Raw genomic sequence first — 144,179 nt, forward strand, 5'->3', positions numbered from 1 at the left:
ACAGTCTTGGGTGGAAGAATATACTTTGTCTCCTAGTGTCATTTTGCCAGGAAAGAAAAGCAGGTTTGGCCAGCAGAAAACCTGGTCGTCTTTATTCCTTCCTTCGTGTAACTCTGGAGAGGAAGGGAAAGGTCAGATCAGCTGTGTGGCTCGGCTGCGTCACCCTGTTGTCGAGCTGCGCGTTATCTACATGCTTCCAGGGGAGAACCTCGCTGGAGATGAAAGTAGGTCACCAGGCGGTGAAAGGGGCAGGAGACTTGACCGAAGATAATGAGATGCGAGAGCTGGGTTAAACCCGGGCCCTAGAGTCCTGGGTGCTTCCTCTACACAAAGTTGGCCAGAAAGGAAAAGGCGAGGGTTTCTCCGTGACCTCTCTCTCCTTCTCCTGTTGTCTCTGCCCCTGCTGTGCTCTCGTTGCAATCAGTAAATGAAGTGTCTGTGGGAGCCAAGGAATCTGCGAAGGGACCCGCACGGGCAGTGGCAAAGAGCTTTCCTCTTTTTCCACACAAAGACAGGCCAAAGGGGAATGGTTTAAATTGCTTCCAGCAGGATTTAGGTTCTGCAGGAGGAAAATCTCTCTGAGTATGGTGAGCTTCTGGAATGCATTACTAAGGGAAGCAATGGAATCCACTTCAGAGATCTCCGAGGACGCCCTGGAATGCTAATCTTTCCTTAATGGCTAATATTTTGGTGTAATCAGAGGCGGAGGCATGGATGAGCTTTTAAGTCCCTTTCACTCCTGAGATTTGAGTGTACGCTGGCAGTAGGATGAAATATCAGTTGTCCTGTGACATCTTTAGTATCCACACCCAGCTTCATTTAGATCACCTGAGGCCCTTTGGGCATCTCCCCTACCGCCCCTTCCCCCTCCACCACCACCACTGGTGATTAGGTTTGGGACCTTAGTGTATAGATCTGGTGGTGTCGGGGCGGGGGAGGGGTGATGGGGAAGAAAAGAATCACGTTGAAAACAACAGGAGTAAAAGGACCAGAGAGGGAGTTGGAGCCAAATTTCTAGGAAGTGCTGAAATTTGAGTGAGGGAAATGATGATAATCTATCAGATATGACAAGGGGTAGGAACCATGACAGAACTGGAAAGCGGAGCCAAGGCTCCCAGGCTGGGTAGAAGGAAGATGAAAAGGGAGGATGTTAAGGGCAGGATTCTTACTTATGGGACTTTTGTGACTCCCAGGCTCACCACAGGTGTGTCAAAGGAGTTGAGGAGGAAGTAAATGAATGAATGAAAAAATGCACTAAAAATTGGATATTAACAATAGTTAACATTCAGAAATTTACAAATGAATCTACGAATGGCTTCAAAGAGATCTTTATAATAATAAGATAATTATATCACTGGTAGTCCCTTTTAATTTCTTGGGCGAAAGCTAGTGGGTGGAGAATCGGGATGAACTTGTATTTGCTCTTGGAGGTGCTTCACGTGGGTAAGTGAGGACCACGGGTTTGAGAGTTAAGGCCTGGCTCTCAGCGAAGATCCCATAGATGGGTCTGACTGGCAAGGTCATCGCTGGGGAGTAGACAACCGGGTGAGTCGGTCAGGCCCCTTGGAGGTCCAGAGCTTAGTATTAAGATATGCTCATTGGTGCGTCTTCATTGTGAGAATATTTGCCTGTGCAGAGAGTCAGTACCTTTTTTGCTTTACTTTTTTCCTCCAGAGCAATTTTGTCATGTAAGGGTGCTCATTTCTACCGATTACTTCGGTGGAAACAACCTGTATGTTTACATGATGGAGTATGGGCTAGCCAACAGCCTGCTTTCCAGTTTGTGAGGTTTTTTAAAAATTTATTTTATTTATTTATTTTTGGCTGCACTGGGTCTTCGTCGCTGTGCGTGGGCTTTCTCTAGTTGCGGCGAGCGGGGGCTACTCTTCGCTGCGGTGTGCGGGCTTCTCATTGCGGTGGCTTCTCTTGTTGCAGAGCACGGGCTTCAGTAGTTGTGGCTTGTGGGCTCTAGAGCACAGGCTCAGTAGTTGTGGCGCACGGGCTTAGTTGCTCCGTGGTATGTGGGATCTTCCCGGACCAGGGCTCGAACCCATGTCCCCTGAATTGGCAGGAGGATTCTTAACCACTGCACCACCAGGGAAGCCTCAGTTGTGAGTTTTGAAAAATACTTTGCCCTTCCCTTATTATTATTTTAAAATTAAATTAACTTGTTTTAATTGAAGTATAGTTGATTTACAGTATATTAGTTTCACGTGTACAACATAGTGATTCAATATTTTTATAGCTTATACTCCATTTAAAATTATTATGAGATATTGACTATGTTCCCTTATACTGTATATTACATCTTTGTATCTTATTTATTTTGTACCTAGTAGTTTATACCTCTTAATCCCCTCCCCCTATTGTGCCCTTCCCCCATTCCTCTCTCCACTTCCAGTTTGCGAGGTTTTTTTTTTTTAACATCTTTATTGGAGTATGATTGCTTTACATTGTTGTGTTAGTTGCTGCTGTATAACAAAGTGAATCAGCTATATGTACACATATATCCCCATATCTCCTCCCTCTTGCGCCTCCCTCCCTCCCACCCTCCCTATCCCACCCCTCTAGGTGGTCACAAAGCACCGAGCTGATCTCCCTGTGCTATGTGGCTGCTTCCTACTAGCTATCCATTTTACATTTGGTGGTGTATATATGTCCATGCCACTCTCTCACTTCGTCCCAGCTTACCCTTCCCCTTCCCCACGTCCTCAAGTCCATTCTCTACATCTGCGTCTTTATTCCTGTCCCACCCCTAGGTTCTTCAGAACCATTTTTTTTTAGATTCCATATATATGTGTTAGCATACGGTATTTGTTTTTCTCTTTCTGACTTACTTCACTCTGTAGGACAGACTCTAGGTCCATCCACCTCACTACAAGTAACTCAATTTCGTTTCTTTTTATGGCTGAGTAATATTCCATTGTATATATGTGCCACATCTTCTTTATCCATTCATCTGTTGATGGACACTTAGGTTGCTCCCATGTCCTGGCTATTATAAATAGAGCTGCAATGAACATTGTGGTACATGACTCTTTTTGAATTATGGTTTTCTCAGGGTATATGCCCAGTAGTGGGATTGCTGGGTCGTATGGTAGTTCTACTGTTAGTTTTTTGAGGCACCTCCATACTGTTCTCCATCGCGGCTGTATCAATTGACATTCCCACCAACAGTCAGTTTGCGAGTTTTTGAGCTAACAAGCAAAGAGAAGTGGTTAGCCTTCCTTTCCCTTGTATTTCACAGTGACATTCATGCAAAATTGTCTTTGTACCATGAACTAGGCTGTGGAAAAGGGAGTTGAGGATGAATGAGACGGGGTTCCTGCCATCACAGCAATCCATTCAGGAATAGCTATTCGCTTGCATCAAGGCTTGTGTGTGGTGGAAGCCAGGCAGAGAGGACAGAGGGACTGAAGCCACCGGTGATGAACAGCATGACTCCTGGCGTCACATTTTGTTTGACTAAGACACTGATTTAATGAGAGAATGTAATCAATGGAGGTGAGTAGAAGGCACAACCCTTGGAGAGAGTTGGTTAATACTATCCCATTTGCCTTCCTTCCCCACAGGCAGACTTTTAACTGGAATACTTGAAGCCCCATCGTTCTCTAAGATGAAGAACGAGGAGCGTAAAACCAGTCTTCAACCACAGCAGCTCTAAGGCACCAGGTAGGTATTTAAGCTTGGGTTTCTTTCCTTGATGCCTGTCATCAGAATGGCTTTAAGGCAAGAGGCTCTGCGATTTTCCTGCTCCTCGGGAATGGGTGGAGTGACATTATGGTTGAACAGCAGGGATGATGTTAATGACCCAGGGCTGGGAGTTGTTGAACTGGTGGTAATTGTCTGAATCCTGCCACTGACATTTCTAGGAAGGAATTTTGGCCCTGATGAGTTTGGCTGCAAAATGGTGGTAAGATAACCTTCCCTTCCCCCTTCCCATTTTCAGCTCCTCTGGGGAAGAGGAAAACCCCAGACACCAGCTTTCTGGTAACATGAGAAGCTTCCCATAACCATGTACTATAAATTATAATAAGCACGACCCTTCTCTTTCTCTTCCTCTTTGTTTCGCTCCCTGAGCAATATTGTAAGAGTCTACACAATCTCATAAGGGACTTGGCTGGCGATCAGTTGAGAGACTGTTCCTTTGGCAGCAGCTCCAGGCGACTAGACTAGACTAATGTATTCCTTTTTGCTTAGTTTTTACAAAATCGCCTTATGGTTCTATGCAGCTGAGCGGCTGGAAGAAGAAAGCCAAGCGCAGAGAAAGTTAAGGCACACACTGGCAAAGCCACTCCGCTAGTATTATTTCACCCGCGTTAAGTCACGGGGCCGGACACATGCAGCAGAGCTGCCGTCCCCTCGGGATGTGGCCTCTGGGCAGTCAGTGAGGTCCGAGGTCTCTGGTTGACCCAGAGGCAGCTGGGGCTGTGATGAGTCTCTCCGGAGATAAAGTGTTCTGGGCTGACTTTGTTTTCTGTGTGGCACATCCCCCCTCTGACTCCACCTTTGGTCTTTCGGGATCTGGCTGTGTTGGGACTGGAGGATACACTTTGCACAAACACCCCTGGAAACAAAGACCACCCACCAGTTTGCCCAAGTGAAGCTATTTGTAAGGCCATTTTTGCCTCTCTTGGAGTCATAAGAAATGAATTTTCTTAATTCCAACACTAGCCACCCATGTGATCTAGGGCACGTTGTAAGATTTTTGCTCCCCAATCTCTTATTTGTAACAGGATGGGGGAGGCAAATGATCTCTAATTTCCCTTGTTGCTCACTTAGAAAGAGCCTATGAAACCAAGTCTTATTTTCTGGAAGATGCATTACAAGCAGAAGAAAACATTTTCCCCACCTCCTGAAAAACAAATAAATACATAGAGTCTTATCAAAACTTAATTGAGGTTTCTAATCATAATTTTAAATTTTGTTTTGTAGAAAGTGAAATAAATTCAGACCAAATGTATCTCACATGAAAGAGGTCAAGCTTAGTAAACTGCGGTGAGATGGGGCAGCCTGCATGAGTCTTGCTCTGAGGCTGGGCCACGTCCACAGATGCTGCAAGAAAGTTCAGTCCAGCATAAAAGCAAGGCCCACAGCATATGCATGTCTGGCTCTAATGGCCTCTCAAAGGCTTCTTTGCTTGCCCCATGTACTAGATAGTTCATTAAGAGGACAGCTTCCGTGCATGTCCACAGTTTTAGCTCTCAAGCATTTACTCTGAATTGTTCAGTGATGCCATTTTGTTGTGGACCCATCCTGCTATTAACCTTGGTACTTATTCTCTTGTTTCTGTACTTGCTTCACCCTTTGAACTTGATGGTGAGTATTATGGTCCCAGCTGAACTTCCTTCTGTAAGACTTTATTTCACCCAGATACTCTGCTTTAGGCCTCCTTGGCTGAACCTGGCCTTGGTCTCTCCCCATGTGAGCTCTGCCACCATGGGCATGACACTCACCAGTTTTAGCTGACTTCCTTGTGCAGCTCCTGAACATGGTCATAGATAATAGGTGAAAGAAGTGCAAACGGTTAGAATCAAGGGTCTCAGAAGATTTTAACAGGGTTTCTGATGAATCAGCTGAGAACACAGAGCAGGTGATACTCCAAATTCAAGGTGTATAATGGGAATCAAGGATGGATAGTAGGGACCCAGCTACTGGACTAGAGTTCAGAGTTTGGGCTCTAGTTCCCAGTGGTTATGATGGTGAGGGTTTAAACAGGATCAAGGTTCTCATGGCTCCAGGGATCCTGCAGGTCTATAATAGTGATACCTATTAGAAAACCTTAACACATCAGCATTTTCACTTACCGGACCATAATAGCTATGTTCCAGGTAAGGAATTCTAGCCACGGTGAGGTATTCTGCAGACAGTCTGCAATCTCCGAAGAAATGCAATGGTGACCGTTAGTCTGTTGCTTGGTACCTACTGGGGCTCTGCTCCTTTTACCTTGCCTTTCACTGCAGGTGGCAAGTCTATCTCACCTGGTCCAAATAAAAGCCTAACTCACCCGGTCCATTTTAAACCAGGTCTTAGAAGTTGTGATATTTTCAGGCTTTCTGGGCCAGGTCACCTCCATGCAGTCAAGGTTTCCTCTTGTGAAACAGCCAGTAGAAGGGTTGTCACTGAGGGGAGTGAGTTGAGCTATAGGTGAGAGAGTAGGACAGCATAGTGGCATGGGGGCGAGGGGGGAGGAGTCTAGTGCATGAGCCAGGAATGAGTTGGGGAGATGGCACTTGCTGGGGACTCAGTAAGTACTTGGGAATGAATACAAGAGGAAACCATTCTTTCCAGTTTTTCCCAGACTCAGGATGAAGGATTAAGGCTAACGATTCAAAGTGACATACCCAGTTGTGGCTGAACTATCCACAGAGGTGACTTAGTGCTGAGTCCTATGAGAGGCTACTTTGCATTTCTAACCCCAGTTCTGGTTGGTCTTTTGGGGCAGGTTGAGTTGTGGGGAGGAAGAGGTGTGAGGAGGCAGAGCTGCATGCTGGGTAGGGCTTTGCAGGGCAATGTTTTTCACAGCCAGCCTGTTTCTGGCAAGAGGTATTACTTTCTAGGCAAGTGTCTATTTGCTATGTTGATCTAATACAACATTAACTTCTGAAACAGTTGTGCTCATTTTGCCAATTTTCCAAACTTAAGATGGGAATAGAGTTAATAAAGTAATGGAGGCATTTTGGATGGTGAAGCGCTGCTTAATAAATGGCCACATGTGTATAATTTTCCACTTGCTTCCTAAATTCCTATGCCTGGAAGGAGCCTTAGAAATCACAACCTCTTGTTTACAAACAAGAAAACTTAGGTCAGGAGAAGGAGAGGATTTGTTCAAGGTTACATGGTTATTAAGGGAAAAGGCAGGATCAGAGTCCAAGACCTCAGACTTTCAGAAAGTGCTGTTTTAACCCTATTCCAATCTTTTAATTCATGAATGGGTGCCATTGAGGGATTTTTAGAGACGGCTTTAGCATCAGGGAGCAATCAGCTTTGCTCCAGCACAGACCATGGCTTTGTCTCGGTAGGCAACTACAGCCATGTAGAATCGTGGTCTTTTTTTTTTTTTAGGGGGGTTTCAAAAGGTTTGACGAAGCAGTGTGAAGCCTTATTTCACCTTATATTATATATATATAATATGTATCTTATCTTATAAGTGGATAGTTCATCTTATATCATCTATTTTATGCTATGATATTATTTATCATAATAAGCTGATTCATTCACAAAGTGCATTCCACAAGTACTTGTGAATGACGATCAGCACCATTTTAGGTACCAGAGGGTTTAATGGTGATGAATAAGGCATCCTCAATCCTTGTTCTTATGGAGCCTTCAGCCTAGTAAAGGATCTGGAAAGCTATTTTTAAAGTCCCACTTCATTGTTCCTATCCAAAGTCCCCTGTAGACTATATCCTTGTCCAGCTCCCTGCCGTGACATTCTATTAGATAAAACACACTTCAGAAGAGTGAAACACTTTCCCCAAATTTAACCCTTGGTCAAATATTTCTTGGAGAAGCAGCTCTACTAATTCAGAAAGCAAAGCGAGAGGAGTTTGAAAAGCCTTAAATGTCAGGAAAGTATGGAAACTGCTCACAGCAGGAAAGTGACTTGTTCAAGACCTCAAATATTGGTAAAGCCAGGAAGAGAACCAGATTCCTAGGCTCTTATTTTGTTACTCTTTTACAAGAATGAAATCTTCTAAAAATTCAAAAACATTCCTAAAAACTTGAGTCATTCCTTTATACAAAAGGAAAATCTACTGAAAGGACCACATCATTTGCCCCCAATGAGTCTATTTGTTTCCTGCTCTCACCCTAGGACTTGGCAAACTGCCTTGTACAAAGTAGGCACTCAATACGCTTGTTACAAATGAACGAATGAATGACTGTTATGGACATTAATGTAAAGTATTAACTTACATTGATTATTCATAGACACGTATGAAGCACAGTTTGGAAATTCACCCATGATGCCCCTAGAAGAGCTTTGTGTAGGACTTTTGAAAATTCTGTTACATTCCACAGGAAAGGGAAATGAAGGCTATTTCTAGGTAGTTTCTCTCTCCATAGGTGAAATTGAAAATGGGTTTTGATGTAGAGTGTCAGGCTGGTCTCCAAGATATTATAAGATCACCTTCAAACTGACTTTTACTTTCTGAAGAGAGGGTAGGAGTAGTAACGTCCTCTTCTAAACACTGGTCAGTCTGGGAGAAACAGAAGGACATTTGAAGGGAATGGAGAAATATAGAAAAAAGGAGAACTATGTTAGTATATTACTATCTACAAAACATTTAAACAACCACTGCCTCATATGATACTTAAAAGCAATTCTGTTGATGCTATTATTATTCCCATTTTACAGATGAAGACACTGAGGCATAAGAGTCTAAGCTAGGAAATGTCAGGGCCTGCACTCAAAGCGAACTCTCCTGACTTTAGGGCTGGTGCTTTTTCAAGCATCTCACCCTTCTTTGTACACGTGGCAATATCACGGCCACCTGCACGCGTACAGGCTTTCATCCATGAATCACGACATGGGAGATTTTGTGGTGAATCTGTCTTAAAAATGATGGATGCTGTACATTGCTGCACATTCCCTATTTTAGTTGACAGCATCACCTTGTGGATGAAAATACATCTGGTGTGTGTTTTTATTTGTAAATATATGTATACTCTGTCGATTAGGGATAATGAGCCAAGCTATTATGCTGTCAATCAGAAGTGTTTCGGTGTTGAAACTTCTTTTCCATCGTTTATTTTTTAGTAATCAACTATTAAAGAGGGAACACATAATAATATTTAACTGATGAGTGAAGAGAATGAAGGCTGGTTTGTTTCTGGCCATCTTGGTTGAAACTTACTGCTGTTTTGCCTGCTTCATTAATTTTTTTTTTTTGAAAATTGAGAATTAGAATTTATAGTATTTGTGGCAAGAACTAAAAGAGCAAAGTAAAATAATAGCATCTTAGCAGACTCTCACTGTTTAAAACAAAAGAATGATAGGGCCTCAAGTCCAAAAATCTTGAAGTTCTGCCATTTCAACTTTGGGTGATTTTAAAACTTTCTTAGCCCCAGTTTCTTTATCTCTAACATAGGGAAAATAATGTCAAGCTTGTGGAATTGTCATGAAATGCCTGGTAACCTGGGTCCATATTTTGAAGATTATAAGCGAGTCCCTGCATTCAAGGGCAAGGAATGAAAACTCTAAGACATCTACCCAGTGCAGACAGAATCCCCAGCACCCAAGCAAAAATGTAGACACATTTTAGCAGGACTCTTGGATAGTTTGGGTTCTTTTGCTGCTGCAGTTTTTGGTTGACAAATGGGCTCATAAAAATATTTTTATTATCAACAGTGAGAAATGACAAATACCCTGATTATTTTCCCCAAAGGTTTCTCAAATGAGAACAGAAAACTAACAACCCAACTTCTCGGTAGCAAAGTAAGGGCAGCTTATTCCAATGAATAGATTATTAATAATTATAATAGATCATAATTACTAAATTTAATAATTTGAGAATTATTAATTTGAATGGTTATTTGATAGAGAATTTAGCAATCTCCATTCCATTACATGTGATGTCTTGATGAAATGTTTCCTTCAGAAGTTTCATTGGAACAAAGTTTTGTTTTTTAAAAAAATTTTTCCCCTTTTCTTGTAAGAGAACGCCTTATTCGGCAATCCATGCACAGCGGGAATGGATTATAAATAATGGCTCCTGGTCGTAGAGTCTGAAAGAAGCCGGCCTCCTTAGCTGTACACCACACCAGCCTCTCCGCAGACTGCCAACCTCCCTCCCTGCATCCCCGCATCCCCCATCCCCTCCGTCCCCCCCCCCCCCCACCACATCCGCCCCCAGCCCAGCCCTCATGCTGATGGTCTTCAGGGCAAACTTTCCGTTTGAATTTCCCGGCTTTTTGTCAGTTTCTGTCAGAGCCCTCGCCACCTTCTTCCACTGCCTGCAGGGCTTTGTTTTCCCTTCCCCTGCATTTGCTCCCTGTTAGCCCGTGTCCCGTGCCGGCGCATTTACAGTAGGCAGAGCGCTGCTGACAGATGGTGGGGGGCTGGGAGTGGGGCTGCCTTGGCGCCGGGCCAAGGGATGTGCCTCCCGCCGGAATGCGCAGCCCAGAAGCTCCTCCTTGAAGCCTCGTCCGTTTGGTTTGGTTCTGTGGGCGTGTTTGTGTGTGTGCCCGTGCCCACGTGGCATGTTTTGTTGTGGTGGTGGCGGCGGTTGTGGCTGTTTTTGTTGTTGTTTGGGCCAATGACAACAGAAGCCTCGCTGGCTGGCTGCTGCTTTCCACTCTTGGCAGTTTCCAGACTCCCAGACAGGAAATTCTCCTAACGTTTGCAGCTGTGAATTGGCCCATTTTTCTGGAAAGAGGATAAAGAAAAGAGTTCTGTGGGATCTTTTGCTTCTCTAGCACAAGCAGGGACGCGTTGCATACAAACAGGGACCTGGGGGAGGGAGGTGGGGGGGGGAGGGAGAGACTGTGCCCTTGGAGCATGCGCAGTGCTGTTCCCTGCGGCTTGATGTCGGGCTGCCCGGCAGGTGACACTGCCTTGGGTCCTGCTGGGGTTTCGGCAATTTGAACTCATTTGACAGCCAAGAGAGACTCCTTTCCATTAATTCCTTCAACAAATATTTAGAGCTTGCTCTGTGACTGGTGGTTTGCTGGGGGTTGAGGATACACCAGGAAACAAAACAGATAAGGTCTGTAGCTCATGCAACTAACAGCTGGGTAGACAAAGTGCAAGTAAGCAAACACATATCACAATCACACCCTTTTGGCAGTGTTTTCCAGGCACCTTAATAGGCTGCCATGGTAGAGAATGATGATTGTAATGATAATGATGATGGTGATGATGATGATGGTGATTCAGTTTTTAATGAGCACTTCTTATATGTTAAGCACTGTTCTGAAGGCATTTCTCACTTAAACTTCATAATAACTCTATGGGGTAAATATTATGCAAATGGGCATTTGGGGGTGGTCAGGAAGGCCTCTCTAAGGAGATGAAATCTGAGCTGAGATATGGAGGGGACAAAGGAGTCAGCTGTTTAAGGAGTCAGGAGGAGGGAATAGCAAGGACAAAGGTCCTGAGGTAGAGAAGAGCTTAAGTGTATTCAAGTCATTGAGAAAGACCTATGGGATAGGGTGCAGAAGTAAGACGGTGACTGGAGTAGAAATTGAGGAGACTGGGGTGCTGTGGGATAAACTTGGGGAAGTAGTCAGGGCCCTTGTGAGGACTGTGTCATGGAAAGCCATATAAGAATGGGAAGCCGTTGTTGGATTTAGAGCTGGGAAGAGACGTGATTGGAATTACATTTTTAAAAGATTTCTCCATCTGCCCTGGGGAGCATGAAATGGATTGGATCATTCAAGTGTGGAAGTGGGAGTACAGAAAGCTATCACTGGCAAGGAATGATGGTGACATGACTTAGGATGGTAGCTATGGACACGGAGAAGCGGAAGATTAGGTCTCCATGTTGGAGGTGGACACAAGAGGAAGTGCTGACACACTAAGTTGATGAGGTGGTGAGACAGAGTAGTCACGGCTGGCACCCTGCTTTCTGGCTCTGGCCACTTGATGGTGACGGATGGAAAGGACTGATGATGGACCACGGGTTCCTCCCTTGGCACACAGAGCAAGTTTGTACCCCTTTGTATACTGGAAAGGTCAGTGCCCAGAGAGGAGATCTGAGGTCCTGAAACGAAGAGGAAATACCTTCCACTGAGGGGAAAAAAGAACCACCATATCATAGCAGGAGAATAATCACCTTACCTTTGTGACATGATGTTTTTACACTTTAAGTTCTGTCCCTTGCCTTATTTGTTCTTCATTATAATATTGTGATAGCATTATGATTAGTTCAATTTTATAGATGGAGAAAACGAGACTTGTAGGAGTGAAGTGACTTTTCATGGTCATGCAGCTGGTAATACTAGTTATTGTCAACATGCACTGAAAACTAACTTTGTACCAAGTGTTGTTCTAGGTACTTTACATATGCTGAGTCTTCATAATCATCTAAGGTAGATATTACTTTTTCCCCATTTTTGCAGAGGGAAACTGAGTCATAGAATGTTTAAATAACTTGTTCAAGGTTGTCTAGCTATCACTCTGTTACTATGTCTGTAAGTAACAAAACTGGGCTGCAAATCTGGCTATTTGTGTCCTCAACCACCATGCTACACTGAGAATGACTGAATTAGGACTCTGACTCTCACAGCCTCTTTACTGTTCTGAAATGCTTCCTCAATGCTACTTCTGCTGATTACTCTTCCCCTCCAATGGATTTGTGTATCTAGGCCATTTGCAGTTTTGCTTTAGGTAGCCAGATGCCCATTCCTCAAATGTTTCCCTCCAAAGACTATACAGCATCATGATGTGACATCTGACGAGAGACTAGAACTCTTTTGTTGAAGTGACATACCTTTCAATCCAATCAAAATTCAAAAAGAAAAGAAAGAACCTGTGATATAATTTGGTCTGTATTTATTTATTTATCGGAAACCATTTTTTTTTTTTTTTCTGTTCTAAGTTTAAAGTTAATACATACGTCATGGGATGTGACTTCTTATTTTCTTGAAATTCTTAGGGCCAAGTAGGAAGGCAGGCATGTAAACATTATATCAGTTTCATTTTCCTGTCTCTTAAAAGATCATCCATGCACATAACAAAGGTGAAAGAATTAGGCCACGAACAGTCTCCACGTATCCCCTGATGCAGGTCCTGTGGGTGATCATCTTGGCAGCACTGAATATACTTCATGTCACATTTCTTCACTGAGGGCAGGTAGGAGAGCGATAACTCCAGCTTTCTTTGTGCATATGTATCCGATCAAGCTTTCTGACTGTGGATGTGAGAGTGACGATGAACGTGCATTCTGGCACTGCACAGCCTTCCAGAAAGTGGCTCTGTTCCTGAGTAGGGTTGAAACAACCACAGGCAATGTGCTTTTTTTTGCTATTGATTGGTTGAGTAACAGTGGAGCTGGGTCCTCATTCTGAAAATGCTCTCTTGGTATCTCTCATCCCCAGATGGTGGGGAACAGCTGCCTCACCGGGCTGGTTGTTCTGAAGATGAAGTGAGATGATTTCTCCATTCTGGCCACCATTCAATCAGGTAGCGAGGACAAGAGAGGCAAGATGCCTACATCATATTTCTCAAAAAAATTACTGCAAAATGTTGCTTTATGTTGTTCCCAAAGTGTGCTCCTCAGTTAGGTTTGGGAAATATTACATTCTATTTCTGCCATGTATTGGTATATGAAAAGCTCTAAGTCCTACAGTAAAGAAACATGTTTGATTTTGCTGAACATAGTACTTCCCAAACTATCTATTGTCATGTGTGCTGATAATCAGTTGCATGAATCATGCCCCAGCCAGATCATTCTTTAGCCCATTCAACATATGTTGAGACCAAATATGCCTTAAATAAATCCCTAAGAGAAAAAAATAGTGTCTAGGGTAAGGTGTTTCCAGTCAGATGACCTAGAGCTCATGAACTGGCTTAGTCTATTAGAAATTCTGTAATTTTGGGAAAGCATACTTAAATTCCTTGAGTTCCTTCATTTGTAAAATAGGAAAAGGAATTTTTTTTAAAAGGTGATTGTGATTTATTTATTCTTAGTGAATGTATTCACTGAACAAATATTTATTGAATATCTTCTCCATGCCAAGTATTGTGCCGTGGACTGGGGATGCAGGAGTTAGCCAGCTCTATTAGTCAATCAGCGTTCTGTATAGAAACAGAATCAATAGGAGATAGATAGATAGGTAGATAGGGAACCAATCATAGATATATATTATAAGGAATTGGCTCGTGCAGTTACGGAGGCTGATATATGCCAACTGCAAGCTGGAAACCCAGGAAAGCCAGTGGTGTAATTCAGCCCAAGTCCAAAGGCCTGAGAATCTGAAGCTGTGAGGCAAGAGAAGATCAATTTCCCAGCTCAGGCAGGAAGGGCCAAATTCTTCCTTCTCCTGCCTTTTTGTTCTGTTTGAACCCTCAGTGGATTGGATGATGCCCACCACATTGAAAAGGGCAAGTTGCTTTACTGAGTCCATTGATTCAAATGCTAATTTCATCTGGAAACACCCACACAGACACATCTAGAAATAATATTTAGCCAAATATATGGGCACCCCGTGATCCAGCCAGGCTGACACGTAAAATTAACCATCACACCAGCCCACTTGGAGTTGTATTGTTTACTCATGAGAAGTCCCTGATCTACCTTTTGCCTTTATACTGTCCTGGGGCATCAGTTTCTGGTCCTATTTTTTGGTATTACATAGCAAGAGAGATTCACCAGCAAGGCTGGTCTGTGCCAGACCAAGCCAGATGTTTTTCAGAACCTCCAAGCAGAAAGGAGTGTTACTCACAGCCTGGATGGGTAATGTAAAATATGCCCAGGTGAAAGGCAGCTGTTTGTCAAGGCTTCTCCTACAAAAGTTTTAAAAATGCTATTCTAACTTCTACCCTTTGTACTTTTTTTTTTTTATCCTGTAGTAGTCAATCTCTGTTCTTTCATTTGAGAAATTTATTTTTAAAAATTGACGTATGAAAGATTTTCCTTTGAAGATGAGTATATTACTAAGGGGCGGGGGGAAACATGGAAGATGGCTGGTTCACTTGTATCCTATGTTGTTATTATTAGTGCCTGGCTAGAGAAGATACTTGGTCTCCTCACCTCCTCCTTCCCTCCTGCTGCCCTCCTAACCTTGAAGGGAGCCCTTTTAAAAGAGGTCAACCTTGAGGAAAGCACTAAATTAACCATACAGTCAATACAAGGCCTTGATATCTAGACCAAGGGCTTATGGACCATCGTGCTTTTGCTTGTGGTTCACTGACTCCTTGCTTACATTTTTTAAGAAGTTGGTCCAATAAATTCATCAATACTCATAACTCATCCTGTTCAGAGCTTCTGGCTCACAGATCTAGGGCAACTTGTAATACTTGGAGATGGGGTGGGTACAAGAATTAAAAACAAAAACAATCCTACTTCCTCTATGTGATTACTCAAATGGAGAGCAAGAATATCAAAACAGATGACTATAAGTGGGAATTCAGTGAGAATGGAAAGACTAGCAACTTTTTGGTCTTTTGTCGTATATTGCTCCCAAACAGGGTTTCTCAAACTCAGCACGATTGACATTTGGGCCTAATTCTTTGTGCATGTTTGCTGTGTGCATTGTAGAATGTTTAGCAGTATCCCTGTACTCTACCCACTCAATGCCAGTAGCAACTGTTTCCAGACATTGTCAAATATACCCAGGGGACAGGGGCAAAATCATCTCCGACTGAGAACCATTGCTCTAAAAGCAAGAATTCTTAAACATTCTGTGGCAATGGATCCTTTTGGTAATCTGGAGGAGATGATAGACTCTTTTTTTTAGATTAGTGTTTTTTGTTTTTTTTTTTAAATAAATTTATTTATTTTTATTTATTTACTTTTGGCTGCGTTGGGTCTTTGTTGCTGTGCGCAGGCTTTCTCTAGTTGCGGCGAGTGGGGGCTACTCCTTTAGATTAGTGTTTTTAAATGTATAAAATAAAATGCACAGAATAACAAAGGAAAACATTTATTTTAAAGTTATCAAAGTATTAAAAAATCAAATTTGTGCTATAGTAATTTATGTGCTTCTATTAACATATTAAATAAAAATACCTAAAGCTGGACCCAAATAAGTACCTTACTTTCGAAGCAGTGGTGAGCTCATAAGCTATTTCAAGAAACCTGCAACAACCATTATGAAGATATAAAAGTACCTGTGACTTGAATTGTAACAAAATTCTAAGACTACTGCAGTCTGTTCCCTACATTTATATCTAAAGGTAATGTTAAATTTCAGTTAGCGATTGATGGAAACGAAGATGTCACTTTTTCTTGTCCATGTCTACAGAGCACCTGAATTCAGCGGTACTGAATACAGAACTCCCTTTTCTAAAGCGTGAAGGAAAGAAACCATGTAAGCTGAAGTTCTTTTTGTGATATTTAATTAATAACCCCAAATTCAAATCAGAGTGCCTGAAGTGAAGGTGAAGCTTTGGCAGTCGAACAATTATGAGCAAACCACGAGTGCAGAGAGGATCTTTAAATCCAGGAAAGCACACATTTTACAGGCATAACCTAAGCACTCCATCTTACCAATGCAGAACTCAAAGACAGCAGAAGAAAGACTATAAAATAATTGGGCTAAAACCAAAGAAGGTATCCTGGTGTGGCTGAGGGGCCTGGAAGGCCTACTGGGCTCTGCTGATGGTGGTGACAGCAGTACTGTTGGGAATTGGCCCAGCCAACAACTAGCTGCCCACCTGAGCAAGTTACCTAACCATCTGGGCCTCAGGGCCTTCTCTGTAAAGTGATGGACTCAGCTTGGACCAATGTTGACTGAAAATCTGTTGCTCACTGACATAGTTTAATACGTTTCCACCCATACAAAACTCACTTAGGCTAACCAAAATCGCAGAAATGTGTACTTTAAGGTGAAGGCATTGAGATGGAAAGAGAGATTAAGTCAAGGTGTTTGGTTGTACAGGTAGTTAATGGAAGAGTTAAGTAAGCTTGTTGGGACAGGAACTGAGTTTATTGTTTTTTCCAGGAGTCTTGGCAAGTGCCAGCAATATATTAGGCACTCAGTAAATAGTTGTTGAATGAATGAATAAATGAGTATATGAATGCATCCATAAATCACAAACTTCCATTTTTAGAGCTGAGTCAACCCATTTATCTCTTAATATTATACTCTTTGAGTAGAGGAATTGTGGGGATACATTTTTATCTCATTTGCTTACTTATTGTATAATTCTAATACACTTATCTACTCGTAAATCACACACACACACACACACGAGTCTCTTATTTTGTGGGTCTGTTGGCTCCTGTGGGATAGAGAAGTCCCGTTCAGGGTTATCTTCCAGAAAGTCCCGTCAGAACCTTAACCAGGTTCTATTGACAGCAGGAGGGCTCCTGCGAGATTTATTGCCATGTGATGTTACCACCCTACTGAAGTCAAGTTTCTGATAAACTGATTGGGCCAGTGAACATGTAGTAATAAAAGCTACTATACAGCAATTATTTAAAGTATACCTGAGGATATACACAGGTTATATGCAAATGCTATACCATTTTATACAAGGGACTTGAGCATCTGTGAATTTTAATATTCGTGGGCATCCTGGAATCAATCCCCCGTGGATACCTAGGGACGACTCTACATGTCCTGTTTTTTTAAAATTTTTATAAATTTATTTATTTATTTATTTACTTGGCTGTGTTGAGTCTTCGTTGCTGTGTGCAGGCTTTTCTCTAGTTGCAGCGAGCGGGGGCTACTCTTTGTTGCAGCGCGTGGGCTTCTCACTGCAGTGGCTTCTCTTGTTGTGGAACACGGGATCTAGAGCGCAGGCTCAGTAGTTGTGGTGCATGGGCTTAGTTGCTCTGCAGCATGTGGGATCTTCCGGGAGCAGGGATCGAACCCGTTTCTCCTGCATTGGCAGGCGGATTCTTAACCACTGCGCCACCAAGGGAAGCCCTATATATGTCATGTTGAATGAAGCACCTCTATTCACTTTTAGTTCATTATTATCATGCTAGAATGTAGGTCTAAAGTTCTTCCAGACTTTTAAAAATATCTGAAATTTGAGTTTTAAATGTTGACAACTGTTTTAAAATGTTGAAGACCCAGTGAAGGCCAGATTTGATCCTAGGCTGGCCTTGGATGGTCTCCAAAGTCTTGCAGTATCAACAATTCAGTGAATACAAGTAGATGTGCTTATTGTCTGTGAAATAATTCTTTAAATTCACTTTTCATAATGCTTTACAATTTGCAAGTCGTTTGCATGATTTTATCTGAGTCCCATGAAAACTCTGCACACTGCTGTTACCCTGTTTTACAGAAGGGGAATCTTAAGTTCTGGAATGTTGAGTGACTTGTTCACAGGTCCAGAGCAAGAAAGTGGCAGAACCTAGATCCATTCTGTAGTCTTGAACTCCCTGGCACTTCTGCCAACTATACTGCCTTGTCCCATCACACAAGACCTTTGTAACTGTATTTCTGGGGGTCAAAAAAAGGAAACATCACCACTCCAACCATTGACCTGTGCAAGTCTGTCCTTGGAATTAGGAAAGGTTATGAGCCTATCACTCTTTCAGAAGGAAAATCTGAATCTCTGTTCTTGTACCACGTTGATGTTAGGCCAATATTTCTTCTAAAGCTTCAGGTATTCCCCAGTCACTTCAAAGTAGAAGTAGGACTGGGGGAAGGAGCCTTATATCCTGATCATGATTCAACTGCTAACTGGCTGTGTGACTTGAGGCAACAATTCCTTTGTCCTCTCCCTGAACTTTAGGTTCCTCATCTGTAAAACAGGAACCGTGATATGTTAAGTGGCAGAGTGGAGGCCAGACCAGCACCCCACCCCATCCCACGAAACATCACCAGCTTATCCTTCAGAGATCACGGGCAATTGGGGGAGGCAGCCCTCCGACATGCAATAGCTCTACAGGGTGATATGTGCTACTAATGAGAGATGCATGGAGAATGATACGTAAAGAAGACACACAGCAAGGCATTGAGGTATTTAGTAATTATTAACACTTTCTATTAGTGGTTATAAGTAGACATAGCACAGAAGCTGGCTCAATTTGTGCTATTATCTTAATACCTTTCAGAAAGAATTAAAAACTGTGAGTATAAAAGGATATAAAATAGAAAGGAGTCTCCCTCTCACTCTGACCCCAAATTCTACTTTCCAAAAGGTAGCTTATCACAGATTTTTGTGTGCCTTCTCAGAATTTCCTAGATTTACAGAAGTACATTTGAGTGTGGTGTATAAGTCTATCTCTATTTGTGTCTATATCTAGTTTTATATTCCCTGTTTTTCACAAATAGGAGCATGCTACACACATCCTTCTCTACTTGCTCTTCTTAGTTAAAAATTTGGTACATATAGATCTATCTCATTCTTTATAGTAGCTGTATAGTATTCCATCATTACATCTCTCTATTCTCTCTCTCTCTCTCTCTCTCTCTCTTTTTTTGGCCACACCATGTGGGATCTTAGTTTCCCAACCAGGGATCAAACCCACACCCCCTACAGTGGAAGCGTGGAGTCTTAACCACTGGACCCACCAGGGAAGTCCCACCGTCACTGCATCTCTTTATGTGCTTGTCTTAGTCAGTTATGGCTTCTGTAACAAATCCTCATAGACTTGGTGGCTTAAACAACTTTTATTTTTCACAGTCCTAGAGACTATAAAGTTCAAGATCAGTTTGCCAGCAGTGTCGGTTTCTTGAGGAAGGTCATCTTCCTGGTTTACAGAGGGAGCTGTCTCTTCCTTGTAACCTCACATGGCAGAAAGCAGAGAGGAAGAGGAAGCAAGCTCTCTCATGTCTCTTTTTATAAGGGCACTATCCCATTTATCAGGGCCTCACCTTCATGACTGAATTACCTCCCATAGGCCCCACCTCCTGAAATCATCATAGGTTAGGATTTCAACATATGAATTTGAGCACACAAAAATATTCAGTCCATAATATTTATTTAATAATTTCTAATTGATGAACATTTAGTATATGCCTACTCCTTCGCTGTTTCAAAATGTTTCAATGTACATTCTTGTGTATATCATTGTATACAAGTTCATCTTAAAATAAATTTCTACTATTGCTTTATTATAGGTTTTGAACATTTACATTGCTCTTTAAAAAGACTGCACCCTTAATAATTTAAGGAACATTTTGAGAAAGTACTGACACATTTTTACTAATGTGCTGTCTTATAAAGCTTTGATTTTTGTCCACTGAGGTGAAAATATTCTGTTTTTATTTGCATACTTGCTTTTAATGAAGTTGAACAGATTTTCAAATGCTTTCTAGACATTTGTGTATCCTGTGAAGAAGCTCGCTTGTGATCTTTATCCATTTTTCTATTAGGTTGTTAATTTTCTTTCTTATTGAATTATAAGAGCTCTTCATATATTAAGGAAACCATACTACTTGTATGTCACAGATGTTGCAGTTTTTTCTGCTGTTTGTCATTTGTCATAACATCTTCTAGATACATCTTTTTAAAGGTCTGTTTTTCAGTGGTTTAAAAATCAAGATTATTCCTCAATATTACTCTGATTATGTGGCTGATGCTGCTGAAAGTTGGGTTTGCACAACTTCACCAAGAAGCTTCTGTTTGTTTATCACAAGGGGATGATGTAACACTTCTTGAGGACCTGGTTTCTGCCACTGTGAGTCATTCAAGTTACTGGAAAAACTAGATGACCACTGGACACTATTGGAACATTTCCCATAATTCTCTAAGGAATTGAGGGCATTCTAGAGGGAATGTTTCTCATTCCCTCTGTAACCAGTCATTATCCTGACTGACTTCAAGGCTTTGTCTCTGTGTGAAAAATTAAGGAAAATCCCAATGCAAGAAAAGTTGCCTAAGTTATGTTGAGTTTATAAAAAAGTGTTCATCAGTGGAAGCAGGAATTTTGGAAGGAAGATCCAGAAGACTTATTGGAGAAACTCAATGCCTTCAGCCATCATGATTTGGTTTGCAGACCACACAGTGAAGTGCTTAGAGTATCCCAGCCAAAGAAGAGAGGACTTCCATTAACCAGGCAGAAATACCAACAGAAGAACTTGACTTCAGCCTGAACCAGTGGAGACAAAGATCATACACAGTCACCGAGGTAAGAGAGGTGCATGATTTTATTCTGATCCATATTTGATAAGACAAGACACAAAAACAAACCCCTCACTATGGACTTTGAAGATGGGCTGTTCATTTGAAAACCATCTGGCATGGAGCTGTCAGATTCACCATCTGAAATAGCATCAGAGATATAAGGAAGGGAAGACTACCTTTCTTCCAAGGTCACAAGCACCACCAAAACAGAGGGTAGGGTCCTGGCAGTGCACATCTATGCCATCAGGGTCCTAGCTGATTGACCGAAAAACCATGTTTATTTAAGGGGGAAAGGTGGTAGTGTGCATACTAGTCTATAAGGGATATTTGCCTACAGTTGCTTATGATTCTTGGTTGTCTGTATTTGTTTATAGTAAGAAATAGAATGCAGTGTGTTGTACAGCTGTTGGCTTTTCTGGCTTAACCGGAGATAAAAATTCTACATTAGGTGAAGTAGAGAGACCAGTTGACCCTGTTTGTCCAGGACTGTCCTCGTTTTAGTGCTGAACCTCCAGTGTCCTGGGACACCCCTCAGTGTCAGGCAAACTAGGAAATTTGGTCACACTAGACCTTAGTCTTGTCCAACTTATTCTTTCTCTAGTCTTGTTAGTCTACAGAGAAATTAAAAAGATAAAATGGGTTTAAATTTAAGAGGAAACTTGGTAATATATAAGTAGGATCACAGCTTTGGAGTGAGAGATACTGGAACAAGATGTGCAAGACCATACTCTCAGGAAGAGAAAAACACTTTTTGAGGTCACTTCTAGTTCTGTGATTCCCTGATTCTACAATCAACTCCTATCATCTTAGGAAAGTTAGGTGAGCTGTAATGAAAATAACCTTTATTGCCATTTATTGAATAGTTACTGTGTACCAGGCACTGTCATAAATGCTTTCATTTTAGTCTCATGACAGCCTTAGGAAAAAGATATTATAGATATAATTTATAGGTGAGAAAAGCCTAAAGAGGTTATGTCATATCCAAAGTTACACAGGTAGCAAACTGTGAAGATGAAATTTGAATTTAGGTCTGTGTTGTTACAAGGCCCACACTCACACTAGTTCTACCCCATCTTCCATTATCCACAAATATTTCTGAGCAATCATTTCTGCTGTCTCTCTGATGTGAGGTTATCAGTACAGCCTATAACATGATTCCTGGAGACCAGAGAAATAGTAACACTAACGTGCATTTGCATAACTTATTTTGCATTTCAACACACTTTTACTTCTCTTTTCTACTGTCATCATCCCGAAGGTGCTGGGAAGTAGCTAACATTGATCTTATCTCTATTTATGTGGATGAGTATGGTCAACAGTTGATGGACACACAGGGGATTTGTAGCAAAACCGGACTCACAGCTACAACTCATTATCCTAACTCCTGAGTACCAAGTCCATTCTGCAGAAATTAAGGGATTCTGTGACTTTCCTTGTTGATATCAGAGGCCTTCCAGAATGCGGCAGGAATCAGTCCAACTACATTTTCCCCACTTCTTTGTCTCCCTCACTAGATGGTAAGCTCTGAGAAGGCAGGTTCAAGTGTCTGTCTTACTCATTTCTGTATCTCCAGAACTTGACACATAGATTCTCAATAAATATTTGATAGATAAATGGATATCCTGCACAAACCTTTCCCTTAATTCAGATGGTGGTGCCCATTTCCCAATTCCCCTGCCATGGTTGCTTGCCACTATACTTTCTTTCACACCATTTCCTCTGCCTGGAATTCATGTTTTCTTCCCTCATTTCTACATGATCTTCAAAGTATGGCTCGAATACCACTTCTTCCAGGCAGCTCTCCTAGCCCTCTCAGCTGCAAATTTTCTCTCCTTAATACCCAGCATCTGCCCCTAGCACCCCCTCTTTTGTTGTGTTTACCTCTGTCTCTCTTTTCTTATAGTGATTTGTAACTTGTGTAAGCAAAAGGGAGTAGTGGGGACTGTGGCTAACTACCTGATAGCTCTTTCATCTGATAGTGGCACAGCTGCTCAATTTTAGTCCATTAGATTTTCCAAATTTTTTTTAAGGGAAACTGAATTTGAGTTTTAAATCTTGGTGACGCTTTCAAAGTTCTAAAGACACGGTGTAGGCCAAATTTGAGCCCAGGGTGGCCAGTGTTCCAATATTAACCATTCAGTGAATGCAGTAGATATACCATTGTCTGCAAAATCATATTTTAGTGAACATTTTATGTGCTTTAATGGTTGCAAGTCACTTTCATGATTTTCTATGAGTCTTGTGAAAACGCTGTAGGGTCCTGTTATTCCTATTTTACACAAAAGGAAACTGAAGCTCAGGATTGTTGTTAAGTGATTTACCTAAGGTCACACAGCACGAAAGTGGCAGAACCTGGACGTGTTCTAAAGTCTTGACACTCCCAGCCCTTTCTGCCAGCCATGTTACTTTATCCCTCTCCTCCTGGATGTGTTAAGTGTAGACACCTGTATAAATCTTTTCTGTTAGCCACTGTTACATAGTAGTGTCTTATATATATAAGTGCTCAATGCATGTTTGTTTATATGAAAGGAAGAAAGACAATATATAGATACACTTAGAGGTAGAAAAACAGCCAACATGGATTATATTTCCCTTTTTATTCCAATGGACCAGTTGCATTACAATTTTCATGACTACTTTCCATGATGTAGGAATCCACAGTCAGAAACTCAAACCATTCCATTTCTTGGTGGGAATTCTTTGAGCTCTCATTACTTTCATGGATGTAGTCTGTATTCAAAAGTGTTTCTGTAAATATGTATTGATTAGCTGTGCTAAGCCTTCCTTATAAAAGATTTGAATATATGTGTATGTGTGCACCAGAGAAAGAGAGAAAGAGAGAGAACAGAGAGGTCTGGATTATTTGAGGGTGTGCTTAGTGTTATGGAATTAGGGAACCAAAAGAGATGAATAAGTAAGTGGTCTCTGTACTCCAGTAGTTCGTATTTCATCAGAGTTTCTAATACGTAGGCGGGGAAAATAGTACCATTTTAAAGAAAAGAAAGACTGGGAGAGGAGTAGATCTTAATGAATCAATAAAAATTTATTTGATTCCAACTCAGCCCAGATACAAGAGCCTCTGTCTTCCAAAGATTTACTATCTAGTTGGGAGACAAAGTTTATACATGTTCACACGGATACACACACTTATATTCACATGCAAACTCACTAGCCGGAAGTATCTTTACTTACTTTTATCTCTAAGGTGATTTAGGGCTAAATCATTACTTTTGGTCCTCTATTATTTTTTAGACACATTGAATATTTTTCAAAACATGTAATTTTGGAAACCCAAATAGTTTTTCTTCTTTTTAGCCAATCATTCTCTAACCTAATTTGTATATTTTCCTACTTAGCTACTCTGAAAAGAAGCCAACTTGCCACATTTTCATGTAAGAAAGACTCCTTGGTACTTTCATTTGCATGATGCCAGGAACTGTTATTTCCAGTCTGAATCAAATAAAAATCACTCTGCCCCCAGGAGATGCTCTTGTACCCTATCGAGAGCCCCTGCTCTCCAAACACAGTTTCTATCCCCCTCCCTGGGGGCCAGGAGGACTTCATTTTTATATTTTGTAGGCTCTTTAAGGCAGCTTTGGATGAACTGGACCTCTCTTTATTTTGCACAGCTCCTGTGAATAAGCCCTTGAATCATGAATCCACAGTTTTGTCCACCAAGTCCAGGGGCTTCTGGAAAGAACCCATAGTCTCTGCATCCTTGGGCATCAGCCCGTACCTCCGAAGGAGCCCAGCAATGGTCTCCGCAGGCTCTTCTAGTTATAAGAAGGAGTGAGACGGGGGTTGGATGGTCGAAATGTGATGCCTCCACTTGGAATCAGAAGAGGAGGGCTTGAGATTCATCACGAGGGCTGGTAGTTGTCACTCTCTATTAAGAGAGAGCACCGCTGCATGACTTGTGTGTACGCTTCCCATAGCCACCTATGTGGCCAACTCAGTGGGATTGTCTCTTAGATTTTAAAAAGATGTTTGTTATTGTTTTATCCAGCTGAAGAGTTGAAGGAAAATATGAAAAACTATGGATCCAAGACAACATCAGACCTTTGAGATTTACCTCTCTGCTATTGCTATTTCAGAATTCAAATAAAAATCCACAAAACTGTTTTAAAAAATGTAGACATCAAGAGAATCACTGAACAACCCTGAGATTGTGGGCATTCAGGCCAGGTGCTGGTTTTCAGCACAATATTGTTTGACCCCAGATTTTTGTTTTAGATTTTCCACTATGAATGCTAGATAATATCTAATATAAGTCTCAGGGAACTGGGGCAAGATAATAGCATTCACATGACACTTGCTAGAGAAACTAGAAACATTTAGTAATTTATATACTTAGGCAAAATAAAAATAATTTGCTTCTTTACTGTGTTTTGATAGAGCAATGTTTTGTGTGGTAGGTTTTCTTATCACAAGGAATAGCTGTATGATTTTGATAAAATATGTGGTGCTTTTGGTTTTCAGTCCAAAAAGACAAAAAACAAACAAACAAACAAAGAAAGCAGAACAAAAGCAAAACCACCTTTACTTCCTGACAAAACCTAAAGATGATGTCCATCTGAGTAAATGATTCTTCTCCAACCGTCTGCTTTCTCATTAGTTGGTGAGGGGCACAGATGCCTCTTCCCTTCCCTCTTCCAGATCTCCACACCGTCCCCATGCCGAGCTTCACCCATCATTATAGAAGCAGATGGGTAAGATGCAAAAGGTTCACACAAACCTCCCCTGCCTCATCTCAACCGTGAGGCTCAGAGCAATTTTTTTTGTCTTCTCTGAGACTTCCTCACAAATCAAATGAGACTAACAATACCTACTGCACAGGTTGTGAAGACTGAGAGAATCTAAAATTCCTTTTCTCCTGCCCGGCACGGGGTAGCCCCATGACTTAGTTTTAGGTTCCCGCTACCTTCCCTTGTCATCACCTGCATTTCTTCTATTGATACTTCTCTTCCCAGAGCCCCTTCCTGTCATCTCACATCTCACAGAGCATCTCTGGATGGCCTCTCTTTGCCAGCAGTGACCACAGGTATCACAGAGATGGTATGGAGGGAAACCTCCTCATCTAGAAATTCTTATGTGGGTTTGTCTGGAGGAAACTTGACTTGCAAAGTGTCTCAGCCTCTCTTGTTATTCTGGACATGAAGCAGAGGTGGAAGGTTAAGAGTCCAGAAATCAGTGGACAACCCCTGAAAGGAGGTGTAGGATATTGAGTGAGTGAAAACATAGGCTCTGAAGCTGATGCTGGGGTTTGGACTCCCCTCCCTCAGAGGCTCTAACCAAATAATTCTAGTTGTGATTCTTGCCTTTTCCTGCTCCTGGCCTTTGCCTGTACATTTATATCTCTTGGAGAGTCCTCCCCACTCCCATTTGTACATATCCTTAAAGGTCTGGCTCAGTCTCACATCCTTCATGAAGTCTTCCTAGATTTATTTTTGCCTATATGCTTATTATTGTTTATTTCATGAAGATGGTACTGAACACCCACCATCTTGAATTATGTTGTGTGTGTGCAGCTTGTTTCCCACCACCCCTGAGGCTGTGACTACCAGTGGGTGGAGAGCATCGTAAAGGAGAGTTGTCAGAGGCTGGCTGGAAAGGGTAGCCGCGAAGGGAAACTGGAAATGACTCTCCCAAGGGAAAGGAAAAGTGAGAGGGTAAGGATATTTGGGAAGGGAGAGGAAAGCAAAAAGAAGAGGCTCAGTAAGCCTATTAAATTTTCTTGCAACCTTTAAAAGGTTCACCCCAGGGACTTCCCTGGTGGTGCAGTGGTTAAGAATCCTCCTGCCAATTCAGGGGACATGGGTTCGAGCCCTGGTCTGGGAAGATCCCACATGCCGTGGAACAACTAAGCCCGTGCACCACAACTACTGAGCCTACGCTCTAGAGCCCACGAGCCACAACTACTGAGCCCACGTGCCACAACTACTGAAGCCTGTGCACCTAGAGCCCGTGCTCCACAATGAGAAGCCCGCGCACCGCAACAAAGAGTAGCCCCCCGCTCGCCGCAACTAGAGAAAGCCCGCGTGCAACAACGAAGACCCAATGCAGCCAAAAATAAAATAAATAAATAAATAATTAAAAAAAATAATACAAAAATGAAAGGTTCACCCTAAGGAGTTGTGGTCCATAAGCAGTTTAACCAAGCAGCACCCCTTGCATAGCAGGTGGATTCTAAGCATAGGGTAAAGGAGGGTGTCTTGGTTTGGATTGCTCTAACAAAGTTATCATAGACTGGATGGCTTATAAACAACAGAAATTTGTTTCTCACAATTGTGGAGGCTGGAAGCCCAAGATCAGGATACTGGCATGGTTGGGTTCTGGTGAGGACTTGTTTGGGTTCTGGTGAGGTTGCAGACTTCTTGTTGTGTCTTCAAATGGCAGAAAGAGGGCTACAAAGCTCTCTGGGGTCCCTTTTATAAGGACACTAATCCCAATCATGAGGGCTTCACTATCACGATCTAAATATCTCCCAAAGGCCCTGCCTCCCCATACCATCACATTAGGGTTAGGATTTTAAGATATGAATTTGGGGGGGGGACACAAACCTTCAGTTAATTGCAGAGGGGATGTCCGAGTGAGAACTGGTAAGATGTGCTGGCCGTGGCAGAGGATAAAAGTGGTTCAGCATGGTCAAGCAGTGGAGCGTTCCTGCCCAGGCCTGTGATCCAACATGTGCGTAGCTGCAGGAAGGCTGGCCCTGGGTGAAGGATGAGAAGGGGGACCATCTTAATTATTAACGGCATCCCCCCTTCACTCTCAAAAGTATCTTGGGAAGGGTGGTAAGTTATATGTTCACCCAAGACTGGAGGCAGCCCCTTTCACAGAGGTTTTTTGTTTGCTTGTTTTATTTTGTTCTGTTTTGTTTCCCATTGTAAAGCATTATTTCCCAATGTAAAAGCATTATTTCATGGTTTGAGTTTCACTTAAGGTAAAACCATATTCCTCATGAAAATAGGCATAAAACATTGGACGTTTATATGCTGCATTGATTTTTAAGAAATCATTGTTTTAAACTAATAGTGAAGGATATATATACATATATCACATTAATAACACATGTTAAAGATGAGTGGGCAGCTGGTGGTCTGAATCGTGTGCTTGAGTGTGCATGCTTGTGCACGAGAACACACACACACACACACACAAATAGATTCAGTGGGAGTGGGCAGGAGGGTGGAAGGAACAGAGTCAGTGATTGAGGCCAAGGTGAATGGCATCCAAAGTCCAAGGTAAACCACAAGTTCTCAGTGATACTACACAGCTCATGCTCAATGTTTGATTTACATTCCATTGTATCTTCAGCTAATTAAGCTAATTAAGTTCTTACGATAATTTGGATAGGAGAGAGCTTATCTTGCATTTCAGATACTTCTAGGCTTTCTAGAAAAGGACAACCCATCATCCATAATATCCCATGAATCTATCCCTAGGCGAGTGATATAAAAATCACATAGACAGGTGTGAGGATGAGAATTTGTATAGTACTTTCCGCACACCCTATGCCTCAGTTCTCAGCAACTTCACCAGGATATACTTTATACATGAGGGAACTACATTCTCAGAGAGGGTTAGCAGCTTGGAAAAATCACAGAGCTAGTAAGTAGGGGCAGGATTGACACTGGGAGTCCACTCTGCGGGCTCTCAGCCTCATCCTGGCTGCAGAATACAGAAGGCAGTGAATGCAGTGACATGGTGAATCCAGAGACATAAACGCCCTTGCGTTGGATCTTGAGCTCCTGTGTTCATTGAGTCCATCCCTGATCTACCGACTCCTTCCTGGCCTCCCTGCATCCACATAGCCTTTCCCACATCGCCACACCTCAGCCAGTATTATGTTACCTGACGATGTCATCTCCTCCCACCTCTCCCCACTCCCAGCCAAAGATAATTCCATATATTCACATGGTTCTTGGTACAAAGACCGAAAGCTTCAGTGCAGCTTTGTAAGACCTGGTGGGGTGTGACCTGGACCACCCCACCACTACTGCCTGCACCCACCCACCAGGCTCTGAGCACTCCAGACCACTGCCCCCTCTCAGTTCCCCTGACCGCTCATGCTGCCACCTGTCTCAGAACTTCTGCCACAAAATTCCCTCTACCTGGAAGGGTCTCACCTGCTTAACATGTACCCATCCCTCAGATGTCAACCTGAACATTCCTCCTTCAGGAAACTTCCATAAGCCACTCAGACCAGGTCTCAATAGACTCTATAGCTTTGCTCTATAACACTTGGCTTTATAACCACCAATGTCTTTTTATCTTTATTGGTATAATTATTTGTTTGATATCTATCTTTTTAAAAAGTTTTTATAGAAGTATAGTTGATTTACAATGTTGTGTTAATTTCTGCTATATAGCAAAGTGCTTCAGTTATACATATATATATACATTCTTTTTTTATATTCTTTTCCATTATGGTTTATAATAGGATATTAAATATAGTTCCCTGTGCTATACAGTAGGACCTTGTTTTTTATCCATTCTATATGTAATAGCTTACATCTGCTGACCCCAACCTCCAACTCCATCCCTCCCCCAACCCCCTCCCCCTTGGCAACCACCAGTCTGTTCTCCATGTCCATGTTTCTGTTTTGTAGATAGGTTCATTTGTGCCATATTTTAGATTCCACATATAAGTGATACCATATGTTATTTGTCTTTCTCTTTCTGACTTAACTTCACTTAGTATGATAATCTCTAGTTGCATCCATGTTGCTACAAATGGCATTATCTTTTTTATGGCTGAGTAGTATTTCATTGTGTATATGTACCACATCTTCTTTATGATTGATATCTATCTTTATTAGACTATAAGCTCCATGAAAACAAGGGATTGCTTTGTTTTTCATCTTGCTTTATCACTAACATCTAACTCAGTGCCTGACATGTAGTGGATGCTCAATAAATAACTGTTGAATGAAACTTCTTTGCTATCTAATGGTCCCATATGGCTGTTTAAATGTAAATTAATTAAAATTAAAGAAAATTTAGAATTAAGTTCCTCAATCACACTAGTGATATTTCATGTCCTGGACAACGACATGTGGCTATTCCGTATTGGACAGTGCAGTTATATAGCTTTTCCATAATCACAGAAAGTTCTATTGAACAGCACTGCCTCAGAGGTTTGCAGAACCAAGAAATACAATGTATTTGCATCATGTTCGTGTCCAATATGGGCAAAGGTTAGATTTTTCTTAAAAAAATTTCAAGAGATGCTGTTCAGTTTGGCCCGAGGACCCCTGGGGAATCTGTTCTGTGAACAAAAGAAATCTGAACATGAATCAGCAGAGAATTCTAGATGGATTTTTCACTCACTCATTTTCATTCATTAGATAGTTGTTATGTATTGCACTGGCTACATGTAAAGGAAAAATCATTCTGAATTAAAAAAAAGTTTTTATTGACGTATATAGTTGATTTACAATGTTGTATTAGTTTCAGGTGTATAGCAAAGTGATTCAGTTATATATATACATATTCATATGTGTATATATACATATGAATATGTATATATATAATATTATATATATACATATTCATATATATACATATTCAAAGAATATACATATTCTTTTTAATATTCTTTTCCATTATGGTTTATCACAGAATAATGAATATATAAAATATATTTTTGGAGAGGCAACAGAGGTCAATGATGGAGAATACAGACTGTGAAATCAGGAAGACCTTTGTTCAAATGTTGACCCTGCTGCTCGCTCGTGTGTGTGGCCCTGGGCAAAGTGTTGAGCATCTCTGAGCTTCAGTTTCTTCCTATGACAAATGGAGATCGAAGTAGTACTTACCTGATAGGGTTAGTGTGAGTATTAAATGAGATAAATGTGAGATGTTTTTATTAATAGTAACTTTATTATGATTCTTTTAATTTCTGTTCTCGTTTGGGATTGACGTTAGCTTTCTGCATTTTGTTTGTCTGTCCTTCCCAAATTCTGATAAAAATATACTGACATTTTCTCTTTCAAAATAAATCAAGTGCTGGTTCCTGTATTCCCAATTAGGTTTCAGTTGATAACATATGAAGACAGACTTGCTCAAGACTCAGTGGTATTTTTGTCTTGCTACCAACCTTCTTGCCTCGATTATCCCACCTGCAAAGTGAAACAGAGCTATTGAGAGTTTTCAGAAGGGTGAAGGAGGTTTGCTTGGCTCATAGCCTATCATTGATGGGGATCTAATTGCATACCCGCTTCTGGATGCCGGGAGAACCCAGGAGGACACAAGCAGTTATTTTTTCATGGAGACTTTGAACAAGTTGGTGAGCAGCCCTTAGGGCTGCCCTTCCAACTGTAGTACATTGAGATCAAGCTTCTCATTCAATCTTTGAACTTTGATTGAGGACCATGTGAGAGGCCCTCTGCTAGGAACTGCAGATACCAAAATGAAGAAGACATGGGCCCTGTCTTTAAGGAGACCACAGTCTAATCAGGGAGGAGAGTAATCCTAGAAGTCTCCCTGGAGGATATTCCACCAGCTCAGTGCTGGATAAAGAGAAAGAAATAAGTGGAGAAGAGGAGGGTAGTTTCAGAAGTGAGAGTGCCATGCATGTATACATGGAGCGAGAGAGTGAGTTAGAGGGTGAAAGTAGGCAGACGGTGATGAAAGATGGAGCTACATACGTATGAAAGGGTCAGATTATGGAAAGCTTTTTAAGCCAAACAAAGGAGCTTGGACTGAGGGCCATGGAGAGCCACTGAAGGGTTTTCGCAGTGAGTGACACAATCAGACACAATCACATTTCAGAAAGATCACTCTTACTTGCATGAAATCATTGGAAGTGGACAAGACTCAAGGCAGGGAGAACTGATGGGAGGCTGATACAGTGATCCAGGTTAAGACACGATACTGGCTTGAGCTAAGGTGACACTAGGAAAAAAAAAATAGGATTAAGGGACATTAACAGGCAGAATGAGTAAGGTTTATTAAGCAATTGTATAAGTTGAGTGATGGAGCTGGAGAATCAATCATTACCTCTGGTTTTCTGGCTTGGGCAAAATGTGCTGATAGCATTCCATCAGTTAGAAATTCAGGAAGAGGAGGAGGGAAGAGGATGAGTTAAATATTAACCTTGGGGTGCTTGTAAGACAACCAAGTAGAGATATGCGTTCAGCAGATAGTGATACACTTTTGGAGATCAGAAGAGGGAGCCGGGCTGCCATTAGCATAAGTGGTGGCTGAAACCATGGGAGTATTGGAATGAATTTATTTGTTGAAATGAAATTTGAAACAACTGAATAAATAAATAAAGGAAGGAAGTCATCCATGGAGCAAGCAGAGGGAAGAGAGAACTAGCCATGGGATGGGCCTTGTTTTCTTTCTCAGTAACCATATATATATTTCACCTACTGAGGACTCTAATGGTCTGGTTGTGTCAGGCTGAAGATGGGAAAAGACTTTGGGAAGCCACAGATATTATGCAATTCAAGATCAGCAGATTTTTAAAGATGCTGTATTTTGCTATCTTTGCAACCAAGTTAAGTTGTAGCATGTAGAGTCTCAGTGAGTGTATAATCTGATGGGCAAACAACCAAAGCTAGTTTAAAAGAGAGAGAGAGAGAGAGACAGAGAGAGAGAGAGAGAGAGAGAAGGTTGGTTTCCTGCCTCAGCGATGACATAAACACAAACATGGCCACAAAAAGTGAAAATAATTTTCTCAGAATTGCTGACCTAATCCATGGCTGGGCCCATTCTTCTCAGTCTTGGAGACCCTTAATCCTAATACAGTCACTGTCTTTTGAATAGCTCCTGGCAAGATGCTCAAAAGCAGTAAAAAATTTTAGTGTAAGGTGTGATCCATTTCTCAGTCTTATATCTGGGAAATGAGACTCGCATAGACTGTTACACATCTCTGCTCACCCTATGTAGTCCTAATCACCGTCGTCCTCCCACTCCCAAGTGCCAGGCTGGTGTCAGAATGGATAGAGGATTTGCAGAAAAATTCTCTCTCATCAACCCTGTTCTAACAACACCACAGAGCCTATTGCATATTCTAACTTTGCTGTAAGCTGAGCTACTCTTCACATGAATAGGACTTAAGTGCATGCCAGGAGTCTAAATTATGCAATGGAGACCATCACTGTGTTTCAGAGAGGAGAATTCAGCCTTAAATGACGGGGCCAGAAGTCACACTTGGAGTTTCCAATTGTTCTGCCTTTCAACCCCCCAAAAGCTTGCAGCTTTCATAAGAAGCTCTTTCCAAAAGCAAACTATGCTAGCATTACTTTTTTTTTTTTACTTAACAAAAATGTCCTTTGGCAACTCAAAGCACATGAAAAGCAAGAGTATAAAAAAGTAAGGAGGCTTCAGTGGGTGTTTCATGCTTGTTTTCTGACACCATGAATTTAATGCTTATCCAGGTGTGTGCACAAATCAGAGTGGCTAGCATAGTTTAAGCTCTAACTTTTCTGCAGTAGTAAGGGGCTCAGAGAAAGGAACGAGGCTGTGTATCTCAGGCATTGCTGGGCAGGTGCCCAGAGTTCTACCTGAGAACTTGAGAGGGTCTGGGGATCTTCACTGGAGGAACCAGTAACCCAAAAATTGAGCTGATGGCCAGTTCCCAGGCTGAATCTCATCCAAACCATGAGGAATAAAAATTCCATCTTAATCACAGGAGGTGAGGAGGGAACTATCTTTAAAAGAAGAAAGTCAAGGTGTACATCTTGGTCCAGAAGTAAAAACAATGATGAAAAATTGTGTCTCTTTATATTATATGCCCTGGGCTGGTGCTTTATAAACTATGATGTGGGTATTATTATTCTTCCAATTTTACAGATGAGGAAGATGAGGCACAGAGAGATTATGTCACTTGCTCAAGTTCACACATCTACTCAGTGGACAAGAAGGGACTTAAACCCAGGTCCACCTGACTCCATAGCCTGTTGTCCTACCCTCATTTTATATTAGAAAAGAGAAAGGTGATGCAGAACAGAGCATGATTTTACCCTGATATAAGTATTGCTACTCTGGCTTTCTTTTGATTTCCATGTGCATGGAATACCTTTTTCCATCCCCTCCCTTTCAGTTTGTGTGTGTCTCTAGATCTGATGTGAGTCTCTTGGAAACAGTATATATACAGGACTTGTTTTTGTACCCATTCAGCCACTCTATGTCTTTTGATTTGAGCATTTAGTCCATTTACATTTAAAGTAATTGTTGATATGTATGTTCTTATTGCCATTATGTTAATTGTTTTTGATTTGTTTTTGTAGATCTTTTTTCTCCCTTTCTTCTTCTTTTGTCCTCTTCTCTTGTGATTTGATGACTGTCTTCAGTGTTATGTTTGGAGTCCTTTTTTTGTGTGTGTGTATATCTATTATAGATTTTTGGTTTGTGCGTATATCTATTATAGGTTTTGTTTTTTTATAGCAGTCTATAGAAATACATGATTGTTTTAAGTTGCTGATATCTTAATTTGAAATTCATTAAAAAAAACCCTGCATTTGTACTCTCCTCCCTTCATAATTACTGTTATTTTCCTCTTTTTTATTGAATTATAGTTAATTTACAATGTTGTGTTAGTTTCAAGTGTACAGCAAAGTGATTTAGTTACACACACACACATATTCTTTTTCAGATTCTTTTCCATTATAGATTATTACAAGATATTGAGTAAAAAGATACATGCACCCCAGTGTTCACTGCAGCACTGTTTACAATAGCCAGGGCATGGAAGCAACCTAAATCTCCATCCAGAGGAATAGATAAAGAAGATGTGGTACATATATACAATGGAATATTACTCAGCCATAGAAAAGAATGAAATAACGCCATTTGCAGCAACAAGGCTGGACCTAGAGATTGTCATATGGCTGAGTGAAGTAAGTCAGACAGAGAAAGACAAATATATGATATCGTTTATATGTGGAATCTAAAAAAAAAATGATACAAATGAACTTATTTACAAAACAGAAATAGAGTCACAGATGTAAAAAACAAACTTATGGTTACCAGGGGGGAAGGGGGAGAGGGATAAATTGGGAGATTAGGATTGACATATACACACTACTACACATAAAATAGATAACTAATAATGACCTAGTGTACAGTACAGGGAACTCTACTCAGTACTCTGTAATGACCTATATGGGAAAATAATCTAAAAAGGGGTGATATATGTATATGTAAAACTGACTCATTTTGCTGTACAGAAGAAACTAACACAACATTTTAAGTCATCTATACTCCAATGAATAATTAATTAAAAAAACAAGATATTGAGTATAGTTCTTGTGCTATACAGTAGGTCCTTACGGTTTGCCTATTTTATATATAGTAGTGTGTATATGTTAGTCCCAAACTCCTAATTTATCTCTCCCCCAGCCACCCCACCCCCCTGCCCACTATGCCCTTTGGTAACCATAAGTTTGTTTTCTATGTCTGTGAGTATATTTCTGTTTTGGGCGTTCTCTAGTTGTGGTGAGCGGGGGCTACTCTTCGTTGCGGTACACAGGCTTCTCATTGCGATGGCTTCTCTTGTTATGGAGCACGGGCTCTAGGTGCATGGGCTTCAGTAGTTGTGTCACGTGGGCTCAGTAGTTGCGGCGCATGGGCTTTGTTGCTCTGCAGCATGTGGGATCTTCCTGGACCAGGGCTCGAACCCGTGTCCCCTGCATTGGCAGACAGATTCTTAACCACTGAGCCACCAGGGAAGCCCTGTATCATTTTTTAAGATTCCACATATAAGTGATATCATATGATACTTGTCTTTCTTGTGTGACTTACTTCACTTAATATGATATTCTCTAGGTCCATCCATGTTGCTGCAAATGGCATTACTTCATTTTTTTATGGCTGAGTAACACTCCACTGTATAAGTATACACCACATATTCTTTATTATTACTGTTTTTGATATCATATTTTGCATCTAATTATTTTGTTTATCCATTAACTGCTTATTGTGGATATAGATGATTTTGCTACTTTTGTCTTTTAACCTCTCTGCTAGCTTTGTGTGTGGATAATTTCCTACCTTTACTGTATGTTTGCCTTTACCAGTGAGCTCTTTAATTTCATAATTTTCTTATTTCTCCTTGTGGCCTTTTCTTTTTTTTGTCTAGAGAAATCCCTTTAACATTTGTTGTAAAACTGGTTTGATGGTGCTGAACTCTTTTAGCTTTTGCTTGTCTGTAAAGCTTTTCATTTCTCCATAAAGTTTGAAGGAGAACCTTGCTGGGTAGGGTATTCTTGGTTGTAGGTTTTTCCCTTTCATCACTTTAAATATCATGCCACTCCCTTCTGGTCTGCAGAGTTTCTGCTGAAAAGTCAGCTGATAGTCTCATGGGAGTTCCCTTGTATATTATTTATTGCTTTTTCCTTGCTGCTTTTAATATTCTCTCTTTAATATTTGTCATTTTTATTACGATGTGTCTTGGTGTGTTCCTCTTTGAGCTAATCCTGTGTGGGACTCTCTGTCCTGGACTTGGGTAACTGTTTCCTTTCCCAGGTTAGGGAAGTTTTCAGCTATTATGTCTTCAGTATGTCCTCAGGCCCTTTCTCTCTCTCTTTTCCTTCTGGGACCCCTATAATGCAAATATTAGTGTGCTTGATTTTGTCACCGAGGTCTCTTAAACTGTCCTCATTTCTTTTCATTCTTCTTTCTTTTTTTTTTTCCGTTCAGTGGCAGTGGTTTCCACTACTCTGTCTTCTAGCTCACTGATCTAGTCTTCTGTATCATTTTGCCTGTTGTTGATTCCTTCTAGTTTATTTTTTATTTCAGTTATTGTATTCTTCATCTCTGTTTGGTTTTCTTTATATTTTATAACTTGTTAAAAACTTCTAACTTCTCACTCTGTACATTCATTCTTCTCTTGAGTTCTTTGATCATCATTACGATCATTATTCTGAACTCTTTCTTGGGTAGATTGCCTATCTTGAGTTCACTTAGCTCTTGTCCTGGGGTTTTATCTTTTTCCCTCATCTGGAATCTGTTCTTCTGCTGCTTCATTTTGTCTAAGTTGCTATTTGTATTTTTATATATGTGGTAGATTAGTTAACGTTTCTTGACCTTGGAGAAGTGGCCTTCTGTAGGAGACGTCCAATATGTTCCAGCAGCACACTCCCCTCTTGTCACCCAAATTTTATGCTCTAGGTGTGCCCCCTAAGAGGGCTGCATGGGTCCTTCTTTTATGGTGGGCTGACTATGTGGGCAGTCTGGTAGGCTTGGTTGGCCCCTAGTCCAGTTGGTTGCCAGGTCCTGGCTTGTGCAGATGCTGCTAGCTACTGATTAACAGGGCCTGGTCATGAGGCATCTGGCTGCAGAACCTTAGGGAGCCCCAAGGTTAGTGTTGGCTCACTGATGTAGGAGTCAGGGTCCAGAAGACTCCAGGGCTGTTGCCCACCCACTGGTGGATAAAGCCAGATTCTGCAGTTAGTGCCAGATTAATGGAAGGCAGAGCCAGGTCCTGGAGTCTGTCTGCAGGGCCCAGGGATCCTGAGCTGGTGTCAGATCACTGGGTGGGGTGGGGGAGGTTCCTGACACAATTAGGTATGAGATCTGGGGTGTCCTGAAACTTGCATTGGCCTGATAGTGGTCAGGGTCAGGGACCAGCTAGTCACAGGGTAGGGTCTGGCTTTCTGTAAGTGGGCTGGGTCCACATGCTGTGGGATTGTAGTTTTCTTGTGTTTGGTGTCTGCCCCCTGGTGGGTGATGCTGGTCTAGAGGCTAGTGCAGGCTTCCTGGAGGACATGGCCATTGCCTGCCCATTGGTGGGTGGAGCTGGGTCTTGGCCTTCTGGTGGTCAGGGCCCTGTCCAGGGGCATGTCTAGAGGTGGCTGTAGGCTCAGGAAGATTTTAGGCAACCTGTTTGCTGATAGATGGGGCCATGTCCCCATCTATCAACAAACCCAGTTTGTTGTTTGGCCTGAGGCATCCCAGTACTGGTGCCTACAGGTTGTTGGGTGGGGTCATGTCTTGGCACTAATGAGCCAGTGGTACCTCCGGCATTGGCTTCCATGGTAGAGGAGCATTTAAGATACGGCTGCCACCAATGTCCATGTCCCCAGGGTGAGCGGCAGCCACCCACTGCCTCTCCAGGAGACCCTTCAAGACCAGTAGGTAGGTCTGGCCCAGGCTTCTATCATATTATTGCTTTTCCCTGGGTCCCAGTGCATGTGAAATCTTATGTGTGCCCTTTAAGAGTGAAATCTTTATTCCCAGTCCTTTGGGGCTCCTGAAATTAAGCACTGCTGGCCTTCAAAGCCAAATGCTCTGGAGGCTCATCTTCCCAGTCCCACACCACTGGGCTGGAGGCTTGACTTGGGGCTCAGAACTCTCACTCCTGTGGATGAACCTCTGCAATATAATTATTCTCCAGTTTGTGGGTTGCTCACCCGGGGGGTATGGGATTTGATTATATCATGAAACTTCCCCTCCTATCCATCTCCTTGTGGTTCCTTCTTTATATCTTTAGTTGTAGGAGATCTTTTCTGGTAGTTCCTGGTCTTCTTCTTCGATGGTTGTTCTGAGATAGTTGTGGTTTTGGTGTGCTTGTGAGGGGAGGTGAGCTCAGGGTCTTTCTTCTCCACCATCTTGGCTGCTCTCTGATTGCACCCTTTTAAAACGGCCTGGGGTCCAGGCTTGGTGAGAGAGTTCTAGGTGCTGCTCCTAAGATAGCCTGTTGGACTGAAGATGTCATCAGATAGATAGGCTGGCAGGGAAACTGGCAACCAAGACAACTCTCTAGGCTGACAGTTGAGTGCAACACAGAGAGGGGGATATTCTGCCACCCAGACATGCATCCCTGTTCTTGCTTTTTATCTTGGTGACTATGAACGAGAAAAGGAAGTAGCTAGAACTCTTCCAGCACAGGTGATATTGTACAATGTAGCAGGAGCTGCAGGAACAATAAGGTCGGCTCCACATTCGGCATGACTCTGGAGAGACTCACCATAAAAGAGACAGAAGTGAGTCATGACTGTTCTGAGTCACTGCAGGAACCCCAAAATAGGAGGTAATGACTTGAGTGGGGGCTGGGATACTGGAGATTTTGCTCCAGGAAACTCCTTGCCCTTGCTTAGCACAGACTCTCCAGATTGGCTTTTGTGTTCCTTAAACCTACCAGCCTGTTCCTATCTCATGAACATGCTGCAGCTTTGCCCAGAACTCCACCTGGAGAGCTCCTTCTTGGTCTTCCCATCTTAGTTTTGAGGTCACCTCTTTAGGGTGGCACTGTGTCATCAAATCAGCAGCCTTTTCCCAAAGCCCATGCACTAGTCACTCTCAGCCACATAACCCTGATTTCTCTTCACACAGCACCTAAATCATCTTGTTCCATTTGTTTGTTTACATGTGTTAAGTATCTCTCCCCCTTCCTTGGAATGTAGGCTCCACTCTTTCAGAGACCTCATCTGCTTCACTCAAGGCTGTACTCTAGCACACAGAACCGTGACTCATTTAGTGAATTCTCAAGAACTACCTCTTGAATTAATGAATGAGTGAATGAATCAATGAGTAGAATATAGCTGTGTCATTATCATGATTATAACTTTTTTATGCTACTAAGCCCCTGATGGTGGGAGGAAATGTGTGTTCCCAGATGGCTAAGGCCCAGACGATCTACTCAGAAACTGATTGAGAGGAAGAAAAGAAAAATCAGGTACGGCACCTTTCGTGGGCTAATGTCATCACACATGCTAAGTCATGTAGCTGCTGCAGGTGAAGAAATGTAGGCATAGGCTATATAGGCAGTAAGTGTAGAGAGCAGAGGTATTTACTCAGGTCTCTGGTTCCAATGCTTTTTCCATGCAAACAGAGGGCCAAGTAGAGTTCTAAGTATTCTGTTATTGACCCTATTTTGCAAACTGGGCACAGAAAGATTTGGTAATTGGCATAAAGTCATTTAGCTAAAAAGTAGAAGTTAGCTCCAAAATCCATGCTCCTAATCACTGGAATATAACGACGTCTTCCAGATCAGATGAAGAAGAGTCTTCTTCTGACTCCCTTTTGCGAGAGCACTGAAATCACAGCTAACTGCTGAACAGTCATCAACAGGAAGACACTGGAACTCACCAAAAAAGATACCCCACATCCAGAGACAAAGGAGAAGCCTCAGTGAGCTGGTAACAGGAGTGCAATCACAATAAAATCAAATTCCATAACCGCTGGGTGGGTGACTCACAAACTGGAGAAAAATTATACCGCAGAAGTCCACCCACTGGAGTGAAGGTTCTGAGCCCCACATGAGGCTTCCCAACCTGGGGGTCCGGCAACAGGAGGAGGAATTCCCAGAGACTCAGACTTTGAAGGCTAGCGGGATTTGATTGCAGGACTTCAACAGGACTGGGGGAAACAGAGACTCCACTCTTGGAGGGCACACACGAAGTAGTGTGCACATCAGGACCCAGGGGGAAGGAGCAGTGACCCCCATAGGAGACTGAACCAGATCTATCTACTAGTGTTGGAGGGTCTCCTGCAGAGGCAGGGGGCAGCTGCAGCTCACTGCGGGGACCAGGACACTGGCAGCAGAAGTTCTGGGGAGTACTCCTTGGTGTGAGCCCTCCTTGAGTCCACCATTAGCCCTACCAAAGAGCCTGTAGGCACAAGTGCTGGGTTGCCTCAGGCCAAACAACCAACAGGGAGGGAACTCAGCCTCACCCATCAGCAGACAAGTGGATTAAAGTTTTACTGAGTGCTGCCAACCAGAGCAGCACCCAGCTCTACCCACCACCAGTCCCTCCCATCAGGAAGCTTGCACAAGCCTCTTAGATAGCCTCATCCACCAGAGGGCAGACAGCAGAAGCAAGAAGAACTACAATCCTGCAGCCTGTGGAACAAAAACCACATTCACAAAAAGACAGACAAAACGAAAAGGCAGAGGACTATGTACCAGATGAAGGACAAGATAAAACCCCAGAAAAACAACTAAATGCAGTTTAGATAGGCAACCTTCCAGAAAAAGAATTCAGAATAATGATAGTGAAGATGATCCAGGACCTCGGGAAAAGAATGGAGGCAAAGATCAAGAAGATGAAAGAAATGTTTAACAAAGACCTAGAAGAATTAAAGAACAAACAAACACCTAGAAGAATTAAAGAACAAACAAACAGAGATGAACAATACAATAACTGAAATGAAAAATACACTAAAAGGAATCAATAGCAGAATAACTGAGGCAGAAGAATGGATAAGTGACCTGGAAGACAGAATAGTGGAATTCACTGCCACGGAACAGAATAAACAGAAAAGAATGAAAAGAAATGAAGACAGCCTAAGAGACCTCTGGGACAACATTAAACACACGAACATTTGCATTACAGGGGTCCCAGAAGGAGAAGAGAGAGAGAAAGGACCCGAGAAAATATTTGAAGAGATTATAGTCGAAAACTTCCCTAACATGGGAAAGGAAATAGCCACCCAAGTCCAGGAAGTTCAGAGAGTCCCAGGCAGGATAAATCCAAGGAGAAACACACCAAGACACATAGTAATTAAACTGACAAAAATTAAAGACAAAGAAAAATTATTAAAAGCAACAAGGGAAAAATGCCAAATAACATACAAGGGAACTCCCATAAGGTTAAAAGCTGATTTCTCAGCAGAAGATCTACAAGCCATAAGGGACTGGCACGATATATTTAAAGTGATGAAAGGGAAGAACCTACAACCAAGATTACTCTAACTGGCAAGGATCTCATTCAGATTCAACTGAGAAATCAAAAGCTTTACAGACAAGCAAAAGCTAAGAGAATTCAGCACCACCAAACCAGCTCTACAACAAACGCTAAAGGAACTTCTCTAAGTAGGAAACAGAAGAGAAGAAAAGGACCTGCAAAAACAAACCCAAAACAATTAAGAAAATGGTCATAGGAACATTCATATCAATAATTACCTTAAACGTGAATGAACTAAATGCTCCAACCAAAAGACACAGGCTTGCTGAATGGATACAAAAACAAGACCCATATAAATGCTGTCTACAAGAGACCCACTTCAGACCTACGGACACATACAGACTGAAAATGAGGGGATGGAAAAAGATATTCCATGCAAATGGAAATCAGCAGAAAGCTGGAGTAGCAATACTCATATCAGATAAAATAGACTTTAAAATAAAGAATGTTACAAGAGACAAGGAAGGACACTACATAATGATCAAGGGATCAATCCAAGAAGAAGATATAACAATTATAAATATATATGCACCCAACATAGGAGCACCTCAATACATAAGGCAACTGCTAACAGCTCTAAAAGAGGAAATCGACAGTAACACAATCATAGTGGGGGACTTTTAACACCTCACTTACACCAATGGACAGATCATCCAAAATGAAAATAAATAAGGAAACAGAAGCTTTAAATGATACAATAGACCAGATAGATTTAATTGATATTTATAGGACATTCCATCCAAAAACAGCAGATTACACTTTCTTGTCAAGTGCACATGGAACATTCTCCAGGATATATCACATCTTGGGTCACAAATAAAGCCTCAGTAAATTTAAGAAAAATTGAAATCATATCAAGCATCTTTTCTGACCACAACACTATGAGATTGGAAATGAATTACAGGGAAAAAAACGTAAAAAACACAAACACATGGAGGCTAAACAATACGGTACTAAATAACCAAGAGATCACTGAAGAAATCAAAGAGAAAATCAAAAAATACCTAGAGACAAATGACAATGAAAACATGACGATCCAAAACCTATGGGATGCAGCAAAAGCAGTTCTAAGAGGGAAGCTTATAGCTATACAAGCCTACCTCAAGAAACAAGAAAAATCTCAAATAAACAATCTAACCTTACACCTAAAGGAACTAGACAAAGGAGAACAAACAAAACCCAAACTCGGCAGAAGGAAAGAAATCATAAAGATCAGAGCAGAAATAAATGAAATAGAAACAAAGAAAACAATAGCAAAGATCAATAAAACTAAAAGCTGGTTCTTTGACAAGATAAACAAAATTGATAAACCATTAGCCAGACTCATCAAGAAAAAGGAGAGAACTCAAATCAATAAAGTTAGAGATGAAAAAGGAGAAGTTACAATGACACTGCAGAAATACAAGGCATCCGAAGAGACTACTACAAGCAACTCTATGCCAATAAAATGGACAACCTGGAAGAAATGGACAAGTTCTTAGAAAGCTATAACCTTCTGAGACTGAACCAGGAAGAAATAGAAAACATGAACAGACCAATCACAAGTAATGAAATTGAAACTGTGATTAAAAATCTTCCAACAAAAAAGTCCAGGACCAGATGCCTTCACAGGTGAATTCTATCAAACATTTAGAAAAGAGCTAACACCCATCCTTCTCAAACTCTTCCAAAAAAATTGCAGAGGAAGGAACACTCCCAAACTCATTCTATGAGGCCACCATCACCCTGATACCAAAACCAGACAGAGATACTACAAAAAAAAAAATTACAGACCAATATCACTGATGAATATAGATGCAAAAATCCTCAACAAAATACTAGCAAACAGAATCCACCACCACATTAAAAGGATCCTAGAACATAATCAAGTGAGATTTATCCAAGGGATGCAAGGATTCTTCAGCATATGCAAATCAGTCAATGTGATACACCATATTAACAAATTGAAGAACTAAAAACCATGTGATCATCTCAATAGAGGCAGAAAAAGCTTGTGACAAAATTCAACACTCACTTACGATAAAAACTCTCCAGAAAGTGGGCATAGAGGGGACCTACCTCAACATAATAAAGGCCATATACGACAAACCCACAGCAAGCATCACTCTCAATGGTGAAAACTGGAAAGCATTTCCTCTAAGATAGGGAACAAGACAAGGATGTCCACTCTCACCACTATTATTTAACGTAGTTCTGGAAGTCCTAGCCACAGCAATCAGAGAAGAAAAAGAAATAAAAGGAATACAAATTGGAAAAGAAGAGTAAAACTGTCACTGTTTGCAGATGACATGATACTATACCTAGAGAATCCTAAGGATACTACCAGAAAACTGCTAGAGCTAATCAGTGTATCTTGTAAAGTAGCAGGATACAAAATTAATGCACAGAAATCACTTGCATTCCTATACACTAACAACAAAATGTCTGAAAGAGAAATTAAGGAAACACTCCCATTTACCATTGCAACAAAAAGAATAAAAGACCTAGGAATAAACCTACCTAAAGAGGTAAAACACCTGTACTCAGAAAACTATAAGACACTGATGAAAGAAATCAAAGATGACACAAACAGATGGAGAAATATACCATGTTCTTGGATTGGAAGAATCAATATTGTGAAAATTACTATATTACCCAAAGCAAGCTACAGATTCCGTGCAATCCCTATCAAATTACCAATGGCATTTTTTTATAGAACTAGAACAAAAAATCTTAAAATTTGTAAGGAAACACAAAAGACCCCGAATACCCAAAGCAATCCTGAGGGGAAAAAAACGGAGCTGGAGGAATCAGACTCTCTGACTTCAGACTATACTACAAAGCTGCAGTAATCAAGACAATATGTACTGGCACAAAAACAGAAATATAGATCAATGGAACAGGATAGAAAGTCAGAAATAAACACACACACCTATGGTCAATTAATCTACAACAAAGGAGACAAGAACATATGATGGAGAAAAGACAGTCTCTTCAATAAGTGGTGCTGGGAAAACTGGACAGCTACATGTAAAAGAATGAAATTAGAACACTCCCAAACACCGTACATAAAAATAAACTAAAAATGGATTAAAGACCTAAATGTAAGACCAGATACTATAAAACTCTTAGAGAAAAACATAGGAAGAACACTTTTTGACGTGAATCACAGCAAGATCTTTTTTGACCCACCTCAGTAGAGTAATGAAAATAAAAACAAAAATAAACAAATGGGACCTAATGAAATGTAAAAGCTTTTGCACAGCAAAGGAAGCTATACACAAGACGAAAAGACAACCCTCAGAATGGGAGAAAATATTTGCAAATGAATCAATGGACAAAGGATTAATCTCCAAAATATATAAACAGCACATGCAGCTCAATATTAAAAAAAACAAGCAACCCAATCCAAAAATGGGCAGAAGACCTAAATAGACATTTCTCCACAGAAGACATCCAGATGGCCAAGAGGCACATGAAAAGATCCTTAACATCACTAATTATTAGCGAAATGCAAATCAAAACTACAATGAGGTGTCTCCTCACACTGGTTAGAATGGGCATCATCAGAAAATCTACAAACAACAAATGCTGGAGAGGGTGTGGAAAAAAGGGAACCCTCTTGCACTGTTGGTGGGAATGTAAATTGATACAGCCACTATGGAGAACAGTATGGAGGCTCCTTTAAAAAACCAAAAATAGAATTACCATATGACCCAGCAATCTCACTACTGGGCATATACCCAGAGAAAACCATAATTCCAAAAGACACATGCACCCCAGTGTTCATTGCAGCACTATTTACAATAGCCAGGTCATGGAAGCAACCTAAATGCCCATCGACAGAGGAATGGATAAAGAAGATGTGGTATATATATACAATGGAATATTACTCAGCCAAAAACAGGAACAAAATTGGGTCTTTTGTAGAGACGTGGATGGACCTAGAAACTGTCATACAGAGCGAAGTAAGTCAGAAAGAGAAAAGCAAATATCATATCATGTATGTGGAATCTAGAAAAATGGTACAGATGAACCGGTTTGCAAGGCAGAAATAGAGACACAGATGTAGAGAACAATTGTATGGGCACCAAGGGGGGAAAGCTGGGGGTGGTGGTGGTGGTGGTGGTGGGATTAATTGGGAGATTGGGATTGACATATATCCAGTAATATGTATAAAATAGAAAACGAATAAGAACCTGCTGTATAAAAAAAGAAATAAAATTAAAAAAATATATATATCAGTTGTTGAAAAACAAAAAAAAAGAGTCTTACAAGGAGGAGACAGCCAATCTAGGACTATCACAATGTGAGGGGACTGAGGGAAAGGCCTTCCAAGCCAAGGATATCTGTCTGAGCTATAGCCTGCTGTGTTCTTCCTTTCTGCCTCCTGACTTTCTTACTGATCTGCCTGAAATCCATATATTCTCGGAAATGTTGCTGCCTCTGATTTATGGGTAAATGACACAGTGGAGACTAAAGTAGACAGGTTTCATGAAGGCCATTGCTTCTCTTTGAACCATTCTATCTTTACTGTCTCTGAGCCAGGTTCATGGTGGTCCTAAGTGTTTGTTGTCTGAAGCATGCATGGCCAGGTGGTCCAACCTGAAGTTTCTGCTCTGTAAAGGGTGGACATAGTGCCCACCGAGTGGGCACTGTGTTATAGGTCCCCATTTGCCTTTCACATGTAACAATTAAATAGCTTCACGGCAGCCTGGTTGCCAGCGGGCTCACACCCCGTTGCAGTATAATCACATCTAATCTCATTGAGCTCTGCTCAAAGTAGCTATAATTGGTGGTTTTATCCAAATCAATAAAGACAGTTTCTATATATTGATTATCATCCAGGGTATAAAATCATCATCAGTTACCTGGAAAAGAGAAGCAGGCTGCCAAGGGAAATGGTCAGATATTCCATTTGAACAGGGGAGGGAAGGGGGAGGTGGAACCAGTGAATTTTAAGGTAATAGTATCAAATTACCTGAAAATGCACACAGTATATTCTTGTAATTTGCAACAACAGAGAGCCCAGAAATAGGTCAATCATTTAAGTGAGTCTTCCAAGTTTTTCTCTCGGTGATGCACTGAGCCAGCTTGCATTAGCAGTCTTAAAGGGGCTGGGGCCAACCAAGACAGAGAGGGCTACGGAGCTCCTTCCTTCTTATACTTTATAACCCATAGTGGTACCTTTTCAGTCAGAGATGGCTCCACCCAATTTCTTGTATCCAGTTAACGATCCACAGAGATTCTCAGCCACTGTCATGAGTGACTATGGGAAAAGTCATGAGCGGGAAGGTGACTGGACCAGTCCGTCTGATCCTGGGGCAGAGAGTGGAGATGTTCACCTCCAAAATGAGTTGGAAGGCATTTTTCCACAATGGCAAAGAAAGAAGGAAGGAATCTGCCCATTTCTAAAGGTACCATTTCTAACCACAGAATTGAAAATGAACTGGTTCTGTTATTTACTGCAAGATGAAGCTCATTATTCGATTCTTCTTTCTAGCAAATATTGAAACAAAAATTGCATTAAATGATTCAATATCATTCATGAAAAACACAGTACAAAGAAGACAATCCATTCATAATCTTTTTATTGCAACATATTAAGACTGGTCTTGGGTAATTCTTGAGCCCAGTTTCCTCTTCTGTTAAACGGAGATGGCAGTGATGGCAACATCTTCCACATAGGGTTTTTTCGAGGAATTTAAATATATATATAGGAAAGAATAAGAAGAAATAGATAGATGGAACTTAACAAATAAGTACAGAATTTCCCTTTAGAAATTATTATTAGTATTTTTTAAACATCTTTATTGGAATATAATTGCTTTACAATGGTGTGTTAGTTTCTGCTCCACAACAAAGTGAATCAGTTATACATACACATATGCTCCCATACCTCCTCCCTCTTGCGTCTCCCTCCCTCCCACCCTCCCCATCCCACCCCTCTAGGTGGTCACAAACCACCTAGCTGATCTCCCTGTGCTATGCGGCTACTTCCCACTAGCTATCTATTTTACGTTCGGTAGTATATATATGTCCATGCCACTCTCTCACTTTGTCACAGCTTACCCTTCCCCCTCCCCATATCCTCAAGTCCATGCTCTAGTAGGTCTGTGTCTTTATTCCCGTCTTACCCCTAGGTTCTTCATGACCTTTTTTTTTTTTTTTTCTTAGATTCCATATATATGTGTTAACATAGGGTATTTGTTTTTCTCTTTCTGACTTACTTCACTCTGTATGACAGACTCTAGGTCCATCCACCTTTAGAAATTATTTATATGAGTTCTCTTAAAAGTTTTTATCCATATAACTATATCATTTTTATACAGCTATGATTATTACAGAAATATCACTGGTATCTCCTTTAATTTTTCCCCCTAGTTCTTTCTTCATAAATATGCCATTGTAAGAGCTGCATAAAATTCTGTTAAATGGGTATTTATTTAATTCATCTCCTGTTGTGAGATATTATCTTTCTATGATAGATATTTCAATCAATGTCTCTGCCGCAAGGATTGTTCTTCCTTTTGGATTATTTTCTCAATATAATGTGAAGTGGGGTTTTGGGGTCAAAGGTATTGTGATACCATAGGCACTGGAAGTAGAAAGGCTTAACCTGGCAGGGAAACCATAACAATAGTCTTATTAGGGGAATAACAGTCAAAGCCAAAGTTAGTTTGCAATGCAAGGGTATTAGATAGAAAATCAGTACAGTTTCCATTTTATAGGTGAAAAAACCCTGAAAATTTGGAGAGGATATTTAAGAATAGACACATAAAACAGTCAAGAAATAGAGTAATGGCCTTCACCTACTATGATGTTGTTGAGGACAAGTAGGTTGGTCAACAATATTCTTGCATGTTCTGAGCTGGACGGCTGTACCATAGCAGTGGAGGAGGGACCAAGGTGTGAGAGAGGAGGGAACACAGGTGGTGGCTTGATGGAATAGAATTTGTAACTGGCTGACTCTTTTTTTTTGTTTGTTTTTTCATTTCTTCACTTCTTTTTTTTTTTTTTTTTTTTAAACATCTTTATTGGAGTATAATTGCTTTACAATGGTGTGTTAGTTTCTGCTTTATAACAAAGTGAATCAGTTATACATATACATATGTTCCCATATCTCTTCCCTCTTGCATCTCCCTCCCTCCCACCCTCCCTATCCCACCCCTCTAAGTGGTCACAAAGCACTGAGCTGATCTCCCTGTGCTATGCAGCTGCTCCCACTAGCTATCTATTTTACATTTGGTAGTGTATATATGTCCACGCCACTCTCTCACCCTGTCACATCTTACCCCTCCCCCTCCCCATATCCTCAAGTCCATTCTCTAGTAGGTCTGTGTCTTTATTCCCGTCTTGCCACTAGGTTCTTCATGACCCTTTTTTTTTTTTTTTTCCCTTAGATTCCATATATATGTGTTAGCATACGGTATTTGTTTTTCTCTTTCTGACTTACTTCACTCTGTATGACAGACTCTAACTCCATCCACCTCATTACAAATAACTCCATTTCATTTCTTTTTATGGCTGAGTAATATTCCATTGTATATATGTGCCACATCTTCTTTATCCATTCATCCGATGATGGACACTTAGGTTGGTTCCATGTCCTGGCTATTGTAAATAGAGCTGAAGTGAACATTGTGGTACATGACTCTTTTTGAATTATGGTTTTCTCAGGGTATATGCCCAGTAGTGGGATTGCTGGGTCGTATGGTAGTTCTATTTTTAGTTTTTTAAGGAACCTCCATACTTTTTTTTAAGGAACCTCCATACTGGCTGACTCTTAATGAAGATTAATTATGGCATGTCCATTAATGATCCCCAGGTTTTTATCTCTAAAAGTGGAGGATCCCAGCACTCCCATTTCATGTGATGGTTGCATGGGATTTCTGCTAGGTGAAGATTGACTTCCATTGTTCCTTTCAAGGAGGCAGAGATGGGGGACAGATTTTAACCTTCACCTGTTGGATTTTATTTAACTTAATTATTGCAATTATAATTATGCATGAGTTCCTAGGGAATTTTTGGTTTATGAATAATGACTAAAGTTTTAATATTTTGGAATAGCAAATAATAAACAGAACAAAATTAGCAGAATAAATGAAGAGAATAGAATGGGATCACCAAAAGCTAGGTTTTTATTTATTTATTTATTTTTGCCTTTGATTACATTTGTCTTTATAAACTAAAGTTTTCCCCGATGGCAGTATTCAGTACAAAGCTAGAAAGTGGGTAGTCTTCCAAGTATATGGTTACAAAGAAATAGGACAGAGCCACAGCTGCTGAATTGCTGCTACCAGGCCCGGGGGTCCATCCTTAGTCCCGACAGAGAAAGGAGTGTACATTTGGATTATGAATTATGTATTATGAAATCTACTGCCATGACTTCAATTATACTCTCTATATAAGTGACTCCAGTGTCCGCATCTCCAGCTAAGACCTCTCTCAAGTTCCAGACTGGTAGGGATGCCCATGTACCCGCTTCTCCATTTGGATATCCTTGAGCACCTGTAATTCAACTAAACTTTTTCTCCTCCTTCATATCTCATCTGCTGCCTCATCATACCCTTAACTTCATTCCAAGTACTTCTTCCCTATCTTTGAAGTTTCCATGAATGACTCTATCATCCACCCAGTCACCCAGCCAGACCAGGGATTTATCCTTCTCTCCTTCCTCTCTCTTATGTTCAAGCCATCATCAATTTACCCACTTTTAACTGCCGAGTATCCCTGTGATTCACCCCCTCCTCTCAACCTCTGTAATGTCTCCTCTGGGTTATTCCCTTACCGTCTCTGGCCTGGGCCAGGCCAACAGCTTCTTCAGTGGCCTCCCTGTTTCCAAGCCTTGACTCCTTTCAATGTATCTTTGCTTTGCTGCTGAAATTAATATTGTAATAAACAAAGGTGACCGTGTCACTTCCTTGCTTAAACTTTTTCAATGATTTAACATATAATGCTAGGAAATCAGTACATAACATGCCCGTGTGTGTGTAAAGGAGTGAATGAGTATAAGATACTGACAGAACTCCTTAACTTACAGGACCCTTCATGAACTGCCTCTGCCTCCATTTCTAGCCGTATTTCCTGTAATCTCTAACCCACTGCTTTACATACTAGTAGTTTCACAAATACACCATATTGCTTCACTTCTCTGGACAGGCCTGGAAACCTCTTCCTCATTTTCGTCATTTGGATAACTTGTAGACTTCCTTTGGGACTCAGCTTATGTGTCACTTGCTCTGGCTCACCATTTATAATTCAGTTTTCCTCAAACACTTAATTATCCTACTGTGTGCCAGGAACCGTGTTAGGCACTGGGAACAAAATGGCAGATTAGATCATCTCTGCCCTCAAGAGAGGAGGGAACAGACAAGTGAGGAGACAGACATGGAAACAAATAAGCATCATTCATTCATTGAAAGAAGAACTATGAAGAATGCAAGGAAATGGTGAACAGGAAAAAGGAGAAATACAACACTTAGTTTATCAACTCTACCTGTAGAAATTGAGGGGTTGGTGGTAAAAAAGTTCCAAGCAAATGGACCAATATGTGCAAAAACTTTTTTTTTTTCTTTTTTAAAATAATGGTTTTATTTTGAACCAGTTATGCCAAAACTTGAAAGGGACTGGAGGGGTGATGTTATGGGTTGAATTGTGTCCCCCAAAATTCATATGTTGAGGTCCAAATCCCCAGCACCTCAGAATGTGACCTTATTTGGAAACAGGATCTTTACAGAGGTGACCAAGTCAAACTGAGGTCACTAGAGTAGACCCTAATCCATATTGACTGGTGTCCTTCTAAGAAGAGGACATTTGGACACAGACACGTAGAGAGGGATAACAGTGTAAAGACACAGGGAGAAGACAATCATCTGCAAGCCAAGGAGAGAGGCCTGGAACAGATTCATCCCTCCTGGCCCTCAGAAGGAATCAGTACCTTGATCTCGAACTTCTAGCCTCCAGAATTTGTAAGACAATACATTTCTGTTGTTTAGCCATCCAGTCTGTGGTCCCTTGTTACAGAGGCTTTAGTAAACTAATACAGATGGTAATTTCTTTGGGTTTGAAGATGGTAAGAATGGGCAGAGTTAAGAACGAGTTATGGGAAGTCTCATGTGACACAGTGAGGTTTCCTTTTCCAGTTAAAGTTTGGAAATTTATTTTGTCAGTGATGAGAGCAGTGAAGACAATTAAGCAATTTAAGACTGAGTTGGAGAAAACCCATTCTGGTGGCTGGGCAGGGGAGGGGTCAGGGGTGGAGAAGCATGGGGAATGGTTGACTACAAAACAGCTGTGGCAGTAGTTCAAATGGGAGGGCTGAGAGCTTGGCCCAAGGCAGTGGCTGAAGGTTGGAGAAGATGAAACAGTATGAAAAAATTTAGGAGGGAACATTGGCAGGACTCAGGGACTTGACCGGATGTGTGAGCGAGTGGCACTGCCAAATCGCTTTAATTGCATTTGTCTTTAAATTAATATTATGTGGGACTAAAGAAGCCTATGCCTGAAAGTACAAATAAACAAGACAAGTCAAAGAAGCAGCTGATACAGACAATCATACGCTTGCTCCCAAAGAGTCTCCAGCCCTGATTCAGACATAATGGCACGCTCCAGACACTTGGAAGTCATAATCCTAATGCTTCAGTATTAAAGAACAATTGGAACTTATTAAAATTGATTATGTATAAAGCCTACAAACAGATGAAACTGTTAAAAGAAGCTACCAAGAGAATAAAGAAAACGTCATTGGACTTCCTTCTGGAGACAGCAAAGAACATTCTTCTTCCCTTTCTCCCTTCATTCATCCTTTCCTTCTTTTCCTCTTTCTTCCTTTCAACAAATAATTCCTGAGCTCCAACTTCATGCGAGGTGCTACATTAAATGCTGCGGTACATAGAGAACAAACAAAGCTTTGTCAGAGGAGCTTATGATTTACTGGAGGAGAGACGTATAAACCCAGAATCACAGTCTAGTGTAGTAAGAGCTGTAGGCACTGTGAGCTGCTTGGCAATGCCTGCCATGATTGAAGGAACTAGGAAAGACTTCCCAGAAGTGGTGACTCTTGAGCTAGATCTTGAAGGCAATAGGGAAGGGCTCAAAGTGTGGGAGAGTGTGGTATCTTCAAGGAAATGTGCACAGTTGTGTGACTGCTGATTTAGGCCATCTCAGGGCAGACAGAAGCCACGTGAAGTGGCTGGAAGGAAAGCCTAGAGGTCTGAGCTTGCAAGCTTAACATTTTGCCACTGAAATCACCAGTGTGGACAACACCATGGCACCAGAAAACTTTTTTTTTTTGATTTGAGTATAAGTTGATTTACAATGTTGTGTTAGTTTCTGATGTACAGCAAAGTGATTCACTTATGTACATATATATGTATATATATATTCCTTTTCATATTCTCTTCCATTATAGTTTAGCGTAAGATACTGAATATAGTTCCCTGTGCTATACAGTAGGTCCTTGTTGGTTATTTTATACACAGTAGTTTGTATCTGCTAATCCTAAACTCCTAATTTATACCCCTCCCTTCCCCCTTTGGTAATCAGAAGTTTGTTGTCTATGTCTATAGGTCAGGTTTGTAAATAAGTTCATTTGTATCATGTTTTTAGAGTCCACGTATAAGTGATATCATATGATATTTGTCTTTCTCCTCTGTTGGACTTACTTCACTTAGTATGGTAATCCCTAGATGCATCCATGTTGCTGCAAATGGCATTATTTCATTCTTTTTTATGGCTGAGTAATATTCCATTGTATATATGCACCACATCTACTTTATCCACTCATCTGTTGATGGACATTTAGGTTGTTTCCATGTCTTAGCTATTGTGAATAGTGCTGCTATGAACATTGGGGTGCATGTATCTTCCTGAAATAGAGTTTTCTCTGGATATATGCCCAGGAGTGGGATTGCTGACACCAGAAAACCTTTTTGTTGTTAACATCTTTATTGGAATATAATTGCTTTACAATGTTGTGTTAGTTTCTGCTGTATAACAAAGTGAATCAGCTATATGCATACGTATATCCCCATATCCCCTCCCTCTTGCGTCTCCCTCCCACCCTCCTTATCCCACCTCTCTAGGTGGTCACAAAGCACCGAGCTGATCTCCCTGTGCTATGCAGCTGCTTCCCACTAGCTAGCTATTTTACATTTGGTAGTGTGTATATGTCAGTGTTACTCTCTCACTTCGTCCCAGCTTACCCTTCCCCCTCCCCATGTCCTCAAGTCCATTCTGTATGTCTGAGTCTTTATTCCTGTCTGGCCCCTAGGCTCATCAGAACCATTTTTTTTTCAGATTCCATATATATGTGTTAGCATAAGGTATTTGTTTTTCTCTTTCTGATTTACTTCACTCTGTATGACAGACTCTAGGTCCGTCCACCTCACTACAAATAACTCAATTTCGTTTCCTTTTATGGCTGAGTAATATTCCATTGTATATATGTGCCACATCTTCTTTATCCATTCATCTGTTGATGGACACTTAGGTTGCTTCCATGTCCTGGCTATTGTAAATAGAGCTGCAGTGAATATTGTGGTACATGACTCTTTCTGAATTATGGTTTTCTCAGGGTATATGCCCAGTAGTGAGATTGCTGGGTTGTATGGTAGTTCTATTTTTAGTTTTTTAAGGAACCTGCATACTGTTTTCCATATTGGCTGTATCAATTTACATTCCCACTAACTGTGCAAGAGGGCTCCCTTTTCTCCACACCCTCTCTAGCATTTATTGTTTGTAGATTTTTTGATGATGGCCGTTCTGACCGGTGTGAGGTGATACCTCATTGTAGTTTTGATTTGCATTTCTCTAATGATTAGTGATGTTGAGCATCCTTTCATGTGTTTGTTGGCAATCTGTATATCTTCTTTGGAGAAATGCCTATTTAGGTCTTCTGCCCATTTTTGGATTGGGTTGTTTGTTTTTTTGATTTTCAGCTGCATGAGCTGCTTGTATATTTTGGAGATTAATCCTTTGTCAGTTGCTTCATTTGCAAATATTTTCTCCCATTCTGAGGGTTGTCTTTTCATCTTGTTTATGGTTTCCTTTGCTGTACAGAAGCTTTTAAGTTTCATTAGGTCCTATTTGTTTTTGTTTTATTTCCATTTCTCTAGGAGATGGGTCAAAAAGAATCTTGCTGTGGTTTATGTCATGGAGTGTTCTGCCTATGTTTTCTTCTAAGAGTTTTAGAATGTCTGGCCTTACATTTAGGTCTCTAATCCATTTTGTGTTTATTTTTTGTATGGTGTTAGGGAGTGTTCTAATTTCATTCTTTTACATGTAGCTGTCCAGTTTTCCCTGCACCACTTATTGAAGAGGCTGTCTTTTCTCCATTGTATACTTTTGACTCCTTTATCAAAGATAAGGTGACCATATGTGCATGGGTTTATCTCTGGGCTTTTTATCGTGTTCCATTGATCTATATTTCTGTTTTTGTGCCAGTACCATACTGTCTTGATTACTGTAGCTTTGTAGTATAGTCTGAAGTCAGGGAGCCTGATTCCTCCAGCTCCGTTTGTGTTTCTCAAGATCTGAGCAACCTTCTTAAAGGCTCTGCTGTTAACTTTTGTGTAAGACATCATTACATGGTGGAAAAGCTGTAGAATTTGTATATTAGTTGTTGCCCAGTGATGCACCATCCTTGCATCCTGTTAAGTTGCTGTGTTTCTCTCAGCCTTCTTCGCTTCCTTAGAAGTCCTCATACTCTAGCCTTCAATTAACCTTTTCTTGGGAAAGCTGCAGCCACTGTGGACTCAGGGGTTCCACAGTAAAAGCACACATACAGTCTCTTCAGGGGTGGTTGCCAGAGCCACCAGCTGGAGTTGCAGTGAAAGCTTTGGGGGAATTAGAGCATGGCTACCACCAGCTTCCTGGGTGAAGTAAAGGATTTAGCAAATCAAAGTTCTTCAGTCAGTAGCCTTTGGCTCCAACAGGGCCATTCTACTCAAAAGGCACACCCAGGCATGGAAAATCACAGACTAGAAGAATCATAGGGCACCAGTACAAGAAGGAACCTTGTAGATCATTGAGTCAAATTCCCGCATTGCACGGAGGGGAAACCAGGACTGGAAGATTCTAGGGGGGCTCAGCTAATCAAGCATCATTAAGCACCTCTTTAATCCCCTTTGTTAGTAACTTTATTAGTGGAAACCTGGTATTGGAAAAAAGCTTATTTCACCTGAGCAATTGGTTTGTTCCTTATCTTTTGGGCATGAAAACATAATTAGTTAGTATTACCAGGTAAGATACAGGAAGCCCAGATAAAGTTGAACTTCTGGTGAACAATAAATATTTTTTTGTACAAATATGTCTCAAATATCATATGGGACAACTTACACTAAAGTTATTCATTTTTTAAAAACAAATTCAAATTTAACTTGGCATCATATTATTATTATTTTTTTAGCAACCCTAATCATAGTGTCATTTCATGTATCACCATTGCCTCCTAATAGGACTTTATCGTATGCACTTAACTTTATCTTTCCTTCCCATTTGTTTATGTTCCCTTCACCTTCTTTTGTTTATTAAAAAAAAATCAAATTGTTATAAGTATCTCAGTAAGCCATATCAAAAACTTCTCTTTTATATGATTAAAAAAAATAACAACACAAGATTAAGTAATTATTAAGGGCCAGACTTTGTACTGTATCCTGCAGATGTTAATATGAGTAATAATTGCTGTTTGGTCTCAAAAACCCTAATCATGTGGAGGAGATAGTCATTCATGTAAGCAATCATAATGTAGAGAGATGAATGATGAATATGGCCCAAGGTCACACAGCTAGTTGGTGGCAGAGCCAAGATGTATTTCATCATGCTATATTCCATGTAGTTGACTAGCTGACAACTCTTTCTTACACATGTCTACCTAAATGCCTATAGGACAGTGCAGAGGACACTGAGTGTTTGGCTTTCTCAGCACTCATCCTTTTTCTGGAAGTAGCACCCCCTTTGGGGGCAAAATTGCTCCCCTTCTTACTTAAACTTTGTAATATGAATAGGAGTTAACAATCAGAGAACTTGTCCTCCACAGTCTTGGGTGACTGGTTCAGAGTGTGGACACATGATCCAAGCCAGGCCCGAGTCCTTCCCCAGGAATTTCCAAATCGGAAAAGGAAAAAAGGCAGTCCCTCTCTGGTGGCAAAGACGCAAATATAAGTATCAGCCATATTGTCTGCTGTGTCGAGGAAGCCTGGCTGAGCACATACAGGTAATATGCAGAGAGCAGCAGAGACAAGAGATGAGAAAGCTCTTGTAACAAGTGAGTTTTTAATTTCAGCTCTTCTCAGAGCTCAGATGCAAATCTGCTTAATCCTTTTAGCCTAAAATAATTTGAATTGTGTTTCTGTCACTTGCAATCAAAAGGGCTGGAGTTAATAGAGATGGTTTGAGTTGAATAGCATTAGCATTTCCCCAAATCCTAAACCGTAAAGGGGCACCAGAGTGGCCTTTTGGAATTCTGTGGCTCAGAGCACAGTTTATGCACAAAGCTGCTGATTCTGCCTCCAAACAGTGAAGAAAACCTCCTGACCTTCTAAAGACTCTGCCAAAACCAGTGTTTTCCCGACCTGCTTCCATGATGCCCTCAAAATTCTTTCACTTATGACAAGGTTGTATCCAGCAAAATCAAACAGCACTGCAATGGAATGATGCTGAATAGCTAAGCTGACCTCAAGATCTCTAAACTAGCTTCATGCTGCTGTAATAACTGCTTTGATTTTAAAGATGGGGAAATTAAAACCCAGAGAGGAAAAGTAGGTTATTCAAATTCATACATATTTGGCGAGGTGTATTCTAGAATCTATGTCTTTTGCCAGTTAGAACATTGCATCTTTCCAAGATGCTCACTCTTAATGGCTGGTATCATTCATTGAGGATCCTCAATGTGGAAAGAAAGTGTTGATTGCGATGAACATAAAAAGAGCAAAAAACTTTTCAGGCTATATGGTTGTGTATTTAAATGAAACAGTCATTTGGGGGAAAAAAACTGGGAATGTTGTTAAGACATAATATTCATTTGAGCATCTCCATTTTGGGTACACATCACAGTCATTTGTGAAACTTTTCAAAAAGAAAGATTTTGGGGTTTCCTCCACTCCCACCAAGATCTTCTGAGTCAGAGTGTTTGGGAGGTGGGTGTCAGATTTTATATATTTAAAGATCTCCAAAGATAATTTTGGATTGAACTGATCTAAGGACCAGCATTTGGCATTACTAATATAGATTTTTTGATCTACATCATCTGTTATTTTATTAACAACACTTAGGAAAAAAACCTCTGTTAGGTGTATTGATGTAAAATCAACACAACTGTTTATACAACCAATGTAGACCTGCTATTTAAGCAATGCTATAACCCACTCATTCAACAAATATTTACTACTTCCCTACAAGTTGCTGGGTTCTGTGCTAGGCTCTTGGATTCAAAGATGAGTCAGATGGAAACCCTGCCTTCAAGGAGCCTAGAGGGGGAGATAACACATGTTCAAATGAGGTTGGGATGTCAGAGCACCATGGGTGAGTGTTCCAGTGAAGAAGTTGGAGAGAATTAGGCAGAGCTTTGTGGAAGAATATTTGAACAGGGTCCCGAAAGCCAGGTAGGATTTGGATTAACAGATGAGAGGAAGCTTAAGTCAGGCAGAGGAAAAAGCATGAGCCTGGGAGCAGGGAGATAATAGCAATAATTATGATGATAGTTATAATAATAAAGCAGCAAGCAATTTTTGAGAGCTTGCCATATGTACCAGTTACTTTTATAAGTGCGTTACATGGTCATCTCTTAATCTTCACAACAAAGCAATGAAGTAGGTACTTCTGTTATTCCCACAATACAGCTGAGAAAACTGAGTTCATGGTAGATTTGGTAACTCGCCTAAGGTCCTGCCTAAGGTCAAATAAATTAGGTGGTGGAAGAGGGACATTTCTATTCTGTTCTATATTTGTTTGTGGAATGAATGGATATTTTAATTCAACACCTTCATTTCACAGATGAGGAAACTGAGGCTCAGAGAGGTCAAGGGACCTCCCCAACGTCACCCAGCTGGTTAGTGGCAGAGCCAGGATGAGAGTCATTTTAGTGCACTTTGTACTATGCCACGGTGCATGCATGCACTATGCATGCAGTGTGAGACTGAGTGAGGAGAAAAGGTTAGGATAGCATTTCCTTTTATCAAAAAAATTTGGAGGAAATGTGATATCTGGAAAGGTAACTAAATCCAGAGCTGACCCCTAACCAAGCTATAGCTTTTAAATGCAGGAGAACAAATACAAGGAAGAGGAAGTAAAGCACAGTAGAGTAGAACTCATTTTGGACAAACCTTACCTTTGTGTCCTCACCTGTAAAATGAGGAAATTAGATGGTTCTTCCATTTTGGCTATTCTGTGTGATCCTAGGAAGGGCTAGAAATAGAGATCATGTCCATGTATGTCTGTAGGTTTAATGGCCTGAAATATAGCCAGCAATGGATAATCATGGTCTGTGAAACCTACATCTGGGGGCCACAAGGCAGCTGCTAGATAAATGGAGAGAACAGCATTCTTGGGCTGAGATCTGATTCTACATGTATTGCCTCGTGTGATGCTGAGAAAATCTCTTGATCCATTTATGGAAACTTCCAGGACCCAATCAGTTTCCTCCTTCCAAACAAAGGGACTTAGCAAGAGAGAGCATCATTTTCTGTGATGGGAAAGCTGAAGAAAAGACAGAGCAGATCTTGGGTCGAGACCACCTGGCCTTTTCTGCTTGTTGTTTGTTTTAGCCCAGACAGCATGCCTCACTTGACCCCAGAATCAAAAGCTTTACTACCTTTAAGTAACAACACAGGTTCACATGTATTCCTTGTGCTGTGCTGTATTTTTTTAATTAAAATAAAAAAAATTAAAAATATATGAGAGTTGAGGGTTGTTTATAATTCATTTTGATTTATGCCATTGCAACTGATGCCATCTGTAGCTGCTTTACCTCTTTAGCAGCCTGAGAAGAGCAGGGATCCTGGAAAACATTTTTTCCACACAGAAGCAGTGATTACTCTTTGTATTTAAACAGCACCCATTTCTGGAGAGCCTCAGAGAGACCTTGAGACTATTTTTTCATTTCTCATTTTAAGAAGACTGTGAGGCTGATTAAAGAGGGTCTTTTGCCAGGTAGAGAGTTAGACAGTGAGGTAGACAACTAGCCTCCTGATTTCCTGAAAAGTTCTCCAGTGAGTCTTTTCATTGCTAAAGTCAAGGTTTTACATGACCCAAGCACTAAAGGACAGTGCTTATTTATTGAGTCCCTGTTCTCTGGTGAAATGCAAAGGCAAGGGAAGTCCTTGCTCTCAAGTTTTGTTTGTTTTGTTTTGTTTTTAATATCAGAGTCAATATTGAGCATAATCAGAGAAGAAATTTATAAATATGGAAAAGGGAAGTCTAGAAAGAAACCTGAGGTGTTAGTTTGTAATTGGAGATGGAGTAAATTCATAGCTTCACTTTGAAATGTCTATCTATCTAGATATAGAAATACACATAGATTTGTATACATGTATGTATATGCATGTGTGTTAACGTATGTATACATGTGCACAAGTTTCTTACCTCTGTCTGCTGAAAGGGCCTAGAAGCAATGCCATTCCCATAGCAATGAGCACACCAGGCCCCCATATCTTGCTTTTCAAGTAGAATTTTCCACTAAAAGGAGTCAAGGCCCCTTGGAAAAAAGGGTTGACTCCAGAGTTGGGGCATGAAAAGTGTAACATGAGCTTCCCAATTTTTGGCAACAGAAAGTAGGAAAGTGCTCGAAGAATATGGGGACAAGTCATAAGGAATCAGGGGGTCCTGCTGACCAAATCTAGGACAATTTAAGAATTAAAAGAAATGGTTGTAGCAGATTGCCTCCTGTTGCAGAAAACAGGAATTACTGGGTCTGCTGTGAAGAGAGAGAGAAAGAGAAAGAGTGGGAGAGAAGAGAAAGCTCTTCCTTGTAGTAAAACACCAACTAATAAATGATAAATGTAGTGAGGATGAGGAAAATAGAAAGTCCTCATCAGGGTGGCGGTTGTTTCAGGCAGGAATTATTAATGAATGTCAAAGCAGGTGAGTGGAGGCTTGTTGAAGTACAAGATATTGGTTAGTTTGGAATATCTTGCTATAAAATATTTATTAGTCACAAAGATAAATGTGGGGATTCCAGAGTGGAGAAACCTGGCAGAAAGCAATTTGACCAGGTGATCAAGGTTTGGCATCAATTGGGGTTGGTTAGAGTGACATTAGGTACCTCCCCATGGAACGCATTATGAGGAACAGAGCAGCAAGTCTATGCTATTTTTGCCAAAAGTACATGCTCTGGGTCTGTTCATGAGGAGACATTGGATGAACCCAGATTGAGAGACATCCTATGGAATGAAAAGCTTATCATCCTGTCAAGTTCAAGAAAGACTGGAAAGGATGGAGGAACTCAAGAGACATAGCAACTAAGTGCAATTCATGATACTGAATTGGATTCTAGGCCATAAAGTAAAAAAGGGACACTGTTTAGAGAGAGAAACAGCTGAATGGGGCCTGTAGATGATGGTGCCATATTGATGTTGATTGCCTGAGTTGAATGGGGACACTGGATTTTGTTGGAAAGGGTCTGTCTCTGTTTTAGGGATATACATATTGATCTCAAGAGATTAAAAAAAGAAGAAGAATATTTTGTGTGTGTGTGTGTGTGTGTGTGTGCGCGTGTATGTGTGTGTGTAGGGTGGGGAGCAAAAATACAGCCCAAGGTTGACAACTGAGAAATCTGGGTGAAGAAGATATAAGATCTCTTTGTACTGCTCTTGCAACATTTCTTTTTAATTTTTTTAATTTTTAAATTTATTATCATATCTATTTTATTTAGTTTTTAAATTGAAGTATAGTTACTGTATAGTATTATATAAGCTACAGGTGTACAATATAGTGATTCACAACTTTTAAAGGTTATATTCCATTTATAGTTATTATAAAATATATCCTTGTAGCTTATTTTATACCTAATAATTTGTACCTCTTACTCCTCTACCCCTATATTGCCCCTCCCCCTTCCTCTCCCCATTGGTAGTTACTACTAATTTGTTCTTTAGATTTGTCATCTGCTTCTTTTTTAAATTATATTCAGTAGATTGCTGTATTTTTTAGATTTCACATACAAGTGATACACAGTATTTGTCTTTTTCTGTCTGACTTATCTCACTTAGCATAATGCCCTCCAAGCCCATCCATGTTGCTGCAAATAACAAAGTTTCATTCTTTTTAATGGCTGAGTAGTATTCCATTGTATGTAGACACCACATCTTCTCTATCCATTCATCTGTTAATGGACACTTAGGTTGCTTTCATATCTTGGCAATTATAAAAACTGCTGCTATGAACATTGGGCTGCATGTATCTTTTCAAATTAGTGTTTTTGGTTTTTTTGGATATATACCCAGGAGTGGAATTCTTGGATCATATGGTAGCTCTAATTTTAGTTTTTTGAGAAACCTCCATACTGCTTTCCACAGTGTGTTCTTGCAACATTTCTAAACATTTAATACTACTAAACAATCAGAGCTAGTTTTGTGAGTTCAGATGAAAGTATGCTTCAGTCTGAAGCCTTTCCCATGTCCCCACACCCTAATCTCAAATATAATCATTAAAAGAATCATTCTCTCCACACCAAGAATTTGTTTATTTATTTATTCAACAACCATTTTCATGTACTTAGTACAAGGTACAAAGTATGGTGGTAGATGATAAGAAAGGTAGAATTAAGCTATGGAGCTCAAAAGTAAGAGATTGTATTTCATTGGGAGGACAGACGAGATTTCATAGAAATGAGGTTTGAGATACGTCTTTAAAGCAGGATAAAATGCAGTCATGGAGAACCAGGAAGAAGGCATTCAAAGCAGAGGGAGGAGACAGAGCAATGACATATAGTTAGGGAAAGAGGAGGAGTGTTGACATCAGTACTATTTGGATTATAAGGGGCAGAAACCTATTCAAACTTCTCAAGAACAAAAAGAGACCTGATTGTTTCCTACACATGAAAAGTATATAAGTAGTCTAGCGTCAGGTATAGTTTGAACCAGGTGCCTACAATATGCCATTGGGACCAGATTCTCCATCTAGAGTGGCTCTGCTTCCCTCTGTATTGACCTAATTCTCAAGTCACCTCTCCCTAGTACTAGTTGCAGTGGAAAGGTGCAAGAATCTTGGTGGAAAAAAGAGTTTTTCTTTCCCAACAGTTTGGGAAAGAATTATACACCAAATATGCCCCATTGGTGTAGCTTCAGTCTCATGCCTATTTCAGAATCAATCACGATAAAAAGAATGGAATACTCTAATTGCCAGGTCTTGTCATTATTCTTTACTGGGGTTAGGGGTGGGGTTAGCCCCGAAGAACCACAAGACTGAGAGTTGAAGAGGAGCAGTTTTCTAAAGGAAAGCTCAAGTGCTGTAACCAGAAAAAGAAAAAATGGACATGGAGCAATCTAACTCCACCATTGGGTGTTTGGGGAGCACTGACTGGTCCAAACTGACTCTAACATGGGCCATGTTAAAAGAAGAATAGTAATTAAAGTGGGAAGCAATTGTTTGGAAGGTCTTAAATGCTAGACTGAGACCATGGTTCTTATTTGATGGGTTGGAGCAGGGATTAGCAAGCTCTTTCTATAAAAAACAGATGGAAAATGTTTTAGGCTGCAAAGGTGATATGGTCTCTACCACATCTACTCGTCTCTGCTGCTGTAGCGTGAAAGCAGCCATAGACAATACATAGAAAAAGAGCAAGTCTGTATTCCAGTAAAACTTTATTTCCAAAAATAGGTGGTGGTCTGGATCTGGCCTGTGGGCTGTAGTTTATAGATATGTGATTGGAGGAAAAGCCATCTAAAGTTTTGAGCATACAAATGATATCATCAGAATTACGCCTTGGGAAGTTGCATCCAGGTCCTGGATGGAAAATGGATTAGAGGGAATAGATTGAAAGTGGGAATAAAAATTAGGAGGCTGTTGCAATGGTCCAGATGTTTGTACCGTGAGGAAACCACAGCTTTTATGAGCCAAATGTACCTGGGAGTTCGGCCTCACAGACTTTAGCTGGCGCACAGCTGGGTCTGTCTGTCCTTAGCTGACCTAGTTTCTCAACATCTTGCCAGTTCAGCCACCTCTGAAATCCTAGCCACCTCTGAAATCCTGTGTTGGAGTTTGTAAATCATCTTGGGAACTTGATTATTCCTTTTCTTTGCTCTACAGTGTTTTTGATTTTGAGGACTAAGTCTGTACTATTTGTATGAGAGGGAAAAATCAATAGAAAGAGAAAGTTTAATAAAAAAAATACATTCTCCATTGACTTTAATTAACTTGGCCTTAGGTTTACAACTCTGGCAAGTATGGAAAATAGAAAAAAATAACCCTAACCTTACATCTCATCCTATACACCAAGCTTTTTAAGAATAAAATCTCAAATTAAAATTCATGTGTATCAGCAATTTATTTGCCAGCAGTAAGTGGAAGAAAAAGAATAAGAAAGGAAAGAAAAGCAATTTTCTAGTAGGATCTGACAGAACAGGCTGGCACTTCTGATTCCCACGATAAATGACTGAGTACCAAAATCAGGTCAATGATTTATTGATGTCAGAGAACCTTGCATTTTTCTCAGATGCTCATGGCTTTGCTGTGTTCTTCAGTCTCATGCCTCAAGACTCATAGTCTTTAAGACCTGTCTGCTTGTCCCTTCAGCATGGCTGCTTTCTGCTTTAGGGCGGGGTTCTCTTGTGAGGGGTAATGACATGACATGGGTACCTGCCTTTGCCAGGTGCCTGCAGAGGAAGCCCATGAATTTGCAGACAGTTCATATAATTGTGAGATTTTCCTATCATTTACAGTGACACATGGCTATCTGTAGACATGTACGCTAGTGTAGTACATAAACACACACACACACACACTCATGCATATGGGGTGCCACTGTAGTCCATAAGCTCACATGTACATTCAATTGCATGATAGGTACATGAATGAACCATTATACCATTATCGTAGGTATAGCATATCTAGACATAATCAAATGAACTGCGTCACACAAATATATACATACTATTTCTATTTCTCTATATGTATATAACATATTTAGACAATAAAAATACACATAAGGCTAAATGCATTTAAGACTAAAAACATAAACATGTCTCTGTGTGTATTCCACATACATGCATAGCATCATTGTATCGTACCCATATGCTTTATATGATCTGGTCCCCAGCATCTCTCTGACTGTACTCCCTATAATACTCTCCCTCCATCCTTAACATTCCAAGATACTCCTTGCTGTTCCGTAATGTCAGGTTACATTCTCACCTCAGGGTCTTTGCACTGGTGGCAACTGGAAAACCCTAGCCAGCAGCTATCGCATAGACTATTTTCTCACTTTCTATAAGTCTTTGTTCAAACATCAGCTTCTCGATGAAATCTACATAACACTCTATCACTCTGTTTAAAATTGTAACCCACCCACTCCAGCCGCATTTCTCATCTCATTCCATAGTAGCACTTACCTTCTAAGATATCATATAATTTATTTATTATGTTTACTCTTTAACATTGTGCCCCCCCCACCCCAGAATGTAATTTCTAGAAGGGGCAGGGATATTTGTCTGGTGTGTTCACAGATATATTCCAAGCATCTAGAACAGAGCCTGATTCATAGGAGACATTTGGTATATTTGTTGAATGAATAGATATATTCATACATGAATATGTAAATATTTGTAAATCAACATATATGTATATATGCTTGCTGGACCGTATCCATATAACAAGAGTGGCAACATCCATCTCTATAAAAAATGTGCATTGTGGCATAATCTGAATACATGTATACATATATGTGTGTGTGTGTATGTTCAAAGAAACTGAGACACATTGGTAAGGGGTGTGTGTGTGTGTGTGTGTGTGTACTGAAAGTATTTGCTCCTGTTAACTGTGCTCAGCAAAATTCACATTAGGGTGTGGAAAGAGTTGGCTCTCATGACTCTCTGTGAGCCCAGCTGCAGGAAGCTATCATTACAATCCATAGAGAGATAAGTTCAGGGTGATAAGAAGTTTTGGAAAGGAAACTTATTGGACAGTGGGACACAGATTTTGGACTACGAGAACTATGTTAGTTCTTAGAACCTAAAGGTTACGCGTTAGCTCTGTCTTCTGTTAAACTTGATAACTAACACAGAATTTCAACTTTGAAAACTTCGCCATAAGGTGAGCTAGGGGAACAAGGCAGAACAGCTTTTACTGCTTTAGATCTGGGCTCAAACATATCTCTCTCTTTCAAGATTTCCATCATGTTCAACCTGGGGAATATGAACAAGATGGGAAGTTTAAGTCAGAAGCCTTGACTTTTGGAGATTAGAGAAAATAGAAAAAGTCACATACTTCTCTGCTTCCCTCATCACTAACTAACTCTGTGTGTGTGTGTTTGTATGTATGTGTGTGCGCGTAAGCATGTGTATAATGGGGTAGGAAATGTTTAAGAGATAGTTTGATTTTTTCCACTAATGTAACAAAGAAACCAAGTCCAGATCTGAGCCTCCCACAAGCAGTTGGATAGATGCAGCCCATCGGAGACTCAGGACACCCCTGACGCTCCTTGAGAGTCTTCTGGAACTACCAGAGTTTGAATTGCCCTATCTGGCTTTCTGACTGCCTTGTGACTTCTCTAGAGACATGGCAAATTTCCAGGTCCTAATCTCTCTCACATCCCTTGCTCTTTGACCTAAAAATATCTATGAGACGTAGCTATGGTGACCATATAATTTATTGGCCAAACTGAGACCCTTTGGAGAGTAACGGGGACTATATTGTTAGTTATGTCTCTTCTGCCTGTTCTTCCTCCTCTTCGTCTTGCTTCCTTCCTTACGTATTCAAATGATTGTTGAGTATGTATTTTGTGCCAGCTACTGTGTGGGTCCTTAGGCATACAATGATCTACAAAAATAACAGTGTTTGTCCTCATGGAGCTTTCGAGTTTAGTGAAAGAGAGATGCTGACTCATTCTTTCAACAAATAGTTCTTGAGCATCTACTGCATATTTGGTGCTATTTTAGACACTGGGACACAGCAGTGATCAAAATAAATAAAGTCCCTGCCCTGCCCTTATGAAACTTAGAAACAGACATAAATGAATGTGTCATTATAAACTATAATTCCTTCTCTGAAGGAAAGAGGTACAACGCTAGGAAAATCAAACAACACCACCCAATTCTATTCTGGGGTCAGGAATGACTCCTCTCAGGAAATGACATTTGAATGAAGGGCTAACTAGATGAAGGAGAGCAAAAGGATAGAGAAAGAACCTTTGGGGCAGAGGAAAGAGCATGTGCAAAAGTCTTGAGGCAAGAAGAAACATGGTGTCTTCAAGGAACCAGGAGATTGGAGTACAGATGCAGGGTGGAGGTGGGTGGTGGGTGATATGAGGTGAGTCTGGAGGAAGCAGGAACAGACCTCATAGAAGTTTGTAGGCTGCGGTAAGGCCCTACTTTCCACCTGGTTGCCCAGGGAGGTGGTGTGTCCTGAGATAGTTCCTGGGGTATCGCAGCAGCTTCCCAAAGTGCTCAGGAAGATGAGCCTGAGTGTAGCCCCACAGACAGAGTCTAGGGCTCTGATAAGACACAGAGAACAGTCAGATGTCTTCCTGTGTGGTCACACACAGGACAGGAAGTGGCAGTGAGAACTGGTGGGGCAGAGGAAACCTGTGGTCATGATAAAAAGATGCAGTCTCAGATGAACTGGTAGAGACCATGCCTGGGGGTACTGTTTATATTCATGCATTTATTCAGTCATATTTACTGAGCCCCTAGAAACCTTGTTAGGCAGTGAAGAATCAACCATTACCATGATAGATGCTATTTCCACCACCGAGGGAATTATATTCTACTTGACAGAATAGGTCTAGGCACCATATTTTAAGAAGGACAGTGAAAACTAGAGTCTGGGCCTTACAAAAATTATAAAGAATCTAGACATCAGAGCCCATAGAGAGTTGAAGATTAAAGGTCAACACGGTGATTGTCTTTCTGATCTCCACAGGAGAGGGTGCAGGAGTATTCTGTTTTATTTCAGGAAGTAGGAGTTGAAGCAGGGGATAAGAGTTCTGAAGAGGTCTGTTCCGGTAAAAAATAAGCAAGAAGACTGTTTTCATGGTAGAAGAGTTTTGGGATACAGTAAGGTTCCCTTTCACAGGAAATGCTTCAAGTTTGATCTAGTGACCATCCAGTATAGATACTGCTTCCAGGGCCAGAAGATGAGCTGAGAACTTGCAGTTTCCTAAGGGACCAAATGTACGCATATAATGTAGAAGAAGTAAACCCAAGAGTGGGGAGGTGAAATGAGGTGGTGAAGAGAAATGGTTAGTTGTGCAACATGGAAGGCTCAGGCTTCCTGGTTGTACCCTGAATCACTGGTGGTAGGTATTTCATTATTCAAAGTGCCATCTCAGAGCTCTGGTAGGTAAAATGATGTCCTCTCAGGTTTGGGAACAGAAAAATTGTCTGGTGCGACACTGTGCTGCTCTATCTGCTCCTAGCCAAGTGGTCAATGGGAGGCAAATCTCTTGGATCTGGAATCTTTCAACCATAAAATTTTTTAGTTTTAAGTCTCGGATTCTATTAGGCAATGTTTAAGCAGTGGATTCTGATCCTTAATGAAACTCTGGTGATAAAGTTCATCGAAGATTTTTGTTATCCCTGAGACTGCTCTTAATCTAAAGCCAAACCTTGAAAGAAATGTGTTCTGAAGTCACTTTGAGAAGGTAAATTCCTCCATCCTTAGTAATGGATAATCTGGCAGGGACGACACTTACCATTGTTAAAAGGATTTAGTGTTTATGTGCTAATTTTAGACCCTTGGAAGAGCTGATGAGAGTAGCTATTATTATAGTTATCTCAATTTTAGAGATGAGAAACCTGATGCTCACAGAAGCAAGAGTTTTGTTCAATCATCTACAGAAACGACTTGCATCAATCTGAATAGACTGGATTACATGGCAGTAACAGACAACCCCCAAATCTGTGGGATATCAAATAATACAAGTTTAATGCCCTCTCATGCGAAGTGTGGAATTGAGAGTCCACTAGGAGGCCTGCTCTACATCATCATGGTCCTCACTCTGGGACGCAGACTGACAGGGCAGCTGTAATTGGTGCATTGGCCATCACCATGACAACAAGAAATGAGAATTCACCAATTCTTAAATCTGCCATTGAGAAGTGACTCACCTGACTTGTGCTCGTGTTTCATTGGTCAGACTTAGACCACAGCTAACTTTAAGTGGGTGGAAAATTCAGTCCAGCCTGGGAGAGGAACTGGACTATTTGTAAACGGCCCTAGTGACTGCCAAAATGCTAGGGGTGGGATTCCAATTCATTTCCTCCATCCCAGCAAATCCATTTCCTTTTCTCTGAACTCATTGTCTCTTCATGCTAAGTGTGGAATCAAGACTGAGGTTGACATAAGCAGTCCAACTAGCTGGAAAAATCCATTACTTCCTTGCTTCTCAGTTTTGTCTCTTGGTTTCTTTTTTTTCCCCTAGACCACAGCCTTTTGGATGTTAACATATGTCAGGTTCCTCCTTCCATGTGACAGTGTGGTCTGGCTGGGAGACATTGGACTAGGCTCCTCTGAGAAAATTTAACTGTTATAAACCTTGTTATGTTTTCTTAAGTGAATTGTTCAAAGATTTACCTGGAACACAAGTCCAAAGGAATGATAGCTATTCTCTCCATAGAGGAAACACATTTCATCTACCATTAAAGCATGCTTCCAGCTCTACCACCAGCCTTCTCAATACATACATACATACATACATACATAAAAATTCATAAATACATAAATATACAAATACATAAAATTATTGGGGGGGGGGAGACAGTGGAGGGAGTAATCCCAGAAACGTTGTTACTTATTGTTCCCAAATGCCATCTTTGATCCTGTGGATACTGTGTCTTCAAGAATCTCTAGCCTAGGCTACTATGTGTTGAGTTTTTTCAAATAACTTGAACTACTGCAGACAAGAGAATCCTAGAGTCCCTCATTTCTCCAATAAATTAATCCTAACATTCATAGAGGCATCAGCAGTGAGAGAAACAGTATCAGCTAAAAGAGAGAAATCAGATATTTATTAAGAATTCACACAACAAAAATAGTAAATAATCAGGTAAGCAGTAGTAAAAAGGAATCTCAGCAAAACCAAAAAATGTAAATGGTGATGATTTTTGACTGAAGTTTCTCTTCTCTGAACCCAGGGTATATAACTGGAGAGTTTTGAACCTATATCCTTTTTACTCTTTTGTGCCCTGGATGTTAAAGACATCTAGATAAAGTGGACATATAGACAGAATTGTCAAGTCGGTAGATGATGTGTGTCCTTGCTACACCTTGATTTATGGCCCCTTATGCCACAGAGCCCAATAGGTTGATAGGTAGAAGGAGAAAACATAAACTGATCAGGATCAATGCTTGGTGGTGTTACATATATTAACTTATTTAATACTATGCAGTCCCTGCAAGTTAAGTGTTACTATCCAGTGAGGAAGGGAAACAAGGATCAAAGAGATTTAAGAGCTTTCTTAGGAATACGCAGTTGGCAGAGCAAAAATTCAAACCCAGATCTGGCTGACTCTCAAATGCAAGCTTTTTTTTTTTTTTTTAAAACATGCATTACTGCCTCCTGCTGACCATAGGGCTCATACCTGAGAGGACTAGCTAATGACTTAACTAAATTGTAATTCCCTAGAGAAATGCCAACAAGGGCTAAAACTGGGCAACCCCATCATGCAAGGTGGCACAATCCACTGGTTGTGGTTGGAGCATAGGTAGTATATGGTAGCATTCTGGGTGCAGCTGATCATTTGCCATGGAGGAGGGTGTTGGAACATATTTCTATTGTGAATGTATGCTGTACACAATTTGCACAGCTGTATATGGCAGTGTTTCCTGGACAAATGGTTTAGAAATGTGGGCAGCACTTAGCTTTCCATAGATGGGTGTAGGCAAGAGTTAGCATGGAATCCAGGGCCCAGCCAGGCCTGTTGAGCTGAGAGCTGGACTCCATTACCAACAAGTAGGAAAGTGCTAGTTAGGAAAGAGAGTCAAAATGTCTTCATACACACTAAGTAAACACATGTAATATAAGGACCCAACATTTCAAAGTCGATCAGTCATTGCTAGAGATAGGCAGAATGTTTAATTACTTGGGATTGCAACTCTGTAGATGGGACAATGGCCAAAATAAATGACCTGCTAAGCTTCTTGAATATGGTGACGTCTGAGCTTAGTCTTGAAGGACATATGTGAGTTAGCTGTGAAAGGTCGGGAAGGACACTTCAGTAAAAGTGAGCGGTATGTGCAAAGGCAGAGAAACAAAAAGAAGGTACTCCCCATTCCAAGAATATGTATTTCAGTGTGGTTAAAAGACATAGCACTGAGATATGACCCTGAAAAGGAGACAGGAACCAGATCACGAAGGGCCTTTTATGCTATGCTAAAGAATTCCAACCTTATCCAAGGGCAAGAAGAGTCCACGAAGTGTTTTAAATAGAGGAATACCATAAGCAGATCTGTAGTTTAGGTAGACACCGTGACCATAGAAAACAGATTGTTGGAGGCAAAGGAGGGGGACAGAGATTGGGACAGAAAGATCAGTTGGAAACTTGCAGAAATCCAGCCCCCAAACGGAGCAAGGCAGGAGGTTATGGGTAAGGAAGAAGGAAAAGGACAAAAGAATCTTTAAGTAATAGTCCCATAGAACTTGGTGATTTACAGGATGTGGGGAGGGAGAATAGAAGTCAAGGATGAAGCCCTTATTTCCGGGAGTATGAGAGGGTGGTACATTCAAGCAAATGAGGAATAAAGGAGGAGGAGCAGGTTGGGGATTAGAAGATGGGATGTGCTAAGTTTAGACTGGGGTACATCCCCCAATCTGAGATTCCTTGGGGACATCCAGCGAAGACATGCCATGGGACGTCATGCGTATGAGTCTGTTGCCCAGGAGAGAGGTGCAGGATTTGTATTCCCCGGATTGAGTTGGGACTCATCCAACCACGAGCCATGGTTGAAGCCACAGGGGTAGTGAGATCATTCAGAAAGAGCAAGCAAATTGAGAAGATAGCCAAGGACATGACCCTGGGGAATATCCGTGTGTGCAGTATGGGCAGAGAAGGAGAATTCTGGCGAAAGAGATATAGAGGAATGATCAGAGAAAGAGCAGAAAGGCCACGGAAGTGGAGTGTAATGTAATGCAAGGGAAGTGAGAGAGCCAAGGAAGCCATGTGCAACATAATTAGATGCTACGGAGAAGGGAAGTCGTATAAGGACTAAATAATTTTAAGTGAAGTTGATGACGATAGAAGCCAGACGATAGGGAATTAATTAAGTATGAGGTGCAGACAGGGAGTGTAGACTATTCTCCAACTTGAGTCTAAGGACATTTATTAAATACAAAATAAGTATGTAAATTCCCACATGATAGTAAACTATTCCTTTTTCAGCCAACAGTTGCCCCTTGCAAGTTCTCTGTCTGTTCCACCAGGACCCCAGATATTCCCAGTTCAGAGGCTTCAACTGCTGGGAGCTCTTTTTTTAAAAATAAATTTATTTATTTATTTATTTATGGCTGTGTTGGGTTTTCGTTTCTGAGCGCTGGCTTTCTCTAGTTGCGGCGAGCGGGGGCTACTGTTCATCGCGGTGCGCGGGCTTCTCATTGTCGTGGCTTCTTTTGTTGCGGAACACAGGCTCTAGACGCGCAGGCTCAGTAGTCGTGCCTCACGGGCTTAGTTGCTCCGCAGCATGTGGGATCTTCCCAGACCAGGGCTCGAACCCGTGTCCCCTGCTTTGGCAGGCAGATTCTTAACCACTGCGCCACCAGGGAAGCCCTCCTGGGAGCTCTTTGATGGAAGAGTCCATGTGAGGGGAAAGTGTAAGAAAGGCTGTCTCTAAAAGGTTGAATGTTTTCTGTCCCCCTCCCCCAAGATGGAAGAAAATGGAGCATGCTTCTATAATAGTAGCAATGAAATACTTTTGTTGTCATTAAAACCTGAGGTAGATTTACCTGTCATTCCTACAATTCTCATAGCTATGAAGGAAAGATATTATCACGCATATTCCTGCTTCCTCATCTACCAAATTCAAGTGGGAAAATAGGTTTCCAAAATTATAATTTAATGTTAGTAACTATGTAAAATAAAAAGTTGACTTCTACTTCTATCAAAAACAATCATATTTATGTTTAAGAAGTGAAAAACTATTTGTAAGAAAGTTCTTTCATAAATAAAAAATTTAAAACTACTTTTAAAGATTATTTAGTTATGAAGCTTCAACTGTTGATTTTGGAAAAAGATTATTATTCTTTTTCTCTGACCATGATTATCCTTGGCTAATCTAAAGAAATAGATTAAGAACCAGAAACAATTGCCTGTCCCCCTCCCTATCCTTATACATCCATCAGTGTTGTAGGGAATGTAGCTTAGGGAGAGATTCTCTTCTTGGGCAAAGTGTCAACTTACCAGAGTCTTGGTTTCTTCATCTTTAAATGGAGAGAATTATCTTTACCTTATGAGATTGTTATGAGTGTTAGAAAATTAACACAGTGCCCAGCACATAGGTGTTTCATAGAAGGCAGCTCTACTAAATGCTCATGTTAATTAATTAACATGAGATTAACATAATTAATTGTGAGATTAATTGCTCACAATAAAGTGAAAATCTTAGCTTTATAATGGAGTGATCAAATTTAGCATCACTAATCACAGAACAGCCTGACATTATGTGCTTTCTGAAGGAATATGGAATACTGAGCATCACCATTGAAATATTCTTGCAAAATACCGTATTTAACTTGAATCGAATCAAGTTTCTAGTCTTAGCTTCTAGGTTAGAGGAAACACAGGTAATTGAGGAAGCAGTTAAATGACACCACAAAGAAACCATGAGACAAATTCAGAATGTGGATATTTAAATGACAACTGACATGGTATCTCCAAAACGTATGTCATGATACAAAGTTTGTGTGGGGACTTTTGTAGAGTAGAAGAGACAAAAGTGACCTAACAATCAAACAAAATGTAGGAGCCCTCATGGATCCTAATTTTTTAAAAATCCATAAAATATAATTTGGGATCAGTTTGGAAAATTTTTAATATAGACTAGTCATTAGATGAAGATTATTTTCTGGATGAAATGGTGGTATTGAGGTTATGTAGACTAATGCTTTTATTTTTAGGGGATGCAGGTTGGAATATTTAGGGGTAAAGAGTCATAATGTTTATGAATTATTTTCAGCAAAAAATAAACACATATATGTATAGATAGAGGTATAAAATAAATACAGCAAGATGTTAATTATTGAGTCTAGATGGTGAGTATATTAGTGCTCATACAATTCTTTCAACTTTTCTGTGTGCTTGAAAATTTGGTAGTAAATATTCGGAAGAGAAATGGAAAAGAAATTACTTAGTAAGATGATGACAGCCAAACTGACTTAATCAAAAGCAGCAAATTTAGCAACAGAATCTCAGCACACTATCCATAGCATGGAAGAAAAGTTTTTGTATATTTTTATATGAACATGGAATGCTAAAAATAAAATATAGATAAAATAAAAACAGCTTATTATATACTCTAAGCAATTTCATAAATTATTTAAATAAAAATACATTCAGCAAGCTAAGGGTTTTTCTGGCACTAACTTGAACTTCTTGAATTTGCTAATACCGAGAACTAACCAGGTGATAATAACTATTGCTCCCTCTTTTGTAGAGGAATATAGATCTGTCTCACTTTTATTTTTTTCTCTTTTGGGTTCCGACCATTGTAGCAAGGGTGGGCAGAAATTTTTCATCCATCCCTCCATCCATTTATCCATCATTCATTTATTCTAGTCACTGAGTTCTAGGGATACGGAGATGGAGAAGCCCACAGCATAGTGTGAAAAACAAGCATTTGCATGAATAATCACAATGCAGCATTATAGGGGGATTAGGAAAGGCTATAAAAAGTGCTTTAGGATATTAAAGAAGGGAATATCCAACTCTGGCAAGGAAAGTTTGAGAGAGTTGAATTTGAAAAGTTAGTTAGTAGGAGAAAGCAAGGGACAAATCAAATGCACTTCTTTTTTAGAACTCCATTTGAATTTATCTACAGACTTTTAATTTATACCTATTAAAAAGTTTTGGTTCTTGTACCATTTCACAGAAAACGTAAGACTTAGTGAAAATTTCTAGAGGTCCTTCCCTATATAGCTCTCTTCTTTCTAGTACCTTGCCTTGCAAATTCTAGCTGCCATAGCAGCCCTGAATTCTGATCTACATTTCCTGTTGCCCAGGGAGACTGATGCTTTCTGTTTGGCTCCACTTCTGTGAGCAGAAGTTTAAAAAATACTCCCATGCAGAAACCTAGGATGAATGTGGAGCTCACCTTATGCGTTTCCCTGCTCTCAGAATTAGAGTTCTGTACTCTGCTGTGCAATGCCTGAAAACAGTTGCTTCATGTATTTGTCCTATTTTAGAGTTGCTTACAGTGGGACAGTGAGAATGATACCCATTAATTCATCATGGTTGAACTCCATGACTATTTAAAAGGTCACAGGAGAGTATTGTCAAGCCCATGTTATAAGGTACAGAGAAGATATGTATATATCTAAAATATATATACATACATATTATATGCATGTCACTGTATCACTGTATATCAATAAATATCTATATAGAGTGATATATACAAAAAAATATATGTATATACTGTGTGTTATTTTACATTTCCCTCAATGCATTCTTTCAGAAAGATGTTTTAAAAGGGCCCTATTTATTCTTCACTCAATTTAAATCAGTTTGTAGACATAAAAGACCAACTTACCAATTTGGGAGAATTTGTCAGTGAGGCCTCCAGGACTATGGGTAACATCTAAACCCCCAGTGGCGTTGTAGTTAAGCCTTCCTCACCCTCTGCCCTCATTTCCTGTTACTTCATATCCCATCCCAACCCCTGTACCATTTAAGGCCCCTAGAAATCTACTTGTGATTTCCTAAATATATCATACTCCTTCACACCTCCATGCCTTGCATATGCCATTGTCTCTGCTTGGTATGTCTTTCATTTCTTTTTTTTTAAAGATAACTGTTTCACCTTTTCTTCAAAAGCTATTTATTCTCCACCAGAAAAACTAATTATCCTTCCTTATTGCTGCCATAGCTTTAAACTCTTTCCTCTAATATGTCATTTATCTCAGTGTCTTGAAATTATATCTTTACGTATCCATCTCCCTACATCCCATCCCCATTAGACCATAAAATTAGAGTCGGATCATGTCTTATTAATTGGTGTACGTTCCCATCACATTCACAGTACCTGGAACATAGTAGATTCTCCATGAATGTTTGCTAATTAGATGAATTAATAAATATACATATGGTGAAATGAAAATAGATGTTGCTACTTTCTAATGATAGTACTCCTAACCCCTGGACAGTAGGATCTAAAGACCAAGTCACATGCTTTCCAAGCTGTCCAACATTCACTCTTTTGTCTCCAGGTTGCAGATCTGAATTGTATCATTTCTCAAAGACCATTAAGAAGCCTTCAGAGAAAGCACGAAAAATTACCGCCAGTGCTGGTTTGCAATAATGTCCTTTTGTTCTCAGATAGTCTCCAGTTGACAGCTATCAAGGTTGTTCTAATTTGTGTCAAACGGGCCATCTACAGGGAACATTTTGGAATAGGGAAGGTTCAAGAGACAGAAAAAAAAGTAATGAATATAAAGCGTAAATGCCATAGTAAAGTAATAGAGACATATAATAACATCAAGGGAAATTTGACCTTCTGGCCAGAAACTCGATCGTGAACCAATTGGAGAAATTTAGAAAATTGGATCAGCCTCAATAGTCACAGAGTAAACATGGGAAGTGCAATCCAGTCTTATTAAACATAATGCACACTTAATGCATAATTTTATTGCAACCAATTTCATGCTACTGCTTTAAGTGAAGCTGCGTTTACTTCCATTGCACCAGTCCACTACCATTAGTGCCCCTTAAGAGAACAGCAAGGCCAATAAACTGTTACTGAGCTGATCTCTTCCTCAGCGCATACTTTCTGCTCCATAAATTCACCCTGCTCCCATTGCTTGTACTGAGATCTTGTCTCCGTTCAGAACATGGCTTTTGAAACACTACACTATTTTGGCAAGTTGTTTGCATATGGGAATGTTAGAGCATTTCCATTTTATGCCAGCATGGAAAGCAGTGAACCTTTGTCATGGTAGAATGTTTGTTGAATCCTAGACCCAAGACCTAGGGTTCCTATTATCTGTACATTCAGTCTGGGACAAAGGTAGCCTCTGCTCTGTGATAAGAAGGGAAACGTGATTATGAACGAAAAAAAAAAAAAAAAAGGAGAGAATAAAACCCACAATATGCCTCCTCTTCACATCTTGAGGCAAATTTTTTCCTGTCAATGTTAATTTTGGAAAATATGTCCTCAAATTGTTATGTTTGTCTTGCTCTGGGGTCTGGTCTTCATATGTCTAAGTATAATGGGATAAGGTAAGATGCTAAGTAGAGATTATAAAATCCAAAGCCTGATTACTGATTTTGGGGTCCCGGTTCCGCTGTTACCTGTGTGTGCACTCAGGAGATCATGACACTTCTCTCAGCCTCTTTCTTCATCTCTAAAATGAAGTCCATAATCATCTTGCGAGCAATAGTTGAGGGCAGCCTGCAAAAGTACTTGGTAAGCTTAAAAGTGGTTTGCACATGTTATTGGAATGAAAGAAAAAATATCAAATGTGATAAGTTATGAGCAAACAAAATCCTGGAAAAGCCACGCATCTTCCTGTAACCTAATAGACATTAGATTTCTAAAGATACCTAAAAGTGTATTGGATGCCTTTTAATTCTTCCACAGAATTCTGAATTCACCTCTCCAAAACCAAAATCTAAATAAAATTTTTGTGTGGAAACAAAATTTCTGAAAATATTTTCCATCTGCTATGAGGTGAGAAAGCAGATAGTACCAAAGTCTATGAACATAGGCAACAGCAGCAGAAGAGCTTCAGAGATTTCCGGGGCTCTTTAAATCTTGTACAAAGCTTAGCTTTCCCCTTGAACAGCTCACTCACCACAGGACTCCCTTGAACGTGCCTCTCTGCAGGAGCCGTGGAGAGCTCTGGCACTGGGGTTTGTAGAGGTCTTGTAAGAAGTACTCTCAAGGAGGCCATGGGAGATCCAGAAAGAACAAGACTCATCTGCATTCTGAATTCTGGATTCATCTGTATTTCAAAGAACATCTATAGAGGAAGGCAACTGCTTCCGGATAGTTAAACATTAAGGCCAGTCAGAGTTTTCTACAATTTCCAAAATCTACCTAGTGTTGTAAAGGGAACAGTGTTCAGTTGTGCATCATGCTATGGCTGTTCAAAAACAATAAGCAAAGCCGCTCCAACATAGCAGAGGATTGGGGCTGTGCCACTGGGGAAACTGAGGCTGGTTTGGGGAAGGGCAGAGGCAGCATAGGCTACAAATTCCCTTTGCTTCTGAGATCACCAACATTCTTATATTGTTTTGTTTGTTTTTTTAAATTCTTTATATGTGTACTCTGTCCAATTCCAAACGGAATTGGAGGTTCATTGATTTGTTCACCAATAAACATCAGCAGAACCCAGGATACTGTTAGCTGGTCCTGTGCTAGGCTCCCAGGATACAGAGAGGATTCTTCACTGAAGGATTTATAATCTACCAAAGAAACAATCCAGACCTGAAAGTAGCATAATAGAAGATAGGGTACAATTAAGACCACAGAGAGAAAGATGAAATTCAAGGTTAGAGAAGTTCAGAGGAGAGATTGGTCAACCCAGCTGAAAAGATATTTATTTTGTACTATATCAAAATTAGTTATTATTACTCTATTATTATTATTAATATTATTATTATATAATCTTTAAAAATCCTTTCCAGATTTAAAGCATAATGTTTTAAAAGTCTGGGCAGCACACATCACCTGCTGTAGGGCACATCAAGTTATCTACCAAATGTATGGCACCCATAGCATGATGTACAAAAGCTCAATGTTTAGTATGTTAGGAATGAAGTTGTAATTGGTGAGTACAGTTTAAGATGACCCCTGACATTAAGTGATGGGTTGAAAGGACCACGTGAGTCTGGCATTTCAATGAATCTAATCTTTATTGAAGAGGTGGCCAGCTTACCTTAGGGTCATTTTTTCTGCATTCTTGGACATCATTATCCTTCTTTACTACCATATGGTAACTCGACGTTTAACATTTGCTACCTTACTTCTCTCTCTCCTCCTCCGTTCCCTCCTCTTTATTCTCTTTCCTCTTCTCTTCTTCCTTTTTCTCCCCCTCCTCCTTCTTTACATCTTTAAATTGAGATATAATTCAAATATCACCATTCACCATTTAAAGTGTACAACTCACTGGTTTTTAGTATATTCTTAAAGTTGTACAACCATCACCACTATCTAAATCCATCACCCCTCGAAAAGAAACCCCATAACTCTCAGCCATGACTTCCCTGCCTCCCACAAACTCCTCTTTGTGCTTCCCTACCCCCAGTCCTAAGCAATCACTAGAAACCTTTGTCTCTATGGGTTTGCCTTTTCCAGATATTTCATGTAAATGGAATCGTACAATATGTGGTCTTTTGTGCTGCTTCCTTTCATTTAGCATAATGTTTTCAGAGTTCATCCATGTCGTAACATGTATCCTTTGTATGGTTGAGTAATATTCCTTTGTATGAATGTTGGTTATCCAATAACCAATATTGGTTATCCATTCATCATTTGATTGGCATTTGGGTCATTTCCACTTCAGGTTATTATGAATAATGCTACTATAAATATTTGTAGACAGGTTTTCCTGTGGACATACATTTTTATTTCTCTTTGTTATATACATAGGAGTGGAATTACTAGGTCATACGGCAAGTCTATGTTTAACATTTTGAGGAACTGTCAGATTGTTTCCCAAAACAGCTACACCATTTTCCATTCCCACCAGCTATATGTGTAAGTTATAATTTCTGCTCATCCTGGTCAACATGTGCTCTTGTTTGCCATTTAGATTATAGCCACCCTAGTGGGTATGACGTGCTATCTCATTGTGGGTTTCATTTGCATTTCCCTAATGGCTAATGATACTGAGTAATCTTTCATGAGCTTATCGGCCATTTGTATATCTTATTTGGAGAAAAGTTCTTTGCCCTCTTTTGATTATTGAGTGGTAAGAATTCTCAGTATATTCCAGATAAAAGTTTCTTATCAAATATATCATTTGTAAATATTTTCTTCCATTCTTTGTGTTGTCTTTTCACTTTCTTGATGTCCTTTGAAGCACTAATGTTTTTACTTTCAATGAAGTCCAATTTTTCTTTTTTTTGCTTTAGTCACTGTGCTTTTGGTGGCATACCTAAAAAAAAGGCTTTGCTTACCCCAAGGACACCAAGATTTACTTTAATGTTCTCTCCTAAGAGTTTTATAGTTTTAAGCTTCTACATTTAGGTCTCTGATCCATTTTGAGTTGATTTTTGTATGTGGTCTGAGGTAGAGGCCAACTTCATTTTCTGCCTGTGGATATCCAAATGTCCCAACATCATTTGTTGAAAAGACTACTGTCTCCCCATTGAATGGTCTTTGAACCTTTGTCAAAAATTCACTTCACTTCTTGATCAATACAAGACATCCACAGTGGAGACTTGAGAGAAAACTACCACATTATTCTAGACAAGGGAATAAAAGAAGTCTAGGCATCTAGATAACCCTGATAATTGTGTGTTGCTGTAAGATTGGAGGAAAAATGATTAATCCAGGAGTAATAAGCAAAAGAAAATATGGCAATATTATGTGAGTGAGTCCAATTGTTTTTCCTATCCTTCTCTACTAATACTAAGTGTGTGCTACAGGCTAGAGATTGGCAAAGATCTTACAGATCTGATAGCAATATACAGAGTTAATTTTTCTGATGAGAAAGAATGCTTGGAGTTTTTTGGGGGGGGGGGGTGTATGTACAAATCTGGGAGCAGTACACATTTCAGAGACATTGAATAAGGACACAGGAAGGAAGGAAACCTCTCTCTCTCCGTCAGCATCCATGGGTGGACAATATGGGCATTCACAGACCCAGATGGCCTAGCATCCGTATGTAATTCACAGACCTAATGCTTTTTGTTTTGTTTTTTTACATGTTTTTATATGTTTATTTGACATGTTTATTTGGCATGATGATTGCAACAAACATATCCTTTGTTTTTTTGTGTTTTTTTCAGCCATAGTTTATTCTTGAAAAGATGATTAAGGAAGGTAAGATTATAATTTCTTATTTTAACAAAAAGAAATATCTTTGCCAAAAATAAAACTGCTACATTAACATTTTTAGATAATTCTACATTACAGAAGGAATGAGAATTATTTCATATTCTTTGTGTAATTTTACTTTTCTGGCCACACACTACTGGAGGTACTATAATATGAGAAATTAGTTCTCCCTCAGTAGAGTAGAGCAATGGTAAAAATATTGCTCAAGAGTGATCATCCCAAAAACATGACTTTGATACCTACTTTTACATTTACATTTGAGTTAGGGTTATGGTTAATGATCGGGCACCTTTACATGCTAAAAGAAATATATTGTGCATCTTATGTAAAAGACCTAGTTCTTAAACATAATTAATTTAAGTAGTGCTTTGAAAAACATGCAATACAATACAAACAACCTATTTAAAAATTAGTTTTGTTGAAAGAAATGTGTAATTTTTTAATATGGGAGGAAACCTAAAAATACTAACTCCTTTAGTCAAAGAAAATATGAGTCTTGGAATTTCTCATTTGGTACCTTTTGTAAGTACTTTAATTCTTTTCATTTCATTGATATATTTATCTCTGTTTAATTTTTTTGTCTTTATTTTTTACTTTTTACTGTGAAAAAAATTTTTTTGATTTGAATTTTATTTTATTTATTTATTTTTATACAGCAGGTTCTTATTATCTATTTTATACACATCAGTGTATACGTGCCAATCCCAATCTCCCAATTCATCACATCACCACCCCCACCCCCCACACCCTGCTTTCCCATCTTGGTGTCCATACGTTTGTTCTCTACATCTGGGTCTCTATTTCTGCCTTGCAAACCAGTTCATCTGTACAATTTTTCTAGATTCCACATATATGTGTTAATATATGATACTTGTTTTTCTCTTTCTGACTTACTTCACTCTGTATGACAGTCTCTAGGTCCATCCACATCTCTACAAATGACCCAGTTTCATTCCCTTTTATGGCTGAGTAACATTCCATTGTATATATGTACCACATCTTCTTTATCCATTCATCTGTCGATGGGCATTTAGGTTGCTTCCATGACCTGGCTATTGTAAATAGTGCTGCAATGAACATTGGGGTGCATATGTCTTTTTGAATTATGGTTTTCTCTGGGTATATGCCCAGTAGTGGGATTGCTGGCTCATATATTAATTCTATTTTAGTTTTTTAAGGAACCTCCATACTGTTCTCCATAGTGGCTGAATCAATTTACGTTCCCACCAACAGTGCAGGAGGATTCCCTTTTCTCCACACCCTCTCCAACATTTGTTGCTTGTAGATTTTCTGATGATGCCCATTCTAACCGGTGTGAGCTGACACCTCATTGTAGTTTTGATTTGCATTTCTCTAATAATTAGTGATGTTGAGCATCTTTTCATGTGCCTCTTGGCCATCTGGATGTCTTCTGTGGAGAAATGTCTATTTAGGTCTGCCCATTTTTGGATTGGATTGTTTGTTTTTTTGATATTGAGCTGGATGAGCTGTTTATATATTTTGGAGATTAATCCTTTGTCCATTGATTCATTTGCAAATATTTTCTCCCATTCTGAGGGTTGTCTTTTCGTCTTGTGTATAGTTTCCTTTGCTTTGCAAAAGCTTTTACATTTCATTAGGTCCCATTTGTTTATTTTTGTTTTTATTTTCATTACTCTACTGAGGTGGGTCAAAAAAAATCTTGCTGTGATTTATGTCAAAGAGTGTTCTTCCTATGTTTTCCTCTAAGAGTTTTAAGTGTCTGGCCTTACATTTAGGTCTTTAATCCATTTTGAGTTTATTTTTGTGTATGGTGTTAAGGAGTGTTCTAATTTCATCCTTTTACATGTAGCTGTCCAGTTTTCCCAGCACCACTTATTGAAGAGACTGTCTTTTCTCCATCATATGTACTTGTCTCCTTTGTTGTAGATTAATTGACCATAGGTGTGTGTGTTTATTTCTGACTTTCTATCCTGTTCCATTGATCTATATTTCTGTTTTTGTGCCAGTACCATACTGTCTTGGTTACTGTAGCTTTGTTTTTTTTTTTTTTAAACATCTTTATTGGAGTATAATTGCTTTACAATGGTGTGTTAGTTTCTGCTTTATAACAAAGTGAATCAGTTATACATATACATATGTTCCCATATCTCTTCCCTCTTGCATCTCCCTCCCTCCCACCCTCCCCATCCCACCCCTCCAGGTGGTCACAAAGCACCAAGCCGATCTCCCTGTGCTATGTGGTTGCTTCCCACTAGCTATCTATTTCACATTTGGTACTGTATATATGTCCATGCGACTCTCTAACTTTGTCCCATCTTACCCTTCCGCCTCCCCGTATCCTCAAGTCCATTCTCTAGTAGGTCTGCGTCTTTATTCCCGTCTTGCCACTAGGTTCTTCATGACTTTTTTTGTTTTTCTTCCTTAGATTCCATATATATGTGTTAGCATACTGTATTTGTTTTTCTCTTTCTGACTTACTTCACTCTGTATGACAGACTCTAACTCCATCCACCTCATTACAAATAACTCAATTTCATTTCTTTTTATGGCTGAGTAATATTCCATTGTATATATGTGCCACATCTTCTTTATCCATTCATCCGATGATGGACACTTAGGTTGCTTCCATGTCCTGGCTATTGTAAATACAGCTGCAATGAACATTTTGGTACATGACTCTTTTTGAATTATGGTTTTCTCAGGGTATATGCCCCGTAGTGGGATTGCTGGGTCGTATGGTAGTTCTATTTTTAGTTTTTTAAGGAACCTCCATACTGTTCTCCATAGTGGCTGTATCAGTTTACATTCCCACCAACAGTGCAAGAGGGTTCCCTTTTCTCCACACCCTCTCCAGCATTTATTGTTTCTAGATTTTTTGAGGATGGCCATTCTGACCGGTGTGAGGTGATGCCTCATTGTAGTTTTGATTTGCATTTCTCTAATGATTAATGATGTTCAGCATTTTTTCATGTGTTTGTTGGCCATCTGTATATCTTCTTTGGAGGAATGTCTATTTAGGTCTTCTGCCCATTTTTGGATTGGGTTGTTTGCTTTTTTGTTATTGAGCTGCATGAGCTGCTTGTAAATTTTGGAGATTAATCCTTTGTCAGTTGCTTCATTTGCAAATATTTTCTCCCCTTCTGAGGGTTGTCTTTTGGTCTTGTTTATGGTTTCCTTTGCTGTGCAAAAGCTTTGAAGTTTCATTAGGTCCCATTTGTTTATTTTTGTTTTTATTTCCATTTCTCTAGGAAGTGGGTCAAAAAGGATCTTGCTGTGATATATGTCATAGAGTGTTCTGCCTATGTTTTCCTCTAAGAGTTTCATAGTGTCTGGCCTTACATTTAGGTCTTCAATCCATTTTGAGTTTACTTTTGTGTATGGTGTAAGGTAGTGTTCTAATTTCATACTTTTACATGTACCTGTCCAGTTTTCCCAGCATCACTCATTGAAGAGGCTGTCTTTTCTCCACTGTATATGCTTGCCTCCTTTATCAAAGATAAGGTGACCATATGTGCTTGGGTTTATCTCTGGGCTTTCTATCGTGTTCCATTGATCTATATTTCTGTTTTTGTTCCAGTACCATACTGTCTTGATTACTGTAGCTTTGTAGTATAGTCTGAAGTCAGGGAGTCTGATTCCTCCAGCTCCATTTTTTCCCCTCAGGTTTGCTTTTGGTATTCCAGGTCTTTTGTGTCTCCATACAAATTTTAAGATATTTTGTTTTACTTCTGTAAAAAAAATTGCCATTTGTAGTTTGATAGGGATTGCACTGAATCTATAGCTTGCTTCGGGTAGTATAGTCATTTTCAGAATATTGATTCTTCCAATTCAAGAACATGGTATATCTCTCCATCTGTTTGTATCATCTTTAATTTCTTTCATCAGTGTCTTATAGTTTTCTGAGTACAGGTCTTTTACAGGTAGGTTTATTCCTAGGTATTTTATTCTTTTTGTTGCAATGGTGAATGGGATATTTTTCCTTAACTTCTCTTTTGGATCTTTCATTGTTAGTGTATAGGAATGCAAGAGATTTCTGTGCATTAATTTAATATCCTGCAACTTTACCAAATTCATTGATTAGCTCTAGTAGTTTTCTGGTGACATCTTTAGGATTCTGTATGTATAATATCATGTCATCTGCAAACAGTGACAGCTTTACTTCTTCTTTTCCAATTTGTATTCCTTTTATTTCTTTTTCATCTCTGATTGCCATGGCTAGGACTTCCAAAACTATGTTGAATAATAGTGGCAAGAGTGGTCATCCTTGTCTTGTTCCTGATCTTAGAGGAAATGCTTTCAGATTTTCAACATTGAGAATGATGTTTGTTGTGGCTTTGTCGTATATTGCCTTTATTATGTTGAGGTAGGTTCCCTCTATGTCCGCTTTCTGGAGAGTTTTTTTTTATTATAAATGGGTGTTGAATTTTGTCAAAAGCTTTTTCTGTATCTATTGAGATGATCATATGGTATTCATCCTTCAATTTGTTAATATGGTATATCACATTGATTGATTTGTGTATAGTGAAGAATCCTTGCATCCCTGGGATAAATCCCACTTGATCATGTTGTATGGGTCTTTTCATATGTTGTTGGATTCTGTGTGCTAGTATTTTGTGGAGGATTTTTGCATCTATATTCATCAGTGATATTGGTCTGTAATTTTCCTTTTTTGTAGTATCTTTGTCTGGTTGTGGTATCAGGGTGATGGTGACCTCATAGAATGAGTTTGGGAGTGTTCCTTCCTCTGCAGTTTTTTGGAAGAGTTTGAGAAGGATGGGTGTTAGCTCTTCTCTAAATGTTTGATAGAATTCACTCGTGAAGCCGTCTGGCCCTGGACTTCTGTTTGTTGGACGATTTTTAATCACAGTCTCAATTTCAGTGCTTGTGATTGGTCTGTTTATATTTTCTATTTCTTCCTGGTTCAGTCTCAGAAGGTTGTGCTTTTCTAAGAATTTGTCTGTTTCTACCAGGTTGTCCATTTTATTGGCATAGAGTTGCTTGTAGTAGTCTCTTATGATGCTTTGTATTTCTGCAGTGTCAGTTGTTACTTCTCCTTTTTCATTCCTAATTTTATTGATTTGAGTCCTCTCCCTCTTTTTCTTGAGTCTGGCTAAAGGTTTATCAATTTTGTTTATCTTCTCAAAGAACCAGATTTTAGTTTTATTGATCTTTGCTATTGCTTTCTTTGTTTCTCTTTCATTTATTTCTACTCTGATCTTCATGACTTCTTTCCTTCTACTAACTTTGGGTTTTGTTTGTTGTTCTTTCTCTGGTTCCTTTAGGTGTAAGGTTAGATTGTTTATTTGAGATTTTTCTTGTTTCTTGAGGTTGGATTGTATTGCCATAAAATTCCCTCTTAGAACTGCTTTTGCAGTATCACGTAGGTTTTGGATCATCGTGTTTTTGTTATCATTTGCCTCTAGGTATTTTTTGATTTCCTCTTTGATTTCTTCAGTGATCTCTTGGTTATTTAGTAACGTATTGTTTAGCCTCCATGTGTTTGTGGTTTTTACATTTTTTCCCCTGTAATTGATTTCTAATGTCATAGCATTGTGCTTGGAAAAAATGTTTGGTGATTTCAATTTTCTTAAATTTACTGAGGCTTGATTTGTGACCCAAGATGTGATCTATCCTCGAGAATGTTCCGTGTGCACTTGAGAAGAAAGTGTAATATGCTGTTTTCGGATGGAATGTCCTATAAATATCAATTAAATCTATCTGGTCTATTGTGTCATTTAAAGCTAGTGTTTCCTTATTAATTTTCTGTCTGGATGATTTTTCCCTTTGTATAAGTGAGGTGTTAAAGTCCCCTACTATTATTGTGTTACTGTCGATTTTCTCTTTTATAGCTGTTAGCATTTGCCTTATGTATTGAGGTGCTCCTATGTTGGGTTCATATATATTTATAATTGTTATATCTTCTTCTTGGATTGATCCTTTGATCATTATGTAGTGTCCTTCCTTGTCTCTTATAACATTCTTTATTTTAAAGTCTATTTTATCTGATATGAGTATTACTACTCCAGCTTTCTTTTGATTTCCATTTGTATGGAATATCTTTTTCCATCCCCTCACTTTCAGTCTGTATATGTCCCTAGGTCTGAAGTGGGTCTCTTGTAGACAACATATAGATGGGTCTAGTTTTTGTATCTATTCAGCGAGCCTGTGTCTTTTGGTTGGAGCATTTAATCCATTCACATTTAAGGTAATTATCGATATGTATGTTCCTATTACCATTTTCTTAATTGTTATGGGTTTGTTTTTGTAGGTCCTTTTCTTCTCTTGTGTTTCCCACTTAGAGAAGTTCCTTTAGCATTTGTTGTAGAGCTGGTTTTGTGGTGCTGAATTCTCTTAGCTTTTGCTTGTCTGTAAAGCTTTTGATTTCTCCATCGAATCTGAATGAGATCCTTGCCATGTAGAGTAATCTTGGTTGTAGGTTCTTCCCTTTCATCACTTTAAATATATCGTGCCAGTCCCTTATGGCTTGTAGATTTTCTGCTGAGAAATCAGCTTTTAACCTTATGGGAGTTCCCTTGTGTGTTATTTGGCGTTTTCCCCTTGTTGTTTTTAATAATTTTTCTTTGTCTTTAATTTTTGTTAGTTTGATTACTATGTGTCTTGGTGTGTTTCTCCTTGGGTTTATCCTGCCTTGGACTCTCTGCACTTCCTGGACTTGGGTGGCTATTTCCTTTCCCATGTTATGGAAGTTTTCAACTATAATCTCTTTAAATATTTTTTGGGGTCCTTTCTCTCTCTCTTCTCTTTCTGGGACCCCTATAATGCAAATGTTGGTGCATTTAATGTTGTCCCAGGTCGCTTTGCCTGTCTTCATTTCTTTTCATTCTTTTTTCTTTATTTTGTTCCACAGCAGTGACTTCCACCATTCTGTCTTCCATTCTTTTGCCTCAGTTCTTCTGCTCTTGATTCCTTCTAGTGTATTTTTCATATCAGTTATTGTATTGTTCATCTCTGTTTGTTTGTTCTTTAATTCTTCTACGTCTTTGCTAAACATTTCTTGCATCTTCTCGCTCTTTGCCTTCATTCTTTTTCTGAGGTCCTGGATCATCTTCACTATCATTATTCTGAATTCTTTTTCTGGGAGGTTCCCTATCTCCACTTCATTTAATTGTTTTTCTGGAGTTTTATCTGGTTCCTTCATCTGGTTCATAGTCCTCTGCCTTTTCATTTTGTCTATCTATGAAGGTGGTTGTCGTTCCACAGGCTGCAGGACTGTAGTTCTTCTTGCTTCTGCTGTCTGCCCTAACATATCCTTTTTAAATTAATTATCTATCTTTCTATATTCTTGTCCAAAGATTAACTATCAAGGGGGTATGGGCAAGACTCCACTTGTTCTGCCTAACAGACATTCTCGGGACTGCTGGAAGCAGCCTTCGGGAAGTGCGAAGTTTGTGTGTGTGTGGCTGACAAGAGCCTAAGACATGCACATGTTGCTCTTGAACTTTGGAAAAGCTGATTTCAAATGAAGACTAGCCATAATTCCACAACCTGCCTCTCAGAGTGGGGAAGGTGGCAAGAGAAAGTGAAGCAAATCTTAAACAGGCAGTTCTGACTGTAACTCTATGGGGCAGCCCAAGTGGGAGAGATTCTAAGAGCAAAGACGTCTGTAACAAAGAAAGAAAGAAAAAACAGCATGTTAACAGAAGACAGTAGGAGAAGGCATGGTAGAGAAAAGTTAGGAAGTATCAAAACTTTTGGAAAGTATGAGGGCACTAGAAAAGGTGAATCAAACACGGTTAGAGGGAATCAAAGCCCAGCCATAGTTTCCATTATGTTTCATGTCATGTATCTTCTTTTACATCTTTACCTCCCACGTATGCATCATTCATCAACCATATGGTTCTGGCCCCTCCAACTTCTCTAAAATTGTTATATCCAATATCACCAGGGACCACTTAAATTCTAAATCTTATAGGCATCTTTTAGTGTTCATCATCTTCTGTTCATCTTCTCTAGAGTATTGAAGAGCTCAACCGGTTCTTCCTTTTTGATATTCTCTCCTCTCTTGGCCCTTCGCTGTCCTCCTTCTTTCCTAATTTCTAGTTTATTTCCATCTACCAATCTTTTTTTTTACTGGAGTATAACTGCTTTACGATGTGTTAGTTTCTGCTGTACAGTGAAGTGAATCAGCTATATGTATACATATATCCCCTCCCTCTTGGACCTGTCTCCACCCCATCCCACCCATCTAGGTCATCACAGAGCACTGAGCTGAGCTCCCTGTGGTATACAGTAGATCCCCACTAACTATCTATTTTACACATGGTACTGTATTTATGTTAAACTTAATCTCACAATTCATCCCACACTCCCCTTCCCCGCCGTGTCCACATGTTTGTTCTCTGCATCTGCCTTTCTATTCCTGCCCTGAAAATAGGTTCATCTGTACCATTTTTCTAGATTCCACATATATGCTTTAATATATGATATTTGTTTTTCTCTTTCTCACTTACTTCACTCTGTATGACATACTCTAGGTCCATCCATATCTCTACAAATGACCCAATTTCATTTCTTTTTATGGCTGAGTAATATTCTATTATATATATGTACCACATCTTCTTTATCCATTCATCTGTCAATGGACATTTAGGTTGTTTCCATGTCCTGGCTATTATCAATAGTGCTGCCAGGAGCACTGGGTAAATGTGTCTTTTTGAATTATGGTTTTCTCTGGGTATATGCCTAATAGTGGGATTGCTGGGTCGTATGGTAGTTCTATTTTTAGTTTTTTAAGGAACCTCCATACTGTTCTCCACAGTGGCTGTATCAATTTACATTCCCACCAACAGTGCAAGAGGGTTCCCTTTTCTCCACACCCTCTCCAGCATTTATTGTTTGTAGAATTTTTGATTATGGCCATTCTGACTGGTGTGAGGTGATACCTCATTGTAGTTTTGATTTGCATTTCTCTAATAATTAATGCTGTTGAGCATCTTTTCCTGTGCCTCTTGGCCATCTGTATGTCTTCTTTGCTGAAATGTCTATTTAGGTCTTCTGCCATTTTTAATTAATTAATTAATTAATTAATTAATTAATTAATTAATTTTTGACTACGTTGGGTCTTTGTTGCTGTGCATGAGCTTTCTCTAATTGTGGCGAGCAGGGGTTACTCTTCGTTGCAGTGCGTGGGCTTCTCACTGCGGTGGCTTCTCTTGTTGCAGAGCACAGGCTCTAGGCGTGCAGGCTTCAGTAGTTGTGGCACATGGGCTCGGTAGTTGTGGCTCGCAGGCTCTAGAGCGCAGACTCAGTAGTTGTGGTGCATGGGCTTAGTTGCTCCGCAGCATGTGTGATCTTCCTGGACCAGGGATTGAACCCGTGTTGCCTGCATTGGCAGGCGGATTCTTAACCACTGTGCCACCAGGGAAGTCCCCACCCATTTTTTGATTGGGTTGTTTGTTTTTTTGATATTGACTTGCATGAGCTGTTTGTATATTTTGGAGATTAATCCTTTGTCCGTTACTTTGTTTGCAAATATTTTCTCCCATTCTGTGAGTTGTCTTTTCATCTTGTTTATGGTTTCCTTTGCTGTGCAAAAGCTTTTAAGTTTAATTAGGTCCCATTTGCTTATTTTTGTTTTTATTTTCATTACTCTAGGAGGTGGGTCAAAAAAGATCTTGCTGTAATTTATGTCAGTGAGTGTTTTTCCTATGTTTTCCTCTAAGAGTTTTATAGTGTCCAGTCTTACATTTAGGTCTTTAATCCATTTTGAGTTTATTTTTGTGTATGGTGTTAGGTAGTGTTCTAATTTCATTCTTTTACATGTAGTTGTCCGGTTTCCCCAGCACCATTTATTGAAGAGACTGTCTTGTCTCCATTGTATATTCTTGCCTCCTTTGTCATAGATTAGGTGACCATAGTTACGTGGGTTTATCTCTGGGCTTTCTATCCTGTTCCATTGATCTATATTTCTGTTTTTGTGCCAGTACCATATTGTATTGATTACTGTAGCTTTGTAGTATAGTCTGAAGTTGGGGAGTCTGACTCCTCCAGCTCTGTTTTTCTTTCTCAAGATTGCTTTGGCTATTCAGGGTCTTTTGTGTCTCCATACAAATTGTGTAATTTTTTTGGTTCTATTTCTGTGAAAAATGCCATTGGTAATTTGATAGGATTGCATTGAACCTGTAGATTCCTTTGGGTAGTATAATTATTTTCACAATATTGATTCTTCCAATCCAGGAGCATGGTATATCTCTCCATCTGTTTGTGTCATCAGCATGCCCTGCAGTTCACTCACACTCTAAGAGTTTTGTATAATTTGTCCAATAATGAACTAATTATTTTTCTCAAAAATTATCATCATCCTCCAGCATAGACAGCTGCTATAAATGCCAAACTCGTCTCTCACACTCAGCTTCTCCCTTCTGCATTCACTAGGTACATTCTCCGTGACATCTTTCTCCATCACTCTCTAATACCTTCAATGAATCCCTGTCATTCACAAGTTCAAGCCTGACTACGAGGCTTCATTTCTGTTTCTGGGTCTTTAGACCAAGTTTCTTGGTTCCCCGGGTTCCAGGCCCCATCGTGGATGACGGCTTTGGGATTTTCTTTATGATCTCCCTACTCTGGTCCTGGTTGCTTGACCCTACTTCTTGGATTATGAATAAAACCATTGCCCCTTCACGCCATCTTTGCATATGAAATATTCTCCAGTGTTCTCAAGTCATACTGCTATCATTTGACACAGGTGACTTTGTCAATATCCGATTTATCTTTACACACACATAAACACATATTGCACCATTCAGTTGACCTGAACACCCATTATTTACTCAAATATGTGCCTTTGTGCATGTTAAACATGCATGCATGTGCTCGTGCATGCACATATACAGCGACATGGATCATGATGACTTAGCTCTAACAGGTGTGTAAAAGCCTTTGAAGTTATGGTGAACAAAAAGCTGAATATGAATTGATAGTGAGATGGATTTGTCAAAAAAAATGTGCGTGCTATCTTGGTTTGAATGGAGGGAGGTAAATCATACATTCATCTAACAGTATTATTGATTATCTATGCTGGATGTTCCAGATGTGATACAGTTCCTGCCTTTTTGAAGTTTAATGTCTATAGGGAAAATATACATTAAACAATTGTATCCGTAGAAATAAGTACAAAATTATAAATTGTGATAAATTCTGTAAGGGAGAAGAACAGAGTGCAGGTATAATGGAAAGCTAATTTAGATTAAGAGGTGAGAGTAGCCTCTCTGGGGAAGTGAATGAGAATTGAAGGGCAGAGCCAGGAGATGTGTGAGAGGAAGAGAATTCCAGGCAGAAGGAACCAGATGACAAAGGCCATGTTAAGGAGCTGAATATTATCATAGGTTTAATGGGCAATCATTGAAGCTGGGTTTTAGTGGATAGACATCATCTCTTTCACGGTGGTTATACCACCACAGTGTGGAGTAGACTCTTTATTCTATTTTGCAAAGTTAATGTTATTATAGATAGATTATAACTTTTAAAAACCAGTGTTGCAGATGAGAAGAGCCCTTGAAAGCCAGGAGGAAGCTAGCGGTGATTAATTTGGAGAAGACAAGATGCCAAGAAGAAGAAAGGAAAGAAAAATAGTATTTATTAAGCATTTGTTATATGGTAGTCACTGTGTTAGGGACTGTCACATATATTATCTCATCCGATCCTTACCACAACCGGGAAAGGTAGGCATTAGTTCCATTTTACAGACGGAGAAATTGAGGTTGGGTAAGATTTAATTGTTTGCACAGTTAATAAATGGTAGAATCAGCTTTCAAACTTGATTTTACTTGACGCTGGTGCTCTTCTATGGCACCATTTTCACAATATAATTATTTTCAGATCTCCAAAGGGCTGTCAAGAGTCAGAAAGATTAGGCCCCTAGGTTCCCATAACAGACTAAGGCAGCACGTGCAGCTGAGGGTAGGAAGGGTTCAGTTGAAGCAGCATCAGTGGAAACAGTGGAGTTAGGAGCCCCATCAGTGAGGAAGTTAGGTGAGGCAAATAGACCTGGAAAGTCAGGGGTTAGCAGAGGAATGCAACCGAGCGTCTGGGAGATGCAAAGGAGAGTCTGAGAGTGAGGGGAACCTATTCAGTGAGTCCAAAGCTGTGGCAGCCATATGTGCACTCCTCGGACCACCCCTAAAGAATGAGCTGGGCAGTGAGCCGTGAGGTATACAGCCTTGCAACCACACTCTTCCTGGGCTTTCTTCTCTGGCTGGTTACCAAACACAGTAGCCATACTAGGGCCTGACCACTTCTGCCCAGGGCGAGATTCCTCGAGCAGGCATTCTTTGCTCTGGAGCCTCTCAGTGGATTCTCTAAGACTTTGTCAGATGGGCATTGAAGTCTAAAGCTCTCCCTGCCCAATCCTTCTGCTTCCCAGAAGACCTGAACTGACACAGAAGCAAAAAGTAGAGGGAAACTAGGAGTCAGGCTGCTGGCTTGGACCATGATATTAATAACAAAGTTTTATATAGCACTTATTATGTTCCAGGCACTGTCCTAGAACCTTTATGTCTATTTACACAAATAATACATTTAATCCTCAAGACACTGTGAGTGAGGACTACTATTATTATCACTTATAGATGGGGATTCTCAGAAAAATACATAAACTACTCTAAGATCTCACAACTAGTAACTTGAAGATCCAGAATTTGTACCTGCGCAGTCTGACATAGAATTAAAGTTTGTAACCCCTGAGTTCTCTTTGGGCAACCCACTTCAAGGCAGTTATAGATAAACTTGAAAGACACAGGATGAAGACCTTGTAAAGTATTTGCATTGGTGTGGGGTGGCCTTCCTGATCTCTCTCTCCCCTCTCACTCTTCTACACTTTGTTCCCCCAAAAATGGGCTTCCTTTCTTTTCCAGATTTCTCTGGGCCCTTTGTCTTCAGGGCCTTCACAAGAGCTATTGCCTTGGCCTGGTACCCTCCTCCTCACATTTGTCTAACTTCACTGGTCCAAAGTCTACCAATCCTCCAGGTCTCAGATTATCACCATGGCCTAGAGGAAATCTATCCTAACCACCAGCCTGTGTTCAGTCACCCCATTACACTCATTCATGGTGTCTGGTACTTTTCTTCCAGAACTCTTATTACAACTTCAATGATGTAACTAATTTGGTAATGACTTGTTTGATGGTCATGAATACATTGATTGGATGTGGCTCTACCCCAGCAGCTTGGGTCTCAGCCACAAAGGAGAGAGGGTAGACAGAGGCTTATAGTAGATGCACATCCTACTCAGGAGAAGAATATATGTTTGAAAAGTAGGTCGGGCTGGCATAGATGGGCATTGCATGTACCATCACCTGAGGTTGTGAAGAGGATAGTTGACACCTGGTGGGAATTTGGGAGAGGAGAAGCCACATTGCAGGTCTGATTACAGAGCCCATTGTAAACCTTCTGTCTCTGAGCATCCCTGTGTGAACTCTCTGATGTTGTACGTCCACAGGTGACCTTCCATCACCCAGAGGATGTGTATTTGATCCTCATAAAGTAAGGCAGCACAATGTGGTGAAACATCTAGAGGCAGAACATGGAGCGTTTTCTCTGGTTTGGGTTTGGTTTTTATTCCTGCACTGCTGAAAGCCAGGCCCCTCCTTCCCCACACCACCCACCCTGTTTCCTTAGCTGAGAAACGAAGAGATAGACTAGATGATCCCCAAGGTCCTTTAATTCTGAGAATTATAGGCTATATTTCTTAGGATGACTGTTTCACCCTTTCAGAGTCCAACCCTTTTTAATGTCATAGGCCTTTTTCCTGCCTTATCAGTGATCGACACAAGGAAAAAATGATCCTTGCCTAATACAGCTATAGCTTGAAAGAATTGTAATGAAAAAAAATTATTTTCTATAAGACTTTGAATTTCCTAAAGCTCTTACATAAATAAATTGTTTATCTAATTTCTCTCAAGAATGATGTGACACGGATGATATTATTTCCACTTTACGAATGATGAAACTAACGTTCAAGGAGGAATGTAATATGCCCAGGGTCTCAGTGCTAGAAGCATTTCTGAGGCTTGAACCAGCTCTGAAGCTCAGCAATGTTGTCATTATTGCATGTCATCAAGTAGGGTCAAGGAACAAAATTTAAGTAGTATTTGTACATGGTGAACGTGCATGTAAACTCGGTCACTGGCTTTGTATATGTAATCATAACTGAGAACTGAAAATGAATTATTTCATTCAGTGAATTATTTCACTGAAAATCAGTTCATTAAAGAAATATTTGTGGAAGTATTTAGCCAGTGAAAAATCCATATATTCTTGCTATGAGTGTACTTAATAAAGGAAAAAACCCAAGGACACCTGTTTCAGTCATTTTTTTTCAGACTAAACATTCCAAATATCTCAGCTTTTACAAGTGGTAACCAAGTAATATATCTAAGTAGTGGGGAAGAAAAAGAAATTTTAGGAAAAAATTATTTTGGTATCAATCTTTCAAAGAGTTATTGTTTGAAGGCAGATTTTAAAAAAAATTCTGAAAAGTACCTTTGTTTTTTTCTCTCTTGATGGCTGAATGGGCTTTATGTTGGAGTGGTTTGGGTGGGGGATGTTTTCTCCAGAAAGACAGCGTGGTTGGGGGATACAGGCTGGGGTTGAGTGGATGTGGACATGGTTCTCATCTCAAGTCATTGGTCTCTGGGAGATTCTGGATGAGCCAGTGTTACCTGTCTGGGCCTTCCATTCCCTAACTATAAACTGGGAGCAACTTGTCAAATGTTCAGACGTAATGGCCAACATAGACATAGTTACGTTAATCCTTGTGTGTAAGACTTTAGACAGCTTAAGTTCTTCCTTATTCATCATCTTATTTATTTTCTCCCCAATTCCTGTAACATAGGTAAGAAAGAGAAGTGCACATCCCCTTGGTAGACAGGGAAACTGTTGCCCAGGTGAGGTAAATGAACTTGCCCAAAGTTGTAGTGCTAGGATGGTGGGGAGCCCGGACTTGACCTCAGGTCTGACGGTTCTAATCTGGGATGTTTTCTGCTCCACCATGAGGTGCTGACTTGGAGAGGCGAGCCAGCTGAACGAAAGTTCTGTGTTTCCTTTCTAACATGCAGCTCTGGAGAAGGATGTGTAAGGTGACTGAGGCTGGTGAGAAAGGAATTTATGTGGAAGAGGCATCTGTGCATTAATGCAGTGAGTGAGAAGTCGAACTAACATCTAATTTTAGTATGCAGCTAGTGTCGTGTTCCTGTTAATCGTATTCAGTTAGGCTGACTAAGGAGAAAAGAATAAAATAAACATTTCACTTAACCTTTACAATTTGTATATTTTGATGGTCCCACCAGCTTTAGAATACCATTCCCCCTGTAATTGCCAGCCATTGTCTATGCTGTCCACATACTCAACTGCTTCTCTGCTCTCAGTTCTTTCTCTTCTCCTCCTATTTCATCCTTAAGATGTTTCCTTCCCCTGCTTCCTACCTCCTGGCACCCCTCACACCCACCGCCTTCAGTCCCGAGTCCCTGTTTGTTCTCTCTTCTCCTCCTCTACTTGGAGACATGAAGCTGGTGCAAGTGGAGTTGGAACAGAGGTCACTCAGAGGTGACCTATTAGATGTTCTGCACACAAGGATCTCCAGGAAGAGGAGGGGCATGAAACCCCATAAACCACAGAAGCAGGAATTTGACAACCTCTTCAGGGCACAGGAAACAAAGGAGGAGGAAAAGAAAACAGGCAAGTGAAAGAGTAAAGTAAAAGAATCTTTTTATCTTGACATTCTCATCCTACCTAGGAAAAAACCACCACCAGGAAAACATTATGAAGTGAAGGCTATGGAATGGAAGTACTCTTTGTGTTATTGTGTTCAACGTGGTAACTATGAATGCAAGAATTCAACAATAATAATACAAGGGATTGGGGTGGATGAGGCAGTGGAGTTTAATACAGAGGGATTATCATGGTACAACTCCTCGGTGGGAGTTGGAAGTTATTTTCAGGTTGATCTGAATCAGAAAGTTATGTATCCCAACAAAATGTGAGCAGGGTGCAACTCTCTCTTACCATAGCCAGCTGGACAGAACTCAAAGCCTCTAGAGTAGATTTGTGCTGGGCTATCCAATATGGTAGCCACTAGCCACATGTGCCCTTTGAACACATGCAATTTGACGAGGCCAGATCCAGATGTTCTGCAAGGTTGAAACACACACCAGATTTTCAAAACATAGTATAACAGAAAAAAATAAAAAAGAATGTGAAAGATCTCATTAATGATTTTTGAAACTTGATTACATGCTGAAATAATGTTTGATGATTTTTAATATATATGTAAAATTAATTTTTTACTCTTTTTAATGTGGCTACTAGAAAATTTGAGAATACATATGTGATTCATATTTGTTGGTCTCATTCTATTTCTATAAGACGGCCCTGGATTAGAGTTCCAGAGTTGCAATTAGGAGCAAACAGAAAGAGAAATCCTTTCCAGAATAATGATCAGTATGCCCAGTCTAGGCAACACTGGAGAGTATGTGAGGCAGCAAATTGTCTTAAGAGTGTTGTTGATAAAATCTAGGTACTCCAAGTGAACTTTGAACAACTGTGGGTAGAACTAGAGAAAACAGGCCGATGTTGGCAGCGTGTGGTAACAGAAACAACTTCTTGGAGAAGGCAGTGCATGGAGCGAGTGGAGTTAGGATCCCGTCAGGAGGGGAAGCCAGGCCAGATCAGCCAGAGACTTTTTATTTTCACTATATTTCCCTGAAGTTGTTTTTGGTTTTAGTGAGGAAGAATGGAAAGTTCTTAGGAGGAACATATTATTACCTACATATTATTATATAAGACATTGTGCATATTTGCATACAACTGGTTACACTTAATGGCAAATTGCAGTTAGTTCTGCACAGAGCGTGAATTTTGTAATGCCCAATAAATCCTTTTGTGGGCTTCGTTAAGGTCCATTTTAGGAACTGCTTTAGGTATTCTTGTGGCTCTCCATCTCAATTTGTTTTTTGTCTTTTTTTTTTTTTGGCATGCAGGATCTTAGTTCCCCAACCAGGGATCAAACCTGTGGCCCCTGCAGTGGAAGTGTGGATTCTTAACCACTGGACTGCCAGGGAGGTCCTTCCATCTCAATTTGGAACTACCTCAGACAAAATTCCAGCGACCAGAGGATCCAAAAAAAAAAGCAAGTGATCCTTCATAATGAATGTGACTTCAACCAGGCCCATCTTAGCAGGAGATGCTTCAAGTCCTGTTATTAACATTCCTGTTTACTGAAATCCAGTTTTTCAAAACCCACTGTAAAAAAGAGTCCTAACTTAAGATCTTTGTAAATCCAGTGATCCAAAAGGAAACGCACCCGTCAAGCCATCAGTGTAACCATGTATGTGTGGGTCACTTCCACAGGGGGAATTTAATGACGATGTCAACTGTTCCTTCTGTATCCTAAGGCCACTCTTCCCAGGGACTGTGGCTGTGGACCAAGCTGGGTCCCTTTGGGTTTTCTGTTAAAAATATAATATTGGTTTTTGAACCAATCAAGAAATCTAATACCAGAAACTATTTTTTTTCCTTTGTCTTTAGTCTTCTTTGGCTCTAAATTGCAACATAAGAATAGAAGAGGTGGCTGTTTTTAAGCCTGAGAGATAATAGGTAACTGAGAGTCTTTGCTTGTCTAACATAAGCACAAACGAAAGGGAAGCCGCTGCAGGATGAAACCCAAAAGCCAGATTTTAACCCTCTAGCGGGAGATACAACAAAAAAAGACTGAAGTTTTTTGCATTCTCTTTAGAGACACCCCAGTCAAGAAGTCTTCTCTATTCCTTCTAGGTTTAGAAATACTCAAGGGAGAAGCTAGTCCCATCTTTAAACACTTGCCGTAAGCACGTGTCTTACAGCTGCCTGCTTCAGGCTTATCAACAGCCTTGCCTTCTGGATTGACCATTAAGGACATCTGCAACTTACTGTTTCTATTCTTTGTTCTGTTTTTTAACAGTACAGGTACCAATATATAGTTTCTTGATTACTCTCATCAACATAGGTTGCCAAGCTTTATAAACTTTTCCATTTGGTAGTTTTTCACAGAATCAATATCATGTTCTGACCTTAGTATTCAAGATTCTAATTGTATCATGGACAATCAAGCTCCCGTTCTGTTCCTTAAAAGTTATAAGATCTTGGGCAGGTTATATAATCAGTCTGAGACTTAGTTTTCCTCATCTATAAAATAAGGATAATGATTTTTCCCTTATCTGGAGATTGAGTGAGATGTGATCTACAACAGCTATGCTCTCTGTGTCACATAGTAGGGAGGTAAATCATGGTTGCTGAATAGCTGCTTCTTAAACGTGGTTCTAAAAGGCTATTTTAAGAGACAGCTGCAAGCAACCTCAATTTTCTCCCACGATGATGCGTGGTGATCAACAATGCATTTCTGTTACTGCCACTCATTACAGCAGGAAGAGATGGAAACACTTGGAGCAGGGAAACAAGTTGAAGAAGGTTTTGGGCTCTTCCATTTAAGTTAATAATCAAAGAATAATTGTTGAGAAGTTCCCAGTTCTCAATGGGTGTGGTCTTACCCCAGAACCTCATTTCACAAGATGTTGGCTACCATTGTGATCCAGGTTAAATGCAGATCTTGTTACCATATCTTGATATTGCTCAATTCATTCCTCATCCACTCATCAAAAAATGTATTGTGCTCCTAACAGGTGACAAGTACTGTTCTAGTTATTGGAAATACAGGTGTAAGCCAAGTAGGCAGTGTCCTGGCCCCCACAAAGCATCCACTCTGGAAGGAAACTGGCATTTAAAAAAATCACCAAAAATAAATTCACAAAGAGGATCTATGTTAAGAACAACACAGAAAGCATATTGCCTTGGAACTTCATAACAGTAACCCTCCATGGCAGCACAAATCACATCATGTTATATGGAAATGAGGCCGTAAGACCCTGGGGAGCCAGGAGCAGAGGTGAGGCTGGGCTTTTCCAGCTCCACCACCCACCACAGGGAGCCTGCTGGGGCCGAGGATGCAAAATAAATAAATCTTCAGTTTCCTCATTGTAAAAAGGGGAGGATTCCTCACTCTTGGGGTGGTGAGAATTAAAGCAGCTATAGAAGAAAAGTGCTTAGAACAATACGTGACACTCAGGGTTCATTTTAAAAACACATGGTAGCGACCTTCAAGATGGCAGAGGAGTAAGACATGGAGATCACCTTCCTCCCCACAAATACATCTACGTGTGGAACAGCTCCTACAGAACACCTACTGAATGCTGGCAGAAGACTTCAGACTTCCCAAAAGGCAAGAAACTCCCCATGTACCTGGGTAGGGCAAAAGAAAAAAGAAAAAACAGAGACAAAAGAATAGGGGCGGGACCTGCACCTCTGGGAGGGAGCTGTGAAGGAGGAAAAGTTCCATACACCAGGAAGCCCCTTCACTGGTGGAGATGGGAGGGTGGGCGGGGGTGAAGCTTTGGAGCCACGGAGGAGAGCACAGCAACAGGGGTGCAGAGGGCAAAGTGGAGAGATTCCCGCACAGAGGATCGGTGCCGACCAGCACTCACCAGCCCGAGAGGCTTGTCAGCTCACCCGCCGGGATGGGTGGGGGCTGGGAGCTGAGGCTCGGGCTTCAGAGGTCAGATCCCAGGTAGAGGACTGGGGTTGGTGGCGTGAACACAGCCTGAGGGGGCTAGTGTGCCACGGCTAGCCAGGAGGGTGTCCGGGAAAATGTCTGGAACTGCCTAAGAGGCAAGAGACCATTGCTTCGGGGTGCGTGAGGAGAGGGGATTCAAAGCACGCCCTAAATGAGCTCCAGAGACGGGCGCAAGCTGTGGCTATCTGCGTGGACCCCAGAGACAGGCATGAGACGCTAAGGCTGCTGCTGCTGCAGCCACCAAGAAGCCTGTGTGCAAGCACAGGTCACTCTCCACACCGCCCCTCCCGAGAGCCTGTGCAACCTGCCACTGCCAGGGTCCCGTGATCCAGGGACAACTTCCCCTGGAGAACACATGGCGCACCTCAGGCTGGTGCAACGTCATGTCGGCCTCTGCCGCCACAGGCTCGTGCCTCATTCCATACCCCTCCCTCCCCCCCCAGCCTGAGTGAGCCAGAGCTCCCAAATCAGCTGCTTCTTTAACCCTGTACTGTCTGAGTGAAGAACGGACACCCTCAGGCAACCTACACGCAGAGGCGGTTCCAAATCCAAAGCTGAACCCCAGGAGCTGTGAGAACAAAGAAGAGAAAGGGAAATCTCTCCCAGCAGCCTCAGGAGCAGCAGATTAAATCTCTACAATGAACTTGATGTACCCTGCATCTGTGGAATACCTGAATAGACAACAAATCATCCCAAATTGAGGAGGTGGACTTTGGGAGCAACTGTAGACTTGGGGTTTGCTTTCTGCATCTAATTTGTTTCTGGTTTTATGTTTATCTTAGTTTAGTATTAAGAGTTTATTGTCACTGGTATATTTGTTTATTGATTTGGTGGCTCTCTTCCTTTTTTTTCATATATATATATATTTTTTTTCCTTTTTCTCTTTTTGTGAGTGTGTATGTGTATGCTTCTTTGTGTGATTTTGTCTGTATAGCTTTACTGTTACCATTTCTCCTAGGGTTCTGTCTGTCCAGTTTCTTTTTGTTTGTTTGATTTTCTTAGTATAGTTTTTAGCACTTGTTGTCATTGATGGATTGGTTTTTTGGTTTGGTTGCTCTCTTCTTTCTTTCTTTTTTTGTTACTTTTTAATTTTTAAATTTTTAATAATTTTTATATTTTATTTTAATAAAGTTTATTTATTTATTTATTTATTTATTTTTCTTTCTTTCTTTCTTTTTTTCCTCCCTTTTCTTCTGAGCTGTATGGCTGACAAGGTCTTGTTGCTCCAGCCGGGTGTCAGGCCTGTGCCTCTGAGATGGGAGAGCCGAGTTCAGGACATTCATCCACCAGAGACCTCCTGACTCCATGTAATATCAAACAGCAAAAGCTGTCCCAGAGATCTCCATCTCAACACTAAGACCAGCTCCACTCAATGACCAGCAAGCTACAGTGCTGGACACCCTATGCCAAACAACTAGCAAGACCAGAACACAACCCCACCCATAAGCAGAGAGGCTGCCAAAAAATCTTAATAAGGTCACAGACACCCCAAAACACACCACTGAATGTGGCCCTGCCCACCAAAAAGAGAAGATCCAGCCTCATCCACCGGAACACAGGCACCAGTCCCCTCCACCAAAAAGCCTCCACAACCCGCTGAACCAACCTTAGACACTGGAGGCAGTGACCAAAAACAATGGGAACTACAAACCTGCAGACTCCAAAAAGGAGACCCCAAACACAGTAAGTTAAGCAAAATGAGAAGACAGAGAAACACACAGCAGATGAAGGAGGAAGGTAAAAACCCATTGGACCAAACAAATGAAGAGGAAATAGGCAGTCTACCTGAAAAAGAATTCAGAGTAATGATAGTAAAGTTGATCCAAAATCTTGGAAATAGAATGGAGAAAATACAAGAAACGTTTAACAAGGACCTAAAAGAACTAAAGAATAAACAAAAAATGATCAACACAATAAATGATATTAAAAATTCTCTAGAAGGAATCAATAGCAGTATAACTGAGGCAGAAGATGGATAAGTGACCTGGAAGATAAAATAGTGGAAATAACTATATTGAGGACAGTCTCAGAGACCTCTGGGACAACATTGAATACACCAACATTCGAATTATAGGGGTCCCAGAAGAAGAAGAGAAAAAGAAAGGGACTGAGAAAATATTTGAAGAGATTAGAGTTGAAAACATCCCTAATATGGGAAAGGAAATAGTCAATCAAGTCCAGCAAGCATAGAGAGTCCCATACAGGATAAATCCAAGGAGAAACATGCCAAGACACATTAATCAAACTATCAAAAATTAAATACAAAGAAAAAATATTAAAGCAGCAAGGGAAAAGCAACAAATAACATACAAGGGAATCCCCATAAGGTTAACAGCTGATCTTTCAGCAGAAACTGCAAGCCAGAAGGGAGTGGCAGGACATATTTAAAGTGATGAAAGGGGAAAAGCAACAACCAAGATTACTCTACCCGACAAGGATCTCATTCAGACTTGATGGAGAAATTACAACCTTTACAGACAAACAAAAGTTAAGAGAATTCAGCACCACCAAACCAGCTTTACGACAAATGCTAAAGGAACTTCTCTAGGCAGGAAACACAAGAGAAGGAAAAGACCTACAAAAACAAACCCAAAACAATTAAGAAAATGGTAATAGGAACATACATATAGATAATTACCTTAAATGAAAATGGATTAAATGCTCCAACCAAAAGACATAGACTGGCTGAATGGATACAAAAACAAGACCCGTATATATGCTGTCTACAAGAGATCGACTTCAGACCTAGGGACACATACAGACTGAAAGTGAGGGGATGGAAAAAGGTATTCCAAGCAAATGGAAATCAAAAGAAAGCTGGAGTAGCAATTCTCATATCAGACAAAATAGACTTTAAGATAAAGTCTATAACAAGAGACAAAGAAGGATACTACATAATGATCAAGGGATCAATCCAAGAAGAAGATATAACAATTGTAAATATTTATGCACCCAACATAGGAGCACCTCAATATATAAGGCAAATGCTAACAGCCATAAAAGGGAAAATCGACAGTAACACAATCATAGTAGGGGACTTTAACACCCCACTTTCACCAATGGACAGATCATCCAAAATGAAAATAAATAAGGAAACACAAGCTTTAAATGACACATTAAAAAAGAAGGACTTAATTGATATTTATAGGACATTCCATCCAAAACCAACAGAATACACTTTATTCTCAAGTGCTCATGGAACATTCTCCAGGATAGATTATGTCTTGGGTCACAAATCAAGCCTTGGTAAATTCAAGAAAATTGAAATCGTATCAAGTATCTTTTCCGACCACAACGCTATGAGACTAGATATCAATTACAGGAAAAAAACTGTAAAAAATACAAACACATGGAGCCTAAACAATACAATACTAAGTAACCAAGAGATCACTGAGGAAATCAAAAAATACCTAGAAACAAATGACAATGAGGACACAATGACCCAAAACCTATGGGATGCAGCAAAAGCAGTTCTAAGAGGGAAGTTTATAGCAAGACAATTCTACCTCAAGAAACAAGAAAAATCTCAAATAAACAACCTAACCTCACACCTATAACAAATAGAGAAAGAAGAACAAAAAAACCCCAAAGTTAGCAGAAGGAAAAAATCATAAGTTCAGATCAGAAATAAATGAAAAAGTAATGAAAGAAACAGTAGCAAAGATCAATAAAACTAAAAGCTGGTTCTTTGAGAAGATAAACAAAATTGATAAACCATTAACCAGACTCATCAAGAAAAAAAGGGAGAAGACTCAAATCAATGGAGTTAGAAATGAAAAAGGAGAAGTAACAACTGACACTGCAGAAATACAAAGCATCATAAGAGACTACTACAAACAACTCTATGCCAATAAAATGGACAACCTGGAAGAAATGGACAAATTCTTAGAAAAGCTCAACCTTCTGAGACTGAACCAGGAAAAAATAGAAAATATAAACAGACCAATCACGGGCACTGAAATTGAGACTGTGATTAAAAATCTTCCAACAAACAAAAGCCCAGGACCAGATGGCTTCACAGGTGAATTCTATCAAACATTCAGAGAACAGCTAACACCCATCCTTCTCAAACTCTTCCAAAATGTAGCAGAGGGAGGAACACTCCCAAACTCATTCTACGAGGCCACCATCACCCTGATACCAAAACCAGACAAAGATGTCACAAACAAAGAAAACTACAGGCCAATATCACTGATGAACGTAGATGCAAAAATCTTCAGCAAAATACTAGCAAACAGAATCCAACAGCACATTAAAAGGATCATACACCATGATCAAGTGGGGTTTATCCCAGGAATGCAAGGATTCTTCAGTATATGCAAATCAATCAATGTGATACACCATATTAACAAATTGAAGGAGAAAAACCATATGATCATCTCAATAGATGCAGAAAAAGCTTTTGACAAAATTCAACATCTATTTATGATAAAAACCCTCCAAAAATTAGGCATAGAGGGAACTTACCTCAACATAACAAAGGCCATATATGACAGACCCACAGCCAACATCGTTCTCAATGGTGAAAAACTGAAGCCATTTCCACTAAGATCAGGAACAAGACAAGGTTGTCCACTCTCACCACTATTATTCAACATAGTTTTGGAAGTTTTAGCCACAGCAATCAGAGAAGAAAAGGAAATAAAAGGAATCCAAACCAGAAAAGAAGAAGTAAAACTGTTGCTCTTTGCAGATGACATGACACTATACATAGAGAATCCTAAAGATGCCACCAGAAAACTACTAGAGCTAATCAATGAACTTGGTAAAGTAGCAAGATACAAAATTAATGCACAGAAATCTCTTGCATTCCTATACACTAATGGTGAAAAACCTGAAAGAGAAATTAAGGAAACACTCCCATTTACCATTGCAACAAAAAGAATAAAATACCTAGGAATAAACCTACCTAAGGAGACAAAAGACCTGTATGCAGATAAGTATAAGACACTGATGAAAGATATTAAAAGTGATACAGACAGATGGAGGGATATACCATGTTCTTCGATTGGAAGAATCAACATTGTGAAAATGACTATAGTACCTAAAGCAATCTACAGATTCAATGCAATCCCTATGAAACTACCAATGGCATTTTTCACAGAACTAGAACAAAAAATTTCACAATTTGTATGGAAAAACAAAAGACCCCGAATAGCCAAAGCAATCTTGAGAAAGAAAAATGGAGCTGGAGGAATCAGGCTCTTGGACTTCAGACTATACTACAAAACTACAGTAATCAAGACAGTATGGTACTGGCACAAAAACAGAAATATAGATCAATGGAACAGGATAGAAAGCCCAGAGATAAACCCACGCACATATGGTCACCTTATCTTTGATAAAGTAGGCAAGCATATACAGTGGAGAAAAGACAGCCTCTTCAATAAGTGGTGCTGGGAAAACTGCACAGCTACATGTAAAAGGATGAAATGAGAACACTCCCTAACACCACACACAAAAATAAACTCAAAATGGATTAGAGACCTAAATGTAAGGCCAGACACTATGAAACTCTTAGAGGAAAACATAGGCAGAACACTCCATGACATAAATCACAGCAAGATCCTTTTTGACCCACCTCCTAGAGTAATGGAAATAAAAACAAAAATAAACAAATGAGACCTAATGAAACTTAAAAGCTTTTGCACAACAAAGGCAAACATAAACAAGATGAAAAGACAACCCTCAGAATGGGAGAAAATATTTGCAAATGAAGCAACTGACAAAGGATTAATCTCCAAAATTTACAAGCAGCTCAATATCAAAAAAACAAACAACCCAATCCAAAAATGGGCGGAAGACCTAAATAGACATTTCTCCAAAGAAGATATACAGATTGCCAACAATCACATGAAAGGATGCTCAACATCACTAATTATTAAAGAAATGGAAATCAAAACTGCAATGAGGTATCACCTCACACCAGTCAGAATGGCCACCATCAAAAAACAAACATTTACAAACAGTAAATGCTGGAGAGGGTGTGGAGAAAAGGGAACCCTCTTGCACTGTGGGTGGGAATGTAAATTGATACAGGCACTATGGAGAACAGTATGGACGTTCCTCAAAAAACTAAAAATAGAGCTACCATATGACTCAGCAATCTCACTACTGGGCATATACCCTGAGAAAACCATAATTCAAAAAGAGTCATGTACCACAATGTTCATTGCAGCTCTGTTTACAATAGCTAGGACACGGAAGCAACCTAAGTGTCCATCGACAGATGAATGGATAAAGAAGATGTGGCACCTGTATACACTGGAATATTACTCAGCCATAAAAAGAAACAAAATTGAGTTATTTGTAGTGAGGTGGATGGACCTAGAGTCTGTCATACAGAGTAAAGTAAGTCAGAAAGAGAAAAACAAATGCCATATGCTAACACATATATATGGAATCTAAAAAAAAAAAATGTTCTGAAGAACCTAGGGGCAGGACAGGAATAAAGACGCAGATGTAGAAAATGGGCTTGAGGACATGGGGAGGGGGAAGGGTAAGCTGGGACGAAGTGAGAGAATAGCACTGACTTATATACACTACCAAATGTAAAATAGCTAGCTAGTGGGAAGCAGCTGCATAGCACAGGGAGATCAGCTCGGTGCTTTGTTACCACCTAGAGGGGTGGGATAGGAGACGCAAGAGGGAGGGGATATGGGGATGTATGTATATTTATAGCTGATTCACTTTGTTATAAAGCAGAAACTGACACACCATTGTAAAGCAATTATACTCCAATAAAGATGTCAAAAAAAAAAAAAAAAGAAGAAGAAATGTAGAACTAGAACAGGCTTATTAAAAAAACCAAAAGACAAAAAACCACATGGTAGCTGCTGTCAAAAAGTACCTAGAAGACGAATAATCATATAATGGTGTCCTAAAATTCCTAGGCAAAGGTGCTAGCCGCTTCCAGAAGAGAGATTGACTGTAGCAGAGTGAGCAGGAGCCTAGATGGGTTTCAAACATGAAATAGGAGATTGAGGTGGGACCTGGGTGTGACGACATGAGGAAGTAGCGTGCCCCACACATGGAAGAGCATGGCTCGTGGTGGAGGGTAGACTGTAATTGCTTCTTATCGTTGGAATATGAGTGCCCTGGAGGAGGGGCGAGAGATGGGCTGGCTGAGCCCCGAGAGTAATCCCCTTTTCCATGGCTGTCAGGAGCTCTGGAAGGTGATGAGAGGACAGGAGAGCCGGAGGAAACCTCCCAGACCCAGGCGCAGACGCAGTGGGCCATTTGGACCTCCATCATCTGAGAGGTGAAACCCCAATCGTGTGCCAAATTGCCTCTTCAGGCTCTGGTCTCTGCCCACAGTGGACTGTTTGCCTGTCTGGAATGAGATAATTTGTCAGACACCAGCTGCTGATCATCCTTTCCTCATGGGCACATTTATTATGATGTTACAACGTGCATGAAGAATCTTTACCATCTCTCGAGTGAAAATTATTAAAAATTTTTTTTTTTTTCAGAAATTCTCAAACCTTCCCTCTGCCAGAGACAGCATCGGTCGTAGACTGTGTCGAGGGAGCAGGTCGAGGCGGGGGATCCTTGTCATAATGAACAAAACAGCAAGCAGAGAACCCCAGGGTGTGGGGCTGGGGAAGGAGGACCCTCCAGAGCTTTGTGAGTAGCCCAGGAGTTTGGGAGCGAGGAAGTTTGGGCTGTGCGTTTCTGAGAGAGTGCAGAGGATGGGCTGGCTGGCTGGCTGGCTTCTAGAACTGCACCATGTCTAATTATGTACCAGGAGGCAAGAAAAGGTGTAGGTCTGTCTTTCCAGTTCAGAGGGAGAAAAAAAAGATGTGGTATCTCGCGTCTAAGAAACGAACAGGCTGACCTTTTCAGAGCGTCTGAAAGAAAAAACCAGATGTATTCCTCAAGAGTCACTGTGACTGAAGGCTTGCATTGTGCACTCACATAAAGGGAGAGCTAACCAGAAAACAGCAGCTGATGATCTGAAGCCAGGCTGTGCTATTGTCCGGCGCACAAATGTTCTACAAGGACCCAGACCACCGTGCGGTTCTCTGTCCACAGACTATGGAGGTTGGAGGCGGGGCTGGGGAGTAAGGGCTTTTTTCCCCTGATTTTCTTTCTTCCCCTCCTGAAACCTTTTCCTTCCAATCCCTCTCCAACCACTCACATTCAACTGCTAGCAATTCTTCCCATTGACCCTCCTCGCTCTCCAAATGGGGTGTGGATCTCTGAAGGTTTTTCTCTTTGTACCTGACAATCCCATGTTGCAGGCAGGCTCCAAGGGAGGGGGTGAGGGGGTCTCAGCTCCCTGGGGACAGTGATTGGGAACGGAGTGGCTGTGATTTATTTTCCATCGAGCAAAGTCATAGCCAGGCACATGTGGCTGGGAGGCAGCCAGGAGAATCCCCCCAGCCTCATCAAGGGCTGCTTCCCTATTGTCCTTGGGGAGGCTCGGGTGAGTGCGGGTGGTGTTGGAGGGGGGAGGGGGGAGGGGGGAAGGGGGAGGAGCAGCAGGGTGAAAAAGAGGAGGCAGCTGAGGGAGGTGAAGTGAGATCCCGTGTCCATTCCAGGTCAGTTCTTTTAGGTTTGCTCCATCAGCCTTCACCATCCTCAGCTTGAGTGGAAACACTGCAGCCTCCCTACAAACTGTAAAGTCCTTGAAGGGAGACCCTTGCCTTATCCTCCTTCTTGCCTTTCCATTGCCTTCACTCTTCTTAAAATTTCTTTTATTTATTTATTTATGGCTGTGTTGGGTCTTCATTTCTGTGCGAGGGCTTTCTCCAGTTGCGGCGAGCGGGGGCCACTCTTCATCGCGGTGCGCGGGCCTCTCACTATCGCGGCCTCTCTTGTTGCGGAGCACAGGCTCCAGACGCGCAGGCTCAGTAGTTGTGGCTCACGGGCCCAGCTGCTCCGCGGCATGTGGGATCTTCCCAGACCAGGGCTCGAACCTATGTCCCCTGCATTGGCAGGCAGACTCTCAACCACTGCACCACCAGGGAAGCCCTGCCTCCACTCTTATATTGGCTCCAAGCAGGTTCCCAGTGAATGTCTACTAAATGGCATTAACTCTGTGCCCCCAGATCTTTGGATCGGGTTCCTCCTTGTCATTCACAGAATATCTCCTCCCAGCAGCAGCTCCATTGACTAACTAATGTGAAGAGGCTCCTGCCCCAGAAATTCTTTATCACTTCATTCTGCTGGAGTTTTTAATTGGGGCGGGGCATGTCTGTAGACATTTACTAAACAACATTTATTGGCCAGCAGGCAAAAAGAAGTTCATCTAACAAAATGAAATCATAGCTCTCTGTCCTTTTAAGTGGTCTGACCACACTTTTCATAATCCACTTGAGGCAGACTCAACAATATTCCAGAAGCAGGATCTTATTACCTCTATAACTGAGATCAGAAATCCTACTACCTAATGGTTGGACACTGGGACACTTTGGGTCGAGCCTCAGGTGCTGTCCCTAAAGTAACAGGTTATGCCCTGGTTTATATTTGCCATTGCACTTTGCATTGAAAATAATTCTGATCATACATTTGTTTGTTTCTTGTCTCTTTCTCCCACTGGACTCTAAGTTCCAATGTAAAAACAGCAACAACAACGATTAATATTTATGGAATGTTTAGTGTGTGTCAGGTACTATTTTAAAAGCTTCCCAGGTATTATCTTATTCAACTTTTCGTTTTATGAAACTGTATTCCCAGTGTCAAGAAGAGTGGTTGGCACATTTGGAATTTAATAAATACTTCTCGAACCAGTAGAAGGAATGAATGCTAGACTCTTCCAAGATTGCAACAGCTAACAATCAAAGCAAAGTCCTAGAAAAAAAAAAAAAGATGTTATAAGGATGTGACCAAGTCAAAGGAATATCCTAATGCATCCTCGAAAGTACAGGTAAACCTTATTTTGTGTGATAAATTTCATGGCCCCTGGATTTTTCAGGATATAATCTTATTTAAAAAGCATCAAGGAGTTAGTTATTTTAAGAGAATTCTGTTGTGGATTCTTTTGTTAAGCAAAGACATGTTTTGTAATGAAAATAAATCATCCCCCTCCTCCAAAATAGTAATCACTGTCAAGAACATCACAGATTAGCATTCTTCAAAGTGCTTTGCTACATACATACACATATATTTACACATAGGCTTTTAGCATCACCAGAGAACTCAGGCATCTATTCAGTGACAGTTCCTTTAAATACTAAGAAGCAAATGCAATACTCCATTGAACAGATAAGGAAACTGAGGTTCAGGGCAGCGACATAATTAGTCCAGAGAAAGTCCCTTTGACAACTTCTGCCTCTGAAGGGTCGTCTCAGGCATGTTGTCATTTTGAATCTTGACCTGGGATAATTCAAACTTAGAATTAGCCTCACTGGTCAGGTTGTTTCCTGATCAGAGATGCCTGTTTCATACCCAGATTTAATCATTTATTTAAAAAAATTCTTATTGAAGTCCTTTTATGTGGCTGGCATTGCTCTGGGATCTGGGAAATCTGAAAGGAAACAAAATAGAAAAAAATTCATGCTCTCAAAGACTTTTCTGGTAACTCACTGTCCAAAATGATAGTCACTAGCCGTATGTGGCTATTTGAATACATGAATTAAAAATTCAGTTCATCATTTTCACTAGTAAATTTCAAGTTCTCAAATACTTGAGTTTTAAGTCAAGTATTAGCTGCTACATACGACTAGGGGCTCAGGTATGGGAGGGGGCACAGTTATAGAATGCTGCAGAAAGTTCTATTAGATAGTGCCACCATCTAAGGGACAACAGACAGACAATAAACAGATATCAATACATACAGTAATGTGTCTGGTGGTGGTGAGGGCTGTGGAGCTGATTGACGCAGCGTTAGAGGACAAACAGAGATGGGCAAGGAAGTGCTTATTTATACGGGGTAGGAAGGGAAGATCTCTGAACAAGGGCCTGAATGGAGATGAATCAGACCCTATGCGCAGCTGGGGGGGTAGAACATTCCAAGTAGGGAAGTACTTTAGTACACTGCCCAAGAGGTAGGATGCTTGTGAGGTCTTTCTGGTGGGAATGGGCGCATGAGGAATGATTGGGGATGAAATTAGAATGGAAGGCTGGACCAGATCACACAGGGCCTCGCAAGTCATGATAGACCTCGGATCTCCTTGAGGGCTGAGTGCCAGCGATTTGGAGATTTGTCTTTACCTTCCCTTTCCTCTTTTCCTCTCAAACCTTCCCTCGTTCTCTTTCTCCCTGCACACCCCTGTGCCTTATAACAACTCATGTCTTTGTAAGAATAACAACTGGGAGAGTCACGCTTGGTTGACATTTTCACCTTCTGGCAGAGAGATACTGTGGGTAATAAACACTAGTCATCAGGGTAACCCACGCGAGTCCTAGACTTTACTATTCACCAAATCGAGGTGCTACACCATTTTTCTTCTTAATGCATCTAACTCCTTTATTGAGCACGTACTGTGTAACCAGTGGTTTGCCCAGGAATGAGGGGATTCCCAGGACACCGCACTTTTCATGCTAAAACCAGCCAAGTCTCAGGTCAATCGTGGTCTACTTGGGGTGGACATTGTGACTATAAAAACAGAGTGCCATATGTACACTAATATGTATAAAATGGATAACTAATAAGAACCTGCTGTATAAAAAATAAATAAAATAAAATTCAAAAATTCAAAAACAAAAACAAAAACACAGTGCCTACCTTCAAGGTGTCACAGCCTGGGAGAGAAAACAGACAATACAGAGCTCTGAGTGCTTTGATGGAAAAGAACACAGGTGCTTTGGCAAGTCGTACACTTGCAAGGCCTCAATGCAGTGAGGGCAATGAGGGAGGACCTTGGCTTTAATTCTTTTTTTTCCCCTCTCTTTTCTTAAATTGAAGTGTAGCTGATTTACAATGTTGTGTTAATTTCTGCTGTATAGCAAAATGATTCAGTTATACATATATATACATTCTTTTTTAAAAATTCTTTTCCATCATGGTTTATCATAGGATACTGAATATAGTTACCTGTGCTATACAGTAGGACCTTGTTGTTTATCCATTCTATATGTAATAGCTTACATCTGCTCACCCCAACCTCCCACTCCATCCCTCCCCCAACCCCCTCCCCTTTGGCAACCACCAGTCTGTTCTCTATGTCCGTGAGTCTGTTTCTGTTTTGTAGATAGGTTCATTTGTGCCATATTTTAGACTCCACATATAAGTGATATCATATGTTATTTGTCTTTCTCTTTCTGACTTACTTCACTTAGTATGATAATCTCTAGTTGCATCCATGTTGCTACAAATGGCATTATCTCATTCTTTTTTATGGCTGCATAGTATTCCACTGTATATATGTGCCACATCTTCTTTATCCATTCATCTGCTGTCGGACATTTATGTTGTTTCCATGTCTCGGCTATTGTCAATAGTGCTGCTATGAACATAGGGGTGCATGTATCTTTTTGAATTATAGTTTTGTCTAGGTATATTTGGCTTTTAATTCTTGAAGCTGACTAAAGATGCCTACCTTGCTGCCTCAACTCCAATGCCTTTCTGGGCTCTCTGCAGAGATTTCATTAACAGGTAGACTGATGTGCACCCCCGTGGCCGACTGTTTTCCGCTGTGCCTTCCCCATCAGAAGACCAGATAGCCACCTGACCTCGGAGATGTCACCAGCTCCCAGATGCTCTATTCCTATTGCTTTGCTTGATTAGGAAGGTCCTAGAAGGGGAAGGAGTGACTACATATTTGTCCACGGGGGTATCAATATTTGGGCAAAGAAGGCTGTTGATCACATCTGTCATTCTTTGCTGGCATCAAGAGAACTCGAGGGCATCTTCAAGAATGCATATTCATCTAAATACGTGGGACAGAGGAGGAGTCAGGCGGAAAGGCTTTTCCGAGGCATGCTGCATCTTGCTCGGTGAGTGCGCATTTCTCAATTCTTTCTCTGAAGCAGACGTTAAAACCTGCAGCACAGTCATTTAGAATTTCAAAGGTTTATTCTTCAGGGGGTGGGCCACAAAAGACACCACCGTTATTCACATAATGCTGGGATGGTGGGGAGCAGCCGCACACCATTAACGAAGTCTGTGCAGCAAACCTTTATGGAGAAAGGCAAGAGCCATTCTGCCAGGATAAAGAAGATGCCTCATTACAGTTGCTTTAAGAAAAGATTATTATCATTATTGCTTTTTAAAATGCACTCCTGCATCCTACCTAGGTTGGGAGAGCTTAAGAGGAGAAAAGCCAATTTTTAAAAGTAGTTCATAGATCACTAAAGAGTCACAAAACACTCAACATTCAGTATACATCTCCCCGCACCCCCCCACCCCATTCTCCTCTCAGAGTTGAGGATGTCAATCTGCTTTTAGAAAAAAATCCAACACCCCCATCAAGAGACCCTTCCTTTCTTTAGACAGACACCTCTCAGTACTGCTCTGCCTGGTTTTAAATGGTGCCAGAATCCTAGCCAATGGTTCTAAGGACCAAATAAGGTGGAGCTCCTCACACAGAAAGCTGCTGGTCCTTCAACATTATCTTGCTTGGCTTCACCTGTCATCTCCCTTTCCTTTGTTTTGGAATCACAGGAGGCGAACACCACAGATCTGAGTTGGAAAACCAGGAGCCCAGGCTGCAGAACAGCCAGCAGACAACATTGTCTCTGAACTGCTATTGTTTCTATTTTAGGAGCACATTGAGTGATTAGCTTGGGTAGCAGTAACATTGCATTACCTTGCACAGGCTGGAAATGTCTTTCAATAAGGAGGCAACACGGAGGCCATGTGATACAATCCCGTAGACAGAGCCAAGTGGAATACATCAAAGAGAGCCTTGATGCAGATGTTTCATGCAGAAGAAAATTAGGTCAGAGACCACTTCAATTTCAGCTTCTGCCAGCCTCGTTTGAGAGCTTCCAGTGAATTCGTAATGAATAGCTTCTAGGGCACTTTTCTCTCACTCAGTCACAGGCTGCCACAGCCAGATGAGCGTTCCACGTGGAATCTTCTCTCATTATTTAAAACCGCTACTTTGTGTTCTGAAATTCCAGAACCCTTCCAATGCACCACCACTCTGGCCTGAAACAAAAAGACTTGGAAAGGACAGAGAGACAATAATCTGTATCACATTCTCTCTGTCTCTCTCCTATGCATCATATACATACATGTTTTTTAATACATCCCAAGCCTCTTTTTCATCTGTCTGTGCAGGTACATAAACCTTTGCTGAGGAATATTGGAGATGTCAGGCTTTTTAAAATCTTACTCAACTTTGAAGAAGCTGAGTGGCCTATAGATGACCAAAATGCTTTGTCGGCTTCTTGCAGGGAGCGTGCATGCGTGAGTGAGTGCGGCATGCATGTATAAAAAAAAAAAAAAAAAAAAGCTTTTCTCTGAAAAGAGCAGAGAAGGGCAGTGTGACCTCCATGAAAGTGAATGATGCATCTTTTCCCTGCCCACCCCCAGCCCCATTGCACATGTTATTTATTATATTGGAGGGTGAGATTCTGGAGCACCCTGGGATCTTCCTGTCTCAGATGCTTTTTCTGCCTACCCTTTGCAGGGTTCACACTGACAAATCCTTGCTGATTGGACTGGGGGTGTGTGGAGGGATGACTTCAATTCATGGCAGGAGAAGAATCATTAGATTCTGAATGCATTTAGAAGAGAGGGGCAGAGAGACAGACACGGAGGATCACAGAGGCTGCTCAAAGCTGGTGACGCTCCCATTTCCCATGGGAAAGGAAAGGAAGTGGCGGCCCCAGCTCCAGCTCCCCATGACACAATTGCTTTGTCTTTGCAACCTCCAAAGCACCAGGGCATTCATTCAGGGTTTTTTCTCAATTCTAGGGTTTGCACAGCGGTGGCAGAAAGCCTCGGAAAAGCCCTCAAAGGTCTGCTTCTGCTCCAGTCAAGGATGGAAAGGCACCATGAAGATGTTGCCTCTCTGGTCCTGTCATTTAAAATGCTTTCTCTGCCTTAAAAAGACACTAGTCTTTCTGCCATGCTCCCCCAACTTGGCCTCCTCCCTGCCAGCACTGTCCTGTGATCTCTTTCTGTCGATTTCACAGAGATGCACACACACACATACACACACACACAGGCGCGCGAGCGCTCACATGGTTGCATGCTTACACTCACACTCAGTTAAAATTTCTGAGGAGGACAGAAGTGCAGCGGAGGCAGTTACAGTGAAATAAAAAGATGACCTGATAGAAAAGGAGAACTAGTTTAAGCTCCACCTATGTGTGAATTTGGACCAGCAGCTCTCTCCTCTGGGCTCAGGGTCCATATCCGGAAAATGTGGGTACCGATCCCTACATCCCTCGCAGCTTTGCTGCTGACTCAGTAAATGATCTTTCTCATGTGTTATAAGCAATAGACATCATCTGGAAATGTTTGGCTGTGGTTGTAGCCCCAGATCTACCTACTGAGATGCTAACAAAGACCTGTGATGCTCATAGACTAGCAGCAAGGAATATGGGCTTGGTCATGCAGCAGTGAGACAGCATGATTCCTTCCAGACACACTGCAATGGGGCAGCTCAACACAGCAGAAATAACATTGCCTTTGGAATCAGCTAGACTTGAGTTTGAATTTCGGCTGTGTCACTTCCTGGCTGTGTGACCGCAGGCGAGTCACTTAGGTTCTCTGATCCTGAGTTTCTTCCACAGTTATACTGGGATGATACTCACTATGAAAGGTTGTTACAAGATTAACTGAAATATATGTGCCTGATACATGGTAGGTACTCAGCAAATATTAGTGTTATTTTTATTATTGCTATTAAAATTAATAATGGAGACATTCATGCATATATGCAGAAACGGCACGTATGACTTAAGGTAGTCAAAAATTAACACTTTATTTGAATTGATTTTTCTTGCTCCGTGTGGAGAATCTAGACACATATATAGACACGCACAACATACCACATGTGTGCACGCATGAATACACACATATGAAATTCAGTTTATAAAGGCAATAGCAACCAATACTTATTTCAAATGCTTATTAGAGATTTTGGCAAATAAGTGCTAATTACATTTATTTTTATTTACAACAATATCTTTTGGTGTGAGTTCCCAAGTTATCATGTACCCCTTGCCCATTCTCTTCTCTGAAAAGGCCTCTTCTTAAAGAGGCAACTTGGTGCAGAGAAAATCTGTATAAGTAGGGGTCAAGAGCCATCAATATGATGCTGAGTTCTTGATCTCAAAATCGTAGCACTTCAGAGCTTGGCAGGTGAGAAACTGAAACACAAAGAGATTACATGACTTGACCAAGGTCATAGAGGAATCTCAGTTCTCATGGAGTCTTCCCCTATGTCCTTCACCATCATAAGGTTCAACGGAGGCCCTGAGCATGAAAATGCTTGGCAGCAATCAGGTGCTTTCCACCTGCCAGTGCCCCCTTCCCCAGCACCTGCCAGCTTTCCTACCGCAGCCCTGGCAGAAGGCCATCATCATTGCAGTGACTGCAGAGCTGTCTGCCACCAATGGCACCACTGTCCAACAGAGCATCGCCTGCCCAGAACTGGATTTTGTCCCTGTCAAGTTATGGGCCATGGAAGACAGAACAGCCTTGGGAAGGATATCCGTGGCCCAGCACGCTGAGCAGCCTGGGCCAGTACCAAGACTGAGAGTCAAATATTGGTCTGCCAGGCTCTGGCTCTGTGTGCTGGTATGTGACCATGGGCATCTCCAGAAGCTAGAGAGGCCAAATCAGGGGAAGAGAAACATCCATTTGTTCTGTTCTACGCCTATTCATGCGCTCACTTGCTTACTCATTTTCTTATTCACTCATTTAGTTATTCTTTATTGAAACAGGGCTTCTACGATTTCATTGTTTAGTGAAAGAGATTACATGGATAGAGATACAAACCAATTACAATACGATATGGCGAGTGTTATAATAGCGAAATACTGTGGCCGCACAGGAGAGGGAGGCGTTCAGTTTTCCTGCTTTACAAACACTAGTGGAAGTAGAGATTGTGTAATAATCAGGGTTGGATCATAGAAATAAAACAGCTGATAAATAAATGTCTATATACACACATTTCTACAGACATACACACATATGCATTATACATATGCCTATATTCGTAGAGATTTGACTTTATACAATTGTCGGAGTTGGTTTAACAGTCTATACATGGCTGTTGTCTGTACCAGGGTTTGGGAAACTTTTTCTGCCAGATAGTAAATATTTTAGGCTTTGCAAGATATATGGTCTCTGTAGCAACTACTCAGCTCTGCCAGTGTAACACAGAAGTAGCCCTTAACAATTCATAAACAAATGGGCATAGCTATGTTCCAATAAAACTTTACACGCAAAAATAAGACAGGGGCCAGATTTGTCCTGTGGGCCGTAGTTTGCCAACCCCTGGTCTTTGAGACTGGGTGTGGTGGCCAGAGTCAGTAGGATGGACACTGGGGAAGGAAGGTGGATGTGAAGGGGAGGAGAGCAGGGCAAACTGGAGCCCATTGACCTGGGACTTGTGTCAGTCTCTCATTGCCTTCAAGTCTTCAGCTTCAGTGATGTATGTGTCTTGCAGGAGAAGTGGTGCCTTTCATCCTGGAGCTAAACCTACACGTGACCCAGGAATTGGAAAAACTGATAGAAGGTTCATTGGGAACTGGAGTTGTTGCTGGTTTGGCTGCTGCCCCATGACAACAAGGTAAGTCAGCAGATAAATAACAATAGTGCCTGGTGCTCTTAAGTTGGTTGGCCTTCTGAGTGTAAAATACATATGGCTTCTGCTTCAATTCAACCATCCAAAACTCATGCAAAATGACTCTTAGGACCCACTGTAACTTGGAACGATGTAGGGAAGGAAATTCCGCGACATCATTCTTGTCTAGCTAAGTGATTCAATCAAGTCCAGACAGATGAGAACATTTCAGAAGAGTTAACACTGAAACCGGACGTTAAGCATGGGTGAGGATTTTCCAGGCGGAGGGCATCTGTAGAATCCTCAGACAGTGCGTTTTGTGAGTGATCTGTTTTCAAGTGACCCCAATACAGAGCTCAAAAGGAAAAAGAAACAACCTGGTTTTTGCCTGCTAAACATTTGAAAAATTTATTTTCCTAATTTTTCGCTAATTAACCATTTCCATCAGAATCCAGATGTGAGCAGTAAATGCTCACAGACTTGACTCAAGTCCCCACCCCCAACTCCCCCATCCCTTGCAGAATGAAGATCAGTCTGCCTGTCCATCCCCAGCAGGCAAACCCACTCCTGGGACGAGGTGGCTGATCTGTCCATGTAGCTCTTGGCCTCTAATGAGAATATTCACATTTAGCAGTGTTTTAGCAGACAATTCCCATAAAGCTCTATTTTGAGTTACAGCACTGAATGTTTCCCCCTTTTTTAGTAACTTGTTCTTTCTTCCTGTGTTTTGTCTTCATTAATGCTGTCAGATTTTACTAGATGTTCTGGAACCAAGAGTTATATTTAATGCCTTATTCTTTCCAGTTCTTTCACTATATTGACACTACCTCCACAATACTTCTGGCCACCATCCACTCATCCGTTCTCTACCCATATGTCCATCCTTCCATCTGACTTTGCATTTATTTGTCCATCCATTCATCTCCTTTTCTTTTTCTGGCTACAATCCCATTTCAGTCTTCTATCATCTTCTGCTTACGTGATTACAAGATCCAGTATATTTATTTTCCTGAAAGGCTGAGTGAATGAATAGGATGTAGAGCAACATAGGCTTAGATTTGAATTTGTGTCTGTCGTTTACTAACTGTACAACCTTAAGCACATAATTGAAACTAAGTCTGTTGCTATTCATATCTCAGGGTTGCTGTGAGCATTAATTGAGATAAGGTGTATGTAGTAGGTGATAGAATACCCGGCACATAAGAGGTACACAGTAAGTGTTATTTTACCCCCTTCTCCCTATTTCTGCCACTACCTTTTTTCAGATATCTACCTTTTTTCAGATACCTTCTTCATAAATGCAACCAATTGTTACCTAACATCCCGGCCTTCGCTGAAGCCATACTTCTTTCTAAAACTGTATCCTCAATTCCTAACTTACTATTGAGATTCACCACTATTTGTCTCTGGGTCTTTGATCATGGAAACTCTTCTTATCAAATTATCCATTGTCTTATTTTTTTCTTTGTAAGAAATTTATCTGATTTCTTGGATCTACCCATTCCCCAGATAAAATGCTACCTGTTCCATAACCCTTCCAGAATCCCCCAAATTTAAACTTTTACTTCCCCTGCATTATTATAAGACTTTACTTGATGGGAAGGGGAAAGGGAACTGCGTTTTTGAGTACTCTACTGAGTGTTGATACTTGCATCATATATTTTTTACAACCTTATAAAGTAGTTATTATCTTCATTTTTCAGCAGAACTTTCCCAAGGTCATTCAGCTAGTGAGGACCAGAGCAAAAATTCGAACCCCCATCCATCTGATTCCAAATGTCCTTTTCATTTCACTCTATCTTGCCTTCCATTTTCTACACAGTAATAGTGATAATTACATGTTGACATTTATGAAATATTTAAAAAAAACATGATTGGTTCCATTAATGAATTATATTAAAGGATAGGGATAGTATTTTATTTTTCCTTATATCACCTTAAATGTTCTGGTTTAACAATTTAAACGTACCATTAAGGATGTGGTAAATGTTCAATTAAATAACCTTCAGTGCGCATATAGAACTTTCACTAGAGCTCTTACTCTTGGGAGATTTTTCCCCAATTTCAAATGTGGTAAATTACCAAAAATCCTTCAACCATCATATTCTCAGGGTATGGTCAATTTCAGCTTTCTTTATTTTTAGTAAGGATGTCTAAAGCAAAGAGAGAATTATTATTATTTTTATTTGGTTAAGTTCTTATCACAGTAAAAGACTCTTCATACTTTAAAGAGCCCTGGGCTATTTTGTGAAAATCCTTGGGCCGATCCCTGCAGCCAGCAGGCAGCCAGCCCACTTGTTTATCTCTCCATGGCGTTAGTAACCCTGTAAAAGTTAAATTTGTTTTATTTATAGGTTGGAAGAGACTTCACCCATGAGGAGTACTGAATAAATAGACTTTCGCCATCATTCTCCAAAGAGGTTGGGAAGGAACCACTCATGAGGAAAGCCTGGAGGGGACAAATTGTCAGAATGAAGTATGGTCCTTTGTTCAGAATCAGAAGAGCTACCCACTCGAATCAGAAAATACCAGATGAAGCTTCCTTCACTAAACATGGGTGAGCAAATGGAAAGAAGAAAGACATGGTGACAGTGAAAATGCCCAAGATGTAGTCTCTCCAGGTTAAATGAAGGCAAGTTCATTTGGGATCCCAGAGGTTATACTTTTGCCAAAGCATGCTTTGTGTTAGCACAGAAAAGAGTTAGAGCTTTATTCTTTCTTTCTTTCTTTTTTTTTTTAATAGAATGAGATTGATTGGGCAATGTAGAATAACCTACCTGTGTTTACGTCTAGTTATTTGTACTGGAGTGTAAGAAGAGCAACTCAAAGTTATTTAATTAGGGGAGTGCAAAGACCAACGCATCATTAAATATATTATGAATTGAATAAATATCAATTAAATAATCATGTTATATCTTAAGTCTGCTAACTCTTTGGAGAGGAATGAGATAGTTATGCTCTTTGAGAAACCCCCAGAATCTGTGCTGTCCTTATAAAAGAAGCATGCTGCTGATTCACCATGAGCTTTGAGATCTTTTCCAAGGGAAAGAATGGGTTTTTGTTGCACAGTCCACATGAACTTGCCTGGTGCCCCTGCTGATTAATGGCATTTATTCCCCCAGAGAGCTGCCTGAGGCTGAAGTCAGAGATATGACATTGAGACAGAGCTAACCTAACTGGCTCTCATGGGGATCAATCGCATGCCTGACTTTTCACTACAGTGTTCTAAGCATTTCAGTTAACTGGGTGTGTCTCCCCTTACAGATAAGTCTCAGCCAGTCCATAAAGGGGAAGATGGCATTCTCAGGTATCAGGTTTCAGGCACTGTACCTTTAGGATGAGTGGAGGTTTGCTTTCAAAGCTGGGTGTGGGACCTTCTAAAGAGAAGCCCTGCAGGGTCATAAACTATTCATGTAAGTTATCATGTTTCTAGTACTAGCTACTTTCTAGTTCCTTTCCCTTGTCTCATCACCACCTGTCTCATCTTGACATCTTGATCTGATCTCAGATCTGCCTTCCATTTATTTTTATTATATTCACTCTCTCGTCCTGGAAATGACACCCAGTCTTGTCGATTTGATACCTGACCTTGACTTACCCTGACTCCACTTTCCCTACTTGTACTGGAGGTGGGTGTTGGCATCAGACACATTTGTCAGTATCTCTTCTTGATTCCATCCCCTGCCCCATTTTTGGCTTTGCTCTTTTTATGAAAACACTGGTAACTCCCAGACATCTCACTCCATGGTGCAAAGCCAAAGGCAGGACAGGGGACCGAAAAGGCTCCCACAGATGAAGTCTGAAGTGTTGGAAGCCTGAGGGAACATAGTCCATCGTCCTTGGCACCCGAGCCACAAAAGGGGTAGTGCAGTTGCATATATCCAGAGAACTCTTACCTAAAGAGGTAGTTGCACCTATTTCAGACTGTACCTCAATGTGTCTGTCTTGAGAAAAACCAGCTACGTCACTGTGCTTCACCCAACGTTGCTAACGATAGAACGTCAAGTGTTTTGGAGTCAGACAGACTTGGGTTTGAACCCCGATTCTATTCTTTGCTCACTGTGTCATCTCAATTCAGCATCTTAACTTCTCCAAGCCTCAGTTGTTTCGTCTATAACATGGGAGTACCTACTTTATACTGTCATTGTGCGAAATAAAAGAGGCAGTGTACGTAAAATACAGAGTGTTGCATATGGTGTTTAATAAGTAGGGTTCATTCTTATTATTTTTATCATAGCCATGATAAGGTCCTAATGCCTAAAGTCTGGCAAGAATGGAGAACTTTTTAAATATTCAGGCAGCTCATTTGCTGAGAGATGGGCCACAGGTTTCTCCAGGCACGAGGCTGGTTGTTCAGTGTTGTAAGTCACCAGCTGGCTTCCTGCCTGAACTTTTAATCTTGTCCCCATCTCAATTTAAAGAGGGTGAGAAAGCAGAGACATCAATCGTTTCCTTGTCAAGGACAACAGCCCCTTCCTTCTTCCTTAGTTCTCTCCTGGGGCCCCATCCGCCCAGTGCCAAGGGAGGGCGCTGCCGCTGAATACAAATCACCACGTGGTGGGGAGGCTTTGTGCCTCCATGGGAGCCTGGAGCAACTTCACTGTCTCTGTGTAAGGCTGTGATGAGTCCCATCCAATCCTCCCACGCCTCCTGGGCTTAAGCGCCCCACCGTGTTCCACAGTCTCCCTGGGTAGTGATGTAACCATGAGCATGGCCGTTACCCAAGGGACTGGGACACAGACTTTATTGATTTGTTCTTCTAATGCATTAGGAGGAAACAGGAAACCTCAGGAAGGTCACAAACGACAACTGTGCATTGACTGGCACAGACATTGACTGCATTCAGGAAAGAACAACTCAAGCGGCCTTGCGATCGGAGAGGGAAGGAGACCATAGATGCATGACTCAAAAATGAAGACGATAAGCATGGGCTGGATCCAAAGGAATCAGAAGGAACTGAAGCATGTAATGCTCAAGCTCGAACTTGAGGGGAAGTCTTTGTTCAGTGACTGGCAAGGCCAGATAATCAATGTTGCTTAACAGTGGGACGAGGAAATAAACCAGGCAAGAGGGATGCCTGTAGGTCTTTGCCCTATTAAGTCACTAAGCAGCCCTCTAGTGTTCTCCTACTTGATCCTGTGGTTACATGTCCTTCCATCCCACCTTCACGATCTGTAAAGCTGAGCACTTCAGACAGCTTCCCATGCACCCTCGCTGTTCTCCCTGGCTTCCTGCCCTCCATGAGCCACCTTGGAATCATTGATCGTTAAAAACTCACAGCGTGATTGAAACCACCCTAGGCTTTCTGCACCCTCTCTCTTTCCAGACCTGTGTTCTGAATGTTTGGGGTCCGTCTCCCATATGTCTAGGCCAGCCTTGTCTTCCCTGATGATTATAAGGGTTGAAATCTTCCTTTGAGGGTTCCGATTACTTCAATTTTATCAACCAATTCTTGTCTGCTGGTGAGAAATTATTCCAGAATGTCAACTCCCCATGTTAGTCCTTTATCTTCTAAGAAATGAAATCGTCTACGAAATCAAGCCTTTCCAGATGTTTGGCCTTTAATCATTTCAGGAGATTCTGGATAGGATGCTAAGGTCCCTTCTAATCCCGTGAGTTTAGATAACTAAAGCCAAATCGTTGGTCCAAGACTCGGTGGAATATTTACATTTTTCTAGAAACATTTCCATATTGATCTCTAGAAATGGAAAAGTGACAGAGTACCAAGGAGAGATGGGCCTTCAGAATGTACTTGTGTTTAGGCTTTTGTGGGCTCCGTATTGACATTTAGTCTCTAATCCTGGTTTGAGCAGCCGTATGAAATACCATCTTGGAGCAACAGAGAAGCAACAGAGAAGTGGTATCTCTAACAAAAACCATTATGCTAGAGTTTACTCATAATCAGTGTGGAGACTGAGTAAGGACAGCCCAGGGCTTCTGGGGAGGTCAGATTCTAGCAAAGGGATATTGCTTGTCCCAACTCTGCCAGTCACTCTCTCTGTAACTTAGGTACAAGGCATAAATTTTGTGGGCCACAGTAGACTCATGTTTCAAAGGGATTGCTAATAGATTAATTTGGAGTTGCTTTGAAGATTAAATGAGACAGTGGATTGTAAATAGCTTAGCACATAGTAAATGCTCAATAAACATGTGTTTTTTCCCTAAGGGTCCATAAGAAGTCTAGTCATTGGAATGTAGTTTCACTCTTAGGAAAAAACAGCTACCATTTATTAACCACTAACTGTATGCCAGGTAATGTGACAAGCAATTTCAAAGTAATATTTTATTTACCTAGATACAAGTTTTATACTTATTTCTCAAATAAGGAAAGTCAGGCTCAGAGGGATTAAATAACTTTCCTTACATTATACAGCTAATCACTAATAAAACCAAGATGCACATCTTGGACTTTCTCAGTCCAGAACCCATTCTCTCAATCACTTTGTTGTAAGGACATTTTAGAATGAGAAATCAGTGGTATGACTTTAATAAGCTAAAAAAGAAAAAAAAAAAAATCCAGTGAACTGTAGAGTCCCTCGGGAAATCGAGGTTGGAGAGTAGAGGTGGAAAAGCACTAAAATAATAGATTCCAGTATCGATCTAGTGAGCTGGGCTAAGGAGAAGGAAACTAGTAGGATTTGTAAAGTTGTTATTAGTATTTGCCAAAGATGTTTGCCATCTCCCATGTTCTTCTTGGAAATGTTGCCTTTTGAATATATTTCTGGAAAACAAGATCACAAAAAAAACCCCATTCTTCTTTCCTTCTTATTCAATCTTTTGAGCATTGGGTGCCATATTAGGTACTGAGAGTACAGAGATTTGGAAAATGGGGCAAGATTTTTTTTTAACATCTTTATTGCAGTAAAATTGCTTTACAATATTCTGTTAGGTTCTGCTGTATAACAAAGTGAATCAGCTATATGTATACACATATCCCCATATCCCCTCCCTCTTGCATCTCCCTCCCAACCTCCCTATCCCACCCCTCTAGGGGGTCACAAAGCACCAAGCTGATCTCCCTGTGCTATGCGGCTGCTTCCCACTAGCTATCTATTTTACATTTGGTAGTGTATATATGTCAGTGCTACTCTCTCACTTCGTCCCAGCTTACCCTTCCCCCCTCCCCATGTCCTCAAGTCCGTTCTCTACGTATGCATCTTCATTCCTGTCCTGCCACTAGGTTGATCAGAACCTTTTTTTGTTTTTGTTTTTGTTTTTGATTCCATGTATATGTGTTAGCATGCGGTATTTGTTTTTCTCTTTCTGGCTTACTTCACTCTGTATGACAGACTCTAGGTCCATCCACCTCACTACAAGTAACTCAGTTTCGTTTCTTTTTATGACTGAGTAATATTCCATTGTATATATGTGCCACGTCTTCTTTATCCATTCATCTTTTGACGGATACTTAGGTTGCTTCCATGTCCTGGCTATTGTAAATAGTGCTGCAATGAACACTGTGGTACATGACTCTTTCTGAATTATGGTTTTCTCAGGGTATATGCTCAGTAATGGGATTGCTGGGTCATATGGTAGTTCTATTTTTAGTTTTTGAGGAACCTCCATACTGTTCTCCATAGTGGCTTTATCAATTTACTTTCCCACCAAGAGTGCAGGAGAGTTCCCTTTTCTCCACACCCTCTCCAGCATTTATTGTTTGTAGATTTTTTGATGATGGCCATTCTGACCGGTGTGAGGTGATACCTCACTGTAGTTTTGATTTGCATTTCTCTAATGATTAGTGATGTTGAGCATCCTTTCATGTGTTTGTTGGCAATCTGTATATCTTCTCTGGAGAATTGTCTACTTAGGTCTTCTGCCCATTTTTGGATTGGATTGTTTGTTTTTTTGATATTGAGCTGCATGTGCTGCTGCTTGTATATTTTGGAGATTAATCCTTTGTCAGCTGCTTCATTTGCAAATATTTTCTCCCATTTTGAGGGTTGTCTTTTCATCTTGTGTATAGTTTCCTTTGCTGTGCAAAAGCTTTTAAGTTTCATTAGGTCCCAATTGTTTATTTTTGTTTTTATTTCCATTTCTCTAGGAGATGGGTCAAAAAGGATCTAGCTGTGATTTATGTCAAAGAGTGTTCTGCCTATGTTTTCCTCTAAGAGTTTTATAGTGTCTGGCGTTACATTTAGGTCTTTAATCCATTTTGAGTTTATTTTTGTGCATGGTGTCAGGAAGTGTTCTAATTTCATTCTTTTACATGGAGCTGTCCAGTTTTCCCAGCACCACTTATTGAAGAGGCTGTCTTTTCTCCACTGTATATTCTTGCCTCCTTTATCAAAGATAAGGTGACCATATGTGCGTGAGTTTATCTCTGGGCTTTCTATCCTGTTCCGTTGATCTATATTTCTGTTTTTGTGCCAGTACCATGCTATGTTGATTACTGTAGCTTTGTAGTATAGTCTGAAGTCAGGGAGCCTGATTCCTCCAGCTCCGTTTTTCTTTCTCAAGATTGCTTTGGCTATTTGGAGTTTTTTGTTTTTCCATACAAATTGTGAAAATTTTTGTTCTAGTTCTGTGAAAAATGCCATTGGTAGTTTGATAGGGATTGCACTGAATCTGTAGATTGCTTTGGGTAACATAGTCATTTTCACAATGTTGATTCTTCCAATCCGAGAACATGATGTATCTCTCCATCTGTTTGTATCATCTTTAATTTCTTTCATCAGTGTCTTATAGTTTTCTGCATACAGGTCTTTTGTCTCCTTAGGTAGGTTTAATCCTAGGTATTTTATTCTTTTTGTTGCAATGGTAAATGGGAGTGTTTCCTTGACTTCTCTTTCAGATTTTTCATCATTTGTATATAGGAATGCAAGAGATTTCTGTGCATTAATTTTGTATCCTGCTACTTTACCAAATTCACTGATTAGCTCTAGTAGTTTTCTGGTAGCATCTTTAGGATTCTCTATGTATAGTATCATGTCATCTACAAACAGTGACAGCTTTACTTCTTTTCTGATTTGTATGCCTTTTATTTCTTTTTCTTCTCTGATTGCTGTGGCTAAAACTTCCAAAACTATGTTGTAACAGTGGTGAGAGTGGGCATCCTTGTCTTGTTCCTGATTTTAGAGAAAATGCTTTCAGTTTTTCACCACTGAGAATGATGTTGGCTGTGGGTTTGTCATATATGGCCTTTATTATGTTGAGGTAAGTTCCCTCTATCCCTACTTTCTGGAGAGTTTTTATCGTAAATGCGTATTGAAATTTGTCAAGAGCTTTCTCTTCATCTATTGAGATTATCATATGGTTTTTATACTTCAGTTTGTTACTATGGTTGATCACATTGATTGATTTGTGTATACTGAAGAAACCTTGCATTCCTGGGATAAATCCCACTTGATCGTGGTGTATGAACCTTTTAATGTGCTGTTGGATTCTGTTTGCTAGTATTTTGTTGAGGATTTTTGCATCTATGTTCATCAGTGATATTGGCCTGTAATTTTCTTTCTTTGTGACATCTTTGTCTGGTTTTGGTATCAGGGTGATGGTGGCCTCGTAGAATGAGTTTGGGAGTGTTCCTCCCTCTGCTATATTTTGGAAGAGTTTGAGAAGGATGGGTGTTTGCTCTTTTCTAAATGTTTGATAGAATTTGCCTGTGCAGCCATCTGGTCCTGGGCTTTGGTTTGTTGGAAGATTTTTAATCCCAGTTTCAATTTCAGTGCTTGTGATTGGTCTGTTCATATTTTCTATTTCTTCCTGGTTCAGTCTCGGAAGGTTGTGCTTTTCTAGGAATTTGCCCATTTCTTCCAGGTTGTCCATTTTATTGGCATATTGTTGCTTGTAGTAATCTCTCATGATTCTTTGTATTTCTGCAGTGTTAGTTGTTACTTCTCCTTTTTCATTTCTAATTCTGTTGATTTGAGTCTTCTCCCTTTCTTTCTTGATGAGTCTAATGGTTTTTCAATTTTGATTATCTCCTCAAAGAACCAGCTTTTAGTTTTATTGATTTTGCTACTGTTTCCTTCATTTCTTTTTCATTTATTTCTGATCTGATCTTTATGATTTCTTTCCCTCTGCTAACTTTGGGGTTTTTTTGTTCTTCTTTCTCTAATTGCTTTAGGTGTAAGGGTAGGTTGTTTATTTGAGATTTTTCTTGTTTCTTGAGGTAGGATTGTTTTGCTACAAACTTCTCTCTTAGAACTGCTTTTGCTGCATCCCATAGGTTTTGGGTCATCGTGTTTTCATTGTCCTTTGTTTCTAGGTATTTTTTGCTTTCCTCAGTGATCTCTTGGTTATTTAGTAGTATATTGTTTAGGCTCCATGTGTTTGTATTTTTTTACAGTTTTTTTTCCTGTAATTGATATCTAGTCTCACAGTGTTGTGGTCGGAAAAGATACTTGATACGATTTCAATTTTCTTAAATTTACCAAGGCTTGATTTGTGACCCAAGACATAATCTATCCTGGAGAGTGTTCCATGAGCACTTGAGAAGAAATTGTATTGTGTTGTTTTGGATGGAATGTCCTATAAATATCAATTAAGTCCTTCTTTTTTAATGTGTCATTTAAAGCTTGTGTTTTCTTATTTATTTTCATTTTGGATGATCTGTCCATTGGTGAAAGTGGGGTGTTAAAGTCCCCTACTATGATTGTGTTACTGTCGATTTTCCCTTTTATGGCTGTTAGCATTTGCCCTATGTACTGTGGTGCTCCTATGTTGGGTGCATAAATATTTACAATTGTTATATCTTCTTCTTGGATTGAGCCCTTGATCATTATGTAGTGTCCTTCTTTGTCTCTTGTAATAGACTTTATTTTAAAGTCTATTTAGTCTGATATGAGAATTGCTATTCCAGGTTTCTTTTGATTTCCATTTGCTTGGAATACCTTTTTCCATCCCCTCACTTTCAGTCTGTATGTGTCCCTAGGTCTGAAGTGGGTCTCTTGTAGACAGCATATATACGGGTCTTGTTTTTGTATCCATTCAGCCAGTCTATGTCTTTTGGTTGGAGCATTTAATCCATTTTCATTTAAGGTAATTATCTATATGTATGTTCCTATTACCATTTTCTTAATTGTTTTGGGTTTGTTTTTGTAGGTCTTTTCCTTCTCTTGTGTTTCCTGCCTAGAGAAGTTCCTTTAGCATTTGTCGTAAAGGTGGTTTGGTGGTGCTGAATTCTCTTAACTTTTGTTTGTCTGTAAAAGTTTTAATTTCTACGTCGAATCTGAATGAGATACTTGCCGGGTAGAGTAATCTTGGTTGTAGGTTTTTCCCTTTCATCACTTTAAATATGTCCTGCCACTCCCTTCTGGCTTGCAGAGTTTCTGCTGAAGGATCAACTGTTAACCTTATGGGGATTCCCTTGTATGTTATTGGCTGCTTTCCCCTTGCTGCTTTTAATATTTTTTTCTTTGTATTTAATTTTTGATAGTTTGATTAATGTGTCTTGGCATGTTTCTCCTTGGATTTATCCTGTATGGGATTCTCTGCGCTTCCTGGACTTGATTGACTAGTTCCTTTCCCATGTTAGGGAAGTTTTCAACTCTAATCTCTTCAAATATTTTCTCAGACCCTTTGTTTTTCACCTCTTTTTCTGGGACCCCTAAAATTCCAATGTTGGTGCATTTAATGTCCCAGAAGTCTGAGACTGTCTTCAAATCTTTTCTTTCTTTTTTCTTTATTCTGCTCTGCGGTAGTTATTTCCACTATTTTATCTTCCACGTCACTTATCCGTTCTTCTGCCTCAGTTATTCTGCTATTGATTCCTTCTAGGGAATGTTTAATTTCATTTATTGTGTTGTTCATTGTTGTTTGTTTGCTCTCTAGTTCTTCTAGGTCCTTGTTAAATGTTTCTTGTATTTCCTCCATTCTATTTCCAAGAATTTGAATCATCTTTACTCTCATTACTGTGAATTGTTTTTTGGGTAGACTGCCTGTTTCCTCTTCATTTGTTTGGTCTGGTGGGTTTTTACCTTGCTCCTTCATCTGCTGTATTTCTCCGTCTTCTCATTTTGTTTAACTTACTGTGTTTGGGGTCTCCTTATTGCATGCTGCAGGTTTGTAGTTACCGTTGTTTTTGGTGTCTGCCCCCAGTGGCTAAGGTTGGTTCAGTGGGTTGTGTAAGTTTCCTGGTGGAGGGAACTGGTGCCTGTGTTCTGGTGGTTGGGGCTGGATCTTGTCTTTCCGGTGGGCAGGGCTGCATCCGTTGGTGCATTTTGGGGTGTCTGTGAACTTAGTATGATTTTAGGCAGCCCCTCTGCTAATGGGTGGGGTTGTGTTCCTGTCTTGCTAGTTGTTTGGCATAGGGTGTCCAGCACTGTAGCTTGCTGGTCGTCGACTGGAGCTGGGTCTTAGCATTGAGATGGAGATCTCTAGGAGAGCTCTCGCCCATTGATATTATGTGGGGCTTGGAGGTCTCTGGTGGTTCAACGTCCTGAACTCGGCTCTCCCACCTCAGAGGCTCAGGTCTGACACCAGGCCGGAGCACCAAGGACCTGTCAGCCACATGGTTCAAGAGCAAACTGCAAGCTGTGCAGGCCTGCCTTTGAGTTGGCAATTAGTTACCAAATCTTGTTTACCCCAAGTTACTGAATTTTTTTCAGTTTTCTCGCATTGCCTGCTGGTCTTGGAGGGTCTCCTGGAGAGGCGAGGGGGTGCGGGCGACTGTGGCTCTCTTGGTGTCATAAAAGCTGGTGCAGAAGCAGGGACCTACATCAACTCTGGCTGGAGGCAGAGACAGATATTTTGGGTCCGTGGCACCGAGACCTGGCCCCACTCAACATCCAGGGAAAATTTTTATATTTGATATGGTTGAATTATAGGTGCAATACATTGGATGTGGCAAGACAATCTGAGGCAAGATTTGGATGAGCTTTGAATCTACACTGAGAAGTCTTGACTTGGCAACACCTTTACACGTGGAGTTATTTAGGAGGGGAATGCTGTAAGTGCAGCAATGTCTAAAACTCACTTTGGACCAGTGATGTTGCTAAAGTTTGTCACTTGGTGATGCCAAGAGGTTCATACATGTGATGAGATGAATACCCTAAACTTGCAGCTGAAAGTTGTGTTTTATGTGCATATGAGTTTTTTCCTGAGGAGAGTGTCCATAGCGTTATCCTCAAAGAATAAGTGACACAAAATGATTAAGATCAAATACCATTTGAGTTGACTCAGAGGAAGAAAAGTTAGAGGAAAATATGTGAAAGTTGGTGAAGAAGATAGTCAAGAGATGAGGATGAGCTGAGGTAGTGTCCATGGGGATGAATCCAGCCGATATAATGGCTGGTTAGCAGCTAGGAATGGTAACTGGAATTGACAGTCAGTCAGATGGACGGTGATAGAGAGAAAAGATTAATTCACCAAGAGAGGAAATATAAGCGAGGGTATAAGCTTGGTGGGGAGGGGGGGTGGGGAGTAATACATTTAGTATCGGTATTGGTATTGATTGCTCTTTGATTTGCAATTATCATATTACTATTTTCTCTATGAAGCTTAGAACTTGCATCAGGAAGTGTAATTTAACTCATTGACATACCAGGCAAGTCAGGGAGAACATGCTAATTTGAGATTTGTACTTCAAACATATAAAGGATTGTTTTTAATAAAGCTTGGATATATACTTAAAATTGAGGGGCATGACCTCATCTCCTATTTCCAGCCCTTCCACCCCTCCATAGTCTCAGAGACAAAGACAGGAATTCACAATGATCTAAGGTATGTTTATACAATGCTAGATGCTTCGATAAATTTGTAAGTATTGGCATAATCCAGATCTCTTCCAAACTGGGTATAGGAACACTCTAGTTATTGCCTGAATTTCCCCGTTTTATAAAGCTATTTGGCATTGGGTAGATACAGTTAAAGTCATATAAATGTCTTGACCATACAAAGGGTGAAATCTTAGAAGAAGATTTTGAGCAAATATCATGTGCCAGGATGTTATCTCATTGTAAATATAAAAAATTTAACAACATATTCTTATGGTATCAACCCTATAGGTAGATATTATTATCCTTGTTTCAGAAATGAGGAAAATGAGAGTGAGAAACTAAGAAACTTCCCCAAGTTTGTCGAAGTAGGAAGTGGCAGAACCCACTCAATCCCCACTCCAAACGTTATTTGACCACATCTGGACCCAGTGATCCCATTCTTTCCCAGTGTCCCCATCCCCTTTATGCCTCTTCCTTTCACTCTGCACTCAGCTTCGATTCCAGAATTTGCAGCTCTAATCAGGTTCTTGCATACACTCACATTCCTAGCCCCTCACACCTCCCATCATCCTCAACCAGCAAAACGCAGCCCAGAAATCCCAGCCTGCCCAGTTTGTTCTTATACCAGAGTCACTGATGATGGGCTGGAGAAAAACACTCAACCATGCTGACTGCTCTTACCTTCAATCTGTGACCTTGTCTGGCAACCTTGCCACATTTGTTTAGTCAATTGCTCTTTCATTTATTCAAGACAACCATGGTCTCGAGTCCTCTCATTTCTCAAATTTCCTACCCTTGTCCCCTTCTCTTTACCTTCTGATGAAGACTTTGCTTCTTGTTCGACTGAAGAAGTAGTCACAATCTGAAGATGAATATACCTATTCTTGTGACCAAATTTAACCAATGTATCTGCGTCTTAACTTAGAGACTCTGCTTTCCTCCTATTTATATATTTACTCATAAGAATTGTTCATGCTCCTACTAAGACCAACACCTCCACTTGTGTACAAGACCTCATCCCTTTCCCCCCCTCCTACCTTGTTCCTGCAGTGATCTTTCCTCTGTCCTCATGACCACTTTTCCCCCTCACTACTGATCATTGCCATTAGCAGGCAAACATGCTCCACCATCACCCATCTTATGAAAACAAAACTCGCCCTCCACCCACATTCCCTGCCAGCTCTCACCATGTGTTTTCCTGTCTCTTTTAAAGCAAAACTCCTGTAAAGGACTGTCCATCCATACTTGCTCTCTCCACTTCCTCACCTCTAATTCCCTTTTTAACCTGTGCTAATCAGGCTTTGGCTCCCAGTCCTTCAAAAGCAATTTTGAAAAACCACACTTGTCAATGTCACCAAAAAACAACATGTCAAATTCAATGATGAATTCTCAGCACTACTTTTAAAGTCTTAGGAGCTCTGACAAAGTCGTTTACTTCTTCCTTCTTCAAACACTCTGTTCTCATGGCTTCTAGGGTAGTGTGTTCTGGATTTTCTTTTCCTTCACTGGTCACCCCTTCTTAGTATTTTTCTGACTTCTCCATCCCTGCTCTAACCTCTAATCCAAAGATTTGGTGTGGTGCTCTGTTGTTTTCTCTTCTCCACCTGCATTTACTTCTGAATGATCCCTTATAATCTGATAACTCCCAAATTTCGATCTCTTGTCCTAACCTCTTCCATGAGATCTGAGATAGCAAACTACACATTAAATATTTAGTGTCTAAGATGGATATTATAATTAACATGACCAAAACAAAACTCTTGATTCTCTCTTTCCCCCTCGAAATAATCTGATCCTTCTAAGTCTTTATCAAAATTTAGAAATCATTCTTGACTTCTCCTTTCCCCTCGCTTCCTATATCCAAAACATCAGCAAATTTTGCTGGCTTTACCTTAATATTATCACTTCCCTCCAACGCCACCTAGTCTAACCCACTATTATCTCTTGCTTGGACTACAGAAGCCTACAAATCAATCTCATTGCCTGTTGTCTCCCCAGCAGTAAGTGTTCTTTTTTTAAAATCAATTGTGTTTTGTGCTCCTAAAAGTACTTCAATTACTTTTCATTTTACTGAGAATAAAATTCAGACTACTTAATGGCCTATCAGGCATTACTTGATCTAGCCACTGCTTACCTTTCTGACCTTATTTTCTACCACTTTTTCCGTTGATCAATTGTGCTATATTTATGCTGGCTTTCCTTTAACACACTAAACTCATTACTGCCCCAGGGCCTTTGCACTTCTTAATCCCTGAACTGAGAATGCTCTCAGTCCAGCTATTTACAGAATTCCTGCCATTGCGAAGTATAGAGCATCTTAAAAGCACAGAATATCAGAGTTAGGAGAGTCTAAGGGATCTTCAAAACCCATCCCTACATTTTCCAGCTGAGAAAAGTGAAGCCTAGAAAGATTGAGAGCTGCTCAAATCCACACAGTAAGTGACCAAGCTGAGACCACCTCTCTTGACCAATGCTTTCCTTTAAATTTTGTCGGATGAGCTAATTACTCTGTGTATAGCATTCTCATTTTTTTGGCTCCAAATCAACTGTGATTAGTTTTAAACCACAATGCAATTTGTCCACCAGAATAACACGCTTCTGAATTCTTTTGACGTATTCTTTCCCAGGGCAGTTGGTTCCACTGGGTGAGCTGGGGTAGAGAAAAGAGGATGGGAATGCAGGGGTGACGATATTTTAATTACTTAGAAGTATTGGGTTGGCCAAAAAGTTCGTTTGGGTTTTTCCATAAGATGTTATGGAAAAACCCGAACAGACTTTTGGGCCAACCCAATATTTGGCTTTTCTCTGTGAGATCAAAGTGCCTCACCCAGGTGTTAATTCAGTTCTCCTGCTAGTCTTCTGAAGCAACTTACAGAAACCAGTGCACAGATGAGAAAACTGCGTATGTTATGTCCTGTGTATATTACTCACATCAGAAGGACTTTTCTAAAATATAAAACTGGCTGTTTCATTCATCTGCTTAAAATCTTTGCATGGCCCCCTTTGCCCTTAGGGTAAATTCCAGTCTCTGTAACCGGGCTCCCCAGCCCTTCACAGCCCATGCTTTCATCATTAACCGCATCCTCTTCCACTCCCTTTCATAGACCCACCGCTATCGCCCAGCGGCTCTGCATGCTTCAGCCACGTGTGTCATGCTCACCATCTTTCACCTCTCCAGGCCTTTGCCCATGCCGTTTCTGCTCTGCACACCCTTATATACCTGTTGTTTGTTAAAGGAAGCAGGGGTTTCCACTTCTGAGCATCCTGTGAGGCCTTTCTTAGGCAGTGTCATTTGCTTCTCCAGGATCTTGAGTATCGTATGCTTGACCCTAGCATTTATCAGTGTGTGGTGATAGGATAGTAACTGAGAACATGCTGGATGAATGAGTGAACGAGTGAAAGTGTCTAGCATGCTGTCAAGGAGTGACAACAGCCTCCCCAAAGAATATTTTAATGGATTCTTATCCTCCGCCTCCTTGACCACGCCTCTTTCAATCCCACTTATATTTCACAGACTTTATGATAATCTCTCCCCAGGGTTAGAGAGACCAATTACTCTTGCAAGGCTCCTTCTGGCACGCACTGCCCCTGGCTCTCTAAAGGGCCTCTTGAGCCATCTATGAGGTCCCAAATGTGAACACATGCTATGGGATTTCACATTCATTTGTTGATTGCAAGGCACTCACTGCTAGTGGTCTGCAAGATGATTTCTAGGTTGTCTGTGGATGCTGTGAATTTATTTATATATGATTTAGGAGGAACTCCTTTTACATTTATGATAACAAACTACACTGTTTCTGTTTAAAAAATTATTTAGGTTTAAAAAGTGGATTGATTTAAAGAGAAATATTCAAATGTATGTAAACTGACATATGGCAAAAATACTGAAGTGGTGCCTGAATGACTAATGTGATTTATTCATTTAAGCATTCATCTGTGTATTAAGACATCAGATGTTTATGGTACATCATTTGCCAGGCCCTGTCCTGTGTAAGGGGTATATAGATGGTGAGTGGTTTTGGTCTTGGTCCCTGTGTCCTTTAAATTTTAGACTCTTCCTGGACACTCTGCACATTCCCCTCCTGGATGCCGAGAACAATTTGTTAATATCCACATTGACGTGGGGTGACCGGATTGGGTGGAAGTAGAAAAAGAAAAATATAAACACATACACCTGTAAATATACATATGTGTGGGTACATGTGAGTGTGGGCTGGACTTACTGTTTTGTTTCTAATCAATGGAATATGTCTGGGGTCTATGCACACTCACCCACACACAACCCCTCAAATGTGAGAAGTGGAGAGCTATACTTCATGGGAAAATAACTTGCCGGGAGTGGAGCTGTAAAGTAGACAGTGAGTGATGGGAAGAGAATAGACAATGGCATCAGATCAGAAGTAAAACTTCACCCCTCTGAGATTCAGTTTTCCTCTGTAAAATGAGAGGATTGGACTGGATCAGTGACAGAAAATACATTTCCCTGATTGCACATACGTTCCTGGAGGGCTTTGGTGAGATGGCTTCTGAGGGCAGATCCTGCTTGAGTGGGAATGTAAGTGAGAGTGTGCCTGAGTGATGAGTGCTGTCTAGCACGGGTATGGGAAGGGAATCAGATGACTATTTACATGGACGTGGGTGTGAGAGGGGAGAATGGAAACAGCTGGCCACACTGCACTGAGTTTTTGAGCTGGATTACTTTGAAGAGAACTTCAAGGTCTGGCATTCTATGGTTCGGCAAAAGCCAACTCCATGTTTTTCTTAACAGTAAGTAGTGAGTGGCAAAGATGCTGGTGAGGCTGGTAATGGTGTGGAACCGCTTCGGTTTATCTCTGTGGAACTTTTGGTATTCAGCCTCCAAGATGGCACCCAGTGATCCCCACCCCCTGGTAGGTCATTGCCTCCCCTTGAGTGTGGGTTAGACTCGTTTTGCTTCTAACAAATAAATAGAGTAGAAGTGGTGTGATGCCATTTCTGAGACTAAGTTATAAAAAGACTGTGCTTCTCCCTTGGGTCATTCATTCTCTCTCTCTCCCCCCCCCCCACCCCCCACCCCCACCCCTCGCTCTCTCTCTCTCTCTCTCTGTCTCGGAAACCAGCTGTCATGTTGTGAGCCACTCAAAGAAGAGGTCCCTGTGGCAGGGAACTCATGTCTCCAGCAAACAACCAAGGTGGACCTGAATCTGCCAACTGCCATATCAGTGAGCTTGGAAATGGATCCTTCCGGAGATGAGTCTTTTTTTGTTTTTCTGAGATGAGTCTCGAGATGACTGCAGCTTCAGCAGACACCTTGGTTGTAGCATTTTGGGAGATTCTAAGGCAAAGACACCTAGATAAGCTGAACCTGGATTCTTGACCCACAGAAACTGTGTGATAATAACTCTTGCTTTAAGCTGCAAAGTTTTAAGGCAATATGTTATGTTGCAATAGATAACTAATACAGAACTCTAAGTTTGGCAATCACAAAGGTCAGCCTTGATGAGTAGCATGCAGGTCCAAGTTTCACATTCTATAGAGTAAGAACCATGGGCTCAGATGTCGATATGGCCACAGAAACATCCTCTGCACATATAGGCACTTGGGGACCAGGGTCACACTTTATCCTAGCTCCAAACTTGTATTCCAACTTTCTACTGGATATTGTCAAAAGGATGTACCACTGGCACCTCCTGTATAACATCTCTGAAATTCTCCTCTACTGTTCCCTATTTTCTGTTCAAGCCCTAAATTTTAGAATCATCAGTGATTCCCCCTTTGCCCTCACTCACTGTATCTTTTTTTTTTTTTTTTTTTGGCAGCTTTTGTTCTCCATTGCTGCGCGTGGGCTTTCTCTAGTTGCGGCGAGCGGGGGCTACTCTTCGTTGCAGTGCGCAGGCTTCTCATTACGGTGGCTTCTCTTGTGGAACACGGGCTCTAGGCACGAGAGCTTCAGTAGTTGCGGCTCGTGGGCTCTAGAGCGTAGGCTCAGTAGTTGTGCTGCACGGGTTTAGTTGCTCCGCAGCATATGGGATCTTCCCGGACCGGGGCTCAAACCCGTGTCCCCTGCATTGGCAGGTGGATTCTTAACCACTGCACCACCAGGGAAGCCCCTCACTCACTGTATCTTATCTCTAAGATTCCCCCAACTGCCACTGTCCAAGTTCACTACTAGGATCTCACATCTGATTGGCAAAAGCCTTCTACCTACAGGTATTCATTGCTTTCCAAAAGTTCACTTTACACCACTTCACTTTTACTGAAGACCTACATTAGCACCTGTTTTCGCTAACCAAAAAGGTGAAAACTGGAAATTGCCTTCAGCATTTGTTTCGCAGTGAGCCTTTATAGATGCAGTGCACTCCCGCTCAGTGGGGGTGGCGCCGCCAAGCGCATTCCCCGGGAACTACGCTCAGCATCTCAGCATCCAGCCTCCAGAGCTTTGAACTGTGTGAGCATCCGTGCTTTATCTGGATTCATTTTGTGCATCCGCGACCAAGATGTGTTCCATGGTAATTGTTTCTTTGCTTTTCGCCATTTCAGCTTACGAATCGTTTCATAGGAATGCCTTATTTTCGGATAGTGGGGAAAGCCTGTATCTGCTTGCTTGTCTCCAGACTTACTTCTGTGCTGCAACCGTTAAGTAAGCTGCAAAGCCTTGCCCTTTTATCACTGAAGGTTTAATATTTAGTGTGGAAAGGAGCAAGTGAACATAAAACTATCCCTTATCCTATCATCATAAAACCTGACTTAATTTTTGTATGCCCTTCTAGCCTCTGTTCATGTGCAAAAGTGCATTTCACTTGAGGGTAATGATAATATATATATATATGTGTGTGTGTGTATATATATATATATATATATATATATATATATATATATATATATATATATAATTTTTGTGTTTTATTTTTCGCACTTCATTAAATGATAAGTATTTTCCCAGCTTGCTACATTATCTTTGAAATCATCACTTTTATTGGTGCTTATTATTCCAAGGAGGGGATATACCTTAAGATACTTAACTATTTCTCTATTGGACATTAGAGTTGTTTCTAATATTTGTTGTTATAAGTAACACTGGATTAATCTTCCTGGGTAAAATTGTTTGCTTCTCTTCAATAAATTCACTATAGGAAATTTTCAGGAAGAGACTTCCTTGGTCAACTATTCTGAAGAATTTTTTGTACAGGATAAAAGTCCCTGATTGCTTTCTAGAAGGTTGACTCTAGGTGACAGGAGTGTAAAATGACATCTTTTTATTAAAAAAAATTTTTTTAATATACAACACAAGTTTTAAAAAATCCACATGGCAAGTAACTCATTTGAGAGCACCAGAAATTTCACATAGTAATATAGATAAATAAGAGGGTCTAGGAGGAAGAGAGGATTAGAGTCATTTAAAATTCAAGTTATTAAGACTGGAATTTTTTTCCTTCCCTATTCTAATAATCAAACAAATAACCCTCACTCTCTCTGTTTATTGACTTCTAGGAATGTAGAGGCCTATTAATTTCCATACGAACTTTGTAAACTTTTGTCTGACTATAGTGCTGTGCCCTTCCCTACAGGGTGAGGAATCTGCCGGGCATGGAGCCCATAGCCCTCTCCTGGATCAAGCTCCGGGCACCTGGGATGCCAGAGTCCCTGCCAGAATGACCCTGGGCCTGATGTTCACTATCATAAATGACGATACATTTAACATTTTTTTCTAAAGCTTCCTCCATCTCCGTTTCTTCCTTTTCCATGTGTTTCTCTTCCTCCTCTTCTTTCTTCTTCTTCTTCCTTTTATTAGCAAGCTTGGCACACTGAGGTAGCATTAATATAGAAGTCAAGAGTAGGGCCTGTGGAATCAGATTTCCTGGGCTCAGTTCAGCTTTTATACACTCAAGGAGCATGAACATAAACACGATTACCTCTCTGTTCCTTGGTTTCCTCATCTGCAAAATGAAGGTAATATTAGTACATCCTTGTGGAGTTGTGACGGTGGTTAATAAGTCAATATACATGCAACAATTAGAACAGTGTTGGCACATAGTAAGTGCTCGATAACTACCAGCCTCTATAACCAAATTCTTCCAGATTATTTCCTTAGAACAGATTCCCAGAAATAGAATTACAGAGACACAGGAAAGAGTACCTCTTATTCTCGTTCTACGTATAACAGCTCCCAAATTTTTGCACTGATTTCCACTGGATGGAGGTGATATTTCCAAGGACTCTACCTCACCGAGGGCTGAAGATGAAGGCATGGAGGGTAAATGATTCACTGTGGGCATGATGCTGCCTCAGTCCTGGGCAGCCAGGCTTGCATCTGAGGAAAACGCAGCCAGGCTCACCGATGTTATGAAATTGGCTACGCAAGGGTGTCAGGCAACAAGCTGATACTGGAAAGAAGTTGAGGAGAAATATGATTGCCTCAGGATACGGACTGCTCTTGTCAGGAAAATTCCTAGGAACATGAAGAGAGACGTGCTTAAACGCTTCTGTGAGTCATATCCAGGAATTTGTAGAACAAAAGGGCGATCACGCCATGGCCAAGCAGGGCTCCTGACAGAGAGCTTTTATGGAAGGACCAAGGAGGGCCAGAGAACACAGAACAGACCAAGTCATTACCACCCTGGTGATTCCTGACCCACATTCACAGGAGCTGGTTCCCCTTTCTTCTTCTTCTATGAGGGACATTAATAGTTCAGTTCTTTTCAGTAGACAGAGAGGTTCTGGGTATCTGAGGGGCTTGAGGATGACTGACAGAGAGGTCTGCAAGAAGCTCGGCGCATGCTGACAAGACCTGACTTCCCAAAATAACTTACTCACCAGTTCCTTGTTGCCAGTAATTTAGCAGCAGTTGGGGTGTTTTCATGGTTGCCTTGAAAGTCAGGGGCACCGGCGGATGCTGTTGTCACCGACAATGATGAAGAAAAGGTGAAGGGTGACAGTGATGATCATGATAATAATGAAAGGAAAGAGGAATGAATATTGACCGAGTGCACCAACGCTGGGTGCTTTTACATGCTTTATTTTAATTTATTCTCACGACCCGCCCCCACCCCCACCCCCCGGAGTTGGAGATAATTATTCCCATTGCACAGAAGTGCCTCACGGGGGTTAAGTTCCTTGCCCATGGTCACACAGCTGCTCAGTGGCCACCAGGGGGTTAAATTCCTGTCCTCACTTCAAGTCCTGGGCTCTTTCCTCTACATTACATGCAGTAGATGAAAATGACACACACACACACACAACTCACCTTGGGAAAAGACCCCTATGTAACCATTCCGAAGGGCACTGGAATTTTTGTAAGTATAACACTTACTTTGCTAACCGTCCTGTACTGTGTCTTCTGTTATAACAAAGCCCATCGAGCATGTTTTAATTGCCGGGGCTTTAGAATAGAAACCAGTTCCAGATTTGTGATAACAGTCTTGAGAGGTAGGGACTAGAGCAGACGGATCACAGTGGGTTAGACCATTGGAACGGCCAGCAGCCTTCACCCAGGGACCCTAGTGACTTGCATCCCTATGTGGGGCGGCTGTTAGATTTCTCAGCAGACCAGTTTTCCCAGTTGATTATCTTTCCTGAGCAGCCAGAGAGCCCTTTTGGTTTCACCCTGAGGTGAAAACCTGAGGCTGCCCAGCTTGTCAGGGTGCCCAGCAAGTTTGTTGACCTGATTAACCTATACTAATTATCTTCTGAAGCTATTCGGTGGGCAGAAGGGACTAGACAGACAGCCCTGTTGGCTCGGTCTTCACAGTTCATTTCCACAGGGCTTTCCCCTTTGGGTCCCTGGACATGAGCTAAGTTCATCCCCTCATATTTCTTTCCTTTCTCAGCTTGTCCTCTCCCCTGACCTCTGTCATGCACATGCCAGGGTCACCGATTTCCTTGTATCAAAAGATGCAGAGTGGAGAAGGGAAAGAAAGGTGAATTGCTCATCTCCAGGACCAGCTAAGCGGTGTAATGCATATTTAATATGAATGCCTTGCAAAGCAGTAGTTACGTCTCTCAAGAATTATGGAGTTTTCCAGGCAAACGAGAGAAGGGAATTTCCCAAAGTGATCTTCACTGGGAAGTGCAGAATGTCAACTTTTCCCTGAATCGGCACAGCCTGGTGGAGTGGTGGTAAGAACATGGTTTGTATAGTTTCTAACCTGGTTTGGATCTTGGTCTTACACTTTCCTCGTCTTCCGAACTTGAGCTGATTTTTAAACTTCTCTGAGCCTTGGCTTCCTCATCTTTCAAGTGGGAATAATAATACCTAGTCCTAGGGTTGTTATAAGGATGAAATGAGAAAGTGTGGATAAGAAGCTTAGCATGGTGTCTGGCATAGAGAAACATCCAGTAACTGGTAGCTATGGTGATGTTGCGTATTGTTACCTGGGGCGTCAAAGCCAAGGGAAAGCTCAAGAAACATACGACCATATAGGCCTGGTACCATGAAACAAGGGGGAGTCAGGAGCCCAGAAGGCATGGCATGAAGGGATTCCCAAGGGGATCCTCTTGAGAAGGCTTCTACCACAAAGGAAATGGACTGGGTCTTGCTTGCAGGAGATGGTGTATGGCAGGATGGTTTGCTTTAGCCCTAAGAGACTGGGAACAAGAGCTTCTTTTCATAAACCACGATGCCCCTTGAGCCTTATGACCTCATTCTTTTCTTGAAGTAAGGCTCAAAGAGCAGCTATCAAATGATACCCATCCACTTGAAAACACTGATCTGTCTCAGCAGGTTGCAGGCAGGGGAAGGTCACATCATGTTCTGGGCCAATGTTATTGAGGTCTGCTTTTCTGCTTTTTCATAATAATTCCGTTTTGCTCCTGCAAGGGGACCTAGTACCAAATTACCTGTTACTTACATTTTTTAAAAAGGAAAAATATAATGACACTAAATAAGATTTGGAAAAAGAAAACGAGTCATGATCATTATGGACTTTTAAAACGTTTGCTTCTTTCACCTACAATTTTATTGTGTCTTTTGTATCTTCTCATAGCCTTCATGGCTATCACTGTAGACTGCTCCGTAGTATTCCTGTCTCCTCTTGTTGGACCATTAGGTTGTTTCACTTTTTTTTCTCATTCAGGTCAGTGCTGCAAAGAGTAGTATCCTCCATCCATGCATTTTATTCTTTTAAATGACTTTTGGGGGATAAATTCCTGCCTAGTTTAGAGTGATTCATAGTTCTTTTTTTCTTTATTAATTTTTTAATTGAGGTATAGTTGCTGTGCAATATTATATAAGTTTCACATGTACAACATAGTGATTCACAGTTTTTAAAGGTTATATTCCATTTATAGTTATTATAACATGTCGGCTATATTCTCTGTGTTGTACAATATATCCTTGCAGCTTATTTATTTTATGCATAGAAGTTTATATCTCTTAATTCCCTGCCCCATCTTGCTCCTCCCCCCTTCCCTCTCCCCACTGGTAACCACTAGTTTGTTCTCTAGATCTGTGAGTCTGTTTCTTTTCTTTTCTTTTTTTTTTAAGATTTTTTTGATGTGGACCATTTTTTAAAGTCTTTATTGAGTTCGTTACAATATTGCTTCTGTTTTATGTTTTGGTTTTCTGGCCACAAGGCATGTGGGATGTTAGCTCCCTGACCAGGGATCGAACCCGTACCCCCTGCATGGGAAGGCGAAGTCTTAACCACTGGACCACCAGGGAAGTCCTAGTCTGTTTCTTTTTTTGTTATATTCACTAGTTTGTTTTATTTTTTAGATTGCCCATTCTTGATATGTATTACCAAATTTCTCTCCAGAAGGCCTGTAGTAATTTATCGCCCTTAGAACATATACTTACAGAACTGCCAGGCTTGGATGTTATTTATTTATTTTTAATTTGCTAATTCTTTGCCTGATGACTTGTGCACATAGCCATGGGTCCAAGGCTTATTAACTCTTTGTGTTTCCCCTCGAAATGGCCTGTTTTTACAGCCAAACCTAAGTTGAGAATCCTAAGCATGACTGAGACAGGTCAGCGCTGGATGCCCTGAGGAGTCTTACTTCTCATGCCACCCTGGCCCTGGAAATCTGATCATCTTACCCTGGCGTCCTGCTTTCAGTCCACTCCCCAAGCACTATGCTGGGAACTAAGGGAAGAAAGAATGAGCAGGGTAGGGGTACACAGATTAGTGGGGGAGACCAACAAGGAACACACACCGTACGGGGTATGGGGCAGGGGAGTTCCCAGGACCCAGGTGGGTAGCTCAGGGATTGCTTCCCAGAGATAAAGCTTAGGCTGACATTGGAAGGATGAATAAGAGTGTATCAGGTCAACAGAAAGGAAAAAGTCATCCCCTCTGCCATTATCACCATCTCCCCTGGTCCCTCCACCTCTGCACCTTCTCCCAATACTTGAGTCACACTGAGCTGCTCACACTTTTATGCCCAGAGTTCCCTGCCTTGGAAGCTCTTCATCCCTATCTGCTTGCTCAAGTCTTACTTATTCTTCAAAGCACAGGTGAAATTCACTTCTCTCTAGCTTCCTGCCCCAGTCTAGAGGCGGAGGTAACCCCAAAGGAGGCTTTCTCTTGCTCTGTGTAACGTCCCACAAAACTTAGCATATACGACAGCCACGACTTTCGTCACATTTTTTGCTCCTCCACTGAACCGTGAACTTGGACTCTGTGTGACTCCTCT

Source organism: Eschrichtius robustus, chromosome 10, assembly GCF_028021215.1.
Source record: "Eschrichtius robustus isolate mEscRob2 chromosome 10, mEscRob2.pri, whole genome shotgun sequence".
In the NCBI taxonomy this organism is placed as follows: Eukaryota; Metazoa; Chordata; class Mammalia; order Artiodactyla; family Eschrichtiidae; genus Eschrichtius; species Eschrichtius robustus.